This window comes from Esox lucius, chromosome 3, assembly GCF_011004845.1.
Source record: "Esox lucius isolate fEsoLuc1 chromosome 3, fEsoLuc1.pri, whole genome shotgun sequence".
Classification (NCBI taxonomy): Eukaryota; Metazoa; Chordata; class Actinopteri; order Esociformes; family Esocidae; genus Esox; species Esox lucius.
Genome location: NC_047571.1, coordinates 12,910,781 through 13,042,389, shown reverse-complemented (window position 1 = coordinate 13,042,389; position 131,609 = coordinate 12,910,781). Strand labels below are relative to the sequence as shown.

At 39.3% G+C, this 131,609-nt stretch overlaps 6 protein-coding genes across 12 annotated transcripts; 2 read left to right on the top strand and 4 right to left on the bottom strand.

Moving 5' to 3' along the window:
- Positions 1-12,030: 12,030 nt before the first annotated feature.
- jph1b (junctophilin 1b) lies at positions 12,031-26,362 on the top strand. Of its 2 annotated transcripts, XM_010894049.3 has the most exons (6): positions 12,031-12,638; positions 15,636-16,398; positions 22,425-22,543; positions 24,941-25,611; positions 25,792-25,888; positions 26,047-26,362. In XM_010894049.3, the coding sequence occupies exons 1-5, from the start codon at positions 12,260-12,262 to the stop codon at positions 25,870-25,872; spliced, it is 2,013 nt and encodes a 670-aa protein (XP_010892351.1). In that variant the 5' UTR covers positions 12,031-12,259; the 3' UTR covers positions 25,873-25,888; positions 26,047-26,362. The 2 variants fall into 2 exon arrangements, with proteins under 2 accessions (XP_010892351.1, XP_034144573.1); XM_034288682.1 differs by lacking the exons at positions 25,792-25,888; positions 26,047-26,362 and having other exon boundaries at positions 24,941-25,749.
- Positions 26,363-48,311: 21,949 nt separating this feature from the next.
- On the bottom strand, positions 48,312-50,925 carry tmem70 (transmembrane protein 70). Its single transcript, XM_010894048.4, has 3 exons — positions 50,642-50,925; positions 49,488-49,599; positions 48,312-49,379 (listed from the first exon to the last, which is right to left on the bottom strand). The coding sequence occupies exons 1-3, from the start codon at positions 50,816-50,818 to the stop codon at positions 48,946-48,948; spliced, it is 723 nt and encodes a 240-aa protein (XP_010892350.1). The 5' UTR covers positions 50,819-50,925; the 3' UTR covers positions 48,312-48,945.
- Positions 50,926-55,680: 4,755 nt separating this feature from the next.
- rdh10b (retinol dehydrogenase 10b) lies at positions 55,681-59,184 on the bottom strand. The gene is made up of 6 exons (XM_010894047.3): positions 58,763-59,184; positions 57,861-58,099; positions 57,190-57,288; positions 56,946-57,091; positions 56,305-56,436; positions 55,681-56,116 (listed from the first exon to the last, which is right to left on the bottom strand). The coding sequence occupies exons 1-6, from the start codon at positions 59,025-59,027 to the stop codon at positions 55,948-55,950; spliced, it is 1,050 nt and encodes a 349-aa protein (XP_010892349.2). The 5' UTR covers positions 59,028-59,184; the 3' UTR covers positions 55,681-55,947.
- A 1,090-nt stretch (positions 59,185-60,274) lies between these two features.
- On the bottom strand, positions 60,275-80,952 carry LOC105024227 (potassium voltage-gated channel, Shab-related subfamily, member 2). Of its 5 annotated transcripts, none has more exons than XM_010894044.3 (3): positions 80,554-80,952; positions 78,315-79,024; positions 60,275-64,515 (listed from the first exon to the last, which is right to left on the bottom strand). In XM_010894044.3, exons 2-3 carry the CDS (start codon positions 78,891-78,893, stop codon positions 62,632-62,634), a joined length of 2,463 nt encoding a protein of 820 aa, XP_010892346.1. In that variant the 5' UTR covers positions 78,894-79,024; positions 80,554-80,952; the 3' UTR covers positions 60,275-62,631. The 5 variants fall into 5 exon arrangements, with proteins under 5 accessions (XP_010892346.1, XP_019898055.1, XP_034144584.1 ...); XM_020042496.2 differs by having other exon boundaries at positions 78,315-79,021; XM_034288693.1 differs by having other exon boundaries at positions 80,572-80,952.
- Positions 80,953-92,965: 12,013 nt separating this feature from the next.
- trpa1a (transient receptor potential cation channel, subfamily A, member 1a) lies at positions 92,966-107,082 on the top strand. The gene is made up of 28 exons (XM_034291290.1): positions 92,966-92,986; positions 93,250-93,427; positions 93,700-93,850; positions 94,042-94,217; positions 94,870-94,977; positions 95,156-95,264; positions 95,409-95,554; positions 96,936-97,072; positions 97,165-97,213; positions 97,374-97,473; positions 97,563-97,663; positions 98,024-98,193; positions 98,492-98,656; positions 98,831-98,945; positions 99,100-99,266; positions 99,436-99,526; positions 99,630-99,689; positions 99,846-99,944; positions 100,137-100,207; positions 101,953-102,112; positions 103,283-103,372; positions 103,637-103,806; positions 103,927-104,056; positions 105,702-105,893; positions 105,986-106,054; positions 106,150-106,182; positions 106,579-106,685; positions 106,893-107,082. The coding sequence occupies exons 2-28, from the start codon at positions 93,317-93,319 to the stop codon at positions 107,080-107,082; spliced, it is 3,267 nt and encodes a 1,088-aa protein (XP_034147181.1). The 5' UTR covers positions 92,966-92,986; positions 93,250-93,316.
- Positions 106,287-116,221, bottom strand: dnajb6a (DnaJ heat shock protein family (Hsp40) member B6a). 2 transcript variants are annotated; one of them, XM_010894041.4, is made up of 10 exons: positions 116,055-116,220; positions 114,874-114,959; positions 114,454-114,563; positions 113,438-113,503; positions 113,201-113,311; positions 111,594-111,737; positions 111,153-111,375; positions 110,923-110,993; positions 109,236-109,403; positions 106,287-107,461 (listed from the first exon to the last, which is right to left on the bottom strand). In XM_010894041.4, the coding sequence occupies exons 2-10, from the start codon at positions 114,936-114,938 to the stop codon at positions 107,391-107,393; spliced, it is 1,029 nt and encodes a 342-aa protein (XP_010892343.1). In that variant the 5' UTR covers positions 114,939-114,959; positions 116,055-116,220; the 3' UTR covers positions 106,287-107,390. The 2 variants fall into 2 exon arrangements, with proteins under 2 accessions (XP_010892343.1, XP_010892345.1); XM_010894043.4 differs by lacking the exons at positions 106,287-107,461; positions 109,236-109,403 and having other exon boundaries at positions 109,415-110,993; positions 116,055-116,221.
- Positions 116,222-131,609: the final 15,388 nt, after the last annotated feature.

The following is a 131,609-nucleotide window of genomic DNA, read 5'->3' as shown; positions in this document are numbered from 1 at the left end:
TATCTTGGCAGTTAGATGACATTATGTAATGGAAACATAGGAACTCCTAATAAATTGTACATAACAAATATTACAGTGAAAAGGCAACAGGTGTAATGTGAGATTACTGTATGGCTATAAAAATTATTGAAACCCTTTCAACAGGTCATTCGCAAAGCCCATTCAACAGAACTAAACTAGACAGGCCTTTATTCTTCCATCATGAGAGGGAGTGTGTCATTCATCCCTTCCAACAGAAACACTCCGGTTTAACCCACAATATTTCTCTGTGTGGATTATACCACAATTTCAATCTTAAAATAAAGACTATAACAATTTCTTTAAACAGATTATACTGTATCTCTTATATTATGGCTGGACTTAAAAATGTGCTATATTGCACCTGTTCAGAATATTGCACCTGTAACATATTTTGTTACAAAATCTAGTAATCAATAAAGCATTACATACTGTGTAACAGTAGTTCCTATTTGTTGATTGTTTTAAGCAAGTTAAGATTGAAAGGGCTTTCTTTGGATTAGTATTCTAAATTGACTGTAGAATGTTGGCCTGTTACAGAAACTGGCTAAAGATGATGACCATGATGATTTTTTTTTTCTGATCCAAGCCCTGTCTTACCACAGACCTCACAATGCAGGGGTCAGTATGTTACAGTACCTCGACAGACAAGCCATCCCTTCCTGATTGACACATGCACTCACACGTGCTCGAACAAATGAGCAGTCATAACCCAAATGTGAAAGGCAATAAAACAGCCTACAAGCCAAGACTAAATTCCAAACTAATTAACATGTTTATTTCAATTATTCTAATGGTTCAAAAGCTCAGCAAGCATACAATGTACTTGTTATATTGTGCAGAATGTGAGTAAACAGGTGTGGATACCAGTGGGAGAAGGACTGTGAGAGTATATTTGAGGAAAGCATGGATGGTTGGTTGCCGTACACAAAGAACCAACCATCAGCCAAAACAAATCTGACCAGCTGCTAGGTTGCATATATCTCGACTCTGCTAAAGGAATTAGTATGAGCAGGCTCGTTGTCTGTGTTTTTGTAGAATATCTAAATGCCACTGACATCCTAATGTTTTATGTTTGTAGCAAAGCAAATGTTTGCCTGCATGACAACCTCATTTTCTGTTTCCATTAACCTCAAATACAATAATGTTCCAATATGCTATGTAAAAGTAACAACACGTATATTGAGCTATATTATTACTTTCTTCTAACGTGTATTATATTGTACTTGATTAAGTCAATAAAAAAAAAACATCTGATATTATTTATTGCATGTTAGTGATTTCAGTTCTTTCTGTACTGTTCTCTTGGAAGTGTAATGGCACCGAGCCTATTTCTATACTTTTTTATTAGATTTGAAAATAGCCTGGGAGGGATCTTTGACCATACATCGTCTTTCCAGAGATTCTTGGGTTTGTGCTTATGAAAACCTAACCACAGGTCTGGAGTTTGTAGATTGATATGGCTGCACACCTGGACATTTTAGGATTGGTGGTGAAGTGTCTTAGACAAGGTGATATCACTTTTAGACAAGGCAAAATCCCTTTTTAAAAGCAGGGTGTTTTTGGAGGAGCTCTGCCATTTGAATGCAATTATTATGTAACTACTGTTACCCTTTAACCTGTTCCCCAGAAGCAGTGGAGAATCGAACAGCCCATATATCTATCACAATATATACAGTATAAGGTATTTTCTGCATGTGAGTCCTTCTTTCTGAATATACATTTTTTCATGTTTTTGCTGTTGCTTTACATATGCATCGGAGGCAGTGTCTTAGACCGCTGGACACCTCTAGGCAACGGTATCCCTGCTGAGATGTACCTGCCTAGTCATACAAGTCTAGTCTAGTTGAACTAACTTACATGAGTTTAGCAAGCAATTTGTTTGAGAACCATGTTATCATTGCTATTTTTATCCTGTTCGGAGTTATAGTCTGAAAAACTAGAGCATATCTTACGAAGTGATACCTGTCAGAGTACCTCACTCACTGCATAGTTTCAGCTGAGGCCTTGTTTTTGGGAAAGGTTTATTTTCACTGGCGGCAGGCAAAGCAGCTTGAACCACGTTGGGAATGGAAGTCAACAAAGAGGCCAGGATATAAATATAATAAAATGTACAGGTGATACAGTAAAACAAAACAAAGCATATTTTACCAAAGACTTGTGCAAATGTTTTCCATGCCCAGTGTTTTGATGGTCTCTTTGAATGACTCCAAAATGTTGTCGTATCATACATTGAAAACAATAGATGCAGCATTGCCCCTTGTCTGTGTAAAATTCATTTTACAGATGCAACATGGAATGAAGCAGAATGGCTTAGCACAGATGCCTAAGAGAAATAAAATCCCTCTTCAACTCTTCAAGGAGAGAGGTTTGTTGGAGGTATTACTGAATATCATAAAAACTGGGAGAAAAAGGTTGGGAAGTCAGGAGGAAAATGTACTGTAAGTTACATTGTGAACCATGCAATAATGGGGCCCCAGAATGGTGCACTGGTACAGCCACTTCCTCACAGGTAGCGGCGTTATGGTGAGACCAGGGGTTTGAATCCAGTTCACAGACTAGCCCAGTGGTCCCTCGGAGGGCGCTGCATTTGGCCAGTTTGGTGGATTAGTCTTCCAATAGAAATTCCCAGCAACCACTAGATTTGGTTTCCAGATACAGTAACTGGGGGAAAATATATGTTTCCAGGGACATTTGGTTTGTTATTGCATGGGATTTTTTTAAAGGACCATAGTAGACTTTTTCCAGTGGGTATGATATTGAATACTTATGTAATGTTATGGTGCAAAATATGATCTGTACTGTTATGAGAAACATTTTGCGGTTACTTTGAAGACCAGTACTGAGTTAAATAATAACATTTTGTTTAATAGTAAGTTGTCATTATAATGAAACAAGAAATAATAAATAGTCACCAGTGATTACATGTACAGTATACGTGTAGCCGAGAGCTGCAGTGCTAACTCACACTGACATTTCTGTTTTTATCACCCCTTATGTATCAGCTTGTGTAAACGTGTTAATGACATCATTGACCTTTGTAGAAACAATGATTTCAGCAGGGGAATGTTGGTTCTTGCGATTATGTCAGATGTTATTGTTTAGTCTGTTTTGGTTAAAGCTTAACTTACACTGCTAACTTTTCCTCTCCAATGCTTTTTTCAGGGTACAGTACTACAAGGCAGCATTTGTAACAATGCATTGTTGTCAAAGATTAATGGGGCACTGTGTAGAATCCTGCCTCTAAACAACAACACGACTTGTCTCCTCCTTGTCTTCCCTTACTGAATGAGACTGGTGTAGTACTAGCTAGTCCAGGGTGGTTTAGGTTGGGAACGATAGTACTGCAAGTGTCAAAAGCGAGTATAAGGAGATAAGTCAATGCAAACTGATAGACGAACTGTCGAGAATGTTTAAATTGGGAATATGTCTGTCCCTGATTCATTCTGTAGAAAACTATTATTTGAAACATCAACTTAAAACACTATCTTGAGTCTACTTTCCTATTTGTTTTTTGCTTGTTTTTATGCTAGTTGTGCAAATTGCACACCTTGCCCCTGTAGGTCCTTATACTTAAAAAAATAAATATATCCATAAGGAAAAGCACACACTGGAAATCAGAATGATGTGTTCAGTATTTTCATTTATTTAGAATTCATTGAGAGCCAGTAAAAACACCCACATTTTGACTAGTTTTTGTTATTGTGTGCAAATTATTTTTGTCCTAATAAAATAATTCCAGCATGACTTTGGCAATTTTCAGAATTTTAATTGGTTGAGATTGGTTGTTATATTAAGTATTAAGTCTGTGGAAACTGATTATACCACAGGTGTTAAACTAATTGAATGGAGGACAGAGTGTGTGCTGGTTTTAACTGCTACCTTGTACTTGATTGATTAATTAATGTCACTAATTAATAATGACCTCTCCTCACCTGGTTGTCAAGGTCTTAATTTGACACCAAATGAAAGGTTTGACGACCATTGATTATACTGTTGTTATTGACCCTTGTTAGCGAAACCAATGACTTATTTACTGGTTGTTGTAAAGATGTATTGGCTTTTTTTTATATAGTCTACTTAATCTTTGACCAGCGCAGTGCTTAAATCAAGAAGGAAAACTGAACTTGCTTTTGTAAAAAAGGAAAAGTACAAATATGTGAAAAACATTCTTTTTCTATATATGGTAATAGAATCATTTCTTGCCTCTCTACATAAAACAGTACTCATGTTCTTCCAAGATCAAGGTCTCAGGCAAGAAATCGGATGGAGAGCAGTATACTGACACATGTTTGGTATTGGAAGGTAGATAACTCAGATAAAGGCTTTTTCGATAATTCAGTTACAGAAATACTTTTTTAAACATACCATTATTTAACCAGACAAGTGTAAGGGGAGTTACAGGGGAGTTGAAGCATTTACAGTTAACTGCCTTGCTCAGGAATTGAACAACATAGTTTTACCATGGTGGTAGAAGGATTAGAACCAGGGACTGTTCACAGACTAGTCAGATGAACCTACCACTAGGCCACCTTTCCATCCCATTACTTCTCTTGAAGAATCATACTGTACTGTATGGGCCGCTTTCACGGAGCAGGTTAAGCCTATAGTCCAGGACAACAGAATCAAACTCAGTGGAAATCTTTGTAATCATTGTAAGAATGTGTAATAATTGTCTTTATATACATATATCTTGCCTGGACCTATATACTGTATATGTACATAAACAATACCTAAATAAATCTAAATACTGTCACTCACACAACCAAGTACAAACTAATTGAATGCAGTCATTTTACATGGTTTTCACTCTCAGATCTTAAACACGTTCTAGTCTTAATAACTGCCTGGACCAATATACATGTATATAAATCAATATGTAAAGAAATCCACACTCACATTCAGTCCTTGTGTAATAATATAAAACCCAATCTGAAGAGAGTGCCGTGCTACAGTTCTCCCATGTGTTTACACACAGCACAAACATGCAAATGTGTTTACACACATAGCACAAACATGCATATGTGTTTACACACATACCACAAACAGAAAAATGTGTTTACACACATACCACAAACAGGCAAATGTGTTTACACACATACCACAAACATGCAAATGTGTTTACATGGACAGTACAGACATACGTGTTTACATACATACCACATACATACACACATGTTTAGATACATAAAACAGACATACACACGTTTCCAAAGACATACAGACACGTGTTGGTATACATACTACAAACATACACACGTTTGCCCAAGTTTGGCATGAAAAGCCATATTAAATGGGTTGGGATGGATTTAGGTCTAGAGTTCACTGTCTGTATGGGGCTGGTAGAAACGACACTTTAGTCTCCACCAGTGGCATATGTATGATCCAAAAAGGCAACTGAAGATGAGGTTTATTGAAACTGCAGTACGGTGCAAAGCAGATGAACAATGAATATACTGACACCCAGTGGTAAGTCAGTGCATTAGTTTCAACACGTTGATGAAAATGTCTACTATATATAGGTGCTGGTCATAAAATTTGAATATCATCAAAAAGTTGATTTATTTCAGTAATTCCATTCAAAAAGTGAAACTTGTATATTTTATTCATTCATTACACACAGACTGATATGTTTCAAATGTTTATTTCTTTTAATTGTGATGATTATAACTGACAACTAATGAAAATCCCAAATTCAGTATCTCTGAAAATTAGAATATTACTTGAGAAAAATAAAAAAATTTTTTTTTTGAAATGTTGGCCAACTAAAAAGTATGAACATGAAAAGTATGAGCATGTATAGCCCTCAATACTTAGTTGGGGCTCCTTTTGCTTGAATTACTGCAGCAATGCGGCGTGGCATGGATTCGATCAGTCTGTGGCACTCTTCAGGTGTTATGAGAGCCCAGGTTGCTCTGATAGTGGCCTTCAGCTCTTCTGCATTGTTGGGTCTGGCGTATCACATCTTCCTCTTCACAATACCGCATAGATTTTCTATAGGGTTAAGGTCAGGTGAGTTTGCTGGCCAAGTAAGAACAGGGATACCATGGTTCTTAAACCAGGTACTGGTAGCTTTGGCACTGTTTGCAGGTGTCAAGTCCTGTTGGAAAATAAAATCTGCTTCTCCATAAAGTTGGTCAGCAGCAGGAAGCATGAAGTGCTCTAAAATGTCCTTGTAGACGGCTGTGTTGACCTTGGACCTCAGAAAACACAATGGATCAACACCAGCAGATGACATGGCACCCCAAACCATCACTGACTGTGGAAACTTCACACTGGACTTCAAGCAACATGGATTCTGTGCCTCTCCTCTCTTCCTCCAGACTCTGGGACCTTGATTTCCAAAGGAAATGCTAAATTTACTTTCATCAGAGAACATAACTCAGCAGCAGCCTTTTTGTCTTTAGCCCAGGCGAGACACTTCTCATGCTGTGTCTTGTTCAAGAGTGGCTTACCACAAGGAATTCGACAGCTGAAACCCATGTCTTGCATACGTCTGTGCGTGGTGGTTCTTGAAGCACTGACTCCAGCTGCAGTCCACTCTTTGTGAATCTCCCCCACATTTTTGAATGGGTTTTGTTTCACAATCCTCTCCAGGGTGCGGTTATCCCTATTGCTTGTACACTTCTTTCTACCACATCTTTTCCTTCCCTTCACCTCTCTATGAATGTGCTTGGACATAGAGCTCTGTGAACAGCCAGCCTCTTTAGCTATGACCTTTTGTGTCTTGCCCTCCTTGTGCAAGGTGTCAATGGTCGTGTTTTGGACAGCTGTCAAGTCAGCAGTCTTCCCCATGATTGTGTAGCCTACAGAACTAGACTGAGAGACCATTTAAAGGTCTTTGCAGGTGTTTTGGGTAAATTAGCTGATTATAGTGTGGCACCAGGTGTCTTCAATATTGAACCTTTTCACAATATTCAAATTTTCTGAGATACTGAATCTGGGGTTTTCATTAGTTGTCAGTTATAATCATCAAAATTAAAAGAAATAAACACTTGAAATATATCAGTCTGTGTGGAATGTATGTATACATTATACAAGTTTCACTTTTTGAATGGAATTACTGATATACATCAACTTTTTGAGGATATTCGAGTTTTATGACCAGCCCCTGTATTTGTTACTACCGCCCCTGCTGAGATGTAGGGGACAGCAGGGTGATTTGAGCCTGTGGGCAGGTTGAGCCAAGCCTTTGTTTCTAGGCAAGCATAGACAAAACTGGTCATCCGACCAAACATATTGGAAGAGTCATCCACTTTAATCATTGTGTGATGGACATGGAAGAGCTGATGGAAGGTGTGGAAAGCACATTTGAGTTCAAAAAACAATCTCACACGTGTGTAAGGTGCTTTAGGAAGTTACAACACAAGGCTATACTGTTAACATGATATTAGCTCTAAACGGCTGGATGATACAGGTTTGTTAACATGGTGGCAATGTGGTAATTTGAGCCAAATGGTTTAGGGTAAGTTGAGCCAGTGACCTGTCTGTGCCATCAACCCCTGACATGAGTCCTGATTGCTCATCAGCAGTTCCAGACCCAGAGGAGCCACCTGCTACTCTGCCTGGACCATTAAACCGAATCATGAATCCTGAACACTCATCCGTAAGTGATGCTACTGGTTCTCCTGCCCATTTGAGGTATGTCTCCCCAGGAAACTTCCCTTCCACAGCCACAGCAACTAAACCTAGAATGAAAAGGAAGAAAGTGAAAAATGACATACCAGAAGAGCTAGAGCTGGAGAAGGCGCACAATGACAGAGAAAATTAAATAAAAAAACAGAAAAAGAGAAGAAAAATGCACTGAAAAGGTAAAAACAAATCAAACCCATGATGAAAACTGTTATCTTCAGTAGCTCAGAAGAAAGTGACAAACATTTTGCTTAATGACACCACTGAATATGACTGATCAGAAGATAGGAGGATGATAGGGACAAGAATCTGTCTGCTGGTGACTTGGTCATTCAGAACTTTGCGGGTAAAACAAAACCTATAATATCATTGGATTGGTAGAGAAGTTTGAGGGCCTGGACATTGTGGGAATTCTGTGGATGGGAAGCCCACTTTTGCATTCAAAGAGAATGATGAAGGACTCATCCCTAGAGGTGATGTGCTCAAGAAATTACCCAAACTGTAAAACTCTGTGGAACAGCCAGAAGGGAGCAGATGTTCATATTCCTCTGCTGCATTAATGTGTGGTATGTTGAGTAGTAGCCTGGCTCTGTGAGGAGGGTTGCAGTTCAGTTCTTCATTTTGAACTTGATTTTGTTCTGAACATTTTAAATAGGTCTTGTTGAAGAAAATTGGCCTTTAGGGAGACATTTTGTATTGAATTTGTCTTGATTTGATATAGCATTAGCCTATATGAGGTGAATTTTTTTTAATAATTTACCCCAATGTGGCTCAACTTATCACAGCGATGAACGGGTGGGGACCCAAATGCGGACACAGAGGCAGAGGAGGGCGGTCCAAAGTATTTATTGAACAACCAGGCAGTGGGCAGGCTCGTAGTGGTGGACAGGCAGGGTTCGTTATCGGGCGTTCAGATGGTCGAAGGTACAGGAGTGGGCAGGCAGGCTCGTGGTAGGGGACAGGCAGGGTTTGTTGTCGGGCGATCAGATGGTCGAAGGTACAGGATAGGGCAGGCAGGCTCGTGGTGGGGGACAGGCAGTGTTCGTTCTCGGGCGTTCGGATGGTCGAAGGTACAGGATAGGGCAGGCAGGCTCGTAATCCGGAAAACAGGCAAGGGTCGTAACCGGGGAATAGAAGGACAGGTAGACTGGCTGATGAACACATAGAACGCTGGAAACGACTGTACGGGACAAGACGATCTGGCAACTGCCAAACAGAGAACAGGGTTTAAATACACGGGGCTAATAGGGAACCGGGAACACCTGGTGAGGGGCGGGGACAAAACAGGTGAAACACATCAGGGTGTGACACAACTTATCCTCTCATCTTATCCTTTCCCTAGGCTCAACGTATCACTTTTTTTGGAGAGTCATATTTACTGTTTATTTTAGATCCAAAGCGATTATTTCCAGGGATGCACCACATCTTGAAATATATGTAGGGTGGCTTGGGGTTAAACGCCTCCCTGGGTTAAACGCCCTCCACCATGTAATTCTCCACCAAACCACCAAATGACAGCAAATTTTATTTCCACACATTCCTTGGTTGCCACAATTCTTGTTCATCTAGAAAAACATTTATAATCTCAACTGAGCAAGTAATTCCACAAAATTGTCATGTAATGTGAAGTTAGACCTCTAAACTGATTTTGATATGTCAATAGGAAAGCCTTATACTTTGTAAACCACGTGTTCAGAGAAAAAAAGGATAATACTTTTTTATAGCAATCCTGTTTTTTGTGGTGATCATGTTTTGGAACAATATGCCCCAGCGGGGATTTTATCACTGAGAACATACATTGGTAAAATATAACAAAATTATAACAAAGCATGTGCTGAAATATAAAAAAAGTTCAAGATATAGCATAATATAAGTAGTTTGTAGTTCAATAGCTAGTTTACAGAGCATATATAACATCAAAAATAATAGGACTATCAATTGGCACTGATACCAAAAGCCAATTGATGCTCAATATTATTGATTTAATGTTTTAACTTAATACTTTTGCATGGTTAACAAAACATATTGAAATATAGTAATCAAAGGTTATTAGACATTTTTATAAATGTTATACATAGCTTTTTTCCTTTGGGTATTGGAATTCTTAACTCACTTAAATACTGCTATCAAGACTAAATGCTTTTCAATGGTATAGACTACATTGATAGAATGATTTTGATGCCTAAATATGGAATACATTTTAATTGCATTTTACCCCATTGGGAGGGACAATTACTGTACATAATTTGGCATTTGACTATGTTGCAATAAAATAGAATCATTCTTCCCAATATTTTTTTTCCAAATGTATTTGTCTGACTCAAGTGTCTTAGTCTGTGACCAAACAGTGCTTTTCTTTTTTAGGGGGCGTTTTCCCCTAGGTTACTCCACATATTTTAGTTGGAGATTGTAACCAGGACGCGCGTGGAAGACGCCCGCCATCCCTCCCGACGTGGTATTCGGCGTGCGTCATCGCCGGCCTTCTAGTCACGCCGCTCCTCCTCCTACGGCACTGTCATGTCTTGTTATTGCACACACCTGGTGTCTATTCCCTCATTAGGTTGCCTATATTAGTTCCGGTGTTTCTGGGCGTCTTTGTGAGGTATTATTCTATGTTTGGTGTTGTGGAGATCAGTTTTGCGCTTGCATGCTTTTTTCTATATATTACGTGCAATTTACTTTGAAATAAGAAACATATTATTACCTACCTCCCTGCATTTGGCTCCTTTTTGTACACCACAACAACACCGGTGACAGAGATGTTACTGTCATGTCCTCAATTTAAAGCCCCCTCAAGTAAAAACTGTTTCAATTCACCCCACTCTCCCCTATATAGTTAAATGCTATTGCCATTGATTAGCAGTCAATTTACACTTCTGCCTCACTCAAAACGACATCACGTGTGTTCATCATGTGTTTGAATTTGGCCCAATTTTCTGTTTAAAATAAGGGCATTATTTTAAAGACATACTTTGTTTTGCTGTAAACTATGGACAGTGCTTGACTTAAAATTAAGTGTGGGAGCTGCCTTTTTTCAAGTTGGCCCATTCGACTAGGGTGTCCTGGCCTTAAATGTCTCTCCTTAAATTACCACAATAAATGGCAACATCTATTTGTAGCTCATGTAAATCTAAATTGGTTGCTGGTCTCTGATCCTATAGTTCCACCATCTCTGTGATTATGCTCCTGGTCATGGCAATAAGGACAATAATGGCTGTTAGGCTACAGCCCCTCTTATCTGGAAAGCAGCTGGGTGTGCAGGTATTAAATCCAAAACTGAATCACACCTAAGCTTTTTAAGATATTGTCCTTGGATGTTTAAACTAAAATGGGGTAAGAATGGGGTTCAGGTAGGGGTCTACAAACAATATAGTTTTCGTGATTAATGCTAGGCTAGCAAAAACATGAAATAATGATAACTTAACATGTTACAAGCAAGGTGTTAGCAGGTGAATTTGCTCAATAACAGTTGAAGAGGGTCAGAGTGGAAGGACTCGGGAATGTGGGAAGTGCCTGTATCGTGCTCCACACAGTTCTTTCTCAATTCAAGCACTTGTCAAGGAAGGTTCTGAGGCTCAAAAAATTAAATCGGGCAAGTAAGTTATGATCTGCGATGTAGTATTTCAATCGGTGACGTCACTCACAAGGGCTGGAGCTTTTGTGGGCCAATTCCACGATGTGTTGTATTTACGTTAAGAGGTTCGCTGATTCGCCCACCATGTGGCGAGGTTGGAGCGAAACGGTTAAACATTTAAAAACTTTTTTTGTACAGTTTTTCGTGCTCTTAAGTAATGAGCATTAAGGACATATCAGTCAAAGATGCAGACAAAATGGTTCTCAAAAAATGATTTACTATGTAATGAGGCAAGTGATATGATGTGTTTCGTGTCATCACTGCTTTCGAACTTGGAATTGTATGGTTAGCTGAGGTCTGAGTCATTGTACTTACAGATTATGCAAATAAAAAAACATTAAACATCCGTACCAAAATTGGAGGTAAAATATAGTTTGTTATTCGAAAATGTCACGGACTTTATCTTTAAACATGGTTATAATGGTCAATGTAGCCTTTTGGCTTTGAAATCAACACGAGCAGATATAATTTCACTTGTTGAATCATGACATAACGGCAATAATTACAATTTATTTCATGGTAATATTTCCCGTCTAAGCATATTCATTTTCAAAAGTGCTCAGTTGAATTCGATGCTTGTATTTCTTTTGAATACGGAAAATTATTACATTTAATGAATCATTGAACAGATTGATCGAATTATAACTACTCAACTCTATCCCCACCCCCATATCTCTCTCGCTCTCTCTCACTCTGTAGCAAGACGGAGGGAACCATAAAATAAACGAAGAACGATTCGGGCAGCGGTAGTGGAGCTGTCTCCCTCCCACGTACTGCTGTTGCCGACGACCACAAATGCACACAGTGAAAATCATTCATCTGTGTTTGGAACCTCAATACCCCACTGCGACCACTGTCCGCCGGACTCACAGTTCAGCGCTACTACTTTTCATCTAAAATCCGCGCTGGAGTCTCGAGGGACAGCCCAATATTGCGCAGATACCACGACTTGCTCTTTATACCCTCATCCTCTGAATGACGGGCGGACGGTTCGACTTTGACGATGGTGGCACATATTGTGGTGGTTGGGAAGATGGGAAAGCTCACGGACATGGCGTCTGCACCGGCCCGAAGGGCCAAGGCGAATATTCCGGGTCTTGGAACAATGGTTTTGAGGTAGTAGGGGTGTATACCTGGCCCAGTGGAAACGTGTACAAGGGATACTGGGCACAGGGGAAGCGACACGGACTGGGTGTGGAATCGAAGGGGAGATGGATTTATCGTGGCGAATGGACTCATGGATTTAAAGGTAGATACGGGGTCCGGCAAAGTCTTCACACACCTGCCAGGTACGACGGGACATGGAGTAACGGTCTACAAGATGGATATGGAATTGAAACGTATGGTGATGGAGGTAAGCTTGTCGTGTATGCAATGCATTGAAATGTGGGAGTGCAGTCTCACTTGTAACGGTGGTGCACAAACGTTTATAACGTTTATGGGTATACAAATGTATATAAGCCTCCAATATATATAACGTATGTGTATATACATATACAATGATACCATATTTATATATGGTAACATTTGAGCATTACATTAAGGAGTGGAGAATAAGTATTCTATTAACTGAGAATGAATATTGTGGAGCAATTGACTTGTGTCAAACTAAGTGTGACGTAAAGACGCACAACAGAGTTTTGTTGATATAGTTTAGGACTGGACTTGTCAGCCTGCACTGCGCTCTGCCATAGAGGTCATGGCTATAAATAGAAACATCACTCAGCCACACTTGAAAATCAAAGTGCCTTTTAACTAGTATAGACCTATAGACAAGCATTGATCTTTATTAATCTGTTGCACTATGGAATTTAGTGTACAGCAGTATTCACACACAAAGAAATGTTAGGTTGTCTGATGGACCCAACTAACGTGTTTATGACGTTGGGACTCTACAACTTATCATCAACTAAATTTGTTTTTGGTTCTAGTTTTACAATCTCAAATTGAGAACGGTTTATTGTTTGCTATTTGCTAGAAACAACATTGAGTCATCAATAAACATTTTAAAAAAATAATTCATTCTGAAAATACCTGTAATTCTGTTTTGTCCTGTGCAACTTCGATGCTTTGGGGGTGGGGTCCTTAAATGTATACATTCAATCAAACCATCAGAAATATTAACCACAACCTTTTCTCAATAAAAGCTCAGTTTATGTAATACATCTACCAAGGAACATTTAAATTCACATTTAGATTCAACGTAAACAGAGGTTTTGTTTAATCAAATTGTATTCCACAAAAGTTGTTATTATTCAATGGGGTTACTAGAAAATCCTTCTAACATTGCTCCTCAACTCGAGATTATAAAACATTAACGAGAACGAGGTGATTGTGCTCAGCTACTGGACTATTTTTCTTTCGAAAGAGCGAAGGTTGTGTGGTTGACTCTGTGATGCAGCAAGTCAAAACCGAAGAGTGTAGGCTTAGATTAGTGGGGCGTGGCTTTTTTAAATTGTTATTTTTAGCCACCCATAAGAGTACATGTAAATCCTCTTAAGTGGTTCTTTTGTGACATGCAAAGACACACATATATCACAATGCTGTGTTTGTAGCTTTAAAAATTGTTTGAGGCCCATGTGGTCATGAATATATATCGCCAGTCAAGGCACACAAAAACAGTCACACAAACAGCCAGAATCCTTATTCAAATGTATTCCAGCGAGAACAAATAAACCTTTTGCATGTCATGATTGATTGTGTTTCACATTTTGATTAATATAGGAGAAAGATCTTTAGATGTTTATAGATTGTATAAACACAGCATGTTCACATGCATGCAATCAATACTTTGGAATAGTAAACAATTCATATTTTATTTTCATGTCAGATGGCCTGTTGGTGACCCCTCCCATACAGGATCAATTGACAGAAAAAAACTAAATGACAATAGATACTGTTATCTGAGCAAAAACAATGTTCTTTAGTCAGCAACAAAAATATAAAAATGTATACATAAAAATAGCGACATACAAGTTAGAATGGCAGGAGACTATGTTCGCAGTCTGAAGCCCAGATCAAAGAAAGCCCAAACAAACTGTATTCGCTGTGTGGTCCCCCCGTGAATGAGCTTGGCTAGTAAGATGCCCATAGTAAGACAGAAGGAGTTATGTTGGCTTGACTGACAAATCTCCCGATGTCTTCAGTTACTTACATCTTTTAAAATAGCACATTCTTCTCAGTGGAAGCTATATGCATGGACTGAGTGGCATACCGCCTGGAGTGTTCACCAGAATGCAGGATGTATTTAGAATACTGCACCCCCTTTAGCCTCTTAAACCAGGGGAAGGCTTACGATGCATGGTTTCAAAGTATTTTCTGTGTGTCCCCTCCAAACAAATACTGAACGCCAGAAACACAGTTAGTGTAAACTGAGGACATAGGTCTGTCAGGTTAGAGTGTGACAGCATGGAAATAGAATCAACATCCGTCGGTGTGCTGAGTGACATGAATGACTTCTGTCAAACTACCGTACGTCCACTAGATCCTCTGAGCAAGAGGCCCAAGGAAAGCTAAATCGACCCCTATGTCTCATGGAGACCTGAGAGGATTTGACAGGTGTAAGCAATATGGTTATAACTCCAACTTGCCCTCTGCTAGGCTAGGTGGACGTTAGCTATATTGCTGATGCTAATTCAGTTATGAGCTCTCTTTGAGTGCATAGGGTCTGGGGGCTTGTTTTATGATCCTACAACCCCCACTCCCTGCCCTATGCCACAGCCAGTCGCAGGACAGGTTATTATTATGGGTGGCTGCTTATCTGCGAAAAGCAGTTTTTAGGCTGAAAGTCTTGGACTGCTGCACTCTTTGTTACCTCACTATGTAATCATAGATAAGGGTACCACAATCTAATGCCTTCATCTGTGCCACATTTGCATAATTTGAGCAGTCGTGCTCAATGCCTTTACAATAACAAGAGACAGGCACTGACCTTAAATGTGATATTTATGCATCTCTATTAGGGCTACTGCCAAAACGACTGCATGGCGTGGCATAACGCCAATAGTTTTTCAATAGCAAATCATAATAGATAGTATATCTTGATGCAAACAAAAACTGAAATATGAATCTTGCAGTGGACATGGCATCTTGTATGTCATTTGGTGGTTCTGGCTGAAAGCAGATCACACTAATTGGGGGATATTTGATTTTGGATTTCCAAACCATTTAAAAGGTTCTATTATAATAAGGATCTTATTGATTGGTAGTGGTTTTCCAATTCAGTTCTGTGAAATCACAGTAGCATAAGAACTTGGAACTCAACTCCATTATTCCTCAAATATCCAAAATAATTGTTTTTTTTCACTACTTTCTGCAGGTTTGTATTCATAATTTTTTTTTGTCCTAACAGGTACATACCAGGGCCAGTGGACTGGGGGGATGCGACACGGATACGGTGTGCGACAAAGTGTGCCTTATGGGATGGCTACGGTTATCCGTTCACCTCTCAGAACATCGCTGGCCTCACTCCGCAGCGAACAGAGCAACGGCACCGTCCTCCATGCCAACCCGGACCTGTCGGAGAGCCCTGCCGGCACCAGAGGAGGCTTCGTTCTCAACTTTCACAGTGAAGGCGAGGGGGAGAAGAAAAAGGGCCTGTTCCGAAGAGGGTCTCTGTTCGGAAGCCTCAAGAACCTGAGAAAGTCCGACTCCAGGTCGTCCCTGTCGAGCAAACGAAGTTCGGCCCGTAGCGATGCCGCAAGCTCCATCAGCCGCATCAGCTCCAGCGACGCCAACTCCACTATCAGTTTTGGGGAAGGGGTTGATGACGATGTGCACCTGGAGGACAACGTAGATGCCACCACCACAGAGTCCTACATGGGGGAGTGGAAGAACGACAAACGGAATGGGTTTGGTGTCAGCGAGCGTACCAACGGGATGAAATACGAGGGGGAGTGGATAAACAACAAACGCCATGGCTATGGATGCACAATCTTCCCAGACAGCACCAGAGAAGAGGGGAAGTATAAAAACAATGTGTTGGTGCGGGGCATCAAGAAGCAGCTCATTCCTCTGAAAAACACCAAGACTAAACAGAAAGTTGATCGAGCTGTGGAAGGAGCCATACGGGCAGCAGCTATTGCCAGAACAAAAGTTGAAATAGCCACTTCAAGGTAAACTATTAATAGCTTTTTGGTAGTTTTATATGTTATAGACAATTACAGCTATACTAACATACCTAGAAAATGAATACAGTTAATTCGTGGGGAACATACTCACACACAAAACTATGCAAATGACATTATCATAGTGTAAAAACGCTCTTGGATTGGAATCAGGTGCAATGGTCAGTGTGCTTTGGCCATGTACATCAGGTGGGTTTTGTGTTGAAAAAAGATTGAGTATGCAGACAATTACCTCATACCTACTGTATCTTTAAGGTCAAAACTGATTGTCTCTGCCAGGAGTCTGAAACTTGTCTGCAAGTGCATTGTCTAGCAAGACTGTGACCCTGAGCACCCACCAAAATCCACAATGAAATGTTTAATTGATCACAAAATCAAGAAATGTTGGAAGTTCCCCGAGTTCTCCCAAAAGTATTGAAAAAGACTTGTTAACATTAACAGTGTAAAAAATGTTAGTTAAAAAATAACAATATATTTCATGTTTAAAAAATACAGTTTAGCTCATGTGTTGTTTATATTACAAGTTATTTGCTCATCTATATCAATCATTTTAGAGGTGTGTTATTTCACATCATATTAGTTATGTCATTATTACTTGTTACTTAGTATTTTTACATATATTTTCTCCTGTATCTTCTCTAGACCACACCCACTTAAATTAGACCACAGAGCACATCATTGGCTAGTAAGACTTTAGTCATGCGTTAACATCCTACATGGTGCCATTTCGGATCCAGCGCATGCTGTGGTGTTGGTGAGGATGGCCCCTAGTGCTGCATGGGCTACGAGGTCAGACTTAGGTTTAGGTTGGATCGCTGACAGGTTGGGATTCTCAATGTGGGCTCAGGTGTTCATTAGTGTCACCTCATCCTAGCCCCCCCTACCTGCACACACACACACACACATGCACACACGCACACACACACGCACAACTATCCAACATTCTCCAACATTCTCAAGCTCTATTTCTCTCACTCATGCACTCTTTCCCTCTCCCTCTGCCTCCACTGTCTCTTTCAATTCAGTACGCTTTAGTGGCATGAATGACACGGTCAGTGTTACCAAACCAAAGCAATACACATACAAAATATTAAAACTACAGTGAAAACAACAGTGAGAATAGTGCAGCAATAATACTAAATGCTTTATGCACAGTACCAGTACAACATTTAGACATGCCTACTCATTCAAGGGTATTTCAAATTTTTGTTTTTTTTATTTCTTTGCAGTTTATTTAAGTTATTTCTCAAATGGATATTTTTTTTTTGTTTCATTTAGTCTTATAGAAAATATTTTTATAAATGGTCTTGTCCATTATGGCAAGCTGTGACATATTCCTGTGTCCATTTTACTCCTCCTCTCTAACAAGCTTTCTCTGTATCACCCTCTCACTCACACATACACACGCACGCATGCACACATATGCTACACACTTGTGTAATCACATCCAGGGGATGAACTTCAGTAAATGGCAAGTATAAGATCATAAAGGGATGGTATATTAACGGCTACATTAAGTTTTTCAGTCGATTTTCAAAGATTTATGTAATCTGTTACATACTATCTGTTGCTATTTATGTCTGTATTTGTCTCTGGCCCTCTGTGTGGGAGTTGTGATAAAAGGCAATAGTTGAAAGAGTGGCAGATGAACTTGAAAACAATGCTGTTGTTTATTAGATGTTTAGATGAAGTAGGCTATTGGTCTAGGTATTAACAATATAGTTTGCATGGAACCAAGTGGACAGTATGGACACACACTATAGAACATTTAACAACATGTTGGTCAAATAAGGGTTTGTAAGCCGCAGTAAAAAGTCTGTTTCCCACAGGTAATCCCATGTCGCAAAATAGGATGTTTTTTTGGTTGCTTTTGTGTAAAGTCACTGCCAGGGCAAATAATGAACCTGATCACCACTATAAAATCTACTTTTACGCATGTTGTTTCAGGTTTGAATAGGGATCTCTAACTTCTGACATTTTAGGAAACAGATTTAGCCTAGTCCTGGACAAAAACAAAATTTAGCTGAATGGGGAATCTCTAGTGAACTTGATTTTTTTGTCAAGGAATAGGATTGAAACTAGCCCTTTACGGTCAGATGGGAAAACTATTTCTAAGATATACTTTCAGTTTTTCATTGAGTTTATGTTACATGCACACTAATGCAGATACAGCCTGAATCCTTTGGCAGCATTGATTCTACAGTGTTGTTCCATGTTCCAAATGTTCTACAGGGATGTTGTTCCATGCTGACACAATGGTTGTTGCTTATATATTCATAATGCAAACATCCCATTCCATCTCATCCCAAAGATTTGGAGGGAGTAGTGGTGTCAGTTGATATCAAGGGGCATAACGTGCCAGAAAAACATTTCCAAACCATTACACCAGTGTCACCAGGCTGAATAGTTGACACCAGCCAAGACGGGTCTGTGCGCTCATGAATCTTAGGCCAAATTCAGACTCTGTCATCAGCGTGATGCAACCAGTGTTTTTTCCAATCCTCATCTACCAATTTTCCAATGTGGGTGATTGCGTGTCTACTGGAGACACCGCTTCTTGTTTTTAGCTGTAAGGGCTGTAGTCATCTGCTGTTTTAGGATGCCACATGTGGTTAGAATGCCACACTGGTAAAAAGTACCAACAGGTAGTTTAATTTCAGATGTGTCCATGTGTACTAGGCATATTTTTCTATAAAGGCTAAATCAAACTGTGAAATTACTCTGAGTACTGACAAGAATCTTACTACAGTTGCTCTCAAAAGTATTCATCCCCCTGGACCTTTCCATACTTTATTGTGTTGCAACATGAAATAAACTAGAACAGGCCATCCTAAAAAACTGAGTATATGGACATTAGGACATTAGTCTGGGTGGCCACCTGGAAGCCTATGGCAAATCTTAAGGAGTTGAGAGACTCTATTCAGTGTGTTCTTATAAGTGTTTTTTAATGGGAGAGTGGCAAAAGAAAAGCACTCTCGGCTAGAGTTTGACAGAAGGCATGGAGAGACTCTTGAGACCAAGAGGAAGAAGATTCTGTGGTCTGATCGGATCTTTTTAGCACCATGTTAGGCGCAAGCCCAGCACCGCACATCATCAGGCATGGTGTGCTATCGGGATGCATCTCAGTGGCAGGTACCGCGAGCCTGGTCAGAACTAAGGGAAGGATGAACGGAGTAAAGGGGTGTGATCCACAGTGGACAGCTGAGAATGGGCAAAACCTGTTCCTTCATGAGGTGTAAAGAAGGCAGAACTTCTGTGCTAATTCCTGCCAAAGGTGCCTCTACCAAATATTGACTAAAGGGGTGTTTATCTATGCAATCGCTTTATTTCCTGTTTTGTGTTTGTAATTTAGAATAATGAATTTATTTTATTTTTACTTTAACACATTCTTGGTAGCAGAAACTCCTGATTAAACACATTTAGATTTTGTGTTGTAACACAATAAAATGTGGTGAAGTCCAAGGGGGTGAATACTTTTGAGAGCCACTGTGTGCAACTGCAATAATTATATAGTGATCGAAATATTGAGAATCCATTCGAGACAAATTGGAAAACAACCATCTTCATTTTATAATTCTGAGGGTGTGAACCCAAAAACAATCTTTCAAATAAGGTTAAATATTATAATTTTTAGTAGGTTAGAATAATCAGTGTTCATAGTTTCTAGTCACAGTACAGTCCATTGAAGACATAAATCTTTCTTTTTTTACATCTTATAAAAGATATCCAAGACAGAATACCGGGTGTGTAATATTAGCATGGACATCTGGTACCCCATGCTGGGTTTATGGTCGTCTGAAATACATTTGATTGGCCTGTGCTTGTTGGACTTGGAGTTGACTGGTTTGCTGGAAAGTTCTGATCTTTACAGATTTTGCTGTTTTAATATGATCTCTGAGTAAGAATGATCAACACAACCAATAGGGGTCCACTGGAGGTCAGGGTCTCTAAGCTTGTTATCTGCTTGCCAGGTCGGCATTCATGTCCTGAAGACTACACGTTTAAATAGCTGGGTAATCTAAACATTGTTAGCTGACATGGTTAAGTGTGGATCTCAGTGACTGACATAACAAGTGAAAAACTGCTGATGCACATCATGTTTTAAAATAGCATCCAATGTATTCTACAACTGTCAGTAGTCAGGTGTAGGTGGTTGGCCCTGGGAAAATTACATGTCAAATCTATTTGTCTTGGGCATGCATATTCTGTGCACTAAGAATGATTCCAAACTAAATTAAAACTGATTTCAAGCTAAATACCCATAAAGGTTTATATATTATTTTCTTTCAACGCTACATTGAACATTAACATGCATATACTGTCCTTTGACAAAACTGCACTGTAAATGAATTATTTCTACCTTGTAAAACAACCAACAAGCAGTGAACCAGATCTGGTTTACATACCGAAATAATCAGTTTATTAACATTCCATGCCCCTCATCCAGCCTTATCCAACCCTGTAGTCTTTATTTCTGATGAGAACCACTCATTAGAATGTTCTTTATCCTGACTTTCTGGTTGTTATAATAAGCACTGCAGTATTTAGGTTTACCACAACACCTACTACTGTCAAAACGTAGTAATATGTTCCATAGTGCAATAATGTCTACAATCAATGTCTTTGTAGACTTCTGTGTGGTAAGAGCTTTGGAACGTGTGGACAGGGTTCGGCCGGCGTCACGTCTCCTGTCATCTGGATGGAAGCCCGATGGAGCAAAGGAGGGGGAGACGGGGAGAGGGGGAATGGGGTGGGGGGGCAAGTTGGGCAGATCCTAGACCAGACCGGACGGTTTGTGCTAGCTTTTGCCCTGCGCACATGGGAGGCCACCAGCTAGTGTATCAGTCAGCGCTGAGCTCTGACTAAATAAGGCAAGGCAGGACTTGGCTTATCAACAGCTGACAGGAATATAGCCTAGCAGCAGCTGAGCTGCGACTGTAGACCATCTCCGTCAACCACTATCATCTGGTGTACTCCTCAGTCTGGCTGGCCTGAGGGGCTGTTTTGGAGATATCACCCACCTTCTCTCAGAGCTCTCCTGAAGGCTTCGAGGATTTTTTTATTTTTTTTTAAATGGTCTAAGACTACTTTTTTCAATTTGCTGTCTTTTGTCATGTCATGTAAGGTAGAGGGAGTCTTTGAGGTTTTTCAGCTTGATGCTAATGATGATGCATGAGTCGTGAGGATTGCCAGGGAGTCGCCAATTAAAACCTCAACAAAAATTATGTTGATGTATGCAGATTTATTCTGGCAAAAACAGAAGAATTCTTCCCTTCCAGGTTGTCTTCTATTTTCTCTTACTGTCATAAACTATTACATGGTTTTCTGCAAATTGAGTCCTACTTTGTCCAAGAACAGTGACATACACACCACGTAGGACCAACAAAGATAATAAAGGAACTGACATTTTATTTCTGAAATTGTCAGGGATGCTCTGGTATTATAGTTGCCTGTGTTGGATGACATGCCCCAGAGAGGTATTTCAATGGCAATTTTGGCTAATACAAAATTCCCCAGATCCCTAAGGCAGGCATGACAATGACTTGATTATAGTATAAGACTATATGTAGCTACAGTATGCAGCTCCTGGGCGGCTTAGTACACAATGACTCAATCAGATTCGGTACAGTTATCTCTAGAAGACTAATGGCAGGAATCATTCAACAGTACAACCACACTATATTCATATGAAATATACCATTTCAAATGTAATTTCACATTGGAATATGGAAAAGGCTTTTAGTCCAACAGTATTCTCCACTGTATGACACAGTACTTACTATCTAAAGGCCCAAATGCATTTAGTGCTTGTTTGCGCTCCTAGTTTTTAAGCATTTAAAACATATTTCATTACTGTCTGATTAGGCTTGGCTCACACAATGGACACAGCAGAATAGTCTAAAAAGTACTAACAATGTTGATCTTGTGCTCCTAACAAAATGCTGTTTGAAAACAAACATTTTTTGAACCCCTGTATGTCTAACTAGCTTCAATTCTGCTTTCCATTAATCCAGAACGGCTCACGCCAGGAGTAAAGGTGACGCTGCTGACCAGGCCGGTCAGCAAGCCAGCCAGGACTCAGACGCAGCCAGGGCAGTGGCCCGGGAACTGTCCCCCAGCTTCCATCAACCAGGTAAACCAATGAACCCAAACAAACCTCAGCATTCATCTGTCTCAAAGGCTCTTTTTATAACCACCTTTGTCCACTGTCCTTTGTGTCTCTGGGTTCTGTTTTCCTTTATGCTGGGGCAGATGTATATGCAAATGTAGAAGATGTAAATGCAAATCGGTTTGGGGAAGAATGTAATTAGCATAATTCACTTCAGGGTCTTTTAAAGCATACACGGTCGTTGTTTGTTGGGACATGAAGTGTCATAGATTTATTTGTGCAATTTTCAGTAAACATACTTCAGTGGCATCGTTGTCTACATGTACATGGTATTCTTGTACAAACTAATATAATTATTCCTGCAAAAGGCTTGTTCTTAAGTGTGATGAAAGATGACAACACTGCTGTTCATGTGTCTGTTTCATGTATTTTCAGAAGTTCTTGTATTTTCAGAAGGTGTCATTATATTTTTACACATCTGCACCATGTAGCCTTGCAAAATCTGAAACCAAGATAATATACATCCCCTAATAACCATTTTAATTGTAGTCAGTAATCCAGCTCATCCTACAGTTAGGGCATTCCTTTGATAATTAGGTGACAAATAACATCATAGTTATGTTCTATTAAAAGCTGCTTTCAAACTGGGGTCTGTAATTTCAATCATTTCTTATTTTTGATTGTTAATTACCTATATATATATATATATATAAACAGTTATTTTAATTAATTGAGCTTTGTTTGATTTCTTATGATCAACTGCTGAGCTTGTAGAGATTTAGTAAGTGATCTTAGCACTTTGATGCTATTAATAGCTGAAGAAAAACCCATTACAAACCATGATTCCATTTGATAACACTGCTTGCGTCAGAAAGGTCTCAACTTTGTTGGCTTGACAGCTCCACTCGTGTCAGCTGTTGACAGTGTCCTCAACAGTGGTCAGGAGAATGTTGAAAATGTTAAACCAATTGGGTTAGCTTTGAAACTCCTTTAAGTGAGGCGGCAGGGTCGCCTGGTTGTCGTGAGCATTGGGCCAGGAAACGATAATAAATACTCCATCTGTGAAATCATAGACACCAAACAGGCATCATAACCAGGAGGTACTGACAGTGAATAAGTGTGAATTTATGATTCACCAAATGCAACACAACATAATATCTACAGTGCTTCTTGAACCCTAAAGGGATGGTCATGTTTTAATGTAAAACCCCAATTCGTAATAAACACAATTGCCTCCTAAACAAAAACTTTGATTTCTTGTGTGCAAAAATATGTAAACCCTTCCATTGAATAACTTGTGGAACCTCCAACTGCACCTCCATTAGTAGCGATATCCTATAGCCAATTCTGTGAGGTTTTAAGGATATCAAGCATGTACTGCCTGATTCAGTTCATGCCACAGCATCTCAATTGGATTATGGTCAGGACCTTTTATCCAAAACACAAATCTTCTTTCTCCTGAGCCCTTCTTTGGTAGGTTTGCTTGAATTCATTGGGTCATTGTCTTGTTGGAAGACCCATTTTTGGACCAGCTTTAGCTCCTTGACTGATGGCCTGACGTTCTGTTTGAGACTCTCCTGGTATACTGCAGAATTCATGGTTTTCTTAATGAAGTACAGTTGACCAAGTACAGTGGAGGAAAAGCAGCCCCAGATCTGGAAATTCCCACCACCATCCTTGACTGTTGAGATAAGGTTCTTTTGGTTTCAGGCAGCATTGGGTTTTCGCCAAATATAATGGTTTTGATTGTGAAAAGGTAAATCTTAGACTCATCTACCTAGAGAATGGACTTCTTAAAACCTTTGGTTTTGTCCAGGTGATTTTGGGGAAGTTCTTCTGGGGAAGTGGCTTCTTCCTACCAATTCTCCCATGAATGCCACTTCAATTCAGTGTTCTTATTGTTAAATCTTGCACAGTAACCTGAGATGCAGTAAGGGATGATGTTTCTTGTCTCATGAGTCCTGTCTTATGAGTCCTGTCCATACTGTATCCCCCCCCCCCCCCCCCCCCCTTTGATTGAACTCCTTTAATTAGTTAATTTGGTACCCAATTATTTACCCACCTGATTCTACTTACAAACATGATTTAACCAATGTAAATTGTTTTTCATCTATTTTTGCACCTGCACACTTACATTTTTATTGAAATATAAAAATAAACCTGTTGTGTCAGATAAAAAAAAATACTGATTCTGATTAAATAAAGATTTTGTTCTGAACACTAAACAAATCTATAATTGCACAGGGGGTTCACGTTTTCAAGCATCACTGCAGGTGTGTTTGTATCTGTATCTGAAATTGGAATGTAGCTCTAAGAAGTTGAAGATAAAAAATTGTGCTGATCGTAATATAAACACGTGGCCATCTAGAATGACAAATGTGTGGCTGTATATGATGATAATAAAGTCCTTTCATTTTCTAGGCCCTGATTATATAAAGCAGAGGTTCAATGAACCGATTGAACCTATTGTCCAAGAGGAAAAGAAAGAGAAGTCCCCCTCAAGTAGCCCTCATTTCTATCGTAAAGGCACAACTCCAGACCAATCTCCCACCGCAAGTCCCCAGCCTTCTCCTCCATCAACACCCCTGCTAGCGCCAGCTCCGGAGCCTAAGAAAAACTTCTTCAGCAAGCTGCCCTCAAAGCCAGGGAAAGAGAACCATACCACCGTACCAGAGAGCCAGGTTGCCGCAAAAGCAGTGTCCAAGACATTGTTGAAACAGGAAGTGCCTCCTCAAACGCAACCGTCCAAGGTGGATTTAGCCCCCACCAGTCCTGGTAATGGACAGCTGCACACTGACTCTGAGTACCACGGCTACTATGTGAAGGCAGACACAAAGATCCCTCCAGATGAACCTGAGGGAGTAGAGGAGCATGTGATCCCATCCACCCTCGCCCGGATGCCACCGCCTCCAAAGCCTACAGTGCCGTACCGAGCACCCACCCCAAAACCTTTAGTGCCAAAGTCATCTGCCAAAGAAACCAAACCTGAGCCAAAAGTTAAGAAACAAGATTCGTATAAGCAAAAAAGCCTAGCCGAAACTAGGAAACAAGCCAGCATGGAGATCACCACGGATTTGGCAAAGGAAGAGTCAGTAAGTAACTCAATGTACTGTATGATGATGAAAATGGGAAAACTGAAGCAAAGAGAAAGAAAGGTGTCATTTCAGAACAACGTATGAAACATAAAAGGTAGTCTAATTTTCAGTGATAACACCCAACTGACTTTTTAATGCCATTATTGAAATGTTCCTATATCTTTGTCTTTTCTGCAGGGTCCTAACTCAATACTGGTTGCCCTTGTAATGCTGTTGAATATTGGTCTAGCAATAATTTTTGTCCATTTTTTAACCTGACGGAATCTGAAACGAGGTAAGATTTACCTTAATAACATGTATTCAGATGATATGCATTGTAGAGTATTGTGCGTTTTTGTTCCCTTACATTTTTGTAAAGTTTTACAAACAAAAGTCAGATACATAAAGTCTTAATGTGATTCTATTAACCCTTTAACTGTTTTGACCCTTCAGTGAACTCATCAAAACTAGCGGCATAGGCCCCTAACTCTCTGCAGTTGTGTCAACGGCCTTTAAAAATGGCGCCATTCAGGGACAGACACAGGCAAAGGAAGACTGGAAATAGAGCGAAACACGGGAGAAAGATGAGACCAGGAGCATTCGGCCCAAGGCTGCCCGGGTTCGCTGGTGATGATTTGTGACTCGCCTGGGTTCGGTGAAAGCTGAAGCAAGCAGTCGTGAAAGCAAAAAAAAGAAATGAAATATAAATATATATATATATATATCTGCTGATCCAAGCTGTTACCAGTCAAGTGCGTAGCCACTCCATCTGCCCTGATGGGGGGATAGGGGAACGGGGGGGTTGGTAGAGGGGGGCTTGGTGGTGAGGGTTCTTTACTGGATATGTTCAGAGATGCACTTTTGGTTGACGGGAGCTAACAGCTGCCTTACTATTTTGCTGTCTGACGTTTTAGTGGGGAGATGCAGTGGACAAGGCTGTCAGAGGGATGTGCTTCAGCAGATACCGCCATGGTGGGAGTGTGTCTCGGTGTTGGCTATAATATTCACTTGGTAGAGAAGGAACCATTCATGTTTGGAAGTGGCACTCACCAGTCTTATTCCATTCCCCACTGCTAAAGCCTTGTCTAACCGCTTTTGTTGGGACATGCTTGTGCATGGAGCTGTTTCAAATGCATTTGTTTTGTGTAATTGTTAGTAACCGTTTTTTTTTCTTTTCTTTGTTTTCGCCCCTTTTGTTTGCTCTTATGTGTTATTATTATCAAGAGGGAATTGTATTTATTTTTCTGATCTGTGCAGCTTTCTGATCTTTCAAATCCTAATGAAGTTCCATAAAGCCTGTGTAATGTAAAGCAGTTAGAATTTAATAGAAATTGTGTTGTTTAATTCCAATTATTTTGAAAAGTAAGGAGATTGTAAGGATGTATGCTTAAATCCTAAATTAGCAAGTAATTTATATAGAACTGAAGAATGTTAACAAGAAGAATGTTTTTTATCAACTTGATTGTTTTTGACTTGCCTTGGGCTTGAGGTTAAATACATGTGATGGCGAGTTATTGGATGACATAGTTAACCAACAATGAAGATAAAAGATTTTAGACATTCATTTTATGATTATTGTAATTCAAAACTAACTCAGTGATAGTTAATTGCTTTTTCTGATTCAAGAAAACACAATGTTTACCGTCATCTATTGAGCCACAAATAGGTAGTCATACAGTATACACAGTGTTCTTTCTAGATTCTGACCCTATATTGCATCAAATCTGTACTTGTAATTTAATTGATTTTAACATAAGAGGCAAAGTACTATCATTTTTGAAGTGGGTTGCACTTACAAATAGACTTAGCCAGTTTTCCTGATGCAGTCAAGGATAAATGTGCAAGAAATTTGTAGTTTAAATTGTTTCGTACAATCAAGTTATTTTTGCAAGAATGTACATTGTGAAGTGGAGGTTTATGAATTTCCAACCTAATATCATTTTTCTTTTTTTTTGCCTTCAAAAATGTATTTCCACATAAACACATTGGAAACATTGCAACATGGTGAGAATATGTTAGTATAAAGTGATTAGTTAGGCATGATTTTATTTAAGAAATATACAATTATGTTTGATTTTGTCAAATATGAGTAGACTATATGTGCATGGGTTAGTCGATTTATGTCAATTATTTTGCATAATATTTTGGCTTCTTTAATTTGGCCAAGACAACATCCCAGCCAACTGGATTTCAAACTAACTTATTTGCACGGTTATGCAGTCTAAATCTCAAAGCCCCTCTCTAAAATAACACTTTGTGAAGTGTTGTTGAATACATTCAGGTAGAGTAAGGTAGCGATATAGTTGGCTAAATGTTTAGATGGGTATCTGTTAGAACATTAGAAAGATGTTCCAGTTTACTTTGGAGAAGACAGAGAAGAGGGATTCATTGTCTTAAATATTTGAAAATGTTTATATACAGTGGATTGAATAAGTTTTCACCCCCTTGGGACTTGTGCATATGTTTTTGCATTACAAAGTGGGAATAGATTTTTTATCAAAGTGGAAAGCAAATATCTTTTTTCATATTTATTACAGTCAGAACTGTAACTTGGGCACTCAGGAAAAATCACAATTTTCTTATGCAACTCCAATGTAGATTTTGTCTTGTTTTTGTTGCTTATCATCTTGCTAAAAATATTCCTCTCCCAGTGTCTGGTGTAAAGCAGACTGTAGCAGATTTTTTTTAAACTTATGCTTAGCTGAATCCTGTTTCTTTTTATCTAAAACAATTCAGACTTTGTTGATGTCACGCATACCCATATTATGAAGCAGACTCCATGATGCTTGAAAATGAAGCAGTTACTCAGTAATGTTTTTTGTTGGAAGAGTTCCATAATTAAGGCTTTGCATTTAGGCCAAAAAAGTTATACAGCTTTTTTTGACGAAGTATTACATTAATGCATTGTTTCATATATGATGCATGTTATGGATTATTTACTTTTCAATATTTTGGTTACATTTTTTACTCTGCAATTTAGAATATTATTGTGAAGTCACTACAACGTGGTTTCCTTCCTTACTACCATCTTAGATAATGAGGGTGACTGTATCTTAGATTTTTCTGGGTGGTTTATTACATCATCCACACCCTAATTATTACCTGACCATGTTTAACTCTGTCTGATTCTTAATTGTTATCTATGAATCACAGACCTTTTTATGAGTCTTCCAAAAACATTATGTAGTCTTCATAGTTAAATCTTTGCTTGAAATTCAATACTTCACTGAGGGACCTTAGACATTGTTTAATGTGTGGGGGACACAGGAAGGGGTTGTCGTTTGAAAAATAATGTAAATCCCTGTCATGTCCCACAGAGTGAATCCATGTAATTTATGTAATTTGTTAAGCCATATAACTCCTGAACTAATTTAGGCGTGCCTAAAAATAGGAGTAAATAGTTCTATTTTTCTAAATAAATTTTTAAAGCATTTGTAGAATTTAATTTTTTATTATTATTTGTGTTATTACTATAATCTCTGTTTTTAGTATATATATATATATATATATATTATTTTGTCCACTTTTTCCAAGTTTTTGTCCCCTTCTCAATTTTGTGATTTCCAATTCGCAATTTTGGCCTTGCTTCATCGAAGCAACTTATCAGCTGGTTCAGGAGAGTCGAAGGTCAAGGCATGTCCTCCTATGCACATCCTGCTAAGCAGCTCTGCTATTTCACACTGCTCGCTCAACAAAGTAGGAAGACTTAAGCATGACAAGGCAAGTCAGCTTTGTCTGACATCCACCCCACCAAGTTGGGATGGTGCCGAGCCAATTTGCTCCACTTTCTTACAGACCGTGGGACAATAAACTGAACTGCGAGGTAGTGACTTTACCACTACACAGTCGAGAGACCCAGAATTCTGGAATATTTTGTCTAGATGTGTCACTTAAAAGTAACATAATTCATGTTAATCAATGATTTTGTAATGCCACAACATTTGAAAAAGTCCAACGCGTTTAATACTTTTTCAATCCACTTTATATACAATATATATGAAATATATTTTGTGTGCTTAGCAGCATGCAGATTTGGTTTTATTTTTTGAGTAAGTATTGTTTAGGTAAAACTGAATTAAATGTATTATATTTAAAATGTGTACATTTTGGTTTACTGTGGACAGGTGTAAGGGATTCATTTTCAGTAGTTATAGTAACAATTAATTGCAAGATTGTTGAAAGTATGGTAGTAAGAGGATGTGATGGACGTGTCAGTTGGACATCAGGACAGTGATGTTGGGAGGATTTGGTCAGATTGACTGCCACATCGTGTTTGTGAGATGGGAAGAAAGCACCATTAGGGAAAATGACTACAGATATGTTTATTACTACTTTTTTGAATGTAAAGAAATAAAGAACAAGAGCACAGGCGAAGTTTAAAGTGGATAGAACCATGAACGATTAATTTATTTTTCTTGTCTAAACAGTATTTGCACAGCTATGTATAAGGCTATTTTCTACTAATTATACCTGATGCTCTAACCATTTTTCCCAAAATGATGAGCTGTTATTACCATTTAGTCAAATTAACAGTCTTTATATGTTTTATTTTTATGTCAATGTCCATTATGTACAATTTCTAGACCTTTCTACAATGCACAACTGAGAGTCTGTTGGTATTTTTCTAAAATGTACTTAAAACTTTATTTTGGAAACTAGCCTGTAAACTTTCAGAAAATGTCTCACAATTTGATAGATATTTCTATTCATAATAAAATATAATTGGTGATTTGAATATCAATAGAAAATTAAGGAACTGGCATACAAAGAATACCTATGAATTGAAAATAAACAACATTAAGCTATATTGGAAAAAGAATTGTGACCACAATGACTTTGATGTACTTTGGGGTTGTTCCCCTCAAGAATAATTAAAAGTGAGTTTACATGTTTATTTTGTGTCTCTGTGATCTTTTATGAGTCAAAGCACGGTTTCTGTTGCTATTCATAATTCATAACTGTAAGTCAAGATCTGAAAAGAGATATCGCACACTTGACTACCAGTGTTTGTGCTGGTAGTGAAGTAAACAGCAATGATATCCCACTCAGTTTAAGCTTAATATATGTTTTCCCTCCCAACACCCTGGTGTAACTCTTTAAATTATGATTATACTCAAGCATATAAAACCACAAATTATTAAACATATGAACGCTGCCGGTGAGCGTATATAGAAGAGTTTACTATTACTCAAGTTGATCTGCCATAGGACCAAGCAAACTATTTTATTAGGACTAGTCTAGCCCCTCCGGGTGTGAAAACTGGCCCTTGTCTGAGGGACTGCGATGGTCATCCTGAGACTAAAATAGTGTCCAACAGCTGCTGCTGCTCGAATAGGGTCGGATTTAAAAGCACTGGGAAGAAAACGTTCACTGACCAAGGTTTGGTTCCTTTCTCTCAGTGTCCATTAACGTTCGTAATGGACGGTTGTTTAGATAAAACACACCCTTATGATGAGTTAGCCATAGAAACTCCTAAATACTTTTCCTCTAGGGGAAACCCTCCTGAGAGTTCGTGAGCTGTAAGGCGCTACGATATGTCTGGCTTGAGAATAGGATTGTGTTTGTCATACTTGTTTCCATTATGAAGGCACCCCCCGGGCACTACAGGCCCCCCTTCCGATTATAAATGTTACATCTCTTTTTACTGACCTCACTGCAAACTGACCTCACTGCAAAGTGGTAATGAAATATACTATGAAATACAGTCATTTGAAAAGTACACTCCAAGGAAAGTTGTCTTCGTTTCTCGTATTTGGACACATGGATATCAGGGTTAAACTCCAACCACATTCATTGACAAATGTGACCCAGTTTAAATATACCAAATAATAGATTTTCAAACCTTTTAGGTCATTTAAATAAAGAGAAATGCAATTACTTTATGTGGAACAAATACAACCCTACATTAACCATTTCAGAAAATAGTGAGAATTTTGATCAGATACACAAAAACAGGACCAAATTATTAGAAAATGTATGGAACTATCAGTATTAGAAACTGCACAAACTTCGTCCACATGGGAGAAGGCTCTGCTCTCAAAAAAGAATATTAAGACATGACTGACCCAGTTAAAAAACTTAACTACTGGAGTCAAAGTTTGAATTGTTTGGCTACAATGCCAGATGCTGTGCTGAGTAAAAACTGAACACTGCTTTTGAACAGTAGGAACCTCCTACCAGCCTTAAAGCATGGAGCAGGTGGGATTATGGTTAGGGGCTTCTTTGCTGCCTCACAACCTGGCCAACCTGTCATAATTTAGTCAAACATGAATTCCATATTGTACCAGAGAATTCTTGAGGAGAATGTGAGAACATCTGACAAAAAGCTGAATCTGAACATGGGTCTGATAGCGGGTCATGCATACAAAGAAAGCCCTCAAACTTGACACATTTAAAGCAATACTGTTAAGAGGATTGGTAAAAAAACTTCCCAGTTCCTGTTAGAGACTGATAGATAGTTAAAAAAACAGCTACATAATGGAATTTCAGCCAAAGGGGTCAGTTTCAACTATTGAAACTATGGGTATACTTACTTTTCCAAATCCAGTCAGTGGCTTTGCAGAGGATTGCATGAGTTTAGAATGTCTGGAAAAAGTTAAAGAACACACCAACATGAAACAATAAGAAAAAGGTACTGTAGCTATTGCTGTAGCCAATTATGTTAGTGAGCTATGCTAGCAAGTTAGTTCACCAACAATAGCTAGCTTCAACTTTGAGGAATTTCACCAAATAATTAACTTACGCCAATTGCATGTCTAGAATTAATTTGACATTATTTGTTATGAAATAGTCTTTGCTCAGACAAACCTTGAGTTTTTGTGTAATAGTATGAATATTTTGCAATTGTATTTGATACTTTGGTAATCAAGTGATATATTCCTGCAGTGTGAGAACTACACAGGCCTATGACGCAAGTAGTTCAATTGTATAAATTAAATTACAAAGGTGTGAAACATTATCAATTCACATCATGCTTTTTCCTCAGGTCCCAATTAATGTATGATCATCCCAGGTGTACTACTGAAGATTATTCTACAGTCAGCATAAAGAAGACCTTTACCTGCCTACACTGCTGTCCATTTAGCGAGTCTTTCCATTGGCTACACTGCTGGTTGGTTTGTGTAAAAAAGCACCTACACTGGTGGACTGCTCTTGTAGTACAATGGGGTTTGTGGGATCTGGCCAGTGTTCCACTGCTAAAGACCAGTCTTAAGCAAGACCCAACGCAGACACATTTTTTTTATTGTAATTGTATTCTGAGATGTGTTATGCCAAAGAACAACTCATAGCTATGGTATATTGACCTTATCCCACAACCTCTCGATGCTTTATTGCTTACATCATGTACCACCCAAAGTGAGTTTTCCATTCAGAAAATAACAGTTTCATATTTCACAGCAGGTCCTTTACCTCTAATGCTGCTGATAAACAGATCTTCGGAGATAACAGCAAGACTACTTATTCTGTACTGTTAATTATTCTGTACTGTTAATTATTCATGTAAATGTTCTTTGGACATTGTTACACTCAGAGGTTACACATTATTATGTAATGGGAGTGTTCCAATAATGTTCCTGACTTTTTTTACACTCAGGTTTTAATAAATGATCCTGTAGTCTCTAACAGGCCCCTTGAGTATTTTTGTATTTGCATGCTTATTTGTTTGTCTTTACATGCTTTGGTGCTGTCATTATACAAACATTTATAAAGTAAACCTTTACTCTGTGAGGGGGGCCTCCAAATCAAAGCAACTCCACCTATTCTTCTGCCACACCAATTCAAGTTGGTGAGCACACTTGAGAAAACAAATCATAACTCTAACCTTAAACCTTATCCTAACCTTGTACTTAATTAAGTTGGGAATTTCATTATTTCATTATACATTATACATTATATTACACCTAATCCCTATGTGCTGTCTTTGAATAACAAACCAGTAAAGAAGGGTATATATTAATTTAATAGTATTTGATATGAATTTGAATGTCTGACAAAAAATAATGGGCGTGGTGATTTATCCTGGGTGGAGTTTCGTAAACATTTGTCAGTAGTGCCTCCCAGGCCCATTTTAGGGCATATTGTCCTTCCTGCCAGTGGCCCCCAAGCACATTTGTCATGTGGGCAATAATTATCACTCATATTTAGCCGTTTAGAGTTGAGTGCTCACATGAGACCATACTCACTTCTCAGCCAAGCAGCTAGCAAGCTAAGAAATTATAACTACCCTGTTACTGATTAATGTGTTTCAGGACACTTGTTTGCTGTTTCTGGTGGATATAAAGTAGGCCTATCTTATGACACTACAAACATAAGAAGGTGCATCATTTGAAAAAAGTTATTCTAAAAGAGCACCATTACTGTGGAAACAATATGTGCTCATCAATATCTGAATGCCCTGTTTTTGAAAGCCATTGTTGTGCAACAAAAAATTCTATGTTATGTTACCTGCCTTTCAGAGATTTCTGGATCGATTCTGTTGGAAATAACATAACATTGACTGAACGCATTGACGTAAATTGGTCTTCTTCCATAAAAATGCACCACTAAAATGTTTGTGAGATACAGTGCTGTACATTAGTGGATGCATTGTTGGAATCAGCTAGAATCATGTTTTTCAGGTTTGGTGAGTGTTTTGACCTTTTAAACTTTCCTTAAAGAAGCTAAAGTGGGGGCCATTGTAAAAACTGGCCAATCTCACCCACTACAGTACATCGCACTCTAATTGATCAATTACTATTTCTTTGTGTACGGGGGTGGGCTATAGATCATCATCAGCTAGTCAAAGATTCTGAACACCCACCAGAATTTGAGGCTCAGGAAAATACATTTATTTTGGATTTTTTCATACATTTATTTTGGATTTTTTCATACATTTATTTAGAATTAACAAACACAGTGATCATATAAAAATACAGAGACTCTTTGGCAGCTTGAATATAAAACTGCTTCTCCAACTGAATTTTAGTCTCATTTGGGGTCTCAAACAAAAACAGAGGGATGGTATTTATGCTCAGTTTTCCATATATTTGTCTTTGGAATAGCCAAGGTCAAACTGCATTGGTTACAGGCATATTCCTGGCATGTGAACGTTACACAGTGTCAAACTGCAAACATTTCCAACTACACACACACACACACACACTCATACTGTATTTCACAGTTCAAAATTTGTGCAGGATATGAGACATTCACTTTTTAAATTGCATATCACCTAGGCGACTCATGTAAATGTATTGAAGGTAATATACTGTATAGAATACATTAATATTAAAAGTGAATTAAAATACTCGGATTTCACATGTACCCATTAGATGAAGGTAAAAGTAACATTTTATTAAAAACAGATACATTGTATCTCCTCAACTGTTATACCTGGCAATTCATGTTTGAGCGGATCAATCTCCCTCACCTTTCCACTCAGGTCTCATCCTGGGGCTTGGAGAAGCTCTTTAATGAACTCTGCCTGCTTTGTCCCCATCTAGACCTCCTCTCCCACCTCGCCTGTCAGTCATGCTTTCCCCGCCCACCTGCTATAACAGCTAGATGGATAGGCCCAGGGGGTCAGAGCTCTGAGGTCACGCTGTCTGCCGGGTGGCACCTGCTCTTCTCTATCAGCAGTGCAACATCACACCCACCCACCAACCGGCTGCTTGCTGCCACTTCAAACCCAGCTAGGTTGTCAAGTTCCTCACCGCCAAGGCCCACGTACATACATTTATATATAGACCACATTGTTAGATTGCCCCAACCAAGTATGTCATTCAGTTACGTATGGATTCACCTGCTAGTGAATCCGTAGCACTGCAACTGAATGGCATTATCATTGGCACTACCAAAAGAACTACAATTGCTGCTCTATAAAACCCGGTCATTATCATTATTGTTCTAATCGCATGATCGCTGCGCCATTTAGGACCCCTTTAAAACCATTGTTGAATTAAATCTGTAACCCAAACATGTGTAACAATGTTCCTCAGCAATCACACACACCCACTCATTGCAGTGACATAAATATCCCATCCTACATTATTCAAATACAATAGTTTAAGGAATAACACTATTCCAAAAACATCAGAAACATTAATATGACTGAGTTTTCTATCCAAGTACGGTATGTCTCCATCCTTTCATGAGCAGCCCATCCAGAAATCATATCTGTATCAGATTGGTTCCTGAATGACAGCGCTCAGCAGCTGATAATGTGCATCCCATTAGTCACAGTAGATGACCTAAATGTTAGCTGGACTGTTGGTAGAGCAGGATTCAGGAAGTAGGTAGTGTCTAGACTTTGCTTTCTAACTGATCCTACCTGGCTGAATATACTGTCACGGTCATTGCCTTCTAAAGGTATCATAAAGGTCCCTTTTTATTGATTTGTCTAAACAGTAAAATGCTATTTTTTGTTGAAACAAGATCACATAGGTTCAATGACTAACTTCCTAGCTACATATAAGATGTTCTGTTGTTTGTTAAATGAATGTGGAATACTACACTGGCATGTTCATTTATTGCTTCTGTGACTGGACTTCGAGTGCACCCTAGTGGATTTAATTAGTGACTTAACATCCAAACAAGAATGGAGTTCATTGACATGTTAAGTTAGTATTTGCATAATCAGACATTTTAAAAGCTCGAGTTTATTTGATACTTGTCTCTTATACATCAGGGATAGCTTTGCATACATACATTGTTGATTATTATTAGAAATTGTATTGAAGTAGTATTTTAAAGGCTTAGCTGAAATGTCTTACACACTACGTCTTGAGAATGTCATTCTCCACTCAAATGCTTTTCCTATTTCACATTTATTGTGAAGTTGGCTGTACCGTTCTCCACCGTCTGGGAGTCGTCTAAATTCCACAGTTCAGCGAAAATTTCATAATACCCCTGTTAATGCAAGTTACAACACACAAGGGACAACACGTGAAAAATTGTTATGAATTGCTTCTAAACCCCTCACATGGAGGTATACCATGTGAGAGGCGCTAACCATGGCGTTACTGTAAAGCTTGAAGACTGACAGAATATGTACAGATCAGTCCCCTGTGAAATGATTGGCACCCCTTGATATAGAGAGAAAATAATGTATAACATAATATAGGTATGTGTAATGTCAACTTCATTAATTATTGAAGGGAACCAATATTAAAACAAAAAGCTTAGTGTAAATGTTACTTACACTCGAGCATAACTGTGATCCAGTGGTGACATACGGAGATAGAATGCTGCCAAAATGCACAGCATACAACTCACAAATGTGAAACATGATTCGTAATACACAGCACACAATCCACACATGTTAAACCGTGATCCGCAAATACATAGCACACAATCCACACATGTAAACCGTGATCCGTACACAGCAGCAAATCCATGTTTGTAAACCATGATTCAGTTACATGGCATTACCCTATGTGCACACTGTCGGCTCGCTAGCGCTACAAAGAGGCACGCTCCCATTCATTTCCAACGAGAGCAAGCGGCAGGTAGTGGGCGAACCTACTTTCCGAGAAAAAATCTCCCAGCGACAGCAACAGTTGAGAAATGTTCAACTGTGTGCTAATTTCCAGTGAGCGGGCAGTCGTGGATTTCGCCGACTACCAATAGTAAGGCAGATGTTCTTTGCATCTTGAAGTCCCTTCTCTTTTCAAAAACTAACCAGCAAACTAAAAATAAATTGACGACCAACCTAATTGCAGTGTCCGGTTTCCCCATTATTTATTGTGCTTTTCTGGCTTCATACAGAGATATAATTCTCAAAATGGATGCATGGAGGTTTTCATCGTTGGGATCACGGGTGAGTGATACATGCATAACGTAAAACGAAGTACATTTATATTTTGAACATTGACAAATCCTTGATTTAGTAGTGGAGTCACGCAAATACTAAATACTTATTAATATTTGCAAACGACTGATGTTTCTTGTTGACTGGTTGTCGCTGGCATAAATAAAACAAAGGAAGATATGTGTAGGCTAGGGAAGGCTTAGCCACAGCTCGCCCCATCGATTTGCGTGTTGAGCGAGCGGGCATGTGTGCAGGTAACATTAAACGCACAAATACGTAGTTGAAAACGAAAAAAGGCAAATGTAAACAAACAAAAAGATTCATATTTCTAAAATGTCGAGTGTGCTTTTGTGGCTCAAGTTGTGTGCGTGGATGGGTTTAAATTTGTGCACAGAATATGGACAATCAGTGGTTTCCAACCAGGGGTACTAGGACCCCTGGGGGTACTTGGGCTCTCCACAGGGGGTACTTGAAAACACTCATGACACCATAGACTTACTAGTGAAATTAACATGAGTAGGTACTTCAGGGGTACTGAAAGCAGTGCACATTTTTTTGGGGGGTACAGTAACTGAAAAAGGTTGGGAGACACTGATGTAGATAATAGCAGCTATACGTCACTTTCCTCCCATCCGAATGAACACGCCCCCTTTTGGGGGAACGCTAGCGCAGTAAAAGTATAGAAGACTACGCAAACTTGGAAATATTACTGGTACCATGCCTAAAATCTGCAGCGTTGCGTTTTGTGCGTCGAATAAATGAAAAAACATGGTTTACGCTTTTCTTTACTTCCCCAAAAAAGCAAATGACAGCAAAAGAAGAGATCTGTGGCTTCAGGCTTGAAAATGTTCAACTATGGGACCCATCCAGTCAACATGTTTATGTCTGAGGCAAACACTTCAGCACAGGTTAGTTAATGACGCTAGAGCCAACAGTTACAATGTTAAAAGTCAAAAAAGTTAATATTGATGCTGCATTGAAAAGGCAGTACATAGAACGTTCTAAAAATGCACTTCTCTGAAGTGATTTTATTTCTTGATATTAGTAATAACACTTTGAATTGGGATTATCTAAATGCTGCATTAATGCCATAAGAAAATTATGGGGAATTGAATCTTCAAAAATGTAATTAAGCAACAGATGTAATTGTTCATTGCAAATTATTGTAGCAATACACATCATTTATTTGTGAGATTAATTGTATAGTCCATTATTTGGTGTGACGCATCGATAATCAGTACATTCATGCATGTGTATGTGAACTGTATCTGACAGGGGTGAGGATAGAATGTTGTAGCCTGCCTTATAGTGGCAGGGTGCTAGCTTGTTAGCTTGCTAAACATTTAGTTTTACAGTAACATCACAGTAACGTCACATCGGACAGACTACCAAAACAGCAAAATAAAATGACAGATGTCATAAATACATTACCTGGTGATTCAATAAGATAGTTGTATATATCGGGATATGCAACCTGGTCTCAGGAACCTACGTAGACTATTTTATGAAAATCCATGGCACCCGATTTCATATGATATGTGACTTTACGTTAGGTTGCATTACAATGCGCCACCAAAACGTATGATACGTAACGAAATTATTAAAACGTAACATATCTTACAAACGCTATTACAAAGTATCAAATGTTACCAGCGCTATTAAAATGTAAAATAACATACAAACACCAGACAAACATACAGTGGGTATAGAAAAGAATCACCCCCCTTTCAAATAATCACATTTTGTTGTTTTGCAGCCTGAAATGAAAACGGACAAAATATTTTTGTTTTATTCAGCTGTATTTACAACTTATAACATCCAAGTGAAAGATATAATACCAACTTGTTTTTACAAATTTAAAAAACACTGAGTTGGAAAAAGAATCACCCCCCACCCTAAAAATGACTTGAAAACCCAACCAGGTGTAGTTAATCACTTTCTCAATAGCACAGAAAGCCAATTAACTTTCAACTATGATCAGCTGTGGTCATTTTGATTTGCTCAGCATGAAACAAGCTTTTCCTGAAGCATTTCAGTCCTTGGTAGTGCAACTGAAGAAAACAATCAACTATGGGTGGCAAGGCATTGTCAAAAGATCTCTGGGATAAAGTTGTGGACAGGCACAAGTCAGGAGATGGATACAAAAAAAAATCAAAGGCTTTATCAGTGCCTAGAAGCACAGTGAAGTCTATTATTAAGAAGTGGAAGGTATTTGGTACAACACAGACACTCCCTGGGTCAGGACGTCGCTCCAAACTGGATGAAAGAGCCAGGAGGAAACTGGTCAGAGAGGCAACAAGAGGCCTACAGCAACTCTGAAGCAGTTGCAGGGGTTCATGACAAAGAGTGGTAATTGTGTGCATGTGACAACAATATCACAAATAATACCATTCCTACAGTAAAGCATGGAGGTGGTAATATGTTATGGGGTTGTTTCTCTGCAGCAGGGACTGGAGCATTTGTCAGGATAGAAGGAAAAATGGATGGGGCAAAATACTATCAAATTCTTGAGGAGAATCTGCTGTTCTCTGCCAGAAAGTTGTCAATGGTAAGAAGATTTACCTTCCAACATGACAATTACCCAAAGCACACAGCAAAACTGACCACACAGTGGTTGAAGGAGAAAAAGGTGAATGTCCTTGCATGGCCTAGTCAGAGCCCGGACTTAAACCTCATTGAAAATCAGTGAAATGACTTGAAGACAGCAGTCCACAAACGGTCACCATCAAATTTAACTGAACTTGAGCAGTTCTGCAAAGAAGAGTGGTCAAATATTGCAACGTCTAGATGTGCAAAGTTAGTAGAGACATATCCCAACAGACTAAAGGCTGTAATTCAAGCAAATGTGGTTCAACAAAATACTGACAGAAAGGGGTGATCCTTTTTCCAACTCAGTGATTGTTTTAAAGACTGTCTTCATTTCAGGCTGCAAAGCAACAAAATGTGATTATTTTAAAGGGGGGTGATTATTTTCTATACCCAGTGTATGATATTTACGAACGCCATGAAATATGTTTTTATTTTTATTTTTTTAAAACAAGATATTTGACCAGTGTTTCAAACCGGCAAAATTTGGATGTGAAGGCAGTGACCTTATTCATTGCCCCACACTAGACATGGAGATTTAGGATGAGTAACAGCAATAGCAAGGTCGCTAGAATAGCATTTTATCGTTAATGTTACGTTAACATTAGGCATCACAGGACTGGGGTTAGGGTTAAGGTTAGATTTCACAGCTCCGGGGTTATGGTTATGGTTAAGGTTTGGGCTACGGTTAGGAAACAAAAAAGGAAAGGATAAGGTTTGGTTAGGGTTACGTGTCACAGCTCTGGGGTTCAGGTTAGGGTTTGGGTTAAGGTTTGGTATCACAGCACTGGGGTTTGGGTTAGGATTACAAAGAAAATCACTTCAAACATTTATGTTGTGACAACACCACTCGCCAAGACTGGTTACAAGTTCCTGACTGTAGTAGTGGGTGGCGCACCTGTCTAAGATCTGGAAGGTTGCCGGTTTGAACCATGGTTACTGCTTTTTTTTCTCCATTCCGACTCTAACGTTATTTTACTGCACGTAATATATCTTACGAAATCCCCTGCCTTAAATTTACGTAAAATAGTCTACGTCATCCTTCTAAGACCAGGTTTGGATATGACACCTCCAGCCACTGGGTTGGGTCGTTCGTCCACTTTGATGGAGGCAGACTGAATGGACAGTCAACCCCTATTTATTGTGTTTTATCTATATAACATGAAATCATTGTTTAGTGCTCCTAATTGCTAAAAAGCAACAAAGTTTTCTTATTCTGTAAGATTTACTGGCAAAGACGTCGGATTTTGTATTCACCTCCAATCAAATTAAATGGTGTGTTTTCCCCTAAAAAGGGGCGGGAGCATGGCACGAAGGCAAAGTACCCGGTGGGTTGCTCTCATCTATGACTGGAGATGAGCAACCACATATCGTTAGCGAACTTTAGGTGGCATTAGTACTCGCTACTACAGTACTGTGATGTCTGTACCCATCTCTGTCAGCATCCAATGTTGGCCAAGACACCTCTTTGAAATATGCAAAACTATTTTTTCTGGACACTCAGTGAAATCAATTAATTTGATAATTTATGTTACTGACAAGGGAAATGTTAATTATTATAAAATGTAGCTAGCTAGGTACATTGAGTAACACAGTGTGTTGCATCTTTGTTGAAACCAATCTTTTGTTGAAAGTAGATGACGTAATCACTGTGCGCTTAGGTGATTGTCTGAAAGTCACCAAGATATTCTACTACATTACGAGATGTCAACTAGTGGGCCCAATCACATTTGTGGATCGTTGACATGTGACTTGAACATAACTGCCAAAAATCTGTGCACAAATGCAAACCGATCCACGCACACAACTTGATCCACACAAAAAAATCTGGTTGCATTTATAAAAAGGAGCCAGGTTGTGTTTGTGGATAGTCACATCTGTGCATTTTTTAAAACTTTTTTTAATGTTTTCAACAACCCATTTATGAGCTTAATGCTGTGCGTATATACGAATACGATTGGTTTACAATCATGGACTCACGGCTGTTTATTTACAGGTCACGGTTTACATGTGTGGATTTTATGCTGTGTGTTTACGAATCATGGCTCACATTTGTGAGTTGTATGCTGTGCATACATTCTATCTCCAGAGTTACACTCCTGTCACACTATATGCACATATGCGACTAACCCTAGTCTCTGGTGGAGACGATGGTTCAGTACCTGTCCCTACCCTAATCCTGTGTCTCCTCTACCTCTGTCTACCTCTGAGTTCCACTTACATTAAAAACATGTGTAAGTTTCCACTCTCCATAATAGATCATATCTCCGGTACAACAGCACAAAGACACAGCTATTTCCTCATTTTTTACCCCTGTATTTTTCCCCTCCCAGTTTGGTGATGTCCAATTCCCAACCATGGTCCAAATTCGACAAGGTAGTCCCGTCCAACTATCGACCCGCTCCCCCCCCCCAGTGTTCTGCCAATTTGCGCTGCCATAATCTGGATCCCCAGGCATCATTAGTAGGTGATGCTGTGACCAGGATGCCAACCCCTGGCCACTGTGACGCAGTGGTACCTAGAAGCAGTGACATGCGTGCTCTGTCTAATAATTTTGTAAGGAGTTGGAGAACACACTGGAAGGGATTTTACAAATATTTCTACACCCTTAATTCTTTGGTCTGCGTCAGTGGAAACCACTGCAGGTTTTCAATTGGATTTAATTTGGAGACTGAGATGGCCAAGTAGCAGATTTCCATTTCCTGATATATTCCAATCGATCTCATTAACTGTGTACACTGTATTTTACACAGCCTTTTTTGCTCATCTTTTTCAAGTGTGTCAATCATTTCGGAGGGTGTTTATCAAAAAGCAACAGTCACAATACTTACTTTTGGTAACACACTGAACCTGGTAAGAACATCAATGGTATCATGTAGGGATTCTGAAAATAAAATAGAATTATTACAAGCAACCACCAGAAGTTAAATAACAGAATGTTATCAGATCATCAACCAGTATAATGTATACATTTTTTCCACACACTGATATATTTAAAGTGATTATTTCTTTTAATTTTGATGATTAGAACTGACAACTAATGAAAACCCAAAATTCTGTATCTCAGAAAATTTGAATATTGTGAAAAGGTTCAATATTGAAGACACCTGGCGCCACACTCTAATCCGCTAATTAACCCAAAACACCTGCAAAGGCCTTTAAATGGTCTCGCAGTCTAGTTCTGTAGGCAACACAATCATGGGGAAGACTGCTGACTTGACAACTGTCCAAAAGACAACCATTGACACCTTGCACAAGGAGGGCAAGACACAAAAGGTCATAGCTAAAGAGGCTGGCTGTTCACAGAGCTCTGTGTCCAAGCACATTAATAGAGAGATGAATGGAAGGACAAGATGTGGTAGAAAAAAAGTGTACAAGCAATAGGGATAACCGCACCCTGGAGAGGATTTTGAAACAAAACCCATTCAAGAATGTGGGGGATATTCACAAAGAGTGGACTGCAGCTGGAGTCAGTGCTTCAAGAACCACCACGCACAGACGTATGCAAGACATGGGTTTCAGCTGTCGCATTCCTTGTGTCAAGCCACTCTTGAACAAGACACAGCGTCAGAAGCGTCTCGCCTGGGCTAAAGACAAAAAGGACTGGACAGCTGCTGAGTTATGTTCTCTGATGAAAGTACATTTTGCATTTCCTTTGGAAATCAAGGTCCCAGAGTCTGGAGGAAGAGAGGAGAGGCACAGAATCCACGTTGCTTGAAATCCAGTGTAAAGTTTTCACAGTCAGTGATGGTTTGGGGTGCCATGTCATCTGCTGGTGTTGGTCCACTGTGTTTTCTGAGGTCCAAGGTCAACGCAGTCGTCTACCAGGAAGTTTTAGAGCACTTAATGCTTCCTGCTGCTGACCCACTTTATGGAGATGCAGATTTAATTTTCCAACAGGAATTGGCACCTGCACACAGTGCCAAAGCTACCAGTACCTGGTTTAAGGACCATGGTATCCCTGTTCTTAATTGGCCAGCAAAATCGCCTGACCTTGACCCCATAGAAAATCTATGGGGTATTGTGAAGAGGAAGATGCGATATGCCAGACCCAACAATGCAGAAGAGCTGAAAGCCAACCTGGGCTCTCATATCACCTGAGCAGTGCCACAGACTGATCGACTCCATGCCACGCCACATTGCTGCAGTAATTCAGGCAAAAGGAACCCCAACTAAGTATTGAGTGCTGTAAATGCTCATACTTTTCATGTTCATACTTTGAGTAATATTCAAATTTGGGATTTATAAGTTGTCAGTTATAATCATCACAATTAAAAGAAATAAACATTTGAAATACACTCACCTAAAGGATTATTATTAGGAACACCGGTTCAATTTCTCATTAATGCAATTATCTAATCAACCAATCACATGGCAGTTGCTTCAATGCATTTAGGGGTGTGGTCCTGGTCAAGACAATCTCCTGAACTCCAAAATGAATGTCAGAATGGAAAAGAAAGGTGATTTAAGCAATTTTGAGCGTGGCATGGTTGTTGGTGCCAGACGGGCCGGTCTGAGTATTTCACAATCTGCTCAGTTACTGGGATTTTCATGTACAACCATTTCTAGGGTTTACAAAGAACGGTGTGAAAAGGGAAAAACATCCAGTATGCGGCAGTCCTGTGGGCGAAAATGCCTTGTTGATGCTAGGGGTCAGAGGAGAATGGGCCGACTGATTCAAGCTGATAGAAGAGCAACTTTGACTGAAATAACCACTCGTTACAACCAAGGTATGCAGCAAAGCATTTGTGAAGCCACAACACGCACAACCTTGAGGCGGATGGGCTACAACAGCAGAAGACCCCACCGGGTACCACTCATCTCCATTACAAATAGGAAAAAGAGGCTACAATTTGCACGAGCTCAACAAAATTGGACAGTTGAAGACTGGAAGAATGTTGCCTGGTCTGATGAGTCTCGATTTCTGTTGAGACATTCAGAAGGTAGAGTCAGAATTTGGCGTAGAGAACATGGATCCATCTTGCCTTGTTACCACTGTGCAGGCTGGTGGTGGTGGTGTAATGGTGTGGGGGATGTTTTCTTGGCACACTTTAGGCCCCTTAGTGCCAATTGGGCATCGTTTAAATGCCACGGCCTACCTGAGCATTGTTTCTGACCATGTCCATCCCTTTATGACCACCATGTACCCATCCTCTGATGGCTACTTCCAGCAGGATAATGCACCATGTCACAAAGCTTGAATCATTTCAAATTGGTTTCTTGAACATGACAATGAGTTCACTGTACTGAAATGGCCCCCACAGTCACCAGATCTCAACCCAATAGAGCATATTTGGGATGTGGTGGAACGGGAGCTTCGTGCCCTGGATGTGCATCCCACAAATCTCCATCAACTGCAAGATGCTATCCTATCAATATGGGCCAACATTTCTAAAGAATGCTTTCAGCACCTTGTTGAATCAATGCCACGTAGAATTGAGGCAGTTCTGAAGGCGAAAGGGGGTCAAACACAGTATTAGTATGGTGTTCCTAATAATCCTTTAGGTGAGTGTATATCAGTCTGTGTTTAATGAATGAATATAATATACAAGTTTTACCTTTTGAATGGAATTACTGAAATAAATCAACTTTTTGATGATATTCAAAATTTTATTACCAGCACCTGTAGTTTCACAAACATTGTTGGATTTTTTTTGGTTCGTGCAAACTCATTAAGAATAATATAAAACCATTCTGCACACCCCCAAGGTGAATTGGATTTCACACTTATGCTTTACAAAACTGGAATGAACTACCAGAAGATCTTAGACATGCCCCAAATGTATACATTTTTAAATCCAGGTTAAAAACACTTCTCACGTGCCTATGACTGAGCACTTAAACTTAACCACACTGTTTAGCCTTAGCTTCCCACTTTTAATCTTTATATGTTTTTTTATTTTTTTTTTTTTATTATTATGATGTATTCATTAGAGAATTTGTTTTTATGTTATTGTTTTCATATATTTTTCTTTGTAAAGCACATTGAATTGCTTCGATTTATGAATTGCGCTATATTAATAAACTTGCTTGCTTGCTAGTCTGGACTCTTGGTTGACAGTGCTGGGGGATGGACAATGTATTGATGATTGAGGGCCAAATTAACACAAATGGATAAGAAAATGTTTACGCAAACCAGTTTAGGAGAAAGTGGAAAGGTGGAGAAACATGCAGATAGTGATGGCCATTCAAGGCTTCATTAGCATTATTTTAGCAGCAGGATCTTATGCTGGCAGCACTCAGACTTTCTTTATCACAATAAAAACCATAATTGGAATGTATAAGGCAATAGAGTTAATCTAGTCGGTGAACAAGAATATCATTGGAACGGACAGTAAACATAAAATGTACAGACTAGATTACCTTATATATTTCACTGGTGGCTTCAATGCGAATTCAGAGGCACTTCTGAAAGATTTATGAGCACTGGCCAGGATGAGGAGCCACCTAGGCTTTGTGCATTTTTTGTTACCAATTGGGTAAACATTTGATTGTCTTTGTTATTTGTATTTATATACTACACGTTGTTTCTGTTCGTCTTTCTTACTTTTTCACCGCTACTGAGCGTATATTGTTGGGATCGTAAGAAAATCAGTAAATACTAAGTAAATTAATATGATCGTACAAAAAAGTCATGCGTGAAATTAGACCTGTGAATATAAAAACATCCTGTTACGATGACGGACTAATGTTTTTGCTTGTACTGATCTAGTTTTACAATTCTAAAGTACAACATCACGATCTGGAGTTTCGGCAATTTCATCTGATCCTCACAAAAAACGTAACTGAAACTTTCTAGGAGGAGTGCTAATATAACAAGCATAGGCCGTGTGAATCATAGACATTTATTATGTCTATGGTGTGAATAACAGGAAATCAGGGGGAAAGGAAATAGGTATCCTGCAAGATTTCAATTTAAAAAAGTCTCTTGCTTCATGCATCCATACCAAAACCAAATGTTATGCACGTTCCAGGATATTCTGTCCAAGGCTATTCTGTGTCCTTGCCATTTTCACACAGAAGTATTTTACGTAATGCCTAAACGCATGACAGCCTACTGGTGTAATGTCATTATGCGGTCTTAAAAAAACAGCTATGGACCTTTATTTTGAACATGAAACCAGGAAACGCAACGCTATTGTAGAGCACTGGGCTGGCAGTCCAACTTATTGTTGCTAGTTTTTTTTAGTTTTGAAGAGCTTCTTTCGGGTCATTTCTTTACAGATGCCAGGTTACTGACTACAGTTTGTGCGTAAAAACACATTCGTAAACAAATAAATGGAGGCGTAAATAATTATACGTGTAAAAAGGGTAAATGGGTGTACGCTCACCTTTAATTTCACGCGTACGTTTCGGTTTTTACTTACTATCACACCAATTTACGAAGGTATTTTCTTAAGATCCTACAATACGTACGCTTAACCTCGTGGCAGCTATCAAACTCAGTAGTACTTCGGCCCATCTTGTTAATAGAACTGATTTTACTCAATTTCATTTAGGGGGTCATCAAGCATTAACAGTTGGGTCAAAATGTTCACTAGGCCATTCCAAAATATAACCATTCAGATGTAGAATTTTGCCTGAAATTCCCCTGCAGAATTTAACTTGATACTATGTGATGAATCTCTTGTATGCCATGAGTCATGAACACTGATCTTAGTTGTGATGAGATAGAGGACTGCAGACCTCTGGATGTTCTGGACAATTTCACACATTGCTATTGGCAAGACGTTTTTCTACGCATGGATGTTCTTCACAACTGTGATGAATAAGACATCAGTTTGTCCACCACAAGACAAAATAATACAATCCTAACGAAATAGGGGGCATATCAAATCGCCACACTGAAAGCACCCAGGCGCCTGGGAATACTGCTCGAAATAATAATACAACCCACAAAAAGATCAGAATGAAAATCCAACAGTAGGTAAATAATTCAGTATTTCATATACATACCTCCTTTGAGAATGTTACATATTTTCAGGTCCCGGCAAAAGTAATCCATCTCGGCATACTCAAAGTACTTCCGATTATTATACCAGACAACGAACTTATATCCAAAATGTCTCAATTCAAACACTGAAACTCAAAATAAAGAATAGTGTGTAAGCTTTGGGTTTGAATCCATGCTATTTGAACTGAATGCAATAACATTTAAGAGAAAATGTTCATGAATGTATATTGGTTGGACAAAAATACCAATTGAAATTCTCACTTGGTATAATTGTGTAGGTAAATATATTTTCTTTAACTCCAAAGCTGCAGGGTGAGCATGACAGAGACAAATCATATATTGGCCCTGGCAAAAAAGTATCAGAATAAAAAAAATTAACCACATTATGTTAGTTATTTAAAGCAACATTTTACTTTCCCTATGGTCACAATATATTAACAAGAAGGATCTTACCATGCCAACTGTACCAAACTTCCATACTGTCTGAAGAGCAAAGTAATGTTCTCTGCCCAAAAGCAGAAAAAACACTCACCAAAACCATACAGAGACTTTGAAACATTGTGTTAATTATTGCAAATAAAGATGATTGACAATGGTTTGACTGACTGACAGTGTCCTGTTTTCATGCAATTCCCACACTCTTTCAAAGCACAAACTTCCTTATAATGTTAATTCACATACTGTTACAGTCTACAAACTTCCTTAAAATGTCAAAGGTAGGAACTACTTAGTTTTGTTGAGAGTCATTGTTTGAAACAGGGGAAAGTAACAACCTCGACCACAGTCATGTCAAAAGCAAAATGTACTTTTCCAATGATATAAGCCATTGGTCAAAACATCTATATTAATAGTAATTCCCTATATCTGTACATAACCACTGACTAGTAAGTCACCAAAATCTCCATAGTTCTTCGATGTACTATTGTGGCTGTACTTAACCTTGGTCATAGGTGCATATACAAACAACTATTTGACAGTTCAGACTACCATTAGCATAATCTGTAGAAATCTAACTTTAATCTGGTTAACCACCCAAGTCTTCAGTATCAAATGAGAAAGGCTGGTCGTAACCCATGAGGTGGTTATAGTCATGTGGAATTGGAAACAGCATTGGGTTCACAAGCATTGACATATTGTTAGCATAAAACGTGGTGAACATTTTGCTGACACCTGGTAATCTGACCTCACTTTGACGGAACACAGTCTTTTTCTCCATCAGCAGTACATTGTACGTGACCGCCGTGTACGTGTCCGTGTCATTGTTGTGGTACAAACGGACCACGTAGCCTTTGGTGATCACGTGAAGGAGGATGGGAGTCAGGAATGTGAAGAAACCGATGACTCCACAGAAAGCCCCTTTTAGCAAAAGACTTTGAACACCAACGCCGGTCTTCAGGAAGATGAATGGCATTACACAGAGGCTTGCCCCGCTACTTGCGTAAGAGAACATCTTCACACCTGCAAACAACAGATAGAAACTGTTCAATTTGAAAGGTGCAATTTGTTTAGTAAGGCAATGATATTAACAATGTTGATGGTGATCATGAGATGACAACAAAGTAATACCACGAACGGCGTTGCCCAGGTTTCCTGAATAGATCAGCTTCCCCTCTTCAGACCGGCAGCTGGGGGACATACTAAAGCTGCGGACCATATGCTGTATGGATGGAAACTGCACCTGGACCGAAATTAAAAATGATTTATTTCCATGCAATGTCTGCAGAAAGTTAAGAAATAATTTAACTAGTCTTCTATATCCAAATACCCAACATGGATTCCATGATGTGTCTACCAGAAGAATTGGAATCACCCGTAACTGCATATGTACAATGTACTTATAAACAGAGTGGTTTAATCATGAATGCTGGTAGTTATAGGAGACCATATGCAACCAGTATTACATCACATTACTTTTAACTGCTTTAATTGTATTTTAAACAGTTCATAAGAGTATTAAGGTAAATCGGGGGTCTGCGATATATTGCCAATATATCATGGCTAAGGGCTGTGTTCAGACACTGTCCTGCCTAAGAATAGCTCAGCCATGGTATACTACATCCCCTTGTGCCTTATTGCTTATTTAAAAACTAGGTGGTTTTAATCCTGAATGCGGATTACTGACAACTATGGTATGAGACCGTATACCCTGGTAATGACATGAAAGTTTGGGCTCTAATTTTATTGGTAACTGGTTTATAAAAGCAAAAAGACATCTCAGTGTGGTATGGCAATATACCAAGGCGAAGCACTGAGAACTGCTCATAGCCATGGTATACTAGCCATGTACCATACCCCTCATTCGTAATTGTGTACATATACGGGGTTTAGTGTTTCGCTGCAGCACGGACTTTGGGTAGCCAGCCAGGTAAGATTTGAGACAACTTATATTTTTGTAAATATCCGTTTAAAACAGCCACCGTTCATTAAAAACCTTTCAGACGTGATATCAAAGAAACTTTACGTAATTATTGCTTTATTCGATGATGAATCTGGGCCTCTTTCTCTGGTTTTACATATTAATTCAACACCCTACCTAATGCACTCAAGTGTCTGAACCAGGTCAGAAGAGCTTGATTACTGAACAGTAGTATCAGGAGCAACTTTGTTTGCAGCACCAGCATGGCCCATTTTTTGTAGCATAACTTAAGGAGCCAATAAGTTAAGTATTATTTAAATGTAAATACAGCGTTCTAGTTGATCATGTGGGAGAGGACAAATACCTTGTTAGCAGCATAATTGAAACACGACCTTTTAGCAAGGTGGTAAAACTGGATCTCCAATGGCAGCCTTCTGCACGCGTGAGAAACAGGCCTCACATTTCGGAGGACAGCTAATTGATAACTACAATTTTGCGATATACAATTACGAAATCCACGTGCAAAGTGATGCTGAAACATTACAAAGTCAGGCTATTTTGACAATTTGCAATCGACGTAGTCAACTGGAACCCAGAATGCGCAATCGCAAACCAACTATCATTCACTTCTGCGCGGTCGTAGGAGGAAAATAGGATACACATTATTTCCTGTATGAACGAGAAATATCACAATAAAGGTCCTTGATAATATCACAATAAAAGTCAGTGTAAGAAGTAAATGTTCGAAAATGTACAAACTAAAATAATAATACAAAAATGAGACGATATAATTGACACTCACTCTTCATAATACTTTATGGAGGCTATTAATATATTTGATAGTATTAATATTTTATATAAATATTATAATATTAACAATTGTATTGGCTTTCTATGATAAAAAAAGAAAATCGGATTCAGTAAAGAGACAAGCTTGCAATCCTTACAAATGTTCAATACATTTCCATTTTGGGGGTAAGGGACCCTTTATATGATTGCAAATAAATAATTATAATATAACCCATTGGTATTCAAGCAGGATTTACAGGTGTGTGTATATACAGTGGTATGAAAAAGTATAGGCACCCCTCTGAGGCTGCATAATAATTTACTCTGTCGTCACAGAAAATGATCACAGTGGCATGCCATTCATTTTCTAATAAAAGCTGAGTACTGGGGTATTTTTCAGACATAGAGTTTCAGTGTAGCAATATTAAGTTGTCCATCCATCCATCCATCTTCTACCGCTTATCCGGGGCCGGGTCGCGGGGGCAGCAGTCTAAGCAGGGATGCCCAGACTTCCCTCTCCCCAGACACTTCCTCTAGCTCTTCCGGGGGGACACCGAGGCGTTCCCAGGCCAGCCGGGAGACATAGTCCCTCCAGCGTGTCCTAGGTCTTCCCCGGGGTCTCCTCCCGGTGGGATGGGACCGGAACACCTTCCCAGGAAGGCGTTCCGGAGGCATCCGAAAAAGATGCCCAAGCCACCTCAGCTGACCCCTCTCGATGTGGAGGAGCAACGGCTCTACTCTGAGCTCCTCCCGGGTGACCGAGCTTCTCACCCTATCTCTAAGGGATCGCCCAGCCACCCTGCGGAGAAAACTCATTTCGGCCGCCTGTATCCGGGATCTTGTCCTTTCGGTCATGACCCAAAGCTCATGACCATAAGTTGTATGAAATTAAGTTGTATGATATTAAATCAGATGTGAAAAATAGGCTATGCAAAAATATTAAGTTGTATGAAATTAAATCAGATGTGAAAAATAGGCTATGCAAAAATGTGGGCACCCTTGTCATTTTGTTGATTTGAATACCTGTAACTACTTAGCACTGATTAATTGGAACACACAATTGGTTTGGTGAGCTCATTAAGCCTTGAACTTCATAGACAAGTGCATCCAATCATGAGAAAAGGTATTTAAGGTGGCCAATTGCAAGTTGTTGTTCTCTTTGACTCTCCTCTGAAGCGTGGCAACATGGGGGCTGCAAAACAACTCTCAAATGACCTGAAAACAAAGATTATTCAACATTAAGGTTTATGGGAAGCCTACAGAAAGCTATCACAGAGATTTAAGCTGTCAGTGTCCACTGTGAGGAACATAGTGAGGAAATGGAAGACCACAGGCACAGTTCTTGTTAAGGCCAGAAGTGGCAGGCCAAGTAAAATATCGGAGAGGCAAAGGCGAAGGATGGTGAAAACGGTCAGAAATAGCCCACAGACCACCTCCAAAGACCTACAACATCATCTTGCTGCAGATGGTGTCACTGTGCATCGTTCAACAATTCAGCACACTTTGCACAAGGAGAAGCTGTACGGGAGAGTGATGCAGAAGAAGCCTTTTCTGCACACACACCACAAACCGAGTCGCTTGAGGTATGCAAACGCACATTTGGACAAGCCAGCTTCATTTTGGAATAAGGTGCTGTGGACTGATGAAACAAAGATTGAGTTATTTGGTCATAACAAGGGGCGTTATGCATGGAGGCAAAAGAACACAGCGTTCCAAGAAAAACACTTGCTACCCACAGTAAAACTTGGTGGAGGTTCCATCATGCTGTGGGGCTGTGTAGTGTAGATGTATTGATTGTATAAGTTAGTGAACTGTTGTAAGCTGTTGTAACCAATGTAGATGTATTGATTGTATAAGTTAGTGAACTGTTGTAAGCTGTTGCAACCAATGAAACAAAATATTAATTGTTTGTAATATGAGCTGAAACTGAAGGTGCAAGCAGGAGAATAGGAAACCCTGTTCAAGCGGTTGCCGGGGAGAGAAAGATTTAGTATGTCTGTCTTTTGAGAAACAGGACACAGGTTAGAGACACACACACATAGTCTGACAGACAAGACAGAAACCAGAAGGGGACAAGAAGATGTTTGCATTTATCCTTATAAGGAATAGAACTGGAACTGGACCAATAGCACACTTGCTTTGTGAATTTAACGACTATCTTTTGGGCGTAGTGGAAGTATAAAAATGATGTTTTGACTGTTGATCCTTAGACATTGTGCGGCGTCACTTGTCTCCAGAAGCTTCTGTAATAAATGGATATACGATACGGTAATTGACCTGACTCCTGGTGTTTTATTCTCCTCCTAGTGTAATACCTTCATCCAGAATCCAGACACTCATTAGAGGCTATAGGAAGCGTCTAGAGGCTGTTATTTTTGCAAAAGGAGGCTCTACTAAATATTGATGTAATTTTTCAGTTGGGGTGCCCAAATTTATGCACCTGTCTAATTTCATTTTGATGCATATTGCACATTTTCTGTTAATCCAATAAACCTAATTTCACTACTGAAATATTAGTCTCCATCAGTTATTTGATAGATCAAAATGAAATTGCTGAGCCAAACACCCAAATATTTATAAATGAAAATCATGGAAATTGTCAGGGGTGACCAAACTTTTTCATACGACTGTGTACACACAGACATATATATAACTCAGAATAACCTGGTTGCATAAGTGTGCACACCCTGAAACAAATACTTTGTTGAAGCACCTTTTGATTTTATTACAGCACTCAGTATTTTTGGATAGGAGTCTATTAGCATGGTGCATCTTGACGGGACAATATTTGCCCAAAATTCTTTGCAAAAGCTCTCCAAATCTATGAGATTGCGAGGACATCTCCTGTGCACAGACCTCTCCAGATAACCCCACAGATGTTCAATTGGAATCTGGCTGGGCCATTCCAAAACGTTAATCTTCTGGTGAAGCCATGCTTTTGTGGATTTGGATGTGTGCTTTGGGTCGTTGTCGTGCTGAAACGTGAACTTCCTCTTCATCTTCAGGTTTCTAATGGACGCCTGAAGGTTCTGTGCCAACATTGCCTGGTATTTGGAACTGTTCATAATTCCCTCCACCCTGACTAAAGCCCCGGTTCCAGCTCAAGAAAAACAGCCCCAAAGCATGATGCTGCCACCACCATGCTTCACTGTGGGTATAGTGTTCTTTGAGTGATGTGCAGAGTTGTTTTTGCCTTAAAGTTAAACCTTGGTTTCATCAGACCCTAACACATTTCCCCACATGCTTTTGGGGGACTTGATGTTTGTTTTTGCAAACTTCAGTTGGGCTTGGATGTTTTTCTTTGTAAGAAAAGGCTTCCGTCTTGCCACCCTACCACATAGCCCATTCATATGAAGAATACGGGAGATTTTTGCCACATGTAGCACACAGCCAGTACTTGCCGGAAATTCCTGCAGTTACTTTAATGTGGCTCTAGGCCTCTTGGAAGCCTCCCTCTGACCAGTTTTCTTCTCGTCTTTTCATCAATTTTGGAGGGACGTCCAGTTCTTGGTAATGTCTCTGTTGTGCCATATTTTCTCCACTTGATGATGACTGTCTTCACTCTGTTCCATGGTATATATAATGCTTTGGAAATTATTTTGTACCCTTCTCCTGACTGATATCTTTCAACAATGAGATCCCACTGATGCTTTGGAAGCTCTCTGCAGACCATGGCTTTTGTTCTTAGATGCAACTAAGAAAATGTCAGGAAAATCCTACTAGAACAACTGAACTTTATTTGTGATTAATCAGAGTCACTTTCAATGATGGCAGGTATGTAATGACTTCTATTTAACATGAGTTTGAATGTGATTGGTTAATTCTGAACACAGCCACATCCCCATTTATAAGTGTGCACACTTATGCAATCAGGTTATTGGAAGGTTTCTATTTTTCCCCCTTGAAGATTTCGGTTTGTTTTTCAATTGAATTGTTCACTTTATAGGTCACATTAAGAGTGGAAAGGGTTCTGACATGATTTATCTTTGTCTCATTCTTTTACATCCCAAAAACCTGGCATTTTAACAGGGGTGTGTAGAATTTTATATCCGCTGTATCTATAACCAACTGTAATCCTGTTGGGGGGATATCCAAAAAGTGTAATTTCTGTCACCCAAAATCTGCATTCAGAATCACTACAATGAGAAATGCTTTCCTAACAAACTAGCCAAACTCCATCATCTGAATTAGACATTGCAGTGCAATAAATTCAATGTTTACAGATTAGTTGAGGTTAGAAAAAAATAATTATGAATTACTTTTTATAATATAACCATGTGCATGGCAATTCAAAGGTATTAAACAAACAAATCTCAAAATCAACTTGCAACAAAGCATTCTGGGAACCTAACGTGGAACATTCTAATATTTCTCTATACAAAAAAAACTTGAGTTGAATCATACTGAAATCTTCAGGTTCGCGAGGATAGAGAAATAGCTTCAAACAACGAAAGCAGCATTCTAAAAAAATATAAATTGCATACATAAACTGAGGATCCACTTAACAAATCTTTAAAAAGCATCTATATTGCAATTTGGTACTTTTGTGTGAAAGGATTATTTTCCTTGAAGTAACTTTTTCAAAATTAAAACATTCCACACAAAACAAATTCATACATTGCAAAATACACATATTTATTGACACAAATGCATTCAGAATAAGGCACTGCATTAGGAATGTTCACAGGCCTAACACCATGGAATGAAAGAGCGGGATGGGAAGTATGCAAACATTTTTGCTTGATTATTACATTTGTGACATTCAAAAAATTGTCTCAAGAATGAAACAAGGCGAACACTTAATAGAGTATACAGTATAGGCTGTTTGTTCCAAAGGAACAACTCGGCAAAAATGTCTAACATCTCGTGAAAGGGCGTGTGTTAACATCCTTTTTTCTCCAGTGACACCTGCTGGATGCGAGCCTGCTGGACTGAAGTCAGCTCAGTTTCATTGTTGTTAGCATTGATCTGGTGAGCCTTGGAATGGTACATGCATTTATCTGCTCCAAGAAACTGGTACATGCAAACAATGGCTTCAAAGGGCAAGACCCTGCAAAAGAGAAGGATACAGAAATGTAATAAACAATCTGTGCCCCCCCCCCATAATATTAATTAAATATTGAAAAATTCTCTGCAGGGTGGGGGAAAAAATAGTTTAAAATGAGGATATCATTAAGTTTCCCAACAAATGACTGACTAAATCTGGGTATTTGGATATCCATGTTGTTTACTACTCACGTCTTCATGAAGCTGGCCATGTACATACTCCGTGGAGTACAGATCATGGACTGGTCTGTTAGGATGGCCCTCACAACCTGCTGTACACACTGTTCTGGCTTTAACTGATGGAAAAATGGGGAAGTCTTTTTCCTGCTTAGACAGAAATAGTCATCAATTACCATGTCTTGTTTTTTCACAATTTCATATTTGATTATGCCAATATGAAATTATTATTGTGTTCAAATTATAATAGAAGTGTTTCTACACTAGTAACTTAGCAGTGGGGAGAGAGCTAAAGAATCAGATGACGCTTCACATTGAGTCCATGTTATTTAGTAATTAATCAAAAATGTGTTATGTGTTATTAACCAAAGTTTGACTACTGAACTAATTAAGGCTTGTCTAACCAAAGGCAGGGAAAAATTCTAATCTAGTTGAAATTGTAAACTAATGTGCTTCTGACACTACCAACAAAGCCAGCTGAAAAAAGACAACGATATTTTCTTTTAAATCTTTTCTGCTTGTTTCCACACTGCTTGCTCAAACAGGCAGTTAGCCAGGACTAAACGTTTTTATAAAATGTTGCATTCTCTGCTGAAATACTATGGGAAATACTATGGGAATTCACTTTCCTAAAAAAAATAAACACATTTTCCTACCTGATTTTACACCCATTAAAAATGTGACCATCAACTAGAAATGCGCAGACGAGTGTCATCTTTATCCCATCTTTCTCAATTGCTTTCAGCTCGTGGCTGAGGGACTCATGAAAACCTATAGCACCAAACTTGCTGGCACAGTAGTCCTAGTGAAAGGTAAAAACAAATTATTAAAAGCAAATGTCTTGACCAAGTGTCCAGAAATGTATACTGTAGTTTCATCAATGGAAAATATGGCACTAACCTCAACACCAGCTGTTCTCAACAGACCAAGGGAGCTGGCTACTGTCACAATGTGTCCATGATTCAGCTGGAGCATCTTGGGAAGAAAAGCCTTAGTAGTCTGAAATGTAAAAGCATGTTAAAAAAATAATAATACATTCTTCAGGTAAGAATGCAAAAAATACATAGCATGAGAACTGATGTTACACTAGATAGGTTGCAGCAACACAAGTTGTTTCACCAGGGATTTTTGCTGGCCTATACCATCTCCATTGAAAATACACTTGATTACCACTGGAGGAGCAGTGTGTATGTGAGGATTCTACCATCGTGTAAGATTCTTAATGAAGTTTACATATTTATCCTACTAATTATAACATTTGCAAAGGAATCTCTAGGATTATTTTCAGGCTGTTCTGATATCTTTACAGAAACTAATCCATTAAGATTAGGGTCAAGAGGGTTAGGCCAGTATACAGAAGGCTGATGGTTCTAATCCCTGATCGAACAAGGTGTCATCTCTCCCTGAGCAAGACAATTAACCATAATTGCTCAGTCAATGGTGTAAATAAAATGTTTTAAGCATACCTTATTTGGCAAAATAATGTAAAGTTTTAATAATAAAGTTTTCCAAATGAAAGTTCTTTAGGATTTTTTTAAGAAATTGGGCAGTTTAAGTGCAACGCAACTGACCCAGAAGTGAGCATGGCAGTTGACCATCATGGTGCGTTCTAGGAGTTCATCTGGACACTCCAGCAGGTGATGTCCTGAGACCACCCCAGCACTGTTGATCAAGATATCAATGTTGCCTACTTCACACTGCACCTTATCTGCAGTCAGGTACACCTCTTCACGCTTGCTAACATCACACAGGTAAGTGTAAGCCTGGGCCTGAATCGTAGGCAAATCTCCCGCCTCACCAGAGACCGAACCTGTACAGCATGAGAGTTTAAACAATATTTCAAGGTGCCATTATGTACATTTTGCAACTAAAAACTGAATTTTCTGCTAAATAAATTAGGCACAATGTGTTGTGGTATATGGTCAATATACTGTACCACAGCTAAAAGCCGTTCTGAGGCATGGCACTTTGCAGAGTTATTGCATAGAAAAATACTCAATCTGAATTCAGGGCTTGGACCAAACAGTTAATAATAGGCTTTTATATATTTATGAATAAATGTAAATATTCCAACCCTAAAAAGAGATTTCAAATAATACTAATGTTGATATTGAGACAAGGTCACACACCTCTTATTTTATTTTCGTTAATGCAAAAAACAAAGTTCCTCAGAATGTAACATAATTGCAAAATGTAACATCTGCTGATCCCAGTTACTAGTTTTTGTGTTATAATGTGAATCATATTATGTCTAAGAGGACACTTTTTTAACCAATGTGTAATTGGATTAACGGCTAGTGAAATAAATAGAAGTATATTGGGCAAAATGAACAAAAATGTAAAGTAGCAATTCATTTTACGTAATATTCTTAAACAATGGGTAGACCACATATTATTAGTTTAATATAAACGAATTAATGTCGCAACAATTGCCTCTTCACAAGCAGTTTGCCAACTTTTAGGATTCTCCTACCGGTAAGCTCGCTATATATTTTTCGCACTATCTCAGCAGTTTCTTCGTTAGTTTCCCGATTGATGTCCCAAAGGACAACTGTAGCACCTCGTCGGGCAAACTCCTTGGCAAGGTCTCTTCCAAGACCGCTTCCGGCACCAGTAATCACACAGATCTGACCCATAACATTCTTCTCTTTTGGACGCATAAGCCATCTGGTTCCAGCTAATACTAAAGTCCAAAAAACTTTGCAAGACACCAAGCAGAATTCAACAACGATATTCATGATGAGTTACTTAATTAACATGTTTTCCAAAATACTTCAAGATCATGACAATATTATGGATCAAAGAAAATGTAACTTTGACTTGGATCATGTATAGCTCATATTATTTGTTGCCACTGTAACGTTTTCTCCGCTTAGTCTTCTTCTGTGGTTTGTTTGGCGAACTAAATCGCCAAATGGTGTGCTGCCGCCCACTACTGTGCGGGATGTAGGGTTTTGAATATGGATTTTCCGTCCTAAGTTTCTGATGTCACAGATACTGCAGTTATATTGTCAGTTTTTTTTTTTTTTTTTTTTCTTGTAACTTCACCAGGCCATTTTATTACAATTCCAGTGAATGCCATACTATCCATTTTTCTCTTTGGATTGGTGAATAATGCTACTTATTGGAATACTATTTTGAATATTTGATATATTTGCTGTTCATATCAACGTCCTGTATTCTCACATGCTAGCCTCGTGAATATACATAGCCCTCTCTAATTTTAATGGGGACAACTTCAATATGACATTTTCATTTTATTTTATTTTGACTTTCCTGGTTGTTGTTTAAATGATTTACTAGACATTCATATGCAGAGTGACTTACAGTTCAGACTGAATACTTCTATAGGCCCATCGGTGGAATCAATGCCACAACCCCTCCCATCAAAAGTGCCATTCTACCATCTAAGCATCTCACTCGTGACAAACTAAACATTACAAAACTTCTTTTAGATCAAATAGGTCTTACGTACAGGTTCAAAACGATTCATTTTTATATTGTTCGACACCTATTGACCCTGTACAAAAACGAATTTGCTACTACTGGATGTTGCAATCTGTTACTCAATGACATTGCACAAAACCTTTGGTTGATGCACAGATTGTTTGAGCAGAAGAAAGCAACATGGGTCATCCAGAAGGATCAACCAATGAAGATGGAAATCCTGTTTCGCATTTTCTCCCAGTATTGTCCTCTAGCCCTCTCTACGGCACTCCCCGTGAATGACACGGGGAGAATCCTAGTTAAAAACGGATTGTGGCCTCTCCTGTCAACTCACCTATTTCTCAAAACCTATTGGAGCAGAAATCCAGAGGTCCTTCTGACCTTCTCCTCCAATAGGTTTTAGAAGAAGGCGAGAATAAGGTGAGAGGACAAGAAGAGTATGACATACATTTCACTTCATTAGAAAATAGCATGTTCATGATATGTACATACAGAATGTTCATGACCACTCTGCAAGCAACACATCACAAAGGCAGGGTCACATGAACACATTTTATTTGTCTTGCATATGGTAATGAACTTATTGGAAACAATAAGTTACTATTCATTCACTATCAAGTTATGTTAACTTACAATTAATGACTATGGTCATAAACCTTTAAAAGAATGAAAGTAAATTGGGGATGGAGGGAACATCAAAAAAGCAGGCAGAATGTTTTTTTTTATGAGGAATTGACCCTACAGCAAACTACATTACATTGTAGTTGTCAGTATTCATTTGAGGATATGAGTATGACCAAGCTAACTGTACAAAATAATGTAAGATAATTACAACAAAAATACAAATGGAAATTGTAATTTTACAGATGATGTGGTGGATACTAGATGATCTTACGGGATTTCAGGAAGTGTCAGTGCAGTATTTCTCCGTTTGCCCAGACATCTATATAATGAACTAATGGGAGCCTGCTGAACTGTCCTGTACATTACAGACTGATGGTACTTTAAAAGGTGAAAGTAAGCCATGATATGGCAACGCTTTCAAGTTACACAAAACCTGAGAACTCTGTACAATTCCTTTTGCATATGATCACCTCATGTATTACTACTAGAATATAATTATTTATAGATCTCTATGAACCAACCAAATTATGTAGGTTTTCGCCTTCTCATAAATTTCTATTTATGAAAAGGCACACAATTCATTATTTTACCAGGAATAATTACAGTCCTGATCCATTTTATCTTAGAAAAATAGAATCAATCATACGTGCAAACCAACAAAACATGATATGGTTAAGTAGTCTACTTTAAATAGAATAAAAGCACAGTAGTAGATACTTACTATACTGTAGTATTGAGATTGTCAGCAGATTGGCGTTCATGATTCATTTCAGACTAGTCATCATTCTTTTTTTTAAGCTGAAACAGTTGAGATTGGGTGTTTACCGTTACAGAATAGGTCAGCCATGCAATACTTGAAAATGTACAATGAATTTAATAACACATTTACTTTCTTCAAAATGAAGAGGAATAGAGATAAGCATGACTTGGAATAATTAAAGTGCCTTAAAACATCCTCTGTCTTTAGAGGGCAGTGTTACACTTTCTGGCTTAGTGCTACTGTATTAGACGTACAGTACAATAAGTCTGTGGCTACAATCATTCCCATACAATACAAATTAAACTTGATACATCAACCATGACAAACACAGTTTTGGTTCCAAATAGCATACATACATACATACATACACACATACTGTAGCCAACACATGTTCTGCACTTCTGTAAGCAAAAGGCAGCATTATAACAACATAAATAACAAGAGAAGTATACAACACAGAATTCCTTTTATCAGAATGGATCTGGTACTCAGCAGTAATACAATGTCCATTTTAGTGAATTGCCTGAAGAACAATTCAGTTGATATGATTTGTATGTGACAGAGGTGCTGCTTTATAGTAATATAGTAATATTTTTAAGTATAATGCCATTATTTAATCACTTTGCCACTGTGTAAATACACGAGGTGCCATGCAATGCTGATACGGTTTGTCGATTTTCCACTCCATGGATGCAGAGTTGCATGATCACAACCTAAAACTAGAAATGAGGGACATAAGCTCAGTCCCATGAACAGAATATAACATAGTCAAAAATAATGTTTTAAACACAATCATAAATAGTCATGAACAGGCTAATATTAAATAGTATTTTTCCCTTTGCACTATATCCACATAGGTCGATGTTTAAGGATTATTATTATATTGACTGAGCTTTTCTTTTCTTTTTGCTTATTTTCATATATCACTTTCCTGAACTAAAAAGACTCTTGCTTATTCCATACTGTACAACTCTCGGTTAACTTGACTGAAAACAATGCAAAATCTAAACAGATATAATAAAATGAGATGGAATTGAAACTTTTCAAATTAATGTTAGTCACAGAATATGATATGACACTGATACTTTTCCAAAAATGCTCCACAAATGATGTTTGTTCTTTATATAAAAAAAAATGCCAGTCTTTCCACACAGTCCTTATTCCACCACTGCACAAAAATCATCATATAATAATTATGTTGCAATTAATAGCTTTTCTACATAAAAGGTCCTGGACCAAAATGTTCAGTTTGTACATAAAGGTCCTCATTCACACTAAGTTTGTTTTGCTCACATTGGAGCCTTATAGTAAAATCCACTGTTAAAAGTTCAATGTCTGTAGCAAACAGCAGTTCTCAGGTCTTCAGAAACAGTGATGTTTTCAGAAGTGATACTTGTCAAGCCGTGCAGACAACGTATTGTTCAATAGTGTGCTTCTTCTACCTTCTTCTCCCTAGGCAAACTGACAATCTGTTTCATCTTTCATTGACAGTCCACCAATACCTATACTAGTCACATGCTTGTTTCACACGGTGGAGATAGACTTCCGTCCAGAACTATGTGGTTTTCCTTTTGGCTGTTGCTTGCCTCTCCTTCCCCATTGCCGGTGACAAGCACGTCCTTAGTGGTGCAGTTGGGGGATTTAGGTGACAAAGGGCTGAAGACAGCAGACCTGTCCATTTGATTTCCCTTTTGGCTTAAGCTGGAAGGCTGACCTTCACTCTCTAAGTCCTGGGATGGATCCTCTCCTTGGCCTGACTGTCCTGGATCATGGGGGCTGGTCACCAGGCCCTGGCCTGTAGATGGGGAGGGTTGGTTTCCTGATGGAGACAGAATAGCACACAAAGACTGAGGGGAATTAGCACTGGAAGGTGTGGATGGGATTTCCCCCTGAGATTCAATGAAATTTACTTTAAGTGATTTTGCCTTCTGGGGGTTGTTGCCTCTGAGTGAACTGCGGATGTTTTCAATGCTCATGTCAAAGCTTTGATTATCTTCCCCTTGTGACGCTCCCTCTGAACTGCTTGAGACAAACTCATAGAGACCCTCCTTAATGATTCTCGCTGACTGTAAATCATCTGGGGTTTTTGGTTCCATGGAGGTGATCTGGCTGAGGTTGAGGGGAGGAGGAGCCCTCCGCCCTGCTATGTTGGGGAGAAGAGCACTGCTTTCTGCCACACTGAGCTCTGTAGTGCAGCTGGTGAAACTGTCTGCACTGGATGGGCTCTTGAGGTCACTGCTGGCTCTTTCCTTAATATTGGGTGGCTTAAGTCCAGAAGACACTACCCTCATTTCCATTTCCTCCCTGATCTTCTGTCCTTGTGCTTGTGGAGCTCCAGAGCCAATGTTGGCGGTGGTCGTCATCTTGTTATACATCTCCTCTAATATTTTGGCGTTCAGGTGCTGTGGGCTGCTTCTCTGAGGATTGGCCCTGTCAGGAGATCCCAGTTGAGCAACCTCTTTGTACCTCGCCAGGGATTTTGGACTCACGTCAGTGTTACTGTGTCTGCTGCTCCATCTGCTCGGCGAAAGGTGGTTGTCTATTGACCGTTTGTCTTCCCCTTTTTCCACCATAACGTCCGTCAGCTCCATGCTGCGAGCAAACGCATCCTTCAGATTCATAGAAACAATACTACCATTCCTCTTGGCCCTTTCCAAGGCCTCTCTCCTCTTGATGGCCTTCTCCTGCCTCTTTTGCTCCCGGTAGAACTCTGAGAAGTTGTTGACAATGATGGGGATTGGCAGTGCAATGACCAGTACTCCTGCGATACAGCAGAGCCCGCCGACTATTTTACCAAGAAGAGTTTGTGGATAGATGTCCCCATAACCTACAGTAGTCATGGTTATGGTAGCCCACCAGAATGAAGCGGGAATACTAGTGAATTTGGTGGCATCTTCGTCTTTTTCGGCAAAGAATACCAGACTGGAGAAGATCATGATGCCCATAGCCAGGAACAATATCAACAGCCCCAGTTCGTTGTAACTGCGCCGAAGGGTGAACCCAAGAGACTGCAGTCCAGTGGAATGTCTTGCCAGTTTTAGAATTCTCAAGATCCTCATGATACGGAAAATCTGGACTACTCGTCTGACATTCTGGAACTGCAGAACACTCTTGTTTGACTCGGTCAGGAAAAGAGTGACATAGTAGGGTAGAATTGCTAGTAAGTCAATGACATTCAGTGGACCTTTGCTGAACTGCCATTTGTCTGGAGACGAGAGAAAGCGGAGGAGGTACTCCATTGTGAACCAGGCGATGCATACAGCTTCGACATGCGCTAGGTTGGGATTGTCATTGAATTGTCCAAACTCATCGATGACTTGTAGCTCTGGCAAGGTATTCAGTGATAATGAAATTGTTGATAGAACGATGAAGAAAACAGAGACGAAGGCCAGGAACTGAAGGACAAAAGAAACAGAAAAATGGGAAATTAGTGATGGGACAGCTGAGACAACTCTGATGTTTGTGTGTGTTTATGTTTTTGGTTTTACAGTAAGGGTTCAGTTTAGTGTTAGGCTTTGGGGTCCGGGTGTGTTTATTATGGAACTATTATATGGCAGAATAATATATGTTAGGATTACATTTTATTAACTTTAGCATTTTTCTAGTAGTTCTTCCATTTTTCAATGTGCTCCCTTGTTAATAAAAACATAAAAAACTTCCCCATTAATTGAATCTAAATCCTTATGAAAATGATAAATGAAAAAGTCTGACAAAATGTCCAACATGTTGTCTTGGCAAAAATAGAAAATATGTAGGGGGAGGTTCAGTTCTGCTTTGTTCAACCCTGTGGAGAGAAGGGGAGTATTGCCATGTCACTCATAGATATAGAACTGCTTTATATTTATATTGTTAATGTCCAAAAGCCAAAATGATTTCACAAGCTACTTCTACTTGAATGCGCTAAATACCTAAATGCTACATCCCTACCTTTTGACTTGACAATGTATGTCAGAAATAAATATCCAACAATATAATAGCAAATTGTGTTATGTTTTCTGTTTTGCTAAATGACATTATCTTGTAAGCCAAAATCTAAAATAGCATAGTGGTTACTAATATTTGTTAATCAGATTTTGCAGTACTAAGCCTTCCTTACTGAGGTGTCTGGAAAACATTAATTATGTCAGGAGTATCAATAAGGGCAGGTACTGTATAAGCAGCTGAAAATCAGGCAGTGAGTCCACTGCTTACTGTGCTTACGGTCTAGTGATTTTCTTTAATTAAATCAACTACTAGGCCTCAACTGTCATTTAGTCTTCAGAGGCTATATAAACTGAGTCAAGGGTTGTCCCCCCACGCACCCCCTTAACAATACAGCAGCCTCATCCTTTAGATCGGACTAAAGCAGGTTATCTATATTTGTAGGTCACAGAGGACCAAGCAGAGAAAGGATTCCCATTCAACACCATTACAATGAAACAAACCATGTTTTGTCAGGATTTCACCAAACTCAATCCATCGGATGGTTCTTAAGACGAAGGTTTGCTGATACTTAATATAATAAATAAGGAATACTTTATCAGTTTATTCTTTATAAGTTCACATATCTAGGTCCATTTTCCTCTACCTGGACCTCCTTTAAGACGTCTTAGTGTCTGGCGTCATGACCCTCTACTGCATGCAGATACCTTCTTAACTCTCCCACACATTACCCAAGAAACACTAAAATCTGAGATCCTTGACATACACAAGAAACAAACAAAACACCCTTATGAGTTAACAGTGTACAGATCGCATGTACTGTGCGTCATGCTTTTAAGAACGCTGTCAACGGCTATCTTGCTCAGGTTAAATCAGCTATAACCTTCTCATGTGTCAAATCTGCAAGGTATGTGTTTATGTGTATATGTGTGTGTGTCAGTCTGTTTGTGTGTGTGTGTGTGTCTGCTTGTGTGTTCACTTAGTCATCAAGACAAGGGCACAGGTTTAGTACCCTGTGGAAATAGACAAATGCTTATCACATCCCTCTGAGCTATCCTTGGTCAGTCCAACCTCCCTCCCTCCCTCCCTCACATCTTCCTTCCCTCCCTCTTTGTGACGCTTTCATCACATGTGCCCAGACTCTCCTAATCACGGCTGTAGAGAAGAATTAACCCCAGGGCACAAAGGACTCACACACCAAAATAGATCTGCTTCCCCAACTACTCTATGGAAAATTAGTAAATTGTGAATAGCAAAAAGAAGCAAATAACAGTGGATTGAGAATCCTCAATATGATGTGGGAGATTCAGCCACACACAGCGAATGGGCAAATAAAAAAAACTAAAAGTAAATTAATCTAAAGAACGCACAGGTGTTTAAATACAGAGTTAGTGAAACAGTTGAAGAGGTGATGATTACTTTGCCATGATGCATTAGCGTACATGAGACAGTGTACATCCCAAGTATCCAGCCATGCTGTAATATTTAGCACTATTGATTTTCATGTCCTAATCTTGCTGCAGTGCTGCAGGACATAACATCCCTCTTGGTACAGCTGTCAGTTCAACATTTAGTTTAAATGTACTCATCAACTCATGTGAATTCAACAGGAAATCAACAGGAAATGGTAGATTTAGGAAAAATATTAATAAAACAATTTGAAATAGGCCAAATTCCCTTTGATTAGTTTTTGCAACATAATCACATCCTTTTTTGTTATCAAAATGGTGTAGAAACCACATTGATTCAACCAGTTTTTCCCCCCGGTAAGATGAAAAAGTGTCCTATCTGTGAAGACCCCCTGATCCTTTCCAAGTGCTCATCTCTTATGCGAACAAGCACAATTTGCATATTGTCTAATTAGCGATACTGTATGTGTGCAACAAAGATGTGAGACTATGGGTTTAAGTCTCAATATTAGCATCGCAGGCTGAGTGTTCTGTTGGGCTTTAATGTCAACACCATAGAGGCCTTTAAAATATGAGTGCAATGAAAGTGAAGGGCAGTCTTGTCGGGGACAAATGGGGGAGCTCAAATGACTAGCTTAGAGAGGTATTGATGGGACTTTTGCTCGCTTAAAAAAACAGTTACAGAGAACTATTGCCTTTCTGGAAGTTTTTCTTCATCCCATGAAACAAATGCAATTATAGAGTTTATAACCTTTCATGGATTTTCTTCTTATTTCAAATTAGTTTTGCAGGCTCATACACACTAACTTTAAAAAGTCCCCGGGCTTAGTCCATAGCCACAGAGACGCACTTTTGTGGATCACAATGCGTTTGCAGTAATCATTGATGGTGCCCAATCGGCCATACTCAATACACTGTACGGCTGGCAATTTTTGACAAGAGTCTCTGCGGCAGGGTTTAGAAATACAATGTTGACTGATGAAGAAGTATCAGGTTATTGGTTGATTCTTCCTGTTGAGGAAAGAATGAGTAACCACTTCTAACCTCTCTCTATCCTTACTATAGATAGCCACCAAATCCTATTACAATTATCCTGAAATGTCCTCCTCAATGAGACAAGACACTCCAAGCACATGCGGAAGCTTCTATACTTATAGACCACTGGTGGAGGGGGAGGGTTTACATGGAATTATCATATCCACATCTAGTAAGTAAACCCGTCTCAGATATGTTGAAGAATACAACATTTCAAGGAGAGTACATAAGCTGATTCAGGGTGAAGAGTGGCGACAGGTGTGACAGGCTGTTGGTTCCATGTGAGCCGCTGACAAACGCTTGCATCCGGTGCCAGCTACTTTTGAGAAAGCCTTCTGGTCAAGACGGCGCCAAGGACTAGCTAAGCAGCCACTCTGCCACACCTGAGCACTGAACCGTCGGGCAAATGGACTCTAAATTCAAGATACACTGTACAGTGGTTTGGCTTGTAAAACAGTATATAATAGAAGTTTGTTCTCAAAATGAAGGTAGAAAAACATTATTGATTCTAGCAATAGCGCCAGAGAAGTGTTGGTGATGCTTTTATTTACATTGCTGATTTAGTGTGTCTGCCTGTTTTATTTGTTGGTAAAAACAAATGCAACTTCCAGCTGTTTAACTTATTTACTTCATAGAAATAATGTATAATTCACACACAATATATTACAATCAATAGCTTCCTACAGTTAATAAATCACAATCAATAGCTTCCTACAGTTAGTAAGTGTGCTGTTTTTTTTCATCTAAGTTGTGATACTTTTCCCCCCTAAATACATCCTTACTCAATACCAAATTTTCTAAATAGTTAGGAGAGATATCTGATGTAAGAAAATGTTAAACAAATGTGGTGAGTTGATTGTCAGCAAGAAAGAGGAAGTATGTCATTGTGATGCAGAGGTAATGAGAGATAAGACCAAGTCTCTGAGAAGCCTTGGCTGTAGAAATCGCGTGATACAGGGATTGTCTCTTGCATGTCAGGATGAGCACCCCATCTGGCCACAGACATGGCTTCTGAGGTCAAGTCAATGGTCATCCAGCAATACGCCTATTATCTGTGATTGCAGAGCTGCTTGAGGTCTGATTGGTCAACTCTGAAATGAACCGACGCTGTTCCTGTTGGGTCAAAAGGCAAGGGGATTTTCAAGAAATTCCAGGTTTGGGGTTTTTGCTAATAATTGGCACCTCGAGGTACCGATGGGACACGGTGGGAGCCTCATAAGAAGAAACTGGTCTGTTAAGAAACGGGTCAGGTAAGAAACGGGTCAGGTAAGAAACTGGTCAGGTAAGAAACTGGTCAGGTAAGAAACTGGTCAGGTAAGAAACTGGTCAGTTAAGAAACTGGTCAGGTATTACAAATTGCAGTGCCAATTTGCGATCCCATTACACCCCTGGCCACAATCATTTTCTAATGGTTGATCTGGACACTTCTGCACATTGGCCCAACATAAATCAACATGCAGAACCTTTAACAGAGAAATGTGTAATAACCTTGAGTGACTTAAGCTGCTATGTAAATGAAAAAAAAGAATGTGAAAATTTGGTTTATTTGACTGGCAGTACACAGTCACAATGTATCATTTTACGCTTAAATAACTTGTGAAATCTATACTAGGTGGGCCACAAACATGACCTAGTCATGTCTATGAAACAGCATGACCCACACAGGGACTCTGGGACCATTTTGTCTTGTTCAGCAAACGCTTTGTATATTCCAGCTCCATACTGGTAAGTGATATAGTCTAATAGAGTGATTAGGTCATGGGTGCCTCGCGTGTGTGTGGTGTATTTAGACTGAGTCCAGGAAGACAGACAGTGGTGATGGTACGGGGGTGGAATGAGCAGGATTAGCTTCCCCTTGGTCTTATCTTTAGATCTGCACAAACGTGATTACGTATTCAGTGATCTGGATACAGAGACACACTGTGGCTAGCCCACGTCTTGAGGTAACGCCAGGGCAGGGCGTAAGGCCGTGCGCATGGGGACTGGAACGCCAAAGGATCACCGGAAGCCCAGTGACGAGACTCTGTGGTAACTAATGTTTCGAGTCTGGAAGTTGATCAGTCAAAATGCAACTGTCACAGTGGTGTTGTTTCTGAGGGACACATGGGTTGCTCCTCTACTGCTGTACCAGCCTGGGTGGGTTCATCAGTCTTTATCCACCAACAAAAATCTGGTGCAGTCAATGCAGTGCTAAGTCACTGACAATGATAGTCACCTCTTGGAGGGAGACATGGAGCAATTGACTCTTATTAAAACCTTTCATTCAACACACATCAGCTACTAAAAAACCTGGTCTCTTGGTACAATACTATATGAAATCAAATAGGTAAATGTTTTATACTTTCCTTCTGAATTCCTACTGGAGAGGTCCGACAAGCTAATCCATTTGCTGCTACATAAAACCCTTCACAGAAATTCTTAAAAACGAAAGCGAGAGGATGATGATCTATCACGTCTACGGTAATGGGCTGCGGAGGCGTCCGACTCAGTAGGTGAGGGGGGGGGGGGCTGAGTCTGAGCAACCTCTACTGGGTTAGCCTCTGGCTCCATCAAGCTGTATGCCTGAGCTGACCTGGATCTGCATGGGGCAGTCCTTGGGAACATCTGGCTACTGAGAGGTAAGCAGATTAATTGAAAGATCTGGATTCCCTCATTAAGCCTTGGCCGGTGTCTTCCACCCACTCAGTAACGATGGTTTGCTGGGTTCCTGTACAACTAGATACACAAGCAGCCAGGTAACGGACAACTATTTATCCACTGACAATTGTCTGAAGAGTTTAAATCTGGCAGAAGACAGGGATTTATTCCAGTTATAATCTGGAACAGGAGTTTGGATCGATAACAACCCAACTAAAGGAAATGAACATGTCTGGAAGAATGCAGTTAAAAAGTCATATTCATCAAAATGATGATCGGGCCAGATGAGTTTGAATACGACATGAAAGTGAAACACTACTGAAGAAATACCACGTAAAAGGAAGTGTGCAAATAACAATAATACTGATACCTAAGTCAATCAAATTCAACATTAACCCAAAACCCACTTTAGCTGAAATTCAGAAACACAGTTGTGATCAAGAGTGCCAAATGCAAAATGTACTTTAATAATAAATTGAAATGAGAGTATGTTGAATGTTGTATTTCGTACTTAACCCAAACCAATAGCAAAAGGGCTGACCAACAGAACCTACTTTCCCTTGGGAATCTCATGTCATACAGCAAACAGGTCAGTTTATTTATCCGATAGACAACAAGACAAAAAGAAACCAAGTCCAAAAACACATTGGAAAATGTCACAGGAAAAAGGGAAATACATGTACATGTATAGTACCATCTCAATGCAAAAGGATGTACAGATTGAAGGTTAGATTATTTATGGCAAAAGTGATCACTGCAGCAGCCCAGCCTCGGAGGGGAAACCAACGCAGCAAAGAAATCCAAGAACGTCTTGATCAATATCAGGGGGTATTTATGGAAAAGTGACATGGGATATATTGGACTGCCAGTGTTTTTATAGAGATGCAACCAAAGCCAACCTACTGCGTTTGTCAACAAGTTTCTGCTGAGTAAGGTACACTGTGAAGGCAAGCCGTTTCATTACACAGGCCATTGTTCAGCAATAGCAACAAGAAAGGTTTATGGTAATATAGCCTAAAGAACATAAATATACCAATATCAAATCTTATTTGTTTGTCTATCATCGCTGTCAGGTGAAAACCTTAAATCTCCAAAACAGACATTTTAGGAAATGAAAAATAAACGTTAATATCCCATTTCAGAATGAACTCCCTGTTATGAAACGTTCAAAGCTAATATGAATACATTCTCCAGAGCATTGTTTCACAATAGATGTAAGACGTACCACCAGTATGTAAATCTAAAATCAGACCGCTTCCTGTTAGCAATTAAACAATTTACAACAGACCGTGAAACTCCATACAGACATTGAGATGTGTGTCATTATGACTCCGCCATATCTAGAGAATGTGCATTGCTTCAACAGTTCACTGCTATGGTGAGACACCATGCTATTACCCCCGAAAAGAGGTTTTATTAAGAATGCTGGCTCAAGCTACTGCCTCTGACTCTGAGCTACGGTGTGACTTAGCTACGTTATGTAGACCAGAACCCAACGGATTGGGATCAGAGAGTTGGTGATGAAGGGATGGTGGGGCGGTGTCTATTACTGTGTCAGGGGATACGGGAGAAGGGCCATGATTACAGTCATTAGTAAAATACACCCGATTGGTCATCACGGTATACGAGCCAACCACAATCTTGGTAATTAAGGGGACAAGACCATGTGACACCGATTTAGAGAACATGATGAGTGGGCAACCCTTGCATCAACACGACGTCTAAACTAAACTGCTCTATAACCAAACCCGCCAAAGCAATTGTCTAAGGTATTCTGTTACAGGGATTATGGCCGGATTCTCACCACACTGTATTACAGCGCATGGAGAACAGCCTGCCACGGAATACTCTAACATCACATGAAAAAAAACTAGCTGTGTCATCTGCTAATGCAGAGCCTATTTACATATGAATATGTCTTCAATTACTACCCATTCAACAAATACACTTCCCAACTCAGGCTAATGGTCTTCAGTAGAGCCGGGTTCCTCTTATGTGCAGGAGGCCAACAACCAGCCCAAAACCGTCCAAATAATAATGTTCCCCTTAGCACCTTCCAGCCATGCAACGAACAGTATGATTGATCAAATGAGTCATAAATAAGAATCAAAAGTATTTTAAAGTCAGCTTATTGAATGCTGGATCTTGACTTTCCTCTGTTTTATTAAAGAGGATCTGACGAATTAAATTGGACACCTTTTTCCAGCAAGTCAAAACGTTGTACAACCTCTAAAGTTTTCATTAAGACTAACCTAAGAAAGACAGTTTGGAATCGGACTTCTATTTAATGACCTTAAACCAGAGGGTCACGGGTGATTATGGCTCTCAAAATGTCCAGAGGGACACTGCTATAATGAAATGAAAATCTCTTAAAGTTATGTCTCTGGGATGAAAAGGGGACTAATAATTTAAATGGTTGAACCAGTGGTTTCTGCAAAGAAGAGAGATGACATGTCTAAAATGAACAACTAACTACTATGGTGGAATTCAATATCATGACTCAAAAACACAATATTCAGTACATATAGTGACTTACAATGAGGAGGTATTGGCTTTCTTCCCCATATACAGACGGGAGGAAGGAGGAATGATGAAACAAGTCCTTCTATTTTTCCACACAGATGTGACATTTCCCTGAGCCTCACACTGCCATCATTGGGAGAACTAAAGGCAAAATGGATTATGCTAAGAGATGCAATTTCCTTGCCAAGACTCAAAATCCCTCATCCCATACTGTATATCAATATCAGGATAACATCCTCTGTATAATAATGATAAAACTAAGCCTGTGTGAATACTCCCACGGCTGCCAAATATATCAAGAGCATTTAAGTGCTCCAAGTTAATCAGGTCCCCGTATCAAAATGTTGACCTTTACATCCAGTGGGTAAAGGTGGATTGGAAAATGTCTGTGGGATTTTAGGCTGGCAGCACTCAGTAGGAAACATATTTCTGTTCAAAACAATCACAGGAACAAAACATGTTGGGTCACAGTTCCACCACATACACAATTCCAATTTAGCCAAGCCAAAGATAAGTGTGACAGTGCTTGTCCAGACTGCTACAACTGAGGCACATGTGCTAGTGAAAAACCTCCACCATTCCTGCACAACAACGCCCTGCTGTGATCCTATGACATAATCAACTCCTACAGGAAGTTGACAAACTTGGCTTGGGAAAGATTATCATTTTAAAGGGTACATCAATTATGTTATTGAGAAAAATTATTCAGCTATAAGCTATCTGTCTAACTTGCAAAGCAAACAAATTAATCTTACTCAAGCTTTTATTCATTCAGCAAGAGCAAATTAACTGCGATAAGGATACAAGCTTTCTCACAGTCACTGGGTCAAATTAAGTTAGGGGTCCTCGAGCGGTATCTACCAAGTACCGAACAGGAACCCATCACAGAGAGAATGAGACAACTTACACTTCATTTGTTAATCTTATAGCGACAGCAAACCCAACTCCAGTAATTGATTAACAGCTCTACCGCACACGTGACCCTTGTCCGGGCCGACTGGCGAATTACAAACCAGGCTCGCTATGAGCCAGACGGTGTGCAGCCTTCGCAACAGTCTATTTGCAGAAGCAGACTAGGTAAAACCCCCAAAGGAGATTAAGTGAGACTTCTATGGCTCCCTACATTACAGTACGGTACAGTCAGGCCCAAGCAAAACCTACCTGCACAAGTTTCTGACCATGTTTATAGTATGTTAAATCAGACCCCTGTTTGAGAACTGTGTAGATTTAGGGAGTAAGTGATCAGTATGGGCAGGACACAGTAGGTTGTAAGCACACTGCTGCACCTTGGCAGGAAGTTCCTCTTGATATTTACTTGAGTTTCACATTTTAGTTTGTAAATAAGTTTGTACTAGTTGGAGAAAAAAGAAATAGATCAGATTCTGTACTGTAGGTAATAAACTGAATCATATTTTAAAGAACACTTATTGAAACCTCATAGAATTATGAATGACCCTCCTGCTGGTGTGCGATGTCTCAATGCAAGGCCTCTTGCCCTTCCTGTCAGTAGTTGTGGATGATGTAACGCTGTGAACCTTGAGTGGATGCTATGTCGTTGTGCTGACTCAAAAAATATGATTGACTGGGGGCCAACCATAACACACTACTCTGTTGTGACAAACACGTTCACCCCATCTCCTCTCGTCCATCACACCTAGGAGGTGTTGGCAGAGCACACGGCCAGTGTCTTTTCCTGTATCACTTTCTCAAGGCAAATGGGGGCTTCAAAGTAGGATTACAGTCAAAGTCTAAATGATGGCCAGCATTTGCTCATTTGATTCACAAGATTGACCTACTGTAGCTTTCTGCTTCAAGTAATCTCTATGTAAACCTATCAGGAATGGGAAACTCTGATGGGGTGTGGAAATCTGAGCTCATCATATGTGTACCCACATTCAAACCCAAACGTGCAGTCAGTAAAGGCCCCCATTTCGTCAGTGCAGAGACGCAAATATTTTAGTGTTATTGTTCATTTTACAGTGATCAAATCTAAATCTAAATGGTGCCTCTACCAAATATTCACTTGAGGAGGTGAATACCTACGCAATCAATAATGTTTTGTTTCATATTTCTAAAATTCATTTACAATAATTTGCAGCTTGCATTTTTCACCCTTGATATTATGGACATTTTTGTGTTGATCAGTGGCAAAAACACCTAGTTTAAATCCAGTTTGATTTCATGTTGTAACACCATAAAATGTGGAAAAGAAAGCCATTGTAGCTGATGTTATGGAAATTTGGAACTAAGGTGCATTTGAGAAATGTCTGTCTTTCTATTGGCTGGTATGTAAATCTTTACTTTGATTGTGACACACATGTTTGTATAATATCAGAGGATTATTAGGTATTTGGGCCATGTCCTCCTGCCTAGACAAAGAAGGGTGTCAGTCCTTTCTGTTCTTTAGGAACGTAGGAGAGAGGAATCTGGTATATGTCTTAGGGGTCATTCTTGATTGGTCACAGTAGGTTGTAGGGTTAATCATCTGCCGACCTGTAGGTTGTCTAGATGCTTTAAGTTTCCCTTAAGGGTTGAGAAAGTTAACCACATGAGGGAAGACACCATGTCCCTTGTGTCAAGCCCAGGACATGTGATAGAACAAAGGGCATGTGTTTGATTGACTTGAGACCGATGGGCAACAACTTACCACACCCCTTTTTCTATGTAATAAATATGGATTGTTCATGTATGGAGTTAGAGACACCTCAGACGATTATGTGTGTGTAAGCGGTTGACGCGTCTCTCATAATAGTCTCTGTGCATAATAGTTAATAAAACGGTTATAATGTACAAAGATAATTTTGTCTCTGTGTCCCTTACTCCGAGTGTCGATACATTGGAATTTCCATCACACTGATGGAATGCAATTGCATTTGCAATTTTATTCGGCCTGATTCTCCTCACACCATGTAGACTTTTACATTTATAAATAGGTCTGTCTGTATGCAAGAAACAAATTTGCCTCTAGGACCTATATAGTCTGTCGTGATGCTTTAATATTCTTAAAAACACGTAAAACCCTACTCCTCATGGACAGCATGTCCAAAACGCATGCTGCTCAGTGGGTAACATCTATGGACAAGATTCATGCTATATTTTCCAGACTACAACATCAAAAAACCTGGCCACAACTGACCGATTCATTTTCATGTGGGCAGTTTCTAACACAAATGCCAGTTAGTCAAATGCAATAAAACTTGGTAATATACCATGTGTACAAAAAGGTTTACATCGACCATCGGCACTTTAAAGGCCATGTTTTATATCTCCTAAACCATTTGACAAGCGGTGCTGTTTTACGGGAAGAATCTTTCCTCCAAGCTCATTGGCTCATAGCTATCATATTGTTTTAGCTAGTCTGGTGGGAAATATAGAATTTAAAGAAGTAAGTAAATTTTAACAAATACATTAAAAACCTACAGCAAAAATGTGTTTTAGAAAGAATAAAGGAGTACAACATTTTCTAATTATGAGAAAATGCCTAGTTTGGCTTGATGGTAGCACAGCAGATACACAGCTGAAACTCGCGAATGCTGCTTGCAGCTTTCATTTCCTTCAGAGTTCGACAGTGCATAGAAACAAATGTTTATTTTTTTACATGGGGGGACCCCAGTGGCCCATCCCTGGCCTATATTGAAGTCTCAAAAGGAAACAATTATAGCCAAGCCTAGTGGAGGAGCGGCCTGTGATGACACTGATGGATGCAACCAGGAAGTGACTCCAACCTAGAAAGCCACCATGTAATACACGTGGAACCAGTGTTCCAGGATCACAGGACAGTCTTCAGAATGTGTTGCCAGTTAAGACATGCAGTGTTCTGCCAATAAAATGAGTCATGATAATGTCTTTTTTGTGTCTTGTCAGTGAAGTGAGTCAGGTTAATGGGTACTGACCAGTACTGTTCTGAGTCAGCAGGGGTCTTCCCCAACCATCTGTTCTCTGAAGGTTTCTTTGTACTTCCACTTGAAAGAGGGTGCATGGGCACCATTTGTGCATTGACGGGTAAATTTAGTTTGTTTTGAGGGAATTGTGCTCTGACAGGGGGAAATTGCACACATTATTTCTTAGCGTCCTTTTGATTTGCTTAAGTTTGTATATTGTAATTGTTGTCGCAACTATTACACCAGGACAACTCCCTTTGTATTTGTTAAGGTGCAACTCCCTTTGTCCTGGTGTACTCTCACAGCTCTTCCCCTCTTCCCCTCTCTTTTTATCAAAGAAAAAGTCTAAAAGTATGCAAGCACACCACGTTTGACTGAGGGAGACTGAGGGAGACTGAGGGAGACAGAGGGAGACTGAGGGAGACTGAGGGAGACAGAGGGAGACTGAGGGAGACTGAGGGAGACTGAGGGAGACTGAGGGAGACTGAGGGAGACAGAGGGCTCAATGTGTCATGTGACTGAGGTATACCCTGGGCTTGAGTTCTCCTACTAGTTCATCCTAAAACACCTATCAGACTCTCAGCAGCTCTTCTCAAATTAGGAAACTAAATGTTCTGGAAATGAGCACAATGCCCCGTTAGGTAGCCAGACCAATGCTTTACTTACCCACCCCATCTACACTCCCCATTTCTACAGGATGGGTCTTGCTGTTTATACCACTGTAGGTTGGCAGCGATTGTAACCATTACATTTTGGATTCTGCCCATAGAGAGTACAAATCTGCAATGTGGGAATACAATGCATTACACTTCCCACTCTAGTAAAAGAAGATAAAAGCATGCACATTAAAGCCATTGCTAATGGGTCAATTGACTGCTTTCCTTGGCCTGAATTCTGGGAAGCCCAGTACACATGGTGTGTTTGAAAGAAAATAAATGCTGAAGCTGGTGTCTGCAAAATAATATTCACAAATGTTATCACATTTCAGAGTTATGTAAGACCTCATTCCTGAAGCTGTAATTACATATATAATTATAATTAAATATATATGTATATATATATTTATATATATATATATATATATATATATATATATATATATATATATATATATATATATATATATAAATATATATATATAGACCAAATACAATATTATATATAATAAAACAATGCTGTACTTGTTCTGTATTTGAAAAAGTTCCGTGGGCCAAACCCATACATGTTAGCCAAAAGCAACCACCTATATACCACTAGATCACCAAAGGCCACAGTTGTATGTATTTGTTAAGGTGCAATAAACTAAAATATGTGTATCATTAACTGTACAACACAGAGAGCAGTGTGCACTAAGCACACATGTACCATAATCTTCCGGGTTCTTTCTTATCTGATTACTTCATAGGTTAAAGGGGGATTAAGCGGCTGGTGGAACAATATTGTCCTTCACTGTTTTCATTGAGTTAGGAAGGAGAAGATATCTAAAGAGAAATCGTTGATCAAACTACATATAGAGTATCTGGTTTATTGATATCGGTGGGATGGGGGTCAATTATAGAGTTTTTCCAGCAGCTGAGCTGAGGATGAAGAAGGGTTAAGAGGTCTAGACCCTACAGTATTCCCCTACTTCTCTGCAACCACTTAGGAGGTTTGCCATTAAGAATATCCAAGAGAATAAATCATGTTTCGGTGGAGCAAGCACAGAGATTCCTGCACTAACTATGACACCAGGCGATGGCATGGATCGAGAGTGTAAGTCAGTAGGTTTAAACCCAACCCCTGTCTTACCTTAGCAGCCAGAGAAGAGCTAGGCTTCTCAAGGAGGTCCCACAGCTTTTGTCTCTTGTCCGGACAGCACCCTTCTTCTGGCTCCTCGCCATCCTTTTCTCTGAGAGTCTCAGCCTCCCTCCTCAACTCCTCATTCATCTGCTCCTTCTTCTGGTGGTACCTGGCCTGGCAACATGACTCCAGGTAGATCTCATCTATACCCCAGTAGTCAAGCTCCTGGCCAAAGGACAGGGCACACATCTCCTCCATCATGTGAAGCTTTCCTGTTCTATAAAAGTTCAGAATGGAAGAGAACGCCCCTGGGTGCCTATCGAAGAAGTACTCATTATCAGTCAAGCAGTAATCGTCACAGATCTCCAGTAAGGTTTCGTGGGTATTACAGTCTCTGAGTTTACCCAGCCTGGTCCTGGGGAGACGGTCCAGGGTCCTCCATAGGACCTCGTGGACCAGCCCCCCAACATTGATACGGACTCTTCTTGATCTGGCCTTGGTTCGGATGATGTCAATAGGCTCTGGAGGGAGTGAGCCAACAGGACGTGAGTTGCTTTTTGGGAGCCCAAAGTTAGCTCTGTCCGCCATGGTGGTCACAGTTCAGCTGTTATGCAATGTCAGGAGGAGGTCAGGTCAAATCCACTGACCCCTCGATAAGGATAGGGCCCACCAACTTTGAATGTGAGATACACTTCAAACCGGCTGCCTCATGGCTTCTACTGATGAAAGGGGGGGGGGGGGGGGGGGGGGCAGGGCAGACAAAGACACTGATTTTACAATTAGTTGAAGACAGATGTGAATCTGAATTGCATTATCCTTTATGAATAGCCTGCCTGATTTTGAAATGTCAACATCAGATGATGATGATAAAATCAAAGCGTGACATAATAACCCATTATCTAAATGTGTTCATCAAACCTGGTTGTAGGGCCCCACAGGTTCTGCAGGTTTGTTAGTTAGGCCTTAACTAATTAACTATTCATTAGGCGCTTGACTAGTTGACTCGGTTTAGTTTGGCGTGGGAATCTGTGAATTCAGCTCCGTTGACACTTTTTCAAGCTAGTGTTAGTACAGGTCTAGTGTTAGTCCAGGTCTAGTGTTAGTACAGGTCTAGTGTTGGTACAGGTCTAGTGTTAGTACAGGTCTAGTGTTAGTACAGGTCTAGTGTTGGTACAGGTCTAGTGTTAGTACAGGTCTAGTGTTGGTACAGGTCTAGTGTTGGTTCAGGTCTAGTGTTTGGTACAGGTCTAGTGTTAGTACAGGTCTAGTGTTGGTACATGTCTAGTGTTAGTACAGGTCTAGTGTTAGTACAGGTCTAGTGTTGGTACAGGTCTAGTGTTGGTACAGGTCTAGTGTTAGTACAGGTCTAGTGTTGGTACAGGTCTAGTGTTGGTACATGTCTAGTGTTAGTACAGGTCTAGTGTTGGTACAGGTCTAGTGTTAGTAAAGGTCTAGTGTTGGTACAGGTCTAGTGTTGGTACATGTCTAGTGTTAGTACAGGTCTAGTGTTATTACAGGTCTGACACCAAATAATCCACTCTATGTTTAACTAAGACCAGGATTGACATCTGTTAAAAAAAGATCTAGATATGCTGCACAACTGTTTTAGCCGTTAAGATTCATACTATTAGCTGTATAGTTATTATTACAGCTTCAGTGATTTAAACATTGAAGGAAATGGGCCTAGGCTGTAATGTGATTGTGTCGGCTAAAGACAACCACAAATCCCACTGCAAGTAGCCTATTACACTGTGCTAGGCTACTGTACATTACTTGATAATAGCCTCCTGGGTATTTTAATAGGAAACTCTAGGGCACTCCTTCCCTCCAACTTATAGAACATTTGGAAGGTAAATTGTACCCAACTGTAACTTGACAGTTCTATAAATGTCTGATTATTGGTGTACTTTATATTTCCAAGGATACTTATGTAATACATACAAAACCGATTTCAAGATAAAAATGAAAACAAATACATGATTTTGTTTCATAAACGACATTCATTTACCTGAACTTTTCAAGTATCTTGACCTGGTGAACTGATTATGACTGATCCCGTATTTGACTGTATTTCAATATAATCTCTGTCACATTTAGGCTATTAATTACATCTTTGTATTTTAAACGACCTATTAAATAATAGAAACATAAAGAGCATAAAGACCTTGCCTTTAAACATTTCAACAAGTAAACATTAAAAAAAAATCTGAACAGTCTTACAATAAGCTAGTAACAATTCGTTTCCAACCTTTTTGTTGCACTCTACCTTTCAAACCAAACTCCTCTCATCCGAAGAGAATTGAAGAGGCAGGTTATCCGTGATTAGTCTACCCTCCCATCCGAGTAGCCTACCGCAAGCCGTCTGTCACTGTAGGCTGGTAGATGTAAACCACAAAGCTTAGTCAAATTTAGAAATAAACTGCGAAATATCGTCCTCGTAGTGAGAAAATACTACTGCCAGTAGTAAAACTGTAGATAGCAAACTCCATCGGGATATGGTAAAAGAGGTTGTCCTCGGATATCGAACATGTTAAAATAAACGGATGAGCGCACCATGGGGCTATCTGCATAGCAAGACACACAGGATCGACTAAAAAGGGGGGAGCTTTCTTTCCACCCGCTGGCTGCAACACAGTCCCGAGGTGAAAGCTAATTGGATTGAGCTGTACATCACCAAGGACAGCTCCAGTCAGATCAACCAGAGCGAGCCTTCTACGAACTCTGCTCATTGAGACCCGTGTCAGCGAAGGCTGTACGCTGTAATGTCATAACCTGTGTATTGGAAAACATGCAAAGTTTTCCTTAAATACTTTTATCAGATATAGATAAATGTGTTGCTTCTGTTTACGTGTTTATTACCTGTGTGTTCGTATGTCGACTTTTAACGTAGAACAGAAAAACTTCATTTTGCCATATACCTTTTGGCGCTATGTGAGTCAGAACTATTGTAGTATTGCCAGACACAAATCAAGCATATATTATTACAGATTAATCAACTATCAGTTAGGCTAATGTTTTTTCTGTACTATTACCCTACAGTAGACAAAACTGTTGGTTCATGAGTGCTGTGTCATTTGGCTTAAGGAAGCATGACCTGTTCCTATAAGCTTGCCAGCAACCTGCTGTACAGGCAAGGTAGGCCAACATTAACCCATGTCTGGATCCAATTTACTAATGAGAACATAAAACAAAACAAATAAACATTCCAATGAATGAGGACACAGCAAAGAGATGAAAGAGGGGAAACAGTTCTATCCATGCCATTATGACATCTGTTTGTGTACTGGTAGTGCCATTAAGGCCATTGGCCATCAGTTTCAGTTCATACTATAGCACAGTTGAATGTAAGTTCTAATTGGCTTGAAGGGCATTCTAAATCTTGTGTTAATTAGGAAATAAGGCACAAGGGGGTGTGGTATATGGCCAATATACCATAGCAAAGAGCTGCTCTTAGGTATGATGCATCATGGAGTGCCTCATCACAGTGCCTTGGTATACTGGCAATATACCACAATCCCCTGAAATGCTATATTGCTATTATGAACCAGTTACTAGCGCAATTGGGACAGTAAAAAGTGATGTCATACATGTGGTATATGTAAGCAATAAGGCACAATGTGGTGTGGTATATGGCCAATATACCACAGCTAAGACCTGTGCATAGGCATGAAGCATTGCAGAGTACCTGGACACAGCGCTTAGCTGTGGTATATTGGCAATATATAACAAACCCACGAGATGCCTTATTACGCTTATGAACGGGTTAGCAAAAAGAGCAGGAAAAAGTGATGTAATATCATACCCATGGTATAAGGTCTCATACCCAGGCTATCAGCCAATCAGCATTCAGGATTTAAACCACATGGTTGATAAGGTCTCTCCAGGATGCATTGTACCAAAGAACAGCTCTTTGTATGGCATGTGCCTAATAACTTACAGATTTCACAACTATCGGCCAATCATCATTCAGGATTCAAAACACCTGGTTTATTATTTTACTATAACACAGTGTATCAGCAATACTGTAAAACATAAATGTTATTTTATGGTAATTAACTTTTTTTATAATATATTTTCCCATTTTCTAATTTCACAATGACAGAAACATCCTTTTTTTATTAGACATAAAACCTTCATTTAATATTAGTCCTGTAAAATAACTGGAAAAGTTTGTTATGAGGGAACACAAGAATTATCAGTAATAACAGTAATAACTGATGTATAAATGCAATTAACTTGAAAGATTAAATATTTTAAACCGGTAGATAAAAGCAGGAAAAAGGAGACTTTGAGTGAGAAAATTGGTTCTTGCTGTGAAATTACAGGAATATACTTTATTTTATGTACGTTTCTATATTTCTACAGACGAATATTGTATTTTGTTTTACAATATAAATCTGTTTTTAACTGTCTTTTTCTGGCGTCCCAGCTGCCAGAAATGTACCGTAAATGTACAGATTCTATTTACAGTGAAGTTAGAATGGCCATTAAGTTCATTCATTATTTCAGGTGCTCTCAGAAGCAAAAGTCGAAGTTAAATTATTATTGACAGGGGGTGTAGTGCAATCTTTCTTATGTGGAGTGCAACAAAAATGTATTTCTACATAATTTCTTAATAAAAGTTTGTACCAAGTAGGCTACCACAGCTGTTGCCTATTGCATGGGCCTGTCATTGCAGAGGCCTATCATTACTGCAGCATCTGCCTACACCCACACATAGCCAATTGTCTCAAAAACATTTTCTATTTTGAATACCCTCCAACAACACCAAGGCTTTCAAAATACACCATGTCTGTAAACGATTCTTTTTACCTGTGAAAATGTCCCAACTGCATCACAATTGCAGTCCTTTGGTTCTGGTAAATATCTATGAATCATTACGCTTTTGTGATTAATATGAAGGACAGACTCAACATTGACAATGTATTTGGAATAAGCCTAACAATAGCATGCAATAAGACTATAGTACAATTAGGCATAGAGAACAGATCTTTATAAGAGTTATTTTAAGTATCCCTTTTGGTGTTCAATTGGCAAAGTAGGTTTTTAAGAAGTTATGTGTATTCTTAAATAACATTAAATAAATGTTCTGGTTAGCTAAGCTAGCAAGAGTGAGGCTATATAGAAATGTCAGGTCAACAAATTTACTATGCATGTCGCCCTAACAATTGTTAAGTTAGGAATAGAACAACATGTTTTATTCCATCAGTTCAGTTATCCAAACCAGCCGTTCCCAGCATGGTTGTTCAAATGCTTCCTAGATGACAACAATTGTATGGACAGAATTCACCAGATGTATCAATGTGAAGCATTAGTCATTCCCAGTCCTAACAGGGAGAGGAAACCCAGACAACCATAACAGGTTACCATTCCACAGTTTTTGTCACTGATTAAACTTTTGACTCCAAAACATGCAAACAGAAAGTACAATTTCTTTTTTTTTAAAGACTAACACTCGCCAAAGTTTGTAATTTTTTTAAATTTTAGAATTGAAGGTAAAAGAAACATGCTAGAATGTGCAAACATTACCTAATCGGATCTTCTTAGCATGTGTGGCTCTGCATATGTTGTTCCCAAAGTGTTGCCCACTCTGCTTCATGATCCTCCCCATTGGAAAGAACATATTTCAGGCCATCCTAATGTAGATATACAAATCTCTGGCATTTCTAGTTAATAAAATTATGTTTATATCAAGGGGCAACGGAAAAATGACTTTGTATTTATTTTTGTTGTAGTATGAGTGTGGATAAAAATTTGCTTATGGGCTTTTGTAATCAGCGTTAACACATTCATTTTACATTTAGAGATTGTATTCATTTAGCAGACACTTATCCAGAGCAAATTACAGTAAGGGCATACATTTAAAAAAAGCTATGGGGAAACAACCACACATCTTAGTAATAAATGCATTCTAATCAGTGAATAAGTTGTTGCCAAAAGTCAGTGCTGGAAAGAACACTAAACAAATAATAAACACAATAAGCAAAATTTACAAAAGACAACAGACATAGGAGGTGGGAGTGGACCAGTTGTAGGTATTCCATAAATGCCTAAAACTATATTTAACCCTGCAAATGTGTCTGAAAAGGGTTTACACTCCTAGTGTTCAGCACCTCTGAACGTGTGCTGTGGTATCTGGCACCAAGACGTTAGCAGCAGATCCTTTAAATTCTGTAAGCTGCGAGGTGGGGCCTCCATGGATTGGACATGTTTGTCCAGCACATCCCACAGATGCTCGATTGGATGAGATCTAGGGAATTCCGAGGCCAAGTCAACACCTTGTTCTTCAAACCATTCTTGAACCATTTTTGCATTGTGGCAGGGCACATTATACTGCTGAAAGAGGCCAATGCCATCAGGCAATACTATTGCCATGAAAGGGTGCACATGGTCTGCAACAATGCTCAGGTAGGTGGTACGTGTCAAAGTAACATCCACATGAATGGCAGGACCCAAGGTTTCCCAGCAGAACATTCTCCAAAGCATCACACTGGCTCTGCTGGCTTGCCACCTTCCCATAATGCATCCTGGTGCCATGTGTTTGTTCTCCAGGTAAGCGACGCACTAGACCACCTTCTTCCATTGCTCCGTGGTCCCGTTCTGATGCTCACGTAACATTGTAGGTGCTTTCGGGTGTGGACAGGGGGCAGCATGGGCACCCTTACAGGTCTGCGGTTACGCAGCCCCATATGCAGCAAAATGCGATGCACTGTGTGTTCTGACACCTTTCTATCAGTACCATCATTACGTTTTTCAGCAATTTCAGTTACAGTACCTCATCTGTTGGATCGGATCACAGGGGCCAGTCTTCACTCCCCACGTGCATCAGTGAGTCTTGGCCACCCATGACCCTGTCACCGGTTCACCGCATTCACTTGGACCACTTTTGATAGGTACTGACCACTGCAGACTGGGAACACCCCACAAGGGCTGCAGTTTTGGAGATGCTCTGACCCAGTCGTCTAGCCATTACAATTTGGCCCTTGTCAAAGTCGCTCAGATCCTTACACTTTTTTCCTGCTTTTAACACATCAACTTTGAGGACAGAATGTTCACTCCCTGCCTAATACAGTGGGGAGAACAAGTATTTGATAAACTACAGATTTTGCAGGTTTTCCTACTTACAAAGCATGTAGAGGTCTGTAATTTTTATCATAGGTACACTTCAACTGTGAAAGACGGAATCCAGAAAATCACAATGTATGATTTTTAAATAATTAATTTGCATTTTATTGCATGACATAAGTATTTGATCACCTACCAACCAGTAAGACCCAGACCATGACACTCCCACCACCACCATGCTTGACTGTAAGCAAGACACACTTGTCTTTGTTCTCCTCACCTGGTTGCCGCCACACACGCTTGACACAATCTGAACCAAATAAGTTTATCTTGGTCTCATCAGACCACAGGACATGGTTCCAGTAATCCATGTCCTTAGTCTGCTTGTCTTCAGCAAACTGTTTGTGGGCTTTCTTGTGTATCATCTTTAGAAGAGGCTTCCTTCTGGGACGACAGCCTTGCAGACCAGTTTGATGCAGTGTGCGGTGTATGGTCTGAGCACTGACAGGCTGAACCCTCACCCCTTCAACCTCTGCAGCAATGCTGGCAGCACTCATATGTCTATTTCCCAAAGACAACCTCTGGATATGATGCTGAGCATGTGCACTCAACTTCTTTGGTTGACCATGGCGAGGGCTGTTCTGAGTGGAACCTGTCCTGTTAAACCGCAGTATGGTCTTGTCCACCATGCTGCAACTCAGTTTCAGGGTCTTGGCAATCTTCTTATCATCTTTACACAGGGCAACAATAATTTATTTCAGATCCTAAGAGAGTTCTTTGCTATGAGGTGCCATGTTGAACTACCACTGACCAGTATGAGGGAGTGTGAGAGCAATAACACCAAATTTAACACACCTGCTCCCCATTCCCAACTGAGACCTTGTAACACTAACAAGTCACATGACACCGGGGAGGGAAAATGGCGAATTGGGCCCAAGTTGAACATTTTCTCTCAGGGGTGTACTCACTTTTGTTGCCAGCGGTTTAGACATTAATGGCTGTGTGTTGAGTTATTTTGAGGGGACAGCAAATTTACACTGTTATACAAGCTGTACACTCACTACTTTACATTGTAGCAAAGTGTCATTTCTTCAGTGTTGTCTCATGAAAAGATATAATCAAATATTTGTAGAAATGTGAGGGGTGTACTCACTTTTGTGAGATACTGTATGTGTTCATGTTAATATGCATGATGGGCAGCAGTGAATTTTACGGTGTGTGCCGAATGTGTTTTTGACATTTGTGGCAAATGATGCTGTCCTTGTGAGGGCAGCACTGGCATCTCTTCCTCTTGTTTCCAGTAGGCACAGCTTGATGCATAGGTACGGTTCCATCCTTGGCTTGAAACTGCATCACGACTTTGGCAGAGGCAGGGGTTCAGCGTAGACATCACGATGTTGGCAGAGGCAGGGGTTCAGGGTAGACATGGCTGTTGTTCAATATGAGGGCTCACCAGAGATCTTCCTAGGTCCTCCAGAAAGAGCCTTTAAGAGTTCCACCCAGGATTAATTTCAGTCCACACTATAAATGCATTGTAAGCCAAAACATCCAAGATGCTGTAAATGACGAACATCGGCCACCTTGCTGTCATCCGGTTTCACGTGTAGGTGCCAGTAACCTTGTCCAATTTAACTACTCCTTTGTTTTTATTGTAATCCAGGATTACTCGTGTGGAACATTTTTGTTTCTTCATGGGACAGTATGACACAACCGTGCTGTCTTCAGTAAAGGCAAACTTCGAGGACACCACAAGAATGCTCCAGCCTATATAACGCTCTACAGCTGGGGGACAGGAGATGTGTATGTGTTTGTGTGTCTGTGTGTGTGCACTTCGCGTGTGTGTGTGTATGTGTGAGTGAAAGTGAATGCGGATGTGTGCATGGGTTCATATTTGCTGCGTGCCACTCTACAATTGAATTCAAGTCAATACGCTTTCTTGGCGTGAAACTTAATTTAATATTATTTCACAATATTCTACGACTATTTTTTTTTAGTTTTGATGTAATTGTTGTTATTCATAATGGTTGGGCAACATTAACTGTGTATTTCTCTGCATAAACAATCCATAATTACTACCGGGTCAAATTTGACCCATAACACCATGGATGTAACTTTTATTGAATAGGCATTTAAAATATATATATATATCAAAATGTGTAAGCAATTGTTGAGGATGTAATGAAGCCTTCTTTTGATCAGAAAAAATTTAAGGTATGTTTCACACATCTAAACGTGAAAACGGGTCAGATTTGACCTGAACACAATAGGAGGGTTACAATTAACAGATAATTTGCTATCATAGCCTACTGTACCAGGGACGCTGGTTCCACCACTGACATGTCAGGACAGAGACTATTTTTCTCAGAGCAGAGCATATTTTCTCAGAGCCTATTTCTCTATAGGCAACCACCATGGCATTAACTTCCTGGGAAGGCAATTATCAAGTTTTTGTGTTTTATCCTTTTATCCTTTCCTGTCAGAAAGCAAGCTATTGTCTTCAACCTTAACTAACTGATGGATTTGTCGGGAAGCTTATCTCTGCTGGCCTGAAAACAAGCATTGTCCCTTTCCAGTTGCATGTCTCCTCACTCTATATTAAAATCAGCATGACAATTCTTCATTAAGTTACCCATCTACAAAGGTAGATGACTGCTTTCAAGTTTACTCAATGTTTTCTCATTGGTAACCAGATTTCTGGTTACCAGAGGTTTTTCATGACAGAGGTCAACATATAGATGTCACCGTCTCTGACATGCCAGTGTGAAAGGTGTTGCATTAGAAACCCTTTGATGTGAATGGACTAATAGGATTTCAGCCATAACAGTCCTCCCAACACAACTAAACTGTATTAACTGTCAGTTAAACCCTGGCATGCAAAAGCCATTCAAGCTCCCCTTATCCCTCCAAAAATCTAATAAAATATGACAGAAACTACAGCACATTGAAAGAGTATGGTAATAGCTGTGGTTTAGGAGTTGTTTCTGTTTTTCAGGGAGGGGGTGTATCCATTGTAAAATACAGGGCCCTGGTGAAACAAAACCCTGATCTACTATTTTAATTATTCAGAGGTATACTGTACACACAATGATCCCAAATAATCATGTAATAGGTTATGTGTAATAACAACATGTTAGATTTCTATTCTAGTGAGTCACACCAAAGATTGGAAGGCACTGCTGGAAAGTCAAGACTCTCAGCTTTCAGCAGACAGTCCTAGTTACATATTGAAGCTTACATTTCTAACTTAAACCATAGATAACAGGGCTTATCAGGAAAACTGACTGAATAACCAAATCTGTTTGTCCCTGAATGAATCTCAGCTATCAGTATGGCTGTTGTCTCAGTTGGGCTCCAGTGCTGTTGTGCATTAGTAATGGGCTTGTGAAACTGGAACTGGCAAGATGAGCCCCTCGGGTTGTGGAATACACCTTTCACTTCATGCATTTTTTTTTATGGTGATTTCCTAATCCTGGAACATTTTCTTCCTTTTTTGTCCAGTTAGGTCTTCCAACCATCTGTATGGGCCAAACTAGACCAATGCAATTACTGCACTGTAATGTGAGCTACAGTAAAGTGCCCAGTGAAAATAAAACTTTGGTTAAATTGTCTTATATGGAACAAGCATATACAGCCTTCAGAAAGTATCCAGACCCTTTCCATTTCTCCAGAGTTTGTTGTTGTATTATACTTCATTTATAACTGAATAAATATATATTTTGTCACCAATTGACACCCAATGCCCCATGGTGACAAAGCAAAAACATGTTTTTAGAATGTTTTTGTTGAAAATTTAAAACCAAAATATCTCACATACATATGTATTCAGACCCTTTGCCGTGTCATTCCAAATGGAGCTTGGATGCATCCTGTGTCGTTGGAACATCCTAGAGACATCTCAAAAATGGATTGGAGTCCACCTGTGGTAAACGCAATTGGTTGGATATGATTTAGAAAAGGCACACACCTGTCTACACTTTACACTGCATTTCAGAGCGAAAGCAAAGAAGTCTGTTGACCTCAGAAATGTGTTGTCATAAATCCAAGGAAGGTTGTAAAAATATCTAGGGATCTACAGTGGACTCCATCATTGTGAAATTTGAAATGTTTGGAGCCAACAAGACTCTTCTTAGAGCTGGCTGTCCAGCCAAATGAATGAACCAGGCAAGGCAAGCCTTGATCAGGGACTTGTCAGAGCTTCAGAGTTTCTCTGCAGGGATGGGAAGACCTTGCAGAAGGACAAAAATCTCTGCTGCACTACCAATAAGGCCTGGGTAAAAGGCATATGACATGCTGCCTAAAGGATTCTTGTAAGGCCAAAAGCAAACTATTAAGCCAGAATGCCAAGCCTTATGTCTGGTAAAAATGTTAAAAAAACACAGCTCATCTCCTGGCTAATAACATCCCCAGAGTGGTGGGATCATTATGCTGTTGGAATGCTTCTCAGTGGCCGGTGCAAGAAGACTCCAAGGTGTGATCACTGCAAAAAGGCACTTCTACAAAGTGCGGAATAACGGGTCAGGATACTTGTGTACAAGAGATATTTCAGTATTTTTTTTATTTTCAATAAATTGGTGCATATTTATAAAATGCCTTGTTATTGAGGCATTGTCTGTAGATTGATGGGAAAAAAATTTGGAATGTTTAAATGAATTCTTCAACCCCAAAAATGTGGATGTCAATGTGATATTTCTGTATTTATTTGCAACATTTTCAAAAAAGAAAATATATTGTCTTTGTCATTCTGGGGTTTTGTGTGTAAATTGATTAGGAAAACATCTATTTAATCCATTTTAAAATAGGGCTGTAACATAACATTACCCGTGCTCCTCCATTGTGAAAAGCTGTATGAAGGGGTTTACAAATGTAACCACTCTGAAATTCATAAACAGAATTATGGATATATTATATCAATGGTTTTAACCTGTCAATGCAGTGGTTTATGCAACATCACCATACACTTACCAGGCTCTTTGAAGCAAAAGTATATACCTCACACATGAATATATCAAAGGCTTAAAACAATGAAGACACCTGTACAGTGTCACAAATAGTCACATTTTAGTGCTTTAAGATTAAATCCCAATATTGCACTCTATAAACAAAACAAGTATTATTTCTTGTACTCTCGGGTAACTACTAAAAAATCCTCAGTGGGACAATATTCCCTTCTGTCTGTAGAAAAACAGCAACCCCTAGTGGACGCAAAGGCTGGTTTATTATAAATGTATCAACATCTATTCAACAGATGGTTAAAATAGTTACAAGATGGTGAGGAACTGCTAATGAAAATGTATCCACTGAACATCTTGGATTATCACATCAGTGAGAAGCCAAAATGTTTTTTGTTTTTTTATGATCCGTTTTCTTTTATGTGTATACAAGTGTAACATAGAGTTTCAAAGCTGAACTTTAATACATTTCAGCTCTGTAGTTGACATGGTACAGGTGTTCTTGTTTTAAGCCCACAATAATGTGTGTAAAGTGTATACTTTAGCTTCAAACTAAATTTGTTTAAAACTACTGAAAAACACTGTGTATGACTCCAACTTAGTCCACTAAAGCAGCAGGTGAACTATGTTTTCTGCAAAATATAATTTTCAAACATTTTGGCACCCCTAAAATCTAAATTGTGTGAAACCTAATATGTACAACTTAACCACAGTAATGACAATCGATCCGTCCAATCCAATGACATACTTCTAATGACAATTCAACAACAGACCAGATGTTTTTCTGAGGACAAAACTTGCGTTCTTTTGCCGTTTTTGAGGCTATTTACTTAAGGCGATCACCCGTGTCGCCCAAAATTTCAGTTTTTAGTAGATGTCTCCAAGACCTGCCTAAAATAAGCATTAGTGATGTCCATCCAATTGTTGATGCCTGGTCCCCTGCTCCAACAAGCAAGCGGAACAAGGGATTCAAACTCTACGTATCGAGTTATCTGCACAACTATGAGGGTAAGTTGTTTACCGTGGTGTGCCGGCCGGCTATCGGCTAAGCTAGTTAGCGACGTGTACCTTTTTAGTGTAGTATTAGGCAGGACAATAGAACGCATAAAAATTCACCCTAGCCTCAAAAACGGCAAAAGAACGCTGGCTGAGCTGGAACGCTAGTGCATCCCCATAGCAAATGAATTGAAACAAACCTTCGTTCAGCCTCTTCTAACCTGAATGAAGCTTAAAATTCCATAGCCTTAAAAAAGCACCAAAACAGGGTCTCCTTTTTTTATTTTACCCACTGTAACCTCATTTCACAACGAAACTGAAAAATAACAACTGGCATAGGAAGTAAACATCTGGTCCTATATGGTATTAATTGCACTTTAACCTGCGTTACGTGGAAGTATATAAAAAGTATAGCCTTTGAAGTCATTGAATGGCCCAAGCCATATTTTATTAAAAAGAGGACATTCTCCTGATTAAAATTATGCCCCACTCGTACCTTGAAACTTAAATGAGTCACGTACATTATATTTCATTTTTTCCCGTACAACAGCATCACTCATCTTGTTGTGAGTTTAGGTGTTTACTAATGCGGATGAGTATTAGTAATTAAACTAGAAACTGCAATACCGACTTCTAGACAAAAGCGGAAGTTCCTCACTATGCTGGTGCACAGAGCCTATTGCAAGATGATGGTGATGACCACAGCAGTGGTTTTTATACTTTTCCTTGTTAAATTCGATTTGGTTCAGGTAATCACCTAATCAGTACCTCATTAAGTAAAATGAGGTGTACCTGTGTTGGAATTTAACAGACATTGGAATGGAATGGCTGCCATACATGTAGACATGCTGGTTTAAGATAAATGATGAGTGGTATCTTAATTTTTTCCAAAGCTGTATATGTGCATATGTTTTGCATGAGTTTTCCGTGTGGGATTGGTGAGGTAATTAAAGTACATGGACCTAACTAAAGCAATATACAGTACAGTACTAGACAACAATAGACTAAGACAATGATACTTTACCTACCACCACTTAGTAGAGCAGTCCTCTAGTCACAGATACAAACATACTTTATTCTTTATGCCAATGTGTTTTAATTATACGATGAGTAAAACAGATGCTCAGCTCTTTGAGTTTTAAGTTATTTAGCAGATGCTCTTATCTAGAGTGTCGTACTTTCACATACAGCCCCCCTGTGGGAATTACAATAATAGTGTTGTAAGTAATATGCTACTGAGCAATATGGGACCGGCTATATGCTACATATGAAACATAGGAAAATAAGGCCATTCCATTGTGGTGATTACATCATTTGTAGTCAGGGAAGAGCTCAGGGAAGAGGCAACACCATTAGGAACAGAGATAATTATTGATTTTGGTTTTTAGCTGAAAATATACGATAACCGTAGTGCTGTAAGAAGCAATTAAAATACTTTATAATACCGCTTCTCTTCAGCTAATGTTGTTTTTCAAGAATGATTGTCCAAATAAATGCCTTGTCTGTGGCCAGGAGAGACAAACATTTGCATTAGGATAATAGCCCCGTCCGGTGTCATTCCAGTCTCTACCAAACGATATGCTATGTAATTCAATCTGTCTGTCTCTATATAAACCACCTTCTCAATACCAGCAGACACAAGCATCTCATCTCACACCGGACAACATCAAGGTAAGAATATGAGCTCATTGATTGACATTGAACAATGTTTTACAGCAGGCAATATGTTTACACAGTATATTTATGTACACTCAGTGGGTTAAGCCTTCACACAGTGTTATTGCAATTAATACAAATACAATTACCAGTCAAAGGTTCAAGCACACCTACCTGTTCACTTGAATGGGTGAAGTGTGTCCAAACTTCTGACTGGTGCTGTATGTATACATATTTATTTTCCAATTGAATTGAGTCTCTGTTCTAACCGATTCTAGGGCATACAATTATTGCACATGTTCAGTCACAAAGCAAACCGCATGGGGTCCCTGAGGTAACGTTGAAATGAAAAACTTGGTTAACTCGCCAAAGACAGATGCGATGCTGCAGGACAAGTCCTACCAGGCTGGGTTGGATGGAAATGGCGCAACAGAGATTTCCAACAAATTATTTGAGGTAAATCAAGTTGTCTATCCGAATGGTTACTCTGCCTTTTTGCATTCAGTTGGAAAGCAATCATTTATGTAATATGAAAAACATTACAAAGAGGGATTGTTCTGGTTTTCATTTACCCTTTTCTGTCAAATTAACTGCAGTATAACAGAACCCAGTACAGGGTACCATGTACTTGCCATGTGTAGTGGTCGATGGAACCGATTTGGTACTGTATTCCAGGTCAATATGTACTACACTAGGATGTTGTTCTGAATCTTTCAAATCTTCTATAGTGGGCTCAACAAGGAGATTCTGCAGCCTTGGAAAAACACCCAGCCCACCTGGGGATCCGTGACCAAACCAACGCCAGCCTTCTGCACTATGCCTCCTCACACGGGCACATCGGCACCCTGAAGCTCATTGTGCAGTTGGCTGGTCTGGACGGTAGACTTCTTCAATTAATCCTGTATTTCTGTACTGTATTTAATTATGCATTAGTGCCACAAGTCTTGATGAAAATCTTTGTTGAAACATGGGCGTTTCTCCCATTCTACCCTGTTCCGTGGATGGATTGATGGATTTCAATTTATTGAAAAGTATTTTTACGTAGTTCTCTATTTGTAATCTTTGTGAAGAGCTGAGTGCCACTGATGACCGAGGCAACACTCCACTGCACTGGGCTGTGCAGAGGAACCAGGGAGAGAGCTGTGCTTGTCTGCTGGACTTGGGGGCCGACCCAAACATCCGGAACCTCAGCCTCAGGTCTCCCCTGCACATGGCTGTCAGGCTTGGGCACAATGCCCTCGTAGAGGTGCCTTCCTCACCAGACCTCCAATTCAACTCTATTATATTATATTGCTATTATATAATTATCCTATACTCCAATATATTGATTATTTAAAACACCTATAAAACACATATATCCGATTATTTAAATGCCTGCTGTCATAATACAGCTCTGTTCTAATTGCAATTATAACCCACCTATATTCTAATACACTGCTATTATAATGGACCTCTACAGTATAAAACTGCAATTACAATGCTGCTATATTCTAATACATTGAGAAAATAACACACCTATATTCTAATACACTGAGAAAATAACAAACCTATATTCTAATACACTGCTACTGTATTATAACACATATGTATTCTAATACACTACTATTATAAAATACCTCTGTTCTAGTGCTCTTCTAATATAACACACCTCCATTCTAGTAAAGAGCTATTAAAGAGCTACTATATCATACCTCTATTCCATTATACTGTTAGTATAACACATCTATATTCCAACACACTATTATTATAGACCATTATCACCCCAAAACAGTTCCAGTTCACCTCTGTGGACTATTATTCAGACAGCATAATAACATTTAATGTAAGAATATACAATATTCCATTACATGTGTTTGTGAATCTATCACAGAAAAATATTTTGTTTTGTTTTCCCACAGTTGTTATTGTCTCACAACAACACAGATGTCAACCTGGAGGGAGAGCTGGGAAACACCCCTGTAATGATGGCCTGCTCTATTGACAACCATGAAGCTCTCCACATACTTGTATGGAAAGATTCAATATATGCCCACTGTACACTATATTTGTCATACTTAGCTTGCTCCTTTGACCAAGAAGAATGGTTTAATTAAATATGAATTTGAATTAATTATTCACTCCCTATTTGAGGATTTTGGGAATATATTTATTAAGAACGGCACTAATTAAACCTGTTTTTCACAGTTTAAATACAGTGCCAGACTATGTCAACAGAACAAGCTTGGTCATTATCCGATACACAAAGCAGCTTTCGCAGGGGCTGAACTGTCAATGCGGGTTCTTCTTCAGAAAGGTAGGTAAATAGGAAACAAGGGCTGATAAACAGGTCCAAAATCCCTTGACTGTTTCATGATTGCCCTCAAAATCATTTTGTTTCCGTATTTTGGTAGTCAAGAGAGAGTCATTAGATCATTCTTGTTCACATACCCTGTTGAAGGTGAGGAGCTGGGTTGCTCCACTGAAAAGCACATTAACTACTTGGACAAGTCATACAGCAGTCCTCTACATCTAGCTGTGCGTGGGGGAAACCTAGAGGTCATCAAACTCTGTATAGAACAGGGAGCAAAAATGGACCAACAACAGGTATGTCAATTGGTAATGAACTAACGTTTTTGCTGTGGATATGTTAATAGTTCTTCAGGCTGTACCTTCAGCAACTGTATAATGTACAGAAGTTTCATGTATCTTGATTTCAACATCCCACCCAATTTGAAAACTTCTGAACCACATAAACATTTATTTTGAAGACTTCTTACAGTTTTTCACAACTGCTGACACACATTTCTTAAATCTGTACTACATTTTCTTAAACCTATAAACATACACCTAGAAACCCACACCACATTCACCAAATCTCACATAAAACTAAACATTCAAATTAAAATCATGCCACCTGCCTTATAAACTGATGTTCCCCTTAAAAGCAACACAAAAACATGAAATCAATCTTTACCTTAAAAATTGCATTTTGTTGAATTATCCTACTTGACTACATTTATTTGAATGTGTAAGGTTGTTTTTAATTACCACTTTCACAATGTTTAGTTCTTGGGCCTCAGAAATCATGTGTGGTCTATTACCATCAATGGGTGTCTCTTGATTCCCCAAAGATACAAACAGTGTGTTTTATAGAGTATGAAAACAGGTCTGATGTTATGCAATGAACTTATAGTGTCCTGGTTGTGCTAATGCATATAGAACCAGAGTACAGAAAACTGTCGTCAGTATAGTAATCAAAGAAGTCAGGACAATTGATGCAACAGTGAAACGGTTATGGTCCGACTGCATTCTCAGACCAGCTTCCCTTATACAGTGTCACACATGTCATTAAGAGTGCCTTCATTCTTACTATCTACTTCTCTCTTACATTGTCATCCATTGTTCTAAGACACAGGTGAGCTTACTTTTTGACAGCTGTTTGTTGAAAGTTTTAGAATGAAGATTATTTCAGTTGATATATTGAATGGCAGTGTTTTATTGAAGTTGTGTTTATGGTGTTGTAAAATAGTTCAAGTAAAACAGATATTTTTGTGAAAATCATGTCAATGGGATGTGGTGAATGTCCTCATTCTGGAACTTGGTTTGGGTATATGATTCATAAACCCAGTTTAAGTGTGTCGAACTAACAGTAAAATATATTATAATGAAACATAGTATCATATGTTTAGATTATTCATAGCATGAACATAAATAATACATTTATTCAAATAGAAAACAATTCACATATTAAAGTTACTGGAATTAATTCGAAGATTTCCTAGAACTGAATGTTCATGCATCCATAGCATCCACCCATAATTGTACATTATCAGTTTTAGTTACTCCCACGAGACAATGGACGATGACCAAAACCACCCAATATCGAATTAGGGGAAACCAGACGCTGTCTGTAATATCCTGACATCAATTCAATTTGATTTCAGTAATTGCAATATCGGTCATGCCTTTGTGGTTCTCTTTACAGTGTGACAAATCCACAGCCCTCCACTTTGCCTGCACCCAGGGAGCAACTGAAGCTGTGAAACTTTTGCTATCCAAATACCATGAAGGCAGTGATGTAATCAATATCCGAGATGGAGCTCTCCAAACTCCGCTGCATAAGTAAGACGTTGACTGAATGTTCCTTGACTTCGTCAGAAAAGATTGGCCCGGAATAAATGATCTGACCCTCTTATAATCTTTTTCATCAACAGGGCAACGATGTTTGACAACTGTGAATTGATCGAATACCTTATTTCTAAGGTAAACGCAAAAAAAACAACCAAAAAAAGTATGGATATGCTGAGTTTGTGGACCTCAGGACAAACTAATAGTTTGTGGACCTCAGGACAAACCACTGCTATTTCTGCAAAAGTAAGTGGTGTTTAGAACATGGAAATTACTTCTGTTTCCTCCATGACAGGGAGCAGACATTAATGTCACTGACTGTAAGAGTCACACCCCACTGCTTCTGGCAACAAGCTGTAGTGCCTGGAAAACCGTGGAACTTCTCCTTTCTCATGGTATGTTTCTCAAAGGAGAGTCGTATGTTTTTCCTAGTTTACTATATTGCATGTTTTGTCATAATGATGGTGATCATATCCTGGTCCAGGGGCTAATTTGAAAATGAAAGACAAATATGGCTGCAATTTCCTTCACCTCGCCGTCTTGCAGCCTAAAGGTCTGAACAACCTTCCATCAGAAGTCTTACAGGTACTTTTTTAAACTGCGTTACATCACATCCAAGTTTTTATAGCAGGGGTGAAGTCTCTAAAATAACATTAAGATTCATGTTAAAACTTAAAAGGCAAAGTAACATGTTCTCAAAATCGACATTTTTAATTGGGCTCTTGGGGCAGCTTTCCAGAACTAGCGCAGTGTGTTACTGCCACCTAGTGTAGAAAACACTTTGAAATAGATCAAATAATTTAGTCAGGCTTTCTATTAACCCAGGTTAAATATTAAGACTGTGTATTCTAGCTTTGACATGTAGAGCAAAACTCATTTGAATTGAGAATGATGCATGGTTTGACTCATGATATGCCAACAATATCATATTGTCTCTTGGTACAGCACAGCAACGTGAGAGAGCTCCTGAGCGCAGAGGACAATGAGGGTTGCACTCCTCTGCACTATGCCTGCAGGCTGGGCATCCCAGAGTCAGTGGAGAACATGCTCAGTCTAAATGTCTCTCCAGAACAGAAGTCTAATCAGAACAAATCAGCACTGCACTTCGCAGCCGAGTGAGTTACTTCAGAATAAATTGAAACCGCTTAACATTTTATAATGCCCTGTTGACCTGTCATTTTCCTAATTATGTTCAACAAGATCATAATTATTTATGTGTGTAAAAAAAAAAGAAAAATCCTACCAATCCTCCCAGAAGGTATTCTGTTTATGGTTTGGGAGGATCAACACTAGTTTCTGATGAATATTTTCTGTTTAAGGTATGAGAGGATCAACACTAGTTTCTGATGAATATTTTCTGTTTAAGTTATGGGAGGATCAACACTAGTTTCTGATGAATATTTTTTGTTTAAGGTATGGGAGGATCAACACTTGCCTCAGACTCCTGGAGGGCCTGACTAACCCCCGGCTACTGAATGAGGGCGATGAGAAGGGGAGGACACCCCTCCACCTGGCGTCCCGCGGCGGCCACGTCAAAGTGGTGAAGCTGCTGCTGAGAAAAGGGGCTCTGTTCCACAGGTGCAGACCTCCCAAACCTCGACAGTGAACCCTTACAGGAGCCCTGCAGGCACTTTGACCCCCAGTTACGGGTTGCTGTCTTCGCACGACGGCCAAGGTCCCCTGTCATCTGGTTACACGTTGCTTTTTGAATCGATTGCAGCTGTAATTCGTGTTTTCTGTATGACACTCCAGCGATTACAAAGGCTGGACATGTCTACATCACGCGGCAGCGGAGGGCTACACCCAGACCATGAGCATTCTGCTGGCCTTCAATTACAAACTGCTGGACAAAACCGACGACAACCTGGTCTGTATCCCCCACCCATAATCCCTTACCCTAATATCTGTCGGCATCCTTTTACTTCGCTTGAGGGGGCGTGGTTTTTTATTCTTCTTTCAGAAAGAGGTTGTGGTGGCAGTTAACCATTGTTGGTAGTTTTAGACATTTTCTTTTGGTCCAGAACACAGCGTTACACCTGGCTTCCAGACAGGGCCATGCGTCCGCAGTGACGCTGCTCCTGAATAGAGGTGCCAAGATAATGCTCAACAAGAGCGACGCGTCCTTCCTCCACGAAGCGGTTCTCAACGGCCGAAAAGATGCTACCATCGCTGTCATCAACAGTGACAGGTTGGTCCATGGTTTATATATACGGAGCGGATACGTAGTCGGAACTGTAGCGTCACTGCAGTTACTTGGTTTGACAGTATGATGAAGTGTTTGATGATTGGTATTCATTTGGACTGAATGACAACAACATGTTGCCACGTAATGTCAACGTGCAACCTGTCTGTTTCAGATGTACAGAGGCTATGATGATGTTCAAACGGAATTCTAGTAAGCAATGTGTTGTCTTTGGAATGATAGAGTTTCTTCCAGAGAGCTTTAAGGTAAGTTGTAGGCTATTAAAAAATAGACATGAAGAAAATGGATAGAAAAACATTTCCCATTGCCCAGTCAGCATATTGGAAAGGCATTGCTGTTTCTCCACAGCATCTTTTGGACACTTGTGTGAAAGAATCAGATGATGATGAGAATTGTTACAACTACTCGGTACGTTTGTTCTGTCTATTCACAATTTTATGCTACTTTTTATCCTAAAACTCAGATGAATTGCTGTTTCTTATGTATTATCAAAAGAAAAATATACTCCAGTTGCTCATTTGTTTTAATGTTATATAATGGAATACAAAATGTTTTAATCCCCAGATCGAGTACAGTTTCAAATGGCTACAAGCTCCCGTGGAATATATTAAGCTGGCAAAAACAGACAAAAGCTACTACTTTCAGCCTCTCGCTGCTCTGAACGTGAGTAGCCTATCCACGGTAAAACTCAATGGGACATGGTTATATGCTCCCGACTGACGGACAGTTGCGCAGTGTCACAAATAACTCAACACAATATGTGGTTGGAGAGAGGAAAGGAAAATAGATGTTTCACTTATCATCTAGTGTCTATCTTATACTTATTATCTAGTGTTCATCTTATTTCTTTACTAGGCCATGGTGCGATATAACCGCATTGAGCTTCTCACCCATCCTGTCTGCAAGAAGTACCTGAAAATGAAATGGTGCGTGACACTGCTACACCCATTACACTGCCCCTGAATATGGTAGAGACATCAAGAGTTCTTGACAAGGAATGACAAGTCTTTTAGTATACATAATGTTTCAAGCATACAGAGTACAATGACCTAACCGAATAATGAACAGGTAAGGACCTAATAATAAATACATTTTCCACGACTGTCTTAACCACAGTTGACCAGTTCCAGCTGAAGGCCACCTATACCCAGCTAACACATAAAGCAGTTAATACACTGCTCAAAAAAATTAGGGGAACACCTAAATCACAAATTGGGTCTTGGTGAACAAAATATATTAAAGATCAAAATCTTTACTGTACAAAATGACGTAACGGCAGTCAATGGAAACCAAAATCACCAACTGATTGAGGACTGGAGTCAAACTCACATCGAAAATCAAAGTAAACAACTGAAATCCCAGGCTTTTCTAAAATGCGTGAATTTCATCATGGCAACTCATAATGTGACTCAGTAGTGTGTATGGCCCCCGGGTGCCTGTTTGCACTCCCAACAACGTCAGGGCATGCTTCTGATGAGATGACGGATGGTGTCCTGGGGGATCTCCTCCCAGACCTGGATCAGGGCATCAGTGAGCTCCTGGACAGTCTGTGGCGCTACTTGGCAATGTCGGATGTACCGATACATAACATCCCAGAGGATCTCAGTTGGATTCAGGTCTGGGAAACAAGAGGGACAGCCAATAGCATCAATGCCTTCGTCTTCCAGGAACTGCCTAAACACTCTGGCCACATGAAGCCGGGCATTGTCCTGCACCAGGAGGAACCCAGGGCCCACTGCACCAGTGTACGGCCTGATGATAGGTCTGAGGATTTAATCACAGTACCTAACAGTAGTCAGGGTACCGTTGGCTAGCAATTAGAGGTCTGTGTGGCCCTCCAAGGATATGCCTCCCCAGACCGTCACTGACCCACCTCAAAACCGGTCATGCTGGATGATGTTGGAGGCAGCATAACGTTCACCAGAGTCTCCAGACTCATTCATGTCTGTCACGTGCTCAGTGTGAACCTCCTCTCATCTGTGAAGAGAATGGGGTGACAATGGTGGACCTGCCAATTCTGGAGTTCTCTGGCGAATGCCAACTGGGCATGCACAGTGCTGGGCTGTGGGCACAGGTCCTACTAGAGGAAATCGGGCCCTCATGACACAAGTCTGTTTCTGACAGTTTGGTCAGAAAGATGCACACTAGTAGCCCACAGGAAGTCATTTTGTAGGGCTCTGGCAGTGCTCCTCCTGTTCCTCCTAACACAAAGGAGCAGATACCGGTCCTGCTGCTGGGTTGATGCTCTTCTAAAGCCCTGTCCAGCTCTCCTCATGTAATGGGCTGTCACATGGATTCTTCTCCAAGCTCTTGAGAGTGTATTGGGAGACACAGCAGATCTTCTTGTGATGGCACATATGGATTTGCCATCCTGGAGGAGCTGGACAACCTGTGCAACCTGAATGGGCTGCAGGTACCGCCAAAAATTCCCTTTTTGGAGGTTGTCTTCTGGTTGCCTCTCCGGTCCTCATGTTGTCACTTTCATTTGCACCAAAACAGGTGACAATGATTCTCAATCGCTTATGCTTCCTAACTGGACAGATTGATATCCCTGAAGTTTAATTGACTTGGTGTTATACTCTGATGATTGCGTCCTTTTTTTTTTAGCAGTGTACTCCAAACGTACTGACGCGCAACTTGAAATACTCACCACATGGTTCGATCTGTTTAGGAATGCATACGGCATCAAAGTGCACCTGCTCAACCTGGCCATGTACTGTCTTGGACTGCTGCCTCTGACTCACATCATCCATGCCCTGAAGCCCCACCTTAACACCAATGTCACCAGTATCCACCCATCAGACAGCAAGCTGAACACCTCCATTGACAAAGTACAGTATGAGGACACTTACAGTGGGGCAAAAACGTATTTAGTCAGCCACCAATTGTGCAAGTTCTTCCACTTAAAAAGATGAGAGAGGCCTGTAATTTTCATTATAGGTACACTTCAACTATGAGAGACAAAATGAGAAAGAAAATCCCATTGTAGGATTTTTAATGAAATTATTGGTAAATTCCTCAGTAAAATAAGTATTTGGTCACCTACAAACAAGCAATATTTCTGCCTCTCACAGACCTGTAACAACTTCTTTAAGAGATTCCTCTGTCCTCCACTCACTACCTGTATTAATGGCACCTGTTTGAACTTGTTATCAGTATAAAAGACACCTGTCCACAACCTCAAACAGTCACACTCCAAACTCCACTATGGCCAAGACCAAAGAGCTGTCAAAGGACACCAGAAACAAAATTGTAGACCTGCAACAGGCTGGGAAGACTGAATCTACAATAGGTAAGCAGCTTGGTGTGAAGAAATCAACTGTGGGAGCAATTACAAGAAAATGGAAGACATACAAGACCACTGATAATCTCCTTCGATCCAGGGCTCCACGCAAGATCTCACCCTGTGGGGTCAAAATGATCACAAGAATGGTGAACAAAAATCCCAGAACCACACGGGGGGACCTAATGAATGACCTGCAGAGAGCTGGGACCACAGTAACAAAGGCTACCATCAGTAAAACACTATGCCGCTAGGGACTCAAATCCTGCAGTCTGAGGTTTCCTAGAGAGCATTTGGATAATCCAGAAGAGGATTGGGAGAATGTCATATGGTCAGATTAAACCAAAAAATAACTTTTTGGTAAAAACTTACAGAAAACATTTGACCTCTGTCATTGCCAAAAAAGGGTATATAACAAAGTATTGAGATTTACTTTTGTTATTGGCCAAATACTTATTTTCCACCATAATTTACCAATACATTCATAAAAAATCCTACAATGTGATTTATCAGTTTTTCTTCTTCTCATTTTGTCTCTCATAGTTGAAGTGTACCTATGATGAAAATTACAGGCCTCATCTTTTTAAGTGGGAGAACTTGCACAATTGGTGGCTGACTAAATACTTTTCTGCCCCACTGTACATCCTAAGCCAGACATTAACCTTCTGCTCCATTGTGTTTATATTGCAATGCAGTAAGTGCCTCTCCAACTTCACAGCTATCTTACATAACCACTGCCTGCATATTCCTGGTCCTTGTCATGAACCTGTACACCATTGGCAAGGAGCTGGTCCAGGTAGCCCAGCAGGTAAGGATGGAAACATGTAGCTCTTTAAATCACCGTTGCCTCAATCTGTTGTACTCACCTGCTAGTATTAACTCAACAGGATTTCAAATAAATTAGCTGTCACGTGCTCAGTGTGAACCTCATGAGAGTCGAGGGGTTTGGATCTCTCGACGTAACTGCTAACGTGTTGTGTTGACTGTCCTGGGTTCGAATTTCAGTCAGTGCTGCCCCTGAATGTGCGGCAACATTGAAATGGAAGGAGGTGTGATTTATTTTCTATTGAAGGGTTTTAAGTACTTCCGTGTGGTGAACAATGCATTGGACTGGGGAGCTGCCGTCAGTTCCATGTTGTTTATCATCCCTCTGCTGATGAACCAGAAGGACACCTGGCACTGGGAGGTCGGGGCGGTGGCTGTTCTTCTCTCCTGGATCAACTTTCTCCTCTATTTCCAACGGTAAGTTATTGTTTGAAGATGAAATAGCACAGGTTTACGGAGACCCGTCTGAAGAATCATACATGTACTGTGAATTGAGCAGAGGTATTGTCAATAAATCAAATGCCTCTTTGTCCACAGGTTTGAAAGAGTCGGGATTTACATAGTGATGTTTTCAGAGATTGCTAAAACTCTGTTAAGCATCACTGTCCTGTTCTTCTTCCTGCTACTGGCATTTGCCTTATCTTTCTACACCCTGACGACTAACACGGTACATTTACAGGAACACATACCATACCTTCTATTTTTGGGTTATTTAATTATAGACCCCATTTCACTTCCCAACTAATGAAATCCCCAAATTCAGTACCACAGAAAATTTGAATATTGTGAAAAGGTTAAATATTGAAGACACCTGGTGCCACACTCTAATCAGCTAATTAACCCAAAACACCTGCAAATGCCTTTAAATGGTCTCTCAGTCTAGTTCTGTAGACAACACAATCATGGGGAAGACTGCTGACTTGACAGCTGTCCAAAAGACGACCATTGACACCTTGCACAAGGACGGCAAGACACAAAAAGTCATAGCTAAAGAGGCTGGCTGTTCACAGAGCTCTGTGTCCAAGCACATTCATAGAGAGATGAATGGAAGGAAAAGATGTGCTAGAAAAAAGTGTACAAGCAATAGGGATAACCGCACCCTGGAGAGGACTGTGAAACAAAACCCATTCAAAAATGTGGGGGAGATTCACAAAGAGTGGACTGCAGCTGGAGTCAGTGCTTCAAGAACCACCACGCACAGACGTATGCAAGACATGGGTTTCAGCTGTCGCATTCCTTGTGTCAAGCCACTCTTGAACAAGACAGTGTCAGAAGCGTCTCGTCTGGGCTAAAGACAAAAAGGACTGGACTGCTGCTGAGTGGTCCAAAGTAATGTTCTCTGATAAAAGTAAATTTTGCATTTCCTTTGGAAATCAAGGTCCCAGAGTCTGGAGGAAGAGAGGAGAGGCACAGAATCCACGTTGCTTGAAGTCCAGTGTAAAGTTCCCACAGTCAGTGATGGTTTGGGGTGCCATGTCATCTGCTGGTGTTGGTCCACTGTGTTTTCAGAGGTCCAAGGTCAACGCAGCCGTCTACCAGGAAGTTTTAGAGCACTTCATGCTTCCTGCTGCAGACCAATTTTATGGAGATGCAGATTTCATTTTCCAGCAGGACTTGGCACCTGCACACAGTGCCAAAGCTACCAGTAGCTGGTTTAAGGACCTGGTTTACCCTGTTGTTACTTGGCCAGCAAACTCGCCTGACCTTAACCCTATAGAAAATCTATGGGGTATTGTGAAGAGGAAGATGCGATACGCCAGACCCAACAATGCAGAAGAGCTGAAGGCCACTATCAGAGCAACCTGGGCTCTCATAACACCTGAACAGACTGATCGACTCCATGCCACGCCGCATTGCTGCAGTAATTCAAGCAAAAGGAGCCCCAACTAAGTATTGAGTGCTGTACATGCTCATACTTGTCAGTTGGCCAACATTTCTAAAAATATTTTTTTTGTATTGGTCTTAAGTAATATTCACATTTTCTGAGATACTGAATTTGGGGTTTTCATTAGTTGTCAGTTATAATCATCAAAATTAAAAAAATAAACACTTGAAATATATCAGTCTGTTTGGAATGAATGTATAAATTCTACAAGTTTCACTTTTTGAATGGAATTACTGAAATAAATCAACTTTTTGATGATATTCAAATTTTATGACCAGCCCCTGTAGTGACATTTGCTACTGCATTGTGTAATGTATGGGTTGTTTTGTCTGTGAAAACGTGTTTCAAATGCAAGTTAACTTGTGCCAACATTTCTACTTGTGCCAACAAGTCATAGTCAGATCTCTTTTTGCATTTTTTTCCCCAGACACTTTTAACTAACAGTGTTAGCATACCACTAGCAATTATTCAAACATTCGTCATGATGGTGGGAGAACTCAACTACCAAGAAAATATCCTAAAGCCATTTCGGGGAGAGATTCTGCCATTCCCATATTTGACTTACGGCATTTTTGTGATGTTTACATTTGCTGTGCCCATTCTCCTCATGAACCTGTTGGTAAGACCTCAAATCCTACTTGAAGACATTTACCTACATGAAATGTGTTAACAGCTGTTAGTTTATGCATAATTCCCTTTTGTGTAACCTAGATTGGCTTGGCTGTTGGTGACACAGCCGAGGTAAAGGAGAACGCTGTGCTGAAGCAAATTGGAATGCAGGTGTGTCTTCCCCTGTGTTTTTTCAAACTCTTTAGTAGTGATTAACTCCCAGGACAACATAAATGAATTTGTTATTATTAACATGGCTATATCAGACACAATTACTCCACAGATTGAGCTTCACACCAGTCTTGAGGAAAAAATGCCATACTGGTTAATGAAGAGGGTTGACCACAAGTCTCTTACTGAGTACCCAAACAAAACCTTAAGTGGAAAGGTATGTGAGATGAAAAATGTTACTAGCCATCCTTTAATGTTTGTATAAAATGTAAGAGCTTTCCAACAGAACAACATTTTAAGAACCTGTTAAAGCAATTAAAACTTTCAGTGTGTGTATGGATTTAGTGTATATTTTCTGAATCAGTAAGGGTAAAGTATTTTTAAATGAAATAAGACATCTACATTAAAGTAATAATGGAAAAACAGTGAGGTTGTCTAAACTCATGACAGGACACTAAATATTTGACATGGGGGGGATCTTGGGAAACAACTTAGCAATTAATAATCTGTATCTCCTTTTACAGGGAGAAATGTTATTATCAATGCTGGGTGTGGAGCCAGAGAGAACATGTCTCAAACCCACGTATCTGCCTTCAACTATGGAACAGGAACTCATTGAACAGAAGTACAGGTGATTCAAAGTGTTTGTCTTATTCCAAGTCAATAGCAGAGCAATACACCACTAGTATCATTAACATTACATTGGTTATCTGCATTTCCTTTTTAGAATCTAAAATTGCATTAATATTTAAAGTGCATTCTTCCAATTTCATAATACGGGCTGCAATTCTGCATTCTTTTTGAGACTACTCAAATAGATAAGCTATGTATTCTCCAGGATGAAAGAAATGTCTACTGCTATTGAAAATCAGCACAACCTGTTGAAGCTGATCCTTCAGAAGATGGAGATCAGTTCAGAGGCCGAGGAGGGTGATGATCCTCAGCTGTTCCGGGGCTACAGACACAAGGACCCACCCTCTCAGTCCAAATGGAGCCCATTACTAAGGGCTTTGGCCAACAGGAAGTGACAACCATCACAATGCATATTATCATGCGATGGTTGCTATTAAATGCACTGTATACATGCTACTGTATACATAACCAAGCATTGGTTTTCAGGTAAATGTCAAGGGATACTCTCACTAATGTTTTAAAAATGAAGAAAGACTTACATCCTCCTTGCTTTAGAATATTATTAAAATTTGGTCTGAGGATATATACTAGAAAAGTATGATTATGCATTAACATTAAATGTTTGTGTGCGCGCTTGTTTTTGACCTATTAATGACATGTTTCGGATGCTGAGTATGAGTACAAGTATCTGATGGTGTATCCATTATGTTTTCCTCTTCTTCACCTCCACTGTCGGCATGGACAATAGTTTCTTCCTCTTCTTATCACAGTGGCCTGAAGAGAAATGCATGACAAATGGATTGCTTATTTCAGTTCCGATTCCAAGGCCAGCCCAAAGAGTAATAGGGTTGGTTTTATGCACATATATTAATTCTAGTCTGGGACAAAAAATAAATAATAATAATAATTCTCAATGGACTATGCTAAATATGTGCCTGCCAAACTGGCCCTTAGAGTAGGACTGCTGGCCTATAACCTGACTTAATTATCATGATATAAAAGGCTAATGACCCTAAATCATCACATATAGACTTTGAAAATGACTTTTTTTTTAGCTCGGGACTAGCCTTTATGTATGTAAAACTCCACTAATGTAGTGAACTAGCAGACACCTAGTGTGTTGTAACAGTTCTTGAATATCAACTAATCCTATACAATAAAAATTATTACAAGAAAATTGACCGTTCTTTATTTGAATGGTTAGAAAGATTTCATCAACTGATAAAGCACTCTTTTCAACCTCAACTCGTTTTAAACTATTTCAGAAGTTATATACCCATGCACACTACCATTCAAAAGTTTGGTGTAACTTAGAAATGTCCTTGTTTTTTTAAAAGCAATTTTCGTCCACAATAATAACTGATCAGAAATACAGTGTAGACATTATTAATGTTGTAGGCATTGTTAAACACCTGTCTCAATGTCAACAGTGAAGAGGCAGCTCAGGATATTGGCCATCTAGACAGAGTTCTTCCTCTGTCCAGTGTCTGTGTTCTACTACCCATCTTAATCTTTTCTTTTTATTGGCCAGTCTGAGACATGGAATTTTCTTTGCAACATCCTGGAGTCACCTCTTCACTATTGACATTGAGACTGGTGTTTTGCAGCTACTATTTAATGAAGCTGCCAGTTGATGACCTGTGAGGCATCTGCTTCTCAAACTAGATAAACTAATGCATTTGTCCTCTTGCTCAGTTGTGCTCTGGGGCCCCCTACTCCTTTCTATTCTCGATAGAGCCAGTTTGCACGGTTCTGTGAGGGGAGTACTACACATCGTTGTATGAGATCTTCAGTTTCTAGGCAATTTCTCGCATGAAATAGCCTTCATTACTCAGAACAAGCATAGACTGATGAGTTTCAGATAAAAGTTATTTGTTTCTGGACATTTTGAACCTGTAATCAAACCCACAAATGCTGATGCTCCAGATACTGAACTAGTCTAAAGACGTTTTATTGCTTCTTTCATCAGCACAATAGGGTTTTCAATGATCAATTAGCCTTTTGAAATGATAAACTTGGATTAGCAAACACAACGTGCCATTGGACCACAGGAGTGATGGTTGCTGATAATGTGCCTCTGTATGCCTATGTAGATATTCCATAGAATTTTTTTTGTTGTAGTTTGTAGTTTCTAGCTGCAACAGTCAATAACAACATTAACAATGTCTCCACTGTACTTCTGATGAATTTGATGTTATTTTAATGGACATAAAATTTTCTTTTGAAAAACAAGGAATTTTCTAGACAAGGAATTTTTTCTAGTGACCTGAAACCTCTGAACAGTAGTGTATATAGTATTTTGCTTTTTGTTTTAAATGCTTCTAGAACATATCACTAATGGCAATAAAAAAACATTAAAAACACACTACAATTTAAGTTAACAGACCATCTGGGAAAGGCCCTAAATACAACCCATTCCACTTTGACTGAATACTGAATGCTTGCAAACAATCCCAATGACAATGAAACGTGTAAACCAATAACATTACCAACAGCCAACTGTAAAGTTATGGCAGTGTTTGAGGAACATATTCAAAGGGCTTCTAACCTGGAGCTGGGCACGCCTCTGGTGTGTCTGGACTGTGGGAGGAAGTCTTTAAATGGTGATAAGGGCGGGGAACAGGGGACCGGGAGGCGGGGTCACTGGAGGAGTGTGCAGTTACAGTTTGTCTGCACTCCTGTTGGACTGCCTGTACTGCAGCGTTAGACTTTGCTCCTGGGGAGAGGGACGAGGTGTTAGAAGTACCAGTTGCCCCTTTACAGTTGACACTGGCTTTAATGAGAAACACTCCAATGGACTTCCATGCATGGATCTGGACAGACATGGATGTACATTCCCATGTGCAACCATCAGATGGATGAATGTTGAAGAGTTCATTACAAAAACTCACAGAAAGCAGTGGATAAAGCGAAGACGTTGCAACATCTTGCAAAATCTAGAACATGCTGTACTGTGAAAGCTGTGGTTTATTAGGGTGCATGGTCATGGGACAACATAGGAGAAATGTGGGACAGACCTACGTCTGTTCAACATGGCATATTTCTATCAGCAACCAACATTTCTCAAGTGACGAACAACGCAGTGAAACATGTTGAGATATAAACCAGATTAATAAATGCATGCCCTGTGTCACGTTGCCTACACCCACACTACAATATGTATTGTCATTATCAAAGTAGCTGTCATCCTGCTTAATTACTGACTCAGCTGACAGTGATATGGTAACAGTTGGCTCTGCCTTTACACTGTTACGATAGACAAGTAAACGACAAGACAAGGTTATTTGGTGAAAAGATTGAAGACAGGAAAAAATAACAGCTAGAAAGATGAGTGGAAGACAGAGCAGAAGGTCATGCAGTTAGTACAGGAGCATGTAGTCACACACAGCGGCCCGCCCTCCTAAAGCAAAGCAGCGTTTAGCAGCTCATGACTGAATTGCCTGTTCGGTTAAGAAACGGCACACGACGCCACCCAACACTGTCCGTCCAATCCTCAAAAAAGGATGAAATTCAAATTTATTGATTTTTAATTGTTTTACAAAGTACACAAAATTCCTTGTATATTCATATATCATTTATATAATGAATCATTAGGTTGTGCATGTTTACGCAATAATAACATTACGACTGAACAACATTTATTGGCATACATGCTGAAATGAACAAAAGTACACTCGTATTAGAACAAATAAAACAGCATTAATACTTTCTACCAGCATTTACAAAAGAAATGTTACTAACAAAGGTTAGACAAGCAGTCAGGTCGTAAACAGGTTTTTTCTTTAAAGCAAGGGTTAGATTTTCCAGTTCAACACTCAGTCAAAACCCAGATTAAAAAGCAAAGTCATGCTTTATCCAAATGCACAATGTGTTCCTTGTCCAAAATACTATCAAAGCCAACGCCCCCACGGAGCCAGACTGCAATAGAGTGAAGTGCATACAGAAAGACAGTACAAACAGACGTTCTCTGGTCCTAACTTACACCATGGTCCCGCAAACGCAAAAAAGACTATCCTGAGCCAAACTGTTGACAGCTCCAATTCATAAATACATTAACAAAATGCATAGAAAATTTAAAATTTACCTAAATGGACACTTTGACCTACAAACGCTTACAGGGGAAAAACAAAAGTACATACATCCAAACAATGGTAACATTGTTCTTTGAGCTCAAGTTTGTGCTGGCTATGTTCCAGGAGATTACTTGTTATCCAGTCGCAGTGGTTGCTCCTTACCATTGATGGTTAGTGATCTTAACTGTCCGTCTTCTTCCACCTCTACCCGTTCCTGCCCATTCTCCACAATTCTAAAAGTGGGGATTGAAGACACACTTCAGTGTTCCTATAATTCTGCACCTCCAAATAATCAACGATGGCTCAATAGACCAGATCATTCTTTGCGTTTCCCACATGAATACATCCCAGTTAAAGACACCCCGGTGTGCTAAAAAGACTGACCAAAGTACCTTTTTGTTGTGATTTTCCTGCCATTGATGAACTTTGTGGAGGTTGATACAGAGCGGAAGTTACCCATCCCACCTCCTCCGCCCCCGCCCCCGCCACCAAAAGAGGTGGAGGAGAAGGCAGTGAAGCCGCCGTGGCCACCTCCACCCATGTGACCCATGTGAGTCATATGGCCGATAGGACTCATTTGACCCATGTGACCCATGTGACCGAAAGACGTAAAACCTGTCAGGGAACAGAGATGACGTTCACTCATGGACCGTATTCCAAACAGTGCCATAGCTCTGGATTGGTAGTGGTAAACCTTATTTTGCAGTATAGACAAGGTACTTACCAACAAATGGAACGGTGAAACGGCATTCAGACAATAACATCATACACGTTTGGTGAATATTTTTTCTAGTTTGTTAATCGTCATTCATTTAGGAACAGTGTTCTCTGACCTGGGTCAAAGGCCGTGAAGCCAGCGCCGAATGGTGGGAAGCCCCCGAATCCCCCGAAGAAGGGTCCGCCCGTCCGACTCCTGCTCACCCCCCTCTGGTGCCTCCGCCCCCCACCAAAGAACTCCTCCCCAAAAGGATCCCCTCCTTAAGGAGATGAAGTGTGAAGAGAATCCAAAGTCACCTTTATTTGCCAAATACTTGGTGGAATGGCACCTTTATTTTCCTTGGTGGAATGGCAACTTTATTTTCCTTGGTGGAATGGCAACTTTATTTTCCTTGGTGGAATGGAGTGCAGCGATGTTAAGACACAGAATACAACGAAATTGAAACAAAGTAAGAGAGAATATAAGTTTAGTATCTGGGTGAATATGCAATAAATTCGTATTTATCTGCATGCTTTCAGATAAATAAACCTGCATAACCTAACAACTGAAGTTAATGAAATATCCTAAACGTAAATCTGCAATTTAATAGAGGCTCTGAACTAAATTATTAATGATCTATCGCTGGAACAAGCCTTTAAAACTATAGTATCCAACTACAACACCTCTGTAGGGATCAATGTTCACTTTTAGACAACATTACCACAGAATTTTGGCAATGTATGAATTATTGATATTATTTTCAGACAACTTTAAATTAATATCTGCAGACAAGAGGAAAATGATGACACTGGTTCTAGGCAAGTGTTGTATTACTTATGGGCCACAAGCATAAGGATATTATTTAGCTACATTATATTACTGGATTGATGTCTGTGTATCTGGTCAGTGGACAGAGGGAGAGAAGAGTCTCAGAACCACTTGCCCCACATGTTTTGTTACTGGACCCGGGCCAGCGCCCCATCATTAATGTCCAACCCTGCCATGTCCTTTGATCATACTGGAGATGCCTCAAGATCATTACCATGCATTTTCCTGAGACATATCAAGGAAGACTTGAGACGCTAGATTACTTTGTTGTGTAAACTTGCAGATTTCGATAGCTCCAGATGTCACCTTCTAAGGTAGCGTGTGCCACATTTTAGTAAGAACACTACCTGGGGAAGAAGGACCTTGGTCTGGGAGGCAACCACCAGCCCAATAGCCACTCAGGTAGAGACATACACAAGAAGACTCAAAGCTGTGATTGGTGTACTGAATAAAGGACCTGAGTGTGTTTTCTCACTCTCATTATGGAGCAGTATGTAGATTGATGGATCAATAGATTGGATCAATTATAAATTAAGACTAAAACACAACAAAATGTGGAGAGAGTGAAGGGGTCTCAATACATTCCAAAGGCTCAGCACATAAAAAAAAAAGACTAATGTACAAAATCTGGGAAAGTAGACAATATAAATATACACATGGCTACATACAGTGCAACAGAAAATAGAATGCAACTCCAATGGAGATGGCCAAAGAAGTGCCAAAAAATGATTGACTAGGTCATATCTCTTATGCACTGAACGTGGCTAACATAGTTTTAATATGATCAGATGCTAATTCCCAAAGTTGACAGAGACATTGATATTGGAAACTATAAAACAGGGAAAACCGAAGTTCAATGTCATGCATATCTGCCCAGGCTGATGTATTATTAATAGTCAAATTAGAAATGCTTACCAAAAAAATCAGCAAAAGGATCTCGACCCCCAAAGAACTCCCTGAAGACATCTTCTGGATTGCGGAAGGTAAAACCTTCCCTGAAGTGATCGCCATTGTGGTAATGTCCACCTAAATGAAAACACAAAAGGAGAGTAGGGTCAATGGAAATACTAAAATGTTTCAATTTTGTATTGCAGAATTATGTTACTAACAATTAAAACTATAAAAGATGACAATAGCCTGGAAACAACTTACCACCTCCACCATTGTTTGTTGTTAAGCCTTCTTTACCATAACGATCATATATGTTCCTCTTGTTGGCTATGGCAGAATAAAAAAAAAAAAAAGAATCAACTCACATTCAAAAGAGTAAAATTCCTCAAAAGTAACATACCTGACGCTTGCCAACAGTTTATAGGAAAATCAATCTAGGTCTAATATCTGTGTGCTGCAGTGTGTGCTCTGGAAATGTTTCTTGCTGTGGGGGGGTTGTTGTTGAGCGGTGCCCTGGGGGGCGGGGTGGACAACATTAGCCCCCTGACATAGACCTACAAACCATGTCCAAGCGCTAAATTATTACCATGCCCTCCTATAGACCTCCTCTACTCTCTCCATCTCTTCTTCCTTTCCCCTCTATCCTCTTTTCCTATTTCCTCTTCTCCATCTATTCTCTCCTCCCTACATCACTTCCTCTTCAATTATCTCCTTTCATGCAAACAAACAATTGGTACCCGTCACGTACGTTCCTCCCTGATGACTGGCCTGATCTCTCCATTCTTAAAGCCTGCGTTCCCCTGATGACTGGCCTGATCTCTCCATTCTTAAAGCCTGCGTTCCCCTGATGACTGGCCTGATCTCTCCATTCTTAAAGCCTGGGTTCCCCTGATGACTGGCCTGATCTCTCCATTCTTAAAGCCTGGGTTCCCCTGATGACTGGCCTGATCTCTCCATTCTTTACCCTGCATTCCCCTGGCTCTGACTACTATGACAGAGCGATCTGTGTTTCTCAAATTGCATGCAGAAAATAGCTCAATGCGCTAAATACCCCTAAGAACGGTTTGGTACACTGAAAAATTGTGTCAAACTGATTCCTTGGAAAGATGCATACATTCATTTATTTTAAATAATGTATTCTCAGGACAGAGCTGGGATTTGGTATTTTGACAATAACAAAGCGGTTATCCCACCCGTGTTTTGGATAGGTATGGATAGGTAAGTAGACTAAGGATACCAGCTTTAAACACCATTTAAAATGTATTAAATCTAATTACCATCTGACAGAACTTCATAGGCCTCAGAGAGTTCTTTAAACCTTTTCTCCGCCTCTTCCTTATTCTCTGGGTTTTTATCTGGATGCCATTTTAGTGCCAATTTTCTGTACCTGAAAGTGTAGAAATACATTAGACCGCTATTCTAAGAGGACTACAAATGGAGATGTAGACACTATATCTCAGCATTGATCAACATTTATTGACAAACAACAGATTAATTTAAACATGCATTTTCATAAGAACTTTCCTTCAATGCAGGACATGTAAAACATTCTGGCTGAGATTATCAGGATGTTCTTTTAAAGTCATATGCATCAACCACAGTGGGATTATTTTCCTTCTGTTGCAAACGAGCCTGAATTAAGATCATATTTTCTATATCTGAGTTTTGAAGTGCATATGCAGCCCAAGGATACTCACGCTTTTTTAATGTCTTCTTGAGAAGCATTTCTTTGAACTCCTAAGATTTGATAATATTCCACCATGGTTTTTTAGAACTCTCCCACCTGTGTGAAGAGGAAAAAGTCATGTATTTTGCCTCAGTGCAAATGTTATATAGTCTACATACCTGTTAAGACATAATTTCACTCCTTGCCAAGCAAAATGTTTTCAGCTGAAATAGAGTAGGCTATAAAGACTGGAATGTTAACTAGAAAAGGCTAGATCTGACACAATCTATGGTGCAAACATACAATAATTTCCCCAGAGGCAAGACTAATGGATCAGAATATCAAAGATGATACAATGTATGTAAAACATTGCAACACCATTAATATGGGTTAATCGAAGACTTCATCCTCACCAGACTGGACTGACAGTTGCCTGGTAACTAGTTAATTGGTATGTCTGAGTGACATCTGGGGGGTTTGGGGCATCGGGTTTTCTGAGGGCAAAGCTATATCATCCAAATATGTCAAATTCTGTAGAATTGATCCCCTGGTGCAACTTCACAATAAACAGTCCTGAGTTAATCACAAGGGAAATGCTACAATAGATCCAGATCTTATCTAACTTGTCTAGCTAGAAATGGGACATGACGCGTTGTGTGGCGCCTGCGCAAGCTCCCTTTCTGCTTGTGCTAGCTATGTATACAACGTTAGCTACATAGCTAAGCTTGCTACTGTTTGGTTATCCATGTTTTGAAAATACTTCAAAATGTTATAATTCGAAAAAGTATTATGCTTTTTCCTTTTCACCATTTCTGAATGTCACTCTGTGTATTATGCCAATTAACGCTAAAGCGTTAGTCCTGCACACGAACAGTATTAGCTGCCTCTTACAGTAGTGCAGCTGACGTGAGCTAGATTGCTATCTTGATAGCAGTTTTGTTCGCAATCCAGTAGAGCTAACTAAGGTGAAATGTTAGCTAGCTAACAATACAAAACTTATTATACCCAAGTCATAAACCAGTAAATGTTGCTTTAACTTGTCTTGTTGTGATAATTCTGGGGACGATAGCTAGCTAGCTAATCAATGTAATAATGCAAACTAATAGGCAGGCTAGATAGCTAACGTTATCCAAGCTAGATACTAGCTAATGTTATTGTAATGATCATCAAAGGAATATGTCGCTTGTAAAACAAAAGCCAAGATCAAATTACCTTTCTCTTCTCCCGTCCCAGTTTTCTTTTATAGTCTGATACGGTTCCAGAGCTGATTTATTATCGCTTTCCAGATATGGTTATTCTAGAAAATGCTTTTTTGCTCCAGAAAATGTTGAGCAGCTTGGGTTGTTTGTAGTTTTTTCGTAACATCCGGTCAATTAATGCCCTTCTTCTTTGGTGTTTGTGACAAGGACGCACATTCTCCTTTCATATGATTTAAATAATATAGGGTACAACCAATGTAAAACCGAAATAACCACACATTCTTTTAGTTAATTGTGTAATAGAATACTACAAAATAAAGCTTTATTTGTGTATTCATGACTCAGTGAAATAACCTGTTGTTAGTTTTTTTTTTTTTACATGCATTATTGTATAGCTGGCTGACATTACCTAACCAAACACTCTTGCCCTCTGGCAAATTATCATTACTCTCAACAATATTTACTGTCTACATAACTCAAATCTATATATGTTGAGTGTGGAAACGATATATATATATATATATATTTTTAAACCAGTAATAGATTAACAAAGACAGACATTATCTTCCCTTTAACTTTCTTCCTATTCCTTCATGTCTTCTCTCAGCTCTATTAGGCTCTATGTATATTTTTATCTCTGGTCATTAAATAACAGCTCATAATAATGTAGAGTCAAAGTCAGTCTGAATAATCGATTCTGTCACCCTCAGTCGTTAGCAGTCCTATAAATAGAGCCATGCCGCATTAGTGGGAGAGGGACTGATTGGACTGCATGTGTGAAAGAAGCATTTAGATCACTTGTACAAATAAATAACTACTCCAGTTTAACCATAGTTGACTAAAACCATGGGCTGTATGTTGACACCTATGCTTATTGATTATTTCTTTTTCAGTGATGAGGACATTTTAAATTGTGTATTATGCAGGATTTCCAAAACAAGCCACTGGAAAAATACCTCTATGAATCTGAAGAGACGTAAGTAACTCAGCAACACACTAATCTCAAGGTATCGTCTAGGCCTAAACCTCACCAAAGGAAAAGTTGGGTTTATTACAAAACAACAGATTTGTCATTGTTATATGTGAATGAAGGTGTGTATTAACTTATTTATAATGGCTTGTTCATTCAATGGTTCTGGAAGAGAGAGCATGAAGGAAAAGATGGGTCTTAAATAGGAGTAATAGTTTTTTTATAGACACTGGCTTGAATTAATTGCATCCAATGAGCCGCAAAGTCAGATTAGGGCCCTGTAACATGACTTTCAATTATGCCAGACAGAGACTCTGGAAAGCAAATGGGGTCAAAGCAATACGCTCTCCACCTTAAAGCAACTACATTTCACAGTGACAGTGCATTGCATAAAATTGCAGTCCATGTATCAAGAGTTTAGCACACCACCATATTGCATAGATGCTATATCAGATATGGGAACATAAAGCATGAATGGTGATCCAGAAAGTTACAAGCTCAAACTTTGTGTTCTGGACTTCATAAATGACCCGAACTGAATTATTGCACATTGTTGTCCTTCTCTCGTGCTGACGCTCTCCTTTTAATTGTCTACGTCTCAAACTTTGGGTAACCACTAGGTGATTTCTTTCAACTCACTGGGAGAAGGGCTGCTGCTGCTGTAGATGGTGGCTTGGAGGTTAGGCCTTGCTAGTATTGATTGATCCCTCTTCATATTGCTCCTTTGGGACATTGCATGGGGTGCAGAGGCACTTAGGATATTAAACAAGATGCAGACTTTAGTGGGCCAAACCTTTTAGTGATGCCATTAATTAAAGTGCCATTGTGTACTTGGGCACCGTCTGGCAGCGGATGCAGACAGCGGGGCATGCAGGGTACCCTGGCAAGCTCCCTCTCAGAGAACAACCAGTGCCAATGAATGATGCAATGGCGGGCTCTAAATTCCCATAGATGCAAGCTTTTGCCTAGGTATCCATTACTGTAGACCTCGGCTGTAGAGCAAGGTCCCTGTACTAGACTAAATTAACAGTTATTATATTTGTCTGGGAACTTTCGACAGCTATAATATACCCGGAAATCTATGTTTATGTAAGTTCATCCTAATTCTTTTTCAAACTTACGGCTCTATAGCAAATGCCAATCCAGAGTCACACTAATATAATCTTACATCACAAAGAACCATGAAATATGCATAGTTTGGGATCTAGACTACAAGTTTATACTCAAGTTAAAAAAAGCTGATTCTGCTGGTTCTTCAACACTGGAAGCAAGGCTACCATAAAGGCAGTGGCGTGAACATGCCTTTGTTTCTGGAGATATTTAAAACAATAAGAAAATGTATGTACAATATAATGATTTAATTAAAATCTGTAACTAGTCTGTGATGGTGTTACTGATTTTATAAAGCCTTGTTAAAGCTGGGTGTCTGTTGCTTTACATGAATGCACTTATCTACTAAAATCAAAACAGCCTTGTGACATCATGCCTTTGGATAAAGTACCATCCCATTCAAACAGGTGAACATTCCAGGTGCTTTCATCAAACAGCCTTTTGACTGTAGTGGCCCTTCAAAAAATACGATTGTAGCTGCTCTCATGCATGGGAATAAACGCTTTAAAAAAATCTGAATTAGGAACAATTTGGATAAGGTCCCAGCTGTTCTTTGTCCATATCAAAATGGATTGACAATTACCTGTTTTCATAGAATGATGGTGTTCCACACAATTACTCAGCTGACACCGTTGTGATTGGCTGTGATATTCACTTATTAATTTTCCCTCTGGGCCATTTTGGCTGTCAAAATGAAACCACTGCTTAAATTGTGTCTGGAGCTAGTGGTCAATGCAGAAAAGTATTGTAATTTCTTGGTTCCTAATGATCTTCACAGGTTTCTTAAAGTTTGCTTTTCCAATAGAAAATGCATGAAATGGTATTGGTAATAATTGTAAAATTCAAGTCACTGTGAAACATCTTTTCTACAATACATATGAAATGAATGAACTTCCCCTTTAAAGTCTGAAAATAACTCAAATTGTTAACATAAGGTTTGCTTCAGCTCCTCAATATGTCTCAACTGTATAGCCTAGAAGGACACTGACTTTGAATGTGGACTTACAATGATCTTGTGTGCTATGCTAAGAACATAATGGAAGGTGTCACATTTATAGACACTTTTTCTTCTACAAGTTCATGTGGGTTACCTTTCCAATAACAAGGTACATTTTAAACAATCCCCTGTTTCAGAAGAGCTAATTGCTGAGAGACATGGCCTGCATGGGAGTGTGAGCTTCATGTTCTACTGTGGCAACATTATGAGGCACTTCAAATGAATGATAGATCATGTCAGTTGTCTGTGATGTCCTTGACCTGCTTATAGTGGGTAATCATTACAATCCATAAAAAGGAAATATGATGTCTATAATACAGGACAATGTCTAATTAAATTGACATTCTATGTCCTGCTTCTCTCACAATAAAAAGAAAAGAAAATGCAAGAATGACCACAGACAATGTCATTCTTATTTTTAGACCTTGCTGCCCTCCAAATGCTTTTTTTCATTTTTTTGTAATGTACTATTTAAAGAGGACAAAATTAATAAAAGGTGATTTTTATAGACGTCTTTAAAATCTTAGATATTTTCAAGAGGTTGAAATGAGGTTGAAATATATTCAAAGGAATTCATTCAGAAGGCAAAATGAACCTCATTTCAACCTCTTGAAAATATATATATATATATACAGTATCTCACAGAAGTGAATACACCCTTTACATTTTTGTAAATATTTGATTATATCTTTTCATGTGCCAACACTGAAGAAATTACACTTTGCTGCAATGTAAAGTTGTGAGTGTACAGCTTTATAACAGTGTAAATTTGCTGTCCCCTCAAAATAACTCAACACACAGCCATTAATGTATAAACCGCTGGCAACAAAAGTGAGTACTCCCCTAAGTGAAAATGTCAATTAGCCATTTTCCCTCCCAGGTTATATGTGATCGTTAGTGTAACAAAGTCTCAGGTGTGAATGGGGAGCAGGTGTGTTAAATTTGGTGTCATCGCTCTCACACTCCCTCATACTGGTCAATGGAAGTTCAACATAGCACCTCATGGCAAAGAACTCACTGAGATTCCGAAAAAAAGAATTGTTGCTCTACATAAAGATGGGGTAGGCTATAAGACGATTGCCAAGACCCTGAAACTGAGCTGCAGCACAGTGGCTAAGACAATACAGCGGTATAACAGGACAGGTTCCACTCAGAACAGGCCTCGCCATGGCCGACTAAAGAAGTTGAATGCACATGCTCAGCATTATATCCAGAGGTTGTCTTTGGGAAATAGACGTATGAGTGCTGCCAGCATTTCTGCAGAGGTTGAAGGGATGGGGGGTCAGCCTGTCAGTGCTCAGACCATACGCCGCACACTGCATCAAATTGGTCTGCATGGCTGTCGTCCCAGAAGGAAGCCTCTTCTAAAGATGATGCACAAGAAAGCCTGCAAACAGTTTGCTGAAGACAAACAGATTAAGGATTTAGATTACTGGAACCATGTCCTGTGGTCTGATGAGACCAAGATAAACTTATTTGGTTCAGATGGTGTCAAGCGTGTGTGGCGGCAACCAGGTCTTGCCTACAGTCAAGCATGGTGGTGGGAGTGTCATGGTCTGGGGCTGCATGAGTGCTGCTGGCACTGGGGAGCTACAGTTCATTGAGGGAAGCATGAATGCCAACATGTACTGTGACATACTGAAGCAGAGCATGATCCCCTCCCTTCGGAGACTGGGCACATTCTCAAACGGAAGGTTGAGGAGCGCAAGGTCTCTAACATCCACCAGCTCCGTGATGTTGTCATGGAGTTGAAGAGGACTCCAGTGGCAACCTGTGGAGCTCTGGTGGACTCGATGCCCAAGAGGGTTAAGGTAGTGCTGGAAAATAATGGTGGCCACACAAAATATTGACACTTTGGGCCCAATTTGGACATTTTCACTTAGCGGAGTACTCACTTTTGTTGCCAGCGGTTTATACATTAATGGCTGTGTGTTGAGTTATTTTGAGGGGACAGCAAATTTACACTGTTATACAAGCTGTACACTCACTACTTTACATTGTAGCAAAGTGTCATTTCTTCAGTGTTGGCACATGAAAAGATATAATCAAATATTTACAAAAATGTGAGGGGTGTACTCACTTCTGTACTGTATGTATATATATATATATACAGCTCTGGAAAAAAACATACTTTCATTTCCAAAAAAGTTGAGTTTGGAACAGAAGCGTTCAATTTGCAGTGGTCTTTTAATTTTAACCCTTCTGTTCCTCACTCAAAACCTTCCTTTTCAACTTTTTTGGAAAGGAAAGAAAAAGGTCCAGTGGTCTCTTAAATATTTCTGGTGCTGTGTATATATATATATAATATTTATATGTTATGTTGAAAATCTAAATTTCTTAAAGTCTCCTAACTTAACAGACATTGAAAATACATATTTGTTGGACGCTGAATACTTTTTTTTTAAGCAACTGTTGAAATGTACAGATATGTAACATTTTGGTTTTTATTTTAGGGCAGAATTGGAACTGTGTTACAAACACTTTAAATTTTTGTGTTTGTAACACTTCATTCATTTAAAAAAAGGGAAAAAAAGAGGACACTGAAGACTGACAAAATATTTGTTCTTGCTCCAATATATGTTATGCACTTTAGATTTCTTTATCAGAAAAAGGATGTGTTATTTTCTACCTCCCTGTTGCTTAGCATGTTTAAGTCTTTCTCTTAGTATAGCACTACACTATTAAGACATGAAAAATTTTATCTATCTGTCCCCCTTTTAAAGATGGTCAAAAATATTTTTTGAAGGCTATCACTCACTCATTGCTGACCAGAACTTACCTGAAACTTGATTAATAATTCTCTAAATAGCAAAACATATCAAGACATATGCACATGTGCTACTCATGGATCTGTACTTCGTCTAAAAACAAGTGCATACGAATGTAATAAAATCCAATTCACAAGTGTCTTTTATACTAATTTCTTTTCCCTCAGTAGAGGGAAACCTGGAGTGTGTAAACTAACATGGAGAAACTAAGAAAGTTCAGTAGTTTTGTTGCTTGAGCTGGTATTTCTGAACCCAACATACAGGTCCAGTTCGAACAGAACCAAAATTACACATCCAAAAGACAAGTGCCAGTCAGTGTCCAGTTGGTTTTCTATAGGACGGTGAATAACATATGACCCCAGCAACCCTATACTGTACTCCCTTCAGGCTGTTAATCACAATTTCTGTACACCTCAGCAGATTCATCATTAGTGTAGACTGTATATTCTAACAGAGGGAGTTGGACCTCCAGTGCCAATCAGGTGGGCTTATTTGATTATAAAGCAGTGAAGTTGAGTCAGCTGCTTCCCTCTGTATGACGGGGTCTTGGTTACGATAATGGAAAGAAAATAATGGAATTATCCTTAGCCGTTTGTTTCACCAGTTATTATAAAAGACACTCTGTGTAATGTTTATTGGGTGCCCACATGAAAATGGACTGTTACTACAGGCAGTGAGTCATGTAACTACGGCATGCTATATGAAACAAGGAGATAGGCATCGACAGTTCCAGCTCGATTCACTGATACAATGGGCAACATTTGATATCTGAGTGTATTTAAGCACTGTGTGCGAGTGTAGTGAGTATGTAAAAAAGGAGAGGCAAAAACAAAAACCCTGAGAATCAGCAGCTTGTCTAGTCCTTCTCTCTTCTCTTCTTTTCCTTTCATTTTCTTTTCCTTTCTTTTCTTTTCTTTTCTTGCAGAAACGCACCACATGGCCTCAAAAGGACAACACAATAATCCATGAGGTGCAGGTGAAAACCAGGAACTAAAATAGGCAACATAATGACTAACTCAAAACATTATCCATTTCCTACAGGTGTCCTGCCAGGATGTTGTTCAAAATAGAATTTGTTCTTGTCTGGTAAAACCAAGGTAGAAAAAGTACAATGTTTCTACAACAAACAAATTAAAGGATTTTAATACATTTTACTTTTGCAGCTCAAGTGTCAAATGAAAATCGTTGTGACTGTAGATGTATTCTTACAACTCGTCACCTTCATGACTTCACATTTGACAGGGGCTACGTTGAGTCCCAATCCATATCTTCAGAAATTCTGGTTAGATCGCTTCGATCTCAACTGAATATAACCATTTGTGTAAATCTGAAGATCCAAAAGCATGTTATTTGTTCTTGGAGGTGATGTTGTCATGTTTTCCATATTTCAAAGGAACATACAGCAGCTAGAGAGAAAGAAAAACACAATTAAATACAAATCTTAGAGTTTGGTTACTTCATTTCCTAAGTGCTACATTTCGTCAAACTCTTATCTTAAAGATGGATTTTCAATAAATTTGAATGTGGTTAAGATGACAGAAAGCTCCACATATCACAAAAAGTGGCAGCGCTTATTATGGTCTGAGGAGTTATCGATCTGCCATTTTTGTTTCATATTTCACAGGTCTTAAGGCGTTAATGCCCTGAAAGATGGCCAATACTACTTTTAAACCAAACAAATATTATGCATATAGGCTATCTAGAGAGGCCTTTTTACTGTTAAAGTGTTGCAAAGGTATATTTCTTATTGTAACAAACATCTACTTTACATTTGACAAAAGATAAAAAAGTCTACAAAAATACATTCCCGTACTTTGTTGATAGAGCTGTTGAATGTTTCTGGTAACGAAAGTTTATTAGGTTCTTATGTTTATCCATCAAATGTTGGCTAGGAAGAATAATATAAAGTACTAAAGTCAAAACAACGTTTTTGTGACCCAGCTTCCAAAAGTTAACCAGAGTAAACTAAATTAAGTAATCAACTTACTTTGCCAATAAGTTAGTAAAGATCTTGACCAATGCAAGCATACTGCTTAGCCAACTAACGTTGTCGTGGATTTGCAAAATTATTGTCTTAATTGCCTTGAAACTGTTGCAAAGGGCTTATCAAGAACAATCTGAAACCCATGATGACCATTTTCTCCCCTTCAGCATTAGAGAATGTGACTGACTTAACTAGACACCTACACATTGAAGGGAAAAGAAAACATATCCATGAACAAGCTTTATGTGAAGGACTGTTTATTGTAGCAACCTTCCCTTTCTTATTTCAAGTCACAACACAGTACTTGTAGAGAGAACCACGACATGGCGCCAGAACGGTACATGTCCTATACAATACATCTACCATTGCGTCATTGCAAGGGACACGAGCATAGGTGTCAATCAGAAAGGTTGGATGAAATTGTTCATCTGTCTAAGGTGTATTTTATCACACAGTGCCTGCTTCTGCTCAGCAACACGAGACAAAATAGAGGAACAAGGAGTGGGGTAATTGCAATACTACTGTATACAACTGAGCAAAAGTCCTGTAGTTAGTTGTTAGTTATGTGTGTGTGTGTTTGTGTGTGTGTGTGTGTGTTAGAAGTGTGTCAACTTTGGCACATGCCAATACTTTTGGATGTGGCCTGAAAAACTGAATGATTAATGTATTTTATTGACAGTGATAAGCAATACAATTTCTGCACATAAATCCTGAACCCCAAACACATTTCATACGTTGGTAAAGGCCAAATGAACGTATTATTTCTTTTTGCCTGTTCTTTGTTGAAGTGGAAGACATCTTTCAGAGGTAGGCTGAAGTCCCAGTTAATCTTCATTATCCTTGGCCTTATTGATTCTGTCTATCCTGCCCACCTCACAATGGTCTGTTCTGTAACCTTGTAGAATTGCCTGCCTCTTTCCTCCCCAGCAAAAAGTGGTTGCTATAGCAATAGACAGTTCGATCTAACCACAGAGCTAAGTTTTGATTGATGAAAATAGTACCTTAGTATCTCCTCTTATAACTGCAGTTGGCTTGGACCATTGTTTCTAAAGATGAAATGAGAAAGGAACAGCCCGAGGTGATATCGAAGCTGTTTATCTGGAATCAGATAACTAATGACTTCAGACACCAGTGTGGGATGTCTTTATAAATATCACTGAACAAATAAATGTACAAAATAATGCAGCTGTAACTAAGAAAACAAGCACAATTCTGTCACTAAAAGAAGTTATCATTAATATAGAAAAGGGTGTATTAAGTAGCTATGTGAAATAATTGACAAGAAAATATAATGTTTCTTCCACCAGGGGCCACCACAGACATCACATCAGACTTGGGTTACATCTGAAATGGCACCCTATTACATTTATGGAGTCTCCTACTGAATAGGGTACCCTGTAGGCCCGACTAACTCCAAGACAAGACAGATGTAGATTGACCTTAAAAAGACCATTTACTCACATGTTTTTCTGCCAACTGAAAAGAACGTCTGGGATTTCCAGTTGACAAAAATGGCCTCTAAGCCTCTTTTATTGCCTACAAAAAAGACTATGTTTGCTGCAGCTTAACCTTTCTGCCCCCCTGTGGGTAATTTAGCACATAAGTGAAAAATAAAGACAATCATCAACTGCTGTACATGTATGAAGACATTGATCACTGGAGATGCAAGTTTAAATGTGTCAAATGCAGAAATGTTACGTTTAGTTTTTTGAGGATATACAAGTGTACACTTTCATTTGGATATAGGATTATGTTTAGTAAAGGAAGGAAGGAAAAAACAACATGGAAACAGCTTAACATTTTTGACCTGCTAATAAGGGTTACAGACACTGTGGTATTCTACCCTTAAAAAAGACGGATGTAGAGCAAAAAAAAAAACATGACCATTATATTACTGATAAATGGCTTAAAACAATGTCAAGGATACTAGCGAAGTTAGATTTCTAGGATTTTTATTGTGGCTCTTGAAAATAATAGTTCTGTATGTGGTCCACCATGTAGTTCACTCATACTCACTAGAGGTATTCATTTTAATACTTGGTCATGATAGATATATATGAAACAAGCAGCAATGGAAAACAACCCAGCATTAACATATATTCAATGCTATTCTCATGGACTTACAGTAAATAAAGTAGTTCTCTTTGGGTTGTAGTCTGTTGCTAAACAGAATTTTCACAGAGTTGTGTCAGCTGTGGAACTGCTATAAATAGCTACATAGTCACAAATCCCTCATCTTACTACAGTGTGAAGTAATTCATGTAGTAGCCAATCAGTATGAAAATCAGTTTTTTGCATTTTTATAAAACTATTTTCTATGGTCATCAGGTCATCAAGTCTTTAGGGTGTACACATAAGGAATTTTAAAAAATGTTACGTTTATTATCAGTTTTGTAATATGAAACAAAAATATATTAGTGGGTTGACAGAGTACTGTGTCCTGAGTTACCCTGTGACTTGAGGTGAAGTCTAGCCAGCAAACAGTCTTTAAATCACACACTTACGAAATATTCAATCTGCAAATTGGCCTCTCTTTTATTTATTTATCAATCTTTAATCGAGAGTAGTATTCTGTCTGAGCACTTGTGGTGATGTCATTTCTTTTTAAGAGTGCCAAAAATTGTGACAAGAATGGAGTATGGGTTACCTCATACTAAAAGACTATTACAGTGTAGACATGGTAGGCCTTTAAGTTTGAATGACCAAGAAAACTGATTGTGTCTATGATTTTCTCATCATTCTATGGACTCCCTAGGAGGAATCCAACCTAGAAAACTTCAGATGGTTGCATTATTACATTTATTTTCTTCGATCTCCCATTACTTTTTATGTACTGCCACTAATACTAAAAACAGTGTCCTCACTTGAAAATATTATGAATTGAGTTATTTGAGTCCTTTTAAGACTCTTAACATAGTTTGAGGATCAGGATTAGAATCTCAATGTTAATTCTAATCCCAACATTTTAACGATTCATTCCTGAGTACTGCCTCCAAATGGAAGAATTTTTCTTCCCTTTTTTCAAGTTAATGTTAAATGGTTCCTCACCCTGCAAGTAGTGTATGGCCCAGAAAAAATCCATTGTTCAGTTTTCTTTAAACATTGCACATTGGCCCACAGACGTATTTCAGGGTGAGGAAACACTCTAAAATCATGTTAAAAAGTGACATTTTCCTTAATTTAGATTATTATGATATAACAGCTATTACAATACCACCTGCCACAAAGTTGTTGAAATAACACTGCTTTAACACAATTTGTCCACATTTTGTGATATGGAATATGTGTGGTAAATACAGTATTTGATAAAAGCCATAAAATTATGTTGTTTTGAGGGGGACATTTTATCCACAGGATAACTTTACTATTTCTAGCCAGTTATAGCTATATGATATGACACAAAAGGTATGCGGTTGGCCAATTCAACACATTAAAAGGTAAATATGGGTATGCTTATGATATACACTTCCTGCTCATATCCCTTTCTCAAATGCTCGCCTCTTAGTTTATGGTACATAAATTAATGCCAACATTAAGTAAACTTTATGTATTCTGTCCCTATATGTTGTGTACTAGCAGCAGCACATTTACAGCAATTTTTGTTGGGTGTGTTTAAATGTACTTAGAGAATGAAAGTCAATTCTGGTAGCTACTGTTTCTAAGCTAGTCGCAGAAACCACCAGTGAGACACCAATGTTCAAGTCACAATCCAATTCACAAATCTCTTTGGAGCTCGTCACTTAGACCACATTAATACTAAAATAGAATAATTTAATCTGTCAAATAACATACTGGCAAGGTCCGTTTCCCTATTTTTCTGTGCCACCAATCCATTACATATGATCTATAGGCAGATGTTAAGTTACCAAAGGCATTATAGTTGCACATTTATTTTTTGTTAAATAGAAAAACATTTGACAGGAACATATTAAATGTGCCCAACAGAACCTCTATTTTTGCAGAATACATAAATACATCCTGGTTGTAATGAGAAAACAATGCTATGTACCAGAACTCATTGCCAGTGGGTTTATCCAAATGGTATGTTTGGCATTGCTCAAGTAGTTAGAGGGAGGTCACATATACTGTGAAGCAGTAGGACAACTGCTTGTGCTCAGACTGGGGCAGACAAACTGTCAGTGGAGGAAGCTAAACTGTTAGTGGCATGTTGACATTGGATTCACTGGTGCCGTGACCCGGATCAGATTTTGTGCGCTGCTCAACGGCTTGGGTAGCTTGCTTGTGTAACACATTGAGAAGGGTTGAATATAACACAGTTATGAAATTACAGTAAGCTAACAACACAACTAGCTTTCAATGTCAAAAATAGGACTATCCAATTTGTACCTTTTGCATAGCTTAAATTATTGGAACGTTATCAAGGAGGACGGTTACGTGTGTTATGAAGCAAAGGACCGCAGGTTTGTGCTCAGTGTGGGGCCAGGTTACCTGACAGAGGAGGAAGCTAAACTTTTAGCAGCAGCATATTCACATTGGTTTAATATAAATTATTATCGTTCATGTCCATAAGTAGGGTAGCCTAGTAAAAGAACTTCCTGCACCATATGCTTTGTGAATGTAAAATTAAACCTGCAGTTGAGCCTCCTTGACTTTCTGTCCACACTCCCTTGCAGCTCACCAGCTGATCCGGGCTGTGTGCTGTGCGAAATTCCTCCTGCTAAACAGAACTGCTCTGGGCATTTACTGTGTCGCTAACGTTAAATCTCCTTATCATAGACTAACCAGTCCACGGAACAATTGACTCAGATTCATTAAAGCAAAAACATGTACCCAATAATTGACAGTGAGTCCAACTCCGAGTCACAAATGGTCAAGACCAAGTTAAGTCCATAAAATTGTGACTTCAGTCTGAGTCCTGTACTACAGTACTACAGAAGCCGAATTCCTTCTAGATGCCTGAAGTAATGTAATGATAGACTCCTGTACTTTATCTCCTGTGCTACCTGTGCATGTGGAGTTTGTTTACAGTCGAGCAGAATCTTTAGTGTCATAGTTGACAAATCCCATTTACTATTAAACACATGTTGAATTGTTCAAATTATGACCACTAAAAAGTAATGTATATTATCAGTTGTTTTTAGTTCAGGATGTGTGCATAGTTTCAAATGTATTTATATGAATTTCCAGGAATATTTTTTAGATTTTTTGATTGATTACAATAATTAATATATAGAATCTTAGCCTATAAAATAGTGTAAATGAATAATATTCACAACTTGCAAATAAAATAAAATTTTCATTTTTAACACTACGTCTGGTGATGAATAGGTACCCATTTTCCACATGCAATGATGCCTTTCCTCGTTTAGGTATTCTGATTTTAATTTATGAATTTGGACAATGGCTTCTCATCCAATAATTATTTTACGTTGACCTATGACTTTAAACTCACCCCCAGGCTATAATTGTCAGCACTGCATATTAGCACATTGAATATCAGTCTGGCATAACATCCATTTTAAGATGGCCTTAGTGGGATTTATGGCATTATTCTGTGATAGTTGTCTTACTCAGTAAAGTATCTTTTGACTTTAGAAAAACGAAATAGTGTATTGTGTGGTTTCAAATGGAGTGATACTTCTGACCTTTGACAACAAAAAGAAATACATCTTAGTTACATCACTACTTCAATATTTAAAAAAGAAAGCAACCAACTAATAGTTTACAACACCAAATGCAATGTTCCAATTAGCTAGCAACTGTAATAGGCCTAAAATAACTGTATCAAAGTCAAGGAGTTCAAATTAATTAATTTGCCCAGTGTTAGTGCAGCCTCTGTTAAGACAGCTCAGGTGAACCATACGATCACCTGTCTCATTATATTAGAGGAGCCGATTAATGCAATGCCTACAGCGCTGTCAATCTCACAACTTTCTTGTTGGCTAAGAAAGGTCAAGTGTTTTTCTAACAGACCTTTTACAGATTTTAGAGGAAGTGTCTGGGAAGGAGATTAACGTAATCTCAACTGTAGTCCAGGTCATTGGTATATGCTGTCAGATGAAGCACAGTGATAACACATTCATCCTTTGTTTAAATTTTAAAAGTATTTGGCCCGTGTATTTCAATTTGAACTTGCTGCACATTTAAATGGTTGAAGGTGCAGTAATTGACATTTAGGTGACAACTAAACCAATAATCTGATTTTCCAAATGTGCTTGAGCTTTGAGATGGTTGAAAGCCTAGTGGTAGTACATTGGAATTTAAATTACATTTTGGTTGTATTTTTTTAGTGGGTGAGTTTGTTCCCAAACAAATATTATGGAATTAGCCATGATGAAATGACATGGCTTGTCCAGTGGGATATGCTTCTTTGCTATTAAGATATTAAGGAATTATATATTCATCTTACTTTCCTGCTATTCATATTTTTATTTTATTTTCATTGATGCTATTCTAGTGTTTTTTTTCCACTGTCGAGTAGGAACCTGCCAGAACGGATTCTGTTGTGTAGTTCACCTCATGTATTCTAAGTAAATTCTAATGTGCAATTATTTTACTAGTCATGAACACATTTTGTGTATTGAATGGAATTTCTGTAAGAGCTCTGCAGAGTAAGATTTTTTTCTTACTTTCATGCTGTTTTTCAACAAAAAATGCAAACCAGGACCAAACAAACATCAGCGATTGGTCTAAAGGCAAGAACTCACTGTTCACAATTACACTACAAGTGAGAAAATGGTGAGGGGCATTGTATTTTACACACTTCTTTAATACTAACTTTGGCAAAAACATTTCTAAATTGTTCACCGTACACTGCTCATGACAGAAATCCCATTCAGTTGTTCTCCTCTCACACTTGAATTAGCAGTTTTCATTGGTGGAAGAACAGTTGACCCATAAAGTTCAGCTGGCCCTACAGATGCTTCCCAAGTGAAGACTGGTGGTGATAAGCACAAAAGAGGAAAACAAACACTGTCGTCATCCCTACTGGCACATCCTTATGTATAGCATGTAATGCACATTTGTACAAAAACTGTGTAGGGTGCCATTTGGGACTCTAAATATGTCACTCACATCATTCTTACCGAAATGTCAAATATTTTAGAAGGCTATTCTGTCCACACCAATAATTTAAATCTACTAAAGGCTCTTACATTAGAAAAGCAGAAGCTTAGGGCTCTCATGAAAGCAGAACACAAATATACTATTTTTCCTTCTACAATCCTCATAATGTGCTGCATTTATTAAAAGGTACAGTGATACCACATTTGAAAGTAGCGCAGATTGTATTTTCTACATACACAGCTAGTAACAGATATTCTTCTCTGTCATTTTCTTGAATGTTCCAAGCTTGTTGAATGCATTTAAAAATATAAACACTCACCTAAAGGATTATTGGGAACACCATAATAATACTGTGTTTGAACCCCTTTAGCCTTCAGAACTGCCTTAATTCTATGTGGCATTGATTCAACAAGGTGCTGAAACCATTCTTTAGAAATGTTGGCCCATATTGATAGGATAGCATCTTGAAGTTGATGGAGATTTGTGGGATGCACATCCAGGGCACAAAGCTCCCGTTCCACCACATCCCAAGGATGCTCTATTGGGTTGAGATCTGGTGACTGTGGGGGCCATTTCAGTACAGTGAACTCATTGTCATGTTCAAGAAACCAATTTGAAATGATTCGAGCTTTGTGACATGGTGCATTATCCTGCTGGAAGTAACCATCAGAGGATGGGTACATGGTGGTCTTAAAGGGATGGACATGGTCAGA

What these genes read in the sequence shown, in the direction of transcription:
- jph1b (XM_034288682.1), top strand. Translation starts at nt 12,260, where the DNA reads ATGACGGGCGGACGGTTCGACTTTGACGATGGTGGCACATATTGTGGT. An exon ending in GTTGAAATAGCCACTTCAAG is followed by an intron (nt 16,399 to 22,424) that starts GTAAACTATTAA and finishes CCATTAATCCAG; the next exon opens with AACGGCTCACGCCAGGAGTA. An exon ending in CCCCAGCTTCCATCAACCAG is followed by an intron (nt 22,544 to 24,940) that starts GTAAACCAATGA and finishes TTCATTTTCTAG; the next exon opens with GCCCTGATTATATAAAGCAG.
- tmem70 (XM_010894048.4), bottom strand. Translation starts at nt 50,818, where the DNA reads ATGTTTCAGCATCACTTTGCACGTGGATTTCGTAATTGTATATCGCAA. An exon ending in TCAATTATGCTGCTAACAAG is followed by an intron (nt 49,600 to 50,641) that starts GTATTTGTCCTC and finishes ATTTCGGTCCAG; the next exon opens with GTGCAGTTTCCATCCATACA. An exon ending in CCTGGGCAACGCCGTTCGTG is followed by an intron (nt 49,380 to 49,487) that starts GTATTACTTTGT and finishes TGTTGTTTGCAG; the next exon opens with GTGTGAAGATGTTCTCTTAC.
- rdh10b (XM_010894047.3), bottom strand. Translation starts at nt 59,027, where the DNA reads ATGAATATCGTTGTTGAATTCTGCTTGGTGTCTTGCAAAGTTTTTTGG. An exon ending in ACTGCCATGCTCACTTCTGG is followed by an intron (nt 57,289 to 57,860) that starts GTCAGTTGCGTT and finishes TTTACATTTCAG; the next exon opens with ACTACTAAGGCTTTTCTTCC. An exon ending in TGAGAACAGCTGGTGTTGAG is followed by an intron (nt 57,092 to 57,189) that starts GTTAGTGCCATA and finishes ACCTTTCACTAG; the next exon opens with GACTACTGTGCCAGCAAGTT.
- LOC105024227 (XM_010894044.3), bottom strand. Translation starts at nt 78,893, where the DNA reads ATGGCGGACAGAGCTAACTTTGGGCTCCCAAAAAGCAACTCACGTCCT. An exon ending in GCTCTTCTCTGGCTGCTAAG is followed by an intron (nt 64,516 to 78,314) that starts GTAAGACAGGGG and finishes TTTGTCCTTCAG; the next exon opens with TTCCTGGCCTTCGTCTCTGT.
- trpa1a (XM_034291290.1), top strand. Translation starts at nt 93,317, where the DNA reads ATGAAAAACTTGGTTAACTCGCCAAAGACAGATGCGATGCTGCAGGAC. An exon ending in GCACTGCACTTCGCAGCCGA is followed by an intron (nt 98,194 to 98,491) that starts GTGAGTTACTTC and finishes TTTTTGTTTAAG; the next exon opens with GTATGGGAGGATCAACACTT. An exon ending in TGAACACCTCCATTGACAAA is followed by an intron (nt 102,113 to 103,282) that starts GTACAGTATGAG and finishes CCAACTTCACAG; the next exon opens with CTATCTTACATAACCACTGC.
- dnajb6a (XM_010894041.4), bottom strand. Translation starts at nt 114,938, where the DNA reads ATGGTGGAATATTATCAAATCTTAGGAGTTCAAAGAAATGCTTCTCAA. An exon ending in TCCTTTTGCTGATTTTTTTG is followed by an intron (nt 111,738 to 113,200) that starts GTAAGCATTTCT and finishes CATCTCCTTAAG; the next exon opens with GAGGGGATCCTTTTGGGGAG. An exon ending in AAGATCACTAACCATCAATG is followed by an intron (nt 109,404 to 110,922) that starts GTAAGGAGCAAC and finishes CCCTCTCCCCAG; the next exon opens with GAGCAAAGTCTAACGCTGCA.